The sequence below is a fragment of the Pezoporus flaviventris genome, unplaced genomic scaffold (genome assembly GCF_033815535.1).
Source record: "Pezoporus flaviventris isolate CSIRO_AGI_PZ_B2104156 unplaced genomic scaffold, CSIRO_AGI_Pfla_v1 ptg000006l, whole genome shotgun sequence".
Taxonomy (NCBI): Eukaryota; Metazoa; Chordata; class Aves; order Psittaciformes; family Psittacidae; genus Pezoporus; species Pezoporus flaviventris.
The window spans coordinates 9,434,044-9,578,222 of NW_026892554.1; the positions used below are offsets into that span (position 1 = coordinate 9,434,044).

General features: G+C 38.2%; 1 protein-coding gene and 2 long non-coding RNA genes across 3 annotated transcripts; all 3 read right to left on the reverse strand.

Moving 5' to 3' along the window:
- Positions 1–507: 507 nt before the first annotated feature.
- On the reverse strand, positions 508–23,630 carry TMC3 (transmembrane channel like 3). Its single transcript, XM_061446824.1, has 22 exons — positions 21,371–23,630; positions 19,946–20,089; positions 18,639–18,714; positions 15,714–15,795; positions 14,967–15,073; positions 13,847–13,945; positions 13,612–13,754; positions 12,028–12,175; positions 10,377–10,420; positions 10,073–10,220; positions 9,692–9,801; positions 9,484–9,562; positions 8,842–9,087; positions 7,341–7,469; positions 6,700–6,767; positions 6,342–6,470; positions 5,616–5,726; positions 5,062–5,187; positions 3,628–3,706; positions 3,390–3,432; positions 2,002–2,296; positions 508–1,527 (listed from the first exon to the last, which is right to left on the reverse strand). Exons 1-22 carry the CDS (start codon positions 21,478–21,480, stop codon positions 687–689), a joined length of 3,357 nt encoding a protein of 1,118 aa, XP_061302808.1. The 5' UTR covers positions 21,481–23,630; the 3' UTR covers positions 508–686.
- Positions 23,631–57,447: 33,817 nt separating this feature from the next.
- LOC133265682 (uncharacterized) lies at positions 57,448–110,562 on the reverse strand. Its single transcript, XR_009742070.1, has 3 exons — positions 110,422–110,562; positions 108,485–108,606; positions 57,448–58,009 (listed from the first exon to the last, which is right to left on the reverse strand). It is a non-coding gene; the product is annotated as an uncharacterized LOC133265682 (long non-coding RNA).
- Positions 110,563–116,194: 5,632 nt separating this feature from the next.
- LOC133265683 (uncharacterized) lies at positions 116,195–129,238 on the reverse strand. The gene is made up of 3 exons (XR_009742071.1): positions 129,093–129,238; positions 117,829–118,029; positions 116,195–116,399 (listed from the first exon to the last, which is right to left on the reverse strand). It is a non-coding gene; the product is annotated as an uncharacterized LOC133265683 (long non-coding RNA).
- Positions 129,239–144,179: the final 14,941 nt, after the last annotated feature.

Below are 144,179 nucleotides of genomic sequence, written 5' to 3' on the forward strand. Positions count from 1 at the left end.
GTTAAAAATAGAAGTAAATTAGGAGTCATGAAGCAAGTTTTTTAGAAGCCATGGACAGAAAGTTTTCCGCATGGAAGCTTATGAGGCTGGACTGAGGAATCTTGCCAGGAAATTAATAGATGAAGGATTTCATCCAGAAGTCTGGCATGTATTGCTACGATCAAATAACTCTGATAACCGTGCAGTACTGAACAGACTTTAAACTCACCATTCTCTGTAGTCAACCTGTTGCTGTTTGGAGACACACCATATTCAAGCAGGGTCGATCAGGGTGTACTGTAAATAGGAAGCTACTTACCTGCTGAATTTATTCAGTGGAGGCATCTTTAGCTGTGACTGTGTCAAAGAGACAAAGAGAACCTGATGCGACATGTTTCTGTACAGCTTTATTTGAAGTGCCCCAAGTACATAGTTTTCAATTTTCCAGTAGGTGGGGGTTTGGTTTTTAACAGCATAGCAATGAATAATAAATTGGAGTAATTTTCCAAATTTCAGAACTTACAGTTGTGGTATTAAAGCAAGATACCATCAACAGTAAAACACAAGGCTGACTATGCTCGTCCCACCTTGGGTAGCTATATACACTGTTGTTGCAAAGATTATGCCATAGTTACTCTGGTAGACCTCAAACATCAACTACAACAAGCTCACGTACATTAAAGACACAGAAAGGCTGGGGTGCTGTCTCAGACATTTGAGCATACCAGTTCATTAGGCTCAGACTTATTTAGGTCAACACTGTTTTTTGATTTCTTTTTGTTGAGTTTTGTTCCAGGTTTCGGATACTTTTCCTTGCTATGAATGACTTGAATGTACTGGTCATTGCCGCTGTTCTGCGGATCACTGCTGGATTCAATGGAAATGGAATCAGACTCTGTTAGAGACTGCTCCAGCTTTTGCTTTGATTTTGGTTTCACACGAGGCTCAGGGTAGTTCAGGTGCACTTTCTTGTAAGTATATGGTGGCCTATCCAGGTCTAGCTCAAAACCATCATCCCAGGATTTGTAATGCACTCTGGCTAGATCTTTGCTCATAAGAATGTGGCCATCACCATGATCCCCAATGTAAAACCGTGGTGCTGGGCGAAGATCAGACAGTGAGCGTGGGCGATGGGATCTGTTCATGAATTCTCTACCAAGTTCCTCTTCATCCTCCTCATCTTCACTGGGATGAGGGGAATACATCTGGTGTGGTGTTCGAACCACATATCTCCTGATGTTTTGTGGGTACAACTCAATAATACCTTCTGGTTCCCCCTTCCTGAAGTGCCTTTGCAGTCGGGAGGTAGAACGCAGCGATTTTTTGCGGGTCTCATTTTCATTGACAATAAAATACCTGGTAGCATATGGTCTACATTCCACAAAAACAGGAGCTCCTGCCCCAAGGGCATCCGGACTTACCTGCCGGATCCCTTTTCTGAAGAGAGGCTCAGAATGAACATCTTCAGTGTGCTTTTTGAAATTCACTGGTGTGTAGGGCTTTGTTTTAGAGAGATCACTTGCACTCCTATGCACAGTGCTTGGGTACCTTTGGGAAGAGGGGGGAAAAAAGAAGGGAGATACTGAGATACACACATCTATTAACATAATTAATAAATAAAGTATAAAAAGTTCATTGCTCTGGAAGTCAAACTCTAGATTTAAGGGTGGAAATTCAGCTAGACCTGCACAGGCATTCTGCACCAAGTTCCTTTACGTTTACTGTGTTTGTCTTGTTCATGGAAAGAGGATCCTGCACATTTTTAGTTATGTGCCTGAGGGGAAGCCTGGTATTTATCTTTGCTTGAGGTTTCAAAAGTTTTATAATCCCATCTCAATTAAGGGAGAGTTAAAGAGGTGATGTAACCAGCAATCTGAATAGTATCCATGAATGAATCTCCTTTTAAAAAATTCTTCAGCAATTTTACTATTCCAGACAGCTGGAATACACAGCTATCTGTAAGCACAGGTATGTCATGGAGCTGCGGAAATAAAAGCCATTTCAAAACCAAAGCAGACTTGCCTGTTTGTGATAAGATCGTTTCTTGGCTTCTGTATACTTGATGCTGAGCAAGCTGGTGTTAAAGAGGTTGAAGTTGTGGGAGTTGCGTTGATGGGTCTTGCAACATCAGCCGAAGGCACAGTTTGGGGCACAGACTGGGAAATGGTTTGTATTCTGGTGCCTTTGGTCACGGGAGATTCAAAGTTCAGGACACTGCCATTCTTTCGGGGAGTTGAGGACCGAGCAGAAGACTCCTGGCTAATATCAGTTTCTTTCTCTGGTCTCTTGTCATTCCCATCCAGATTTTGGATTCTGGCTAGAAAACAAATTATTACAGGAACCATTGAGATTTCTAAATTTAGAAGCTGCAGTGGCTTAAATTCATCCTGTAGTCATGGGATCCAGTGCTGACAGAACCCACTGTGTTCAGAAAAGAGAAAGTGGTGCCACACTGGGAGACATGGTGATAAAGGGGTGCATTGGCATGCTATGGTACAGCATAGCACTGTAGCTATGGTACAGCATGGCAGGTGTAGCACTGGGGAGCACAGAAAAGACACTGGGTATTGCACTGCAGGAATTTGAAATGGGCAACAAGCCAGTGTCTCTTTTCCAGAGCCCCATTTTAGTACCCAACGCACACCACTTCCAGTATGAAGGTGGCCAAATTCAGCAAGCTGGTTCCAGTGTCTGTGGTGGCCGCAGCCAAAAGCTGAATTTGGCTTCTGTTACGAAGTAAATCTAACTAGGACACATACCTTTTTGCCCTTAATAGTCACTCCTGGTCACTATATTACTATACACTGGGTATTTCACCATCTATGTGTCTGCTGGAGAGCTATAAGGGTGTTACGGTAGCATTAAAATCCAGCCATAAGGCTACTGAATCATGTCTTTGGCTTGGCAAATTTTTACATGGTTCCTTTCACTGGGAGTTATTAGAGGGATGGCATCCTTTGTGTGGTTTCTCATTGCTGAAATCTGAGAAGTGGAAGGTACAGGTTCAGATTCCCTCAGGCACAATAGACAATTAAGTCTGAAATCTTTTCATAGCTAATGAAGTATTTCACCATCACAGGTGAAAGAATAGGGGCCATTCCCTATCTCCTGTCTGAATTTTATGCAAGGTCTGACGTGATTTGAATCATCAGAGATGCCTCCCAGGTTCTGCCCTGTTGGTGGTAAAAGCAGTCCAAAGATCCCAGCAGAATTTAGGTGTAAACTACACACCTTGTCTCAGTGCTTTCAAGATTACGTCAAGCTGAGCTCAGAAACCATCTAAAAGGAGGACTCTACAGGAAACAGTTTTTAAAATGTAGTTGAACTTCCCTGTGTGTATGAGAAGTCAAAATGTTTTTTAAATACAAGTGCTTCATTAATAGTAGCATTTCTAAAGCTCACTGACTTACCTACTGCCATCTGAACCACCTTTTTCTTATCTTCAGTTCTTTCCTAAAATATATTCAGAAGAATAAGCAGCACTAAATTATTACGGATTAGAGAGTAAATTCACTGCTGTGTAAGGACAAAAAAACCACAGGATTGGTGTTACATTGTAAAACACTGAAAATTACATATTTAATCAGGCTAGTTCCTTAACTGAGGACCCACCAAACTGCATGTAAAAGTACTTTTCCCTGTACTTACTGTTTGGATCTTCATTCTCAATTGATTGTTGGTGTATTTTAATGATCTTGCAATGCTTTGTAGATAATAGATCAGCATGCTAGAAGTGAAAGAGGTGATAATGAGTCACTTCAAACATTCCTGACAGTTTTCTCTTTGAGGGTTTGTAGGCCAGCAAAATGATACACAGGTTTATAGTTGCTGCTTTGTAGTATTTCTTTTATAATGGGATAATGGATGTGGCCTTCTTTCAAGCAAACACTCATGAAAAAGAAATGATATTGAAAAAAGGATTTAACAGCAGTTCTAATTGTGCCTATGTTTTTTGCTGTTTTTTGCAGGTCTTTTCACTGTGCTATAACCCTGGGTGCATTTCTAGCTTTTTTTTTGTTTCAATTCTGGACATGCTCAAAATGAAAATTTTGATAAATACTTTCTTGTCTTTTTTTCCCAGTCCAAGGTTATGGAACAGAGACAGTAGAATTACAGCTGAGTTTGCACACTCATACCAGTCCAATTTTGTTGACTGACTGGAATAGCACCTTGTTTACACTGGCACAGCCAAGATCAATGCTGGCCTGACATAATGGATTACACTGGCTTTCAGATGAGGTAAAGTCTTACAGCTAGACTTCGTACCGCGAACACGTGTGCTTAGCCATCAGTTTGAAGCAGTCAATAGATCTACTTAAATTTGTAAATATGTTCATATTTACATGGCTGGGACAAATTACAAGTAGGAAGTAGAGTTCAGTCTTTTGGATTTATCACTGGTGGGACAAACCCTGCATTCATCTGTAGTTTACAGGCAAAAAATCATACAAAGGTACATGCAAGACAAACGATACTTTGCAGAAGCAAAGTGATGTTCAAACAGCTCAAAATAAATATGAATTCCCAGATGTGAACAATTATTTAGGAACTGGAGTAAGAAAGAACTACGTCTGGAAAGTCTGCAGCAGGTTATATTACATTAACACTTAAGTGCAGACCTTCATAATTGATTTATCTTGTCAAAAATCAGGGTGACTGAGTAGCCTCTTTAAATTATAGACTGAGCCCTGTTCACAGTCATAAACTGGACATGAGAAAATGGAAAATTAATTTCTGAGGAGCATTTGAGGGGGAAGAAGGATCTTAAAACTCCCTGGAACCAGCAGCACTGCAAACCTTGACACAATGTAGGGAACTTGCTCTAACACAGCATCCCAGAACAAGAAATGCCTCTTCAAAATGTGGTAACAGTCTTTTTAACATACTATAATTCCTGTCTGATCCATATGCCATATAGTCAATAAGGTGTTGTTTTGTTGTGTTTTTTTTTTTCCCCAGACATGCTTAATAAAATGACAATAATGCAGTGTTTGCTTCTCAGTATCAATGTTTGACTCTCCAGAGACAAAGCTAGTATTAATACAACCAATTTAACCTGCCTGTGAAAACCGAAGTACTTACAATAATAGTAATAGTGCAGGGAGAACAACCACAGGACTGCTGATGTAAGTAATCACCGTGTTAAACCATGTGGGAAAATCACTTTTAATTGTTTCAGAAACAATATCATATATTTTTTCTTGTCCACTACAAGGGGGAAAGAAATAAATGTAAAATTAAATTATAAGAAAGCCCTAATGGGAAAAAAAAAAAAAAAGGCAATTTAATAATTATTTGCTTTTTAACAATTTTTCCAAAGCACAAAGGCATTGGCCAGGCTTGGAGGGTGCTTGACTTGAGACACAAGACAGTGATATGTGCCAGATTGCTCAATGGCACATTACACTGTGTAAACATAAAATAACTGAACCATGATATAAAGCAAAACATTGAGCTTCACTCAGAACATTTACTTATTCACCCAATTAAATCTAAAACTGGCAAAACATCGGCAGCAGCAGAACACTGTCCTATCAGCTTTTTTTAATTGGCAATTTGGGTATTGAACCCAATGAATTTATTGTGAGAGGATGAAATAAAGTCTTTGCACTTTTCATTTATCCATTATAACTTACCTAAAGGGACCACAGCTTAAAGATGGCTTATATCTGGCAATAGCAAAAATTGTTGGTAACATGCATAAGAACAACATGAACAGCAACATGGCCAAGTAGAAATTATTTGATCTGCAAGAAAACATGTTTCAGATTATACTAATCAGAGAAAAAAACAGAGCGAACAGGAAAGGTGCAAGTCTCTATCTTCCTAATCAGTTCAAGATCTACATTTCTGAAAGATCAAAATCATTCTGCTATGATTAGAAAGTCTGAACAGAGCCAGTTTAAACAGGCTGTTAATGAGCAAAATCCTATTTGCACTGTTTTCCAGATACCACTGCTGCAGACAGAGAATGCTTTATGGTACTCTTCAGTAAAACCTGACCTTAGTGCCCAGTTTTGTTGGGGAAGAAAAAGAACAGTAGCAGAAGTTGATTAATCTTAAAAACATGTTAGAAATAAGTTATTCTTAAGAATTAAAGATGCAGTAAGTTACTTCAATTTTGAGTAAATAATTAAGATATTCACCATGATAGAAAAAAAATGGAGAAGCATATTGTGCAACTTTACAAACCCTGAAGTTTCTCACTGTTTTTTTCCACAGACCTTTACTATCAGTATTGTTAAATTTGACTGCCAACTTTCTGAGCTAAAACCTTCTGTTATTTTGCTCCTATGCACAGAAGACATTTCTGTTGCCTGCATTTGATTTATTTTTTATCTTTTGTTCTCATTTTGACTAACCGAGATGCTCTGAAAACCTGCTGATGTGGTACATTACACGTTAACACGGCCCAGCTCCTCAGGTACATGAGTCCAATCAACTTGAGAACATTGAATGCTGGTAAGCAAGGTGAAAAGAAAGCTCCCATCCTGGAAAAGTAATATATCAGTGCTCAGTGTTGCCAGAAGCAATTTTAATAGTGAAAGAACATAGAAAAAAAACAACAAACCAACAGCTCACCATGAACAGATGATCTCTTATTATAATAAGGTATAAATGATGGCATTAACAATATCCTACTGGAATAGGTTTCACTGGAAATCATTAGATTAATTTGGTAATCAGCCAACAAAGAAAAATCTCTTCTGGATTACATACCAGATCATTCCTTGGTTGTAGACTAAATGCAGTACGTTCTCTGCAATTTTGAATTCTCCATATTCTGGCTGCAAGAAGCACAGTGTAGGATTAATACCTTCTCTTAATCTTTATTTCAGATCATTTATTAGAAGCATTTGACAAAAGCAGACAGCTCATAGACTGAGATGTCTAGCTCAAATACCAACTTTTGGCTGGCAGTGGGAACACAGTAAAAGCTAGTAAGTGGATTAATTCCTCTCTAGTTCACTTTACATCTTTAGTTAAGGACAAAGAACAGTCCTCAGCCTTTCATACCAACAGCTTCTTACTAAGCAAATATTACTAGCTGTAGTTTTCTTAAAGGGCTATATGCTTTTGGCTATGGTCCCTTGGACCACTGTCTGCATTACGGATAGATGTTACAGATACAGAAAAGATGATGTGGGGGGCAACTCTGGGCTGTCTCTGTGCTTTGACTCTGGGATGGCTCCGTGATCTTGCTTTGAGAAAGACAAAGATTTTAGCACCACAGCCATGCTTGAGAAAAACATCCAATCTCTTCATTTACCCTGTGCCATTTACCCACTACTTCCCATTTACAGGGAAGGAGCCTGCTCATCTTCAGTATCTTAGTTTGATAAAATAAAGACTGTACTTACAAACTTGCTTTCTAGATCCCAGCACCAGCAATCACTTAAATATCGGACACAGAGTCCACGGAAAAAATCAATTAGCAGGATGCTTGCAACTGTGAAAATCATGTCGATAATTGAAAGCTTTAGCATCTCCTGAAATACATTATTCACAGGTAATGAGTCATGCTGGAAGCAAATGCATGTGGCTCTTCTTGCATTTTTACTTGTATTTTGGCTCAAGCTTAGTATCCTGATAAAATACGATTTAAATATAAATAATTTCCTTTTAAATTTTTCCAGTTTGACATTTCTCTTACTTGTCTTTGATCTAGCAAAGAGAACAAATATAATGAAACTTCCAGTGTTCCTGCTATTGCTTACAGCAATAAAATTCTGGTGATGATGGCTTCAGGCTTTCTTTTCAATAACTGCTCTGAAAATTTACCTCCATAAACTGAAATGGGCTGGTTTTTCTACTGTACCCAGTCCTTTTTATTACACTGACTGTTATGATATGTACTTGCTAAGTGTTTCACAATGACAAATGCTTATTTTTCATAGAAAACCAAACCCTAGTGGCAGTAGGATCATCAAGCCATAAGAGACCTGTTTACTGCTTATAAATGAATGGGGTTTTCCTATGTTTAACTGAATCTTAAAAACGTACAATTAAATAAAAAGGTTCATTTCCAGACATTTCTAGCCCATTCTGGTGGAAAAAAAAAACCACAAAAAAACACCCAAACAAACCAAACCAAAACAAACAAAACCCCCCAAACAAACAAACAAAAAAAACCACCCCAAACCAAACCCAAAAAACTACCAACCAAGAAAACCCCACAAACACCATGCACACTGATTCTAAAAATTTCCTGATGATTTGCAACAGGGAAAGTGGCATACGGGAATAGAAATCAGGCTAATAAACCTAGGGGAGGTCTGCTGTTCCAAACAATTAAACAGGACCTTTAATATTGTGCACTCCGGAACAAGGAGCCTTGCAAGTCAGAAGCATGCTATCATCAGTCAGTCTAGTAGCTTAAGCAGACATGAGACACTGACAGTGACCAAAGCAGACTGGGATCAAAGGACATCTTTTGAATTTTGTGTGGTTAAAATGTGTTGGTTCCACTGCTAGTCACTCCAAGTAAAGGTGTCGTATGCTTCACAAAATTGTCGTATTAAGTCTGCAGATTTTCTGCAGTCTAACTGTGGGAACATGTATGCATGGCTCTGCATGGATCTCTAGAGATCTGTCTCTACAGAGCTGATGACACAGACCAAAGACTGCCAAAAGAACATCTGTTCAACACTAAACACATTGTAGATAATGAACAAAAAGCAAAGCTTGGCTCTGCGGACATGTAACTTCACACTGACTTTACTCTTTCTACACAATCCTTAGCTAAAACCTGGAATTTATATAAAGAAAAGCTCTAAAATTGAACACAGCACAAAGTGATTTTAATATTTTTGTCAAATTGGGTTAGGAATATGTTGATGACATAATAAAACAATTACTTACTTGGCCAACATATGTCTCCCAGCACTGATCCTGTGGATTCTGGGTGTTAGAGTTTAAGGAAACTGTTCTGTTAACCAGTGAGTCAGAGACTGTCATGCCTTGAGTGCGACTCTCTTCCAGTGTGACAATGCCATTTCTCTTAAAGTGTACAGTGGGAATAGTTGTAGAGAAATTGTCTTCTTTAGAAGGAGTTTTAGTTGTTGAGAAGGTGGCAAAATTGCTTGCATTGTGGTTAACATCAGAGTCCTGAAATAAGTGTTCCAAAAGCTACTTTTTCAACTGTATGTACATGCAGGTGTCTGCACCCTCTACAGTGTATACACAGAGGCATCTCCTTGTGTATTTTTAAGCAGCAGTTAAGTGACTGGCTTTTCTTTTTAATTAATTATTAATAGTTAAGCAATGCACAGGAACCTATTTATCATGTTATATCAGCAATCAGATGGATCCAGTTATCAAAAAAAACCCTGCAAGTAGTTGTAAATGAGCACTGCAAACTGAACTTAACAACCCTAAGTTGTAATGTTTTAATCAATTTCAAACAAATTTTATCAGGATTTATATCACTATCTACATTATGATGCCTATTTATCTATAAAGTCTACTAGCTTTACACATCAGAAAACATCAAGTTAAACTTACAGTGACACTCATACTATCCACTTTATCCAGGAGAGCAATGATTAAACTGTAAAGGTTTCCCAGGTATAGAACAAGAACCCTGAAAACAAGAATAAGTTATCAGCATTGTTATACCATTGAATTCTCATACATTGTCTGGTTTGGTTGGACTAAAACATTCTTCCTCCCTTTCTCCTCACATCATTTCTACACTGCTTGATGCCCCTACCTGGCAAGCTGGAAGCGAAGAGTGGTCCTTGGGTGGTACATCTCCAGAGCTGCCACAAGCTCAAAAGCAGAGGGTGCAATCATTGTAATCAGTGACACAACTACGCTTACCTACAGAACAGAAAGATGCAGCGTTTTTGTAGCTCTTCATGTGGATCATCTGTGGTGCCATGAGTGAAATAATGCTGATGCACATGCTTTGGTGACTGCTTTTCTTGGAAGAGATGCTTAAAAAAGTTATTATTGACATTTTTAGTAACAGTACTTATGATCCAAAATTATCAATCTGGAATATCACTCAGGAATCTTTATTCCAGACATCTCAGCTTTAAAATTACTGATCCTAATTCTCACACAGAAGCGGCATAAAGACACTGTGTACCTCATTTTTTTCCCAAAGAGTCAGTTCCTTTTTGGTGCGCTCTAACTTTTGGGATCGATCCACGACAAAGTATATAATGTAAATACTTCCAGCAAGTGAGAGAAGCACAAGGATGTTTGCAATAATTCTTAAGCTTATAGTCACTGCCCTGGAAAAATAAAGAAAAGACACAGTCAATACAGTAGGTCTCATGACACCAGGGGTCTTTTCTAATATGGTTTTAGAAGTATGAGACAAGCAGATTAGCACTGCTATCTACGTTGAAACAGTGGTTTGAAAAGCATCTCTGATCTTATATACATACAAGTTTTTGCTTTTCTTCTTTTCCTGCTCTTCCAATATAGCTTCCTTGAAAGAAAAACAGCATTATCATTTGAATAGAGTTCAATAAAAATAATGCACATGTATTTCACAGAAGATAATCACATATACTAATAAAAAACTTGACATTCTGGAAGTGCAAGTAGATAAATACCTCTCTGCCCTGCACAGCTTTTTAGGAATGATTAAGTGAGCTCAAATAGCAAAGGAGATTTCTGAGAAGCTAATACACAGTAATCAAATAACTTGTGCACTTTCAGTCATGCATGGTCAATGGGGTACAACCAGAGACTGACACTGCTACATCTTCTTGCAGGATCCGTGTGTCAGCAATGTAATACAGAGCTGTCAAAAGTTATCCTCAGTCATAGAAATAACTAAATATCATAGCTTCTTAATTTACCCTTGACACAGTTTGAAGTAATTTTGTTCAATGAGTTAATGAGAATACACCAAATTTGGGAAATAAATTACTCTTGATGATAACCCCAGCTGTTCTTAAATTCTAAATGGAAAACATCTGTGTTTAAAGCAATTTGCTAATGTTGAGAGAGCTGCAACATGTCCCTAGACCATTTGTTACAGAGAGATGAAATAAATCACAGAATTCATAGAATATCTCCAGTTGGAAGGGACTTACAAGGAAAATCTAGTCCAATTCCTTGCTCCTTGCAGGACTAACTAAAACTTAACCACATGACTAAGAGCATTGTCCATATGCTCCTTGAACTCTGAACATGCTTGGTGCTGTGACCACTTCCCTGAGGAGTCTGAATAATAGCTGGTAAAATAATGAAGAAATAACAAGAAATGATGCACAGGAAATTATAAACAAGCTTTAATCTTGGACAATCTGGAGAAGGTCTTTTTACAAAGACATGTAGTGATAGGACAAGGGGTAATGGCTTCAAACTAAAGGTAGATTTAGATTAGATATTAGGAAATAGCTCCTCATTGTGAGGGTGGTGAGGCCCTGGCACAGGTCGCCCAGAGAAGCTGTGGCTGCCCCATCCCTTGCAGTGTTCAAGGCCAGGTTGGATGGGGCTTGGAGCAACCTGATCTGATGGAAGGTGTCCCTGCCTGTGGTAGAGGGTTAGAACCAGATATTGTTTAAGGTCCCTTCCAACCCAAACCATTCTATGATTCTCAGTAAAAGAGAGAGATAAAGCTTACTGCTATTTTAAAAAGCATCTTGCAAAATGTGAGGTGGGGTACTCCTGCTCCGCCTGTTATGAATGAATCCCTAAGGCATAAAACACTTGCTTTGCATAAAAAAATAAAAAAAAATTATGAAGTTGTATATTTTCCTGACAAATCCTTTGTTAACATGAATTTGATTCGATTACTCAATTAAATTGCATCTAACTTCTGTCTGTCTAACTTCTTGTCTCACATACAGCGATATTAAATAAAGCTCTTCCAAAGAGGAACGCAGTGGCCTTGCTGGGACAGAACGACAGTGTCAGCAGGTTTGATGTGACTGCAGTACTACACAGAAATATGATACCCACACTCCCGTAGACAAACAGATCTGTAAATAAATAGGAAATGCAAGGGAACAAGAGGAAAAACTTATATATCTTACCAATTAACAAACAAAACAACTGTAAAAAATTTGAGGGTCAGTTGCTCACCCTAATGCTATTAACTATGGCAGCAGCTTTGCTCTCTGCAGCCTCGGGGTTTCCTATTAAATAGTCCCAAGCACAGAAGAGTCTCCAACAAAAAGTGTAATTTTCATCAGAGGCACTTGCTAAACTCATTCTTGAGTTTTTTGCCATTCTGTAAAAAAAAATAAAATAAAATAAGAAATATTCAACTGTTAAGGCATGAATATGAGTATGAAAGAAATCACTGGTTTGGCTCAGAGTCTACGCCTTTAGAGCTATCAGAAGTTCGCAGCAACTCGTGTCATTGTTGGCAGTGTTCTGAAGAGAATAAAACAGGGTGGGGTTCGGAGCATGACTTTCCCTTCTGTTCTAATGCAGAAGTGACTCACTGTGGAAGGGCAGTTTGATATTGACATTCTTTATGGCTGACAAGTAAGCAAATAAATCTCACCAGAGCATGGACTTAAACATATTTCAATTTTACGATCTACAGGTAGGATCCAGCTGGAAGATACCACCACTAAGAGCACTGTTACCGTGATTACAAGGTAGTTTGGCAAAACCAGCAATCATGCACAAGATCTGTTTGTTTCCTGTATTGTTTTTACCCTCAAAATACGTGTTATTGTCAAATAGAAACCAGTGCCCTTTTACAGACCTTGGGAAAAAGAAAGAAAACCCTATGTACTCATCTCAGATAAGCAAGATAGCAGAATATTGCAAAGCGTGAAAAATGAAATGAAAATTAATAGCTTATGAAAGGGCATCCAAAAGGACAGCATCAAAAAGGGAACTGTAATCAGCTAAGCAAAGAGTCAGTGAGCTAAGGCAGAAGGGGAAGGGCTAATCATACCCAGGAACTGCAAGTGTGTAGATCAGTGCCAAACATACCGGTGACCCTTGGCACAAACCAGCAGGTAGAATAAAAATAAATGAAAAAGGAAAGTTTGGCATCAAAACTGAGAGTTGTTACAGGCAGCGCTCAAAATGTCCCTGGACAGCATTGTGACAGGTAATAGGTATCCAGAAGGGAAATGAAAGCAGATCAGGAGAGGATAGAGTGACCTTGCTCCTCTCCAAGCAATGCACATTCCTGGATTTATGGTCAGCACTAGCAGCCTTGCTCTCTTTGCTAACTCCTACTCCTGGCCCTTCAACAACAAAGAAATGAAGCTTACATTTGAAGGGGTGCCACATACCAGCTGAAATAATGCAAATTATATTACAACTAGCATGGGGGTTTTGTGCTTGTATTTCAATAGATGGGAATAATAATGCTGAAAGTATTATAGTTAAAATGTAAATTTTTGTCATAGCAATATTTATACCAGAAAAGAGGAAAATAGAAAGGACCTCAATGAGTGTCAGACTTTATACAAACACAAAGCACACAGATCATTTCCTTTGGGACCCTCCTGTTATAGACTGGGATATTGAAGAGAGATGAAGAGCAAACTAGAATTAAACACAGCCTGCCTCCCTGATACTGGCAGACTCGAGCAGATTAATAGAACTATGCAGAATAAATACAGAGGAAGCAGGATAAATACGCCATTATGATTGCCTGAACACACAAGCTTATTAACAGTAATAAATGGGAAGTCTTACTTTTTTAAGAGAATGATGAAGCTGTAAGCAAACACTGCCATTCCAACAAGGAAGTAGGCAAGAGGCAGCCGATACCCAGCTTTCCCAATCTTCCTGTCATGACCATAGTAGCCATAAAACAAAACAGAGTACTGGAGGTAGCCCTGCAAAGATCATAGCCCATAAATAAGAGCAGTAACTCATGATAACAACAGAATAGCGATAGTGAAACAATGAAAAGTGGTTTTAGTCTTGCCCCTAGTGACCAGATGGTGTCCAGGTCTTGAGCAGATTTAACATGTTCCTCAGGAATGGTCTTTCTGTCTGTGGTGCCAAACGCTGCCCCGGCCAGTAGCTGGGAAAGAGAGAGGAGGTCTCAGACACTGTGTGAGCCCATCTGACCCACTGGTGCCCAGCAGAACCCACCAAGAGCCATCCACACAGATGATACCACCAGGAGAGCAAGTATTAGGACTCTCCTTGTTATAAACTAGAAACTCCATGAGAAATCCTGCATTCATCTCCCACTAAACCAGGTGGGTTATTTGTGGTTTTTTTTGCTATCTGTGGTTTACCAATGAGGAAATCTAGTGCTCTGTAGACATCTTCGAAATGGCTGAGAAATGGAAAGAGATAACTAAAGCCATTAACAAAATAGCTTTAGAACCTATGTTAATTTTAAGCATTTTAAAATTAAACATGGCGGTGTTTGATCTCAGAATGGTATTTCAAAATTAAATCAACTTTAAAAAAATTGAAAAAATTAAAAAAATTAAATAGATACCCTTTTTATTTCAGTTTATTTTTTGGTTTTTTTTTTCCTGGGGGTACTATTTCTTTTTTATCTTAGCTAAAATGTTGTCTGATAACATTATTAAAGCACAGATTAGGTGAAGCAAAATAATATGTATGAATAATTTAACAAAGTTAACAACTAGCCTTACTTGCATGCAGAAACAAACAAAGTTGTGGCTGTTCAGAACTTCTAGAAAATAAGTTCTGATGGACAGTAATCCAGAGCCTGTAGAGGGATGTTATATTTTCTGCCTGTAAATGACACTGACAGGACTTGAGTATGCTCAATACCAGCTACAGCTTTTAGGATTTGGTTCTCCATTTTAGTAATCAGATAAAAATATATTCTGTAAAAGCATTAGTACCATGTTGACAAAATATCATCTCTTAACACTGATACCAACAATCTCTTCTCCTTTGGCAGATAAATCCCTCTTAGCAGGTGAATTCATTTTTAAATAATTCATTTTAAATTGTACTTTGCAAACTGATGTATGCATGTAAGTGTGGCGTTTGCTTAATTTGGAAAGTAAAGTGCAGCAGTAGGCATTTTTATGTAAATATTAACAGCATGTTCTTACCTCTGGTAAGACTACAAATGCTCCTGTCATTATAGTAAGTACAATATTGATTCCAAACAGCCATCTCAGGAAGATGAAGTAAGAGGCTACTCCAGACCCAAAATGACCTTAAACCACAGAAAAGTTATCTGAGCTGCGCAGTCTATAAAAGCTCTTATCATTTATTCCTTAAGTATTATTTGAATACTAAAACAATGGAAACCCCTTTCTTATTCATGCAGGGCATACAGCAAAGTAGAGAAAATGTAAGGTTGTCATTGAAGAAAATAATGCCAACACAAACTCTGTTCGGGAAGCCCCACAGTTACCAGCAGCATTTAAGCAAGGAGCAAGGAGGCGTAACCTAATTGCTATGTAATGTTAAGGCCTGCTTTAATTCAACTGAAAGACTCAAGGGCTGGTGATGCAGGTTACAACCACACTTGACCCTGGGCAGATCTGGGGATGCTGGCCCGAGGATGCTGCCCCAAGGACTCTGATAAACTATAACCAAATCTCACTGCATTTTCAGAACCACAATAGGACAACTTATACTTTTTAAAAGCTAGCCCCCACTGAGACCATAAATGAGAACGGTGCAGTGTCTAAAGCACCAAGAAGAAAAAACAGTTTTAAATGAAAACAAAACTGCTGAAAGTGTGCATTTAACACTCCCATAATATTATTTAATTCAGTGTATTAAAAAATTAACGCTCAGCATTTTAAAAAGCGCTTTGCTGTACAATACCATTAAGACTTTACACTTACTTTCTATTTTCTTTATTCTCATTTCCCAAGGAATAAAAATGACCACAAAATTATATGCAAGTCGAATAAACTTTCTCCAAAGCTGAGCAAAAAAGCAGAGAAATGAGAAATATGACAGTTATGCATGTAAAAAACCCAACCAAACAACAAAAAATCCCAAACAAATTCAGAGTATTTTGCTCATATGTCTCATTTTGTATCACGAAAAGTATTACAAGCATTAATAACTAAGATCTTGGAGCATGTCTGAGAGCACAGTCAGGAGCCAGTAATCTACATCTTTTACACATAAAGGCCATGAGGAACCAACAGAAGGAAGCCAACAGGTGCCATTCCCTGTCACCCTTGGTGGCTGTGGAGGGGAAGAACTGCAGAGAAGGGCCAGGCAGCAGCTCCAGGCAGCTGAAGTCATCCATGTTGAGTCCTGCCAAGACATGTCACCTCCCTATAGTTTATGAGGGAATCCCACTGCAATACCTCTAATAAGTTTGATTTCTAGGACAAACAAATGAACAAATAACTACAAAATTTAGAGAAGCATAATGCCTAAGAGGAAATTTTCTAGAAGGAAGACTTTTTTGGTTTTGTATTCAAGAGCAGCAAATTCAACTATTATATTCTCAGCTGACACCAGTAGAAAACCTGCAGTTATATTTTCTAGAGTATTTATTCAAACTCAACTTTTTGCACAGTCACAGGAAAGCATCTTCCTGCAGACACTGGGTTGTACATACACATGTGGGAGAAGAAACAAAATCTGCATGTGCAAAATTGAGCGCAGTTTTGGATGTGTTGAATTAGAGCCATAACATTACAGTATCATCAAAAATAATATTTGTATATTGTGCGCTATAAAGTTTTTTTAGTACAGCTAGATGTTAAAAACCCCCAACCCTGTATTTTAGGCAGCAGCAGTGTCAATATCGTATGATGTAATCTAATCTCCTAAAATCAAAGAGGAGTAAATAACAGTTGCTGAATATATTATCAATCTCTTTGGCCAAAGTTAATTAATTTTTATGGTGCTGTGGGTATTTTATTGCATGAAAGGGAAGTATTTTAATTAGACAAAGAAATTCTAAATGCTGTGAGTTGCATGGAAATTGCTGGGATGGTTACTTTCATTTGAAAACAGTGGGCACCAGGCTGAGAAAGGAATCAAGCAGCTTGTGCCAGTTGTACTGGAGATTTATAAAGTATACAAAAATGTCCATGTGGGAATAGTATTTGCTAAAATTATAATTAGATAGCTGTCACCTCTTTTCTTACCCACTGCATACCTGAACAGGTAATTTATGCTCTTAGAATCCAGAGTATGGGCATCTAGCATTAATGGAAAATGAAAAATTAATTGAAAAAGTAAAAAAACTACAAAGCAAATATAAAATAATTGAACTGAGAAGGAAAAAAAAACCCACAAACCTCCAAACCCTTCCACGTTGATTTTTGTAAGTAATAGCATGAATGGATTGTCCAATTCTGAACAGTGTGCATTTTGCAAAGTTTAAAAACTCATTTAAAAATGTGCACACTTACAGTTGCCTTTTGTTCTTAGTACATGTTCAACCACTGAATTCTTAAATCTGATAATATAGTGCTTGTTTTGCTGTGCCACAATTCTTGTCTCCTTGGTCACCATGCTATTTTCTAAGAAAATACATGAAAATGAAGCCCTTCCAATTAAAAACCAAAACACAACTCATTCTGTTGCGTTTGCCAAATTTAGCCTTGATGTACTGATGCAAAGGCTATATTCCCTAATTTGTGCTGGAAAAAAAAGAGAACAGTTCCCCTACATATAATGAGCGGTGCTGAATTATATCCCTGTGCTAAGTATCTTCAAATACACACAACAGAGGTAATTAGTTTAGATACAAACTTTTATTCACTGTGAACTCTTAAGATGAAAACCTCTGTGTTTTATAGGGAGGGGAATATGAGGAAGTAATGAGCCCAATCTCTGATTTACTGACATAAATTGCAGACCCTTAGCACTCCTCTTTCTAGGTAACACTAATCCTACTCAGGTCAAAGTCAAAACCCAGTATTTGTTTTGACAGCATTTGTTACTTCTACTGCATTTGCCACACACGCAAAGGCAGAACAAGGATAAATGATTCTTTCCTAGCTTGGAAAGTGGTACTGTAAACCTTTGCTGCAGGCCAACATAACAGAAAAACAAATACACATGCAGCCTTTCACTGCTTCACATGAATAAACCACATGATGTTCTATTTTGCTGTTACAACCCTGCCTTTTTGAATGACAATAAGTCATTAAAAGTCTGCTCATTATGATGACAAAAATATTCCTGACTACTTACATGACTAAAGACCTTTCCTCTGCTGGTTGTATATTAGGGACAATTTCCTAGATGTTATTAATTTCCAGAAATTACGGCCAGGGTCTATTTTCAGTGGTGTAAATAGATTTGCTAAGATTAGATTCAAATTCTTTGAGTATTATGCAAGCAAAAATCTTCTTTAACAATGTATGTACTATAAGCTATTGCCTTCCAAACTAAAAGCTAGACACATATTTCATACTAAACTATTGATCTGTGGCCCCGGAGTCTGGTGAAATAGCTCTTCAGAGAATACTGGCATTGTGGTGTTGATATCCCATCCCCATTGCTCCCTGTAGCAGGCATCAGTATTTGTAAATTATTTGAGAAGGAAGTGTATACTGTGTTCATAGAAGGACCATCCCTCAACACATCAAATGAGTCTGCAAGAATGTAATTAATAAATTCACAATATGGAAAAAAAGAAAAAGAAAGCAGCAGCTTTAAACTGCTTTTCCCTCCCTTGACACAGTTCCCGAGTCGGAGATCAGGACTGTAGAGCAAATGTGCTTCTAAGAATGGAATCTGCAGGTGACTGTTGGTATAGAAAAGAGCTGTAATTTAATAAAAAGCAGGCATACCTCTGCCCCAGCAGCTTGGTAACCTCTTGTTCTAGTGAGCCTCCCTTCATACTTCAGCACAATCTCCTTCGCCTGTCTGCACAAAAAGGTGGAATTCAGTCAATATTGATCCCATTCCATGGAGCCCCTTATTCCATGCAAGTGGCAACTATCAAAGTTATCAAATGCTCCAAAATACAATTGTGGATTTTCTCACCAATAAACCCTTATCCAAACAAAGCTTTTTTCTTTTGCTGTTGAGGATTTACGGACACTGTATAACCACTGGGAATTTTTAATGAGAAAACTCAGCATTCAAAAGTTTGACTGCAGGAAGAGTTTTCTATTCCTCTAGTTTTTTAATCTGTCCTTTTGATTCAAACTCTGGTGCAACCCAAATGAGTAAAATTAAAAGATCCCCATTATGGTCTGGTGAATCTCATGTGAATACTAACACCTCTTCTGCAAACATGGTGTAGCGCTCTTGCAAGAAGCAAAGAGGTGCAGTATTCATCTGGTCATATGCAGTCTTTGACCTCAGCAGAAGGGGGATGGTGAACAGCATCAACAAGAGCAAAAAGGCAGCAAGTCCCAGACTCTGCCTGAGGAAAAGTCCCTCTTTGCTTTGAAGGTTGCAAAGGGTCTTCACTGCTGCTAGGGATTCCTTATGACTAAAATGGCATCCTAGAATCATACAGAGGCTTATGAGAAAGATGTCAGATGATAAAGAAAAATAAAGCAAGCCCAAATAGATCTTGCTTTGAAAGACCTGACACAATTCAGACAGGTGGCCCATAGAGTTTGGTACCCACTCTTTCATTGTAAATTTGGGATTATTAATATAATTACTGCCATTCACTACGTATTAACTGGAGATTTTGATCAGCTTCTGCTTTCATACCATGCAATTACCTTTAAAACAGTAGACTGCTTTTCCTTTTTTGGGACAGAGTGAAATAGTTTAGCTTTAAAACGTATTACTGAGCATTACCAACAGCCTTTCCTTAGACCACTGAATAGCTGACACACTGTTTTAATAGCTAATAGCCAAAGCGTGGTTTCAGTCTCTCTTTTCTGCACAGTCACTGGCTAAGGGGAGCCACGGGCATGCAAAAGAGACAACTTCACCTGGAGACTTTCCAACCCGAGGCTTCTGCCTTCGGCCAGCTCTTGGATCTTGTCAGAGCTCCCTCAGAGCATGCTTTCTTAGCAGCTCTTAATCATTTCTGTGCGCAATCCCTTCCAGGTTACACTGAAATAGAATCTCTTAAGGCTGGAAGCACTGTCATAGTCAGGGAGATTGAAAGCTTTGGTGCAAACACCTTTACCTGAGTGCTCTCAGCTTCTGCCTCATTGGCCACGGCCGGCAGCGGATATTGGACATAATCTCCTTCTGGTACTGGATATTCTGGAAGACCTGCTCTGGATCATGGCTCTCAGCCTTTTCTTCACCGATATCTTCATCTGAGTTGCTGGCAGCCCAACACACACCCCATGAGAGGAAAAACAAGACAAATTTTTCCCATTCAGATCTCCAGCAGACTGTGGATTTGCACAGGATCTAACCTCTTAGAGCAATATAAAAGCAGTGAGCTTAGGAACTCACACAACTTTACTGTTTTAAGGTTGATGAATAATTTGGATGATTTCCCCATCTCCAGGATGTGCCTCTTTCCCTCCTCACCACTTGCCGCTCAGTCGTAAATTATCTCTACTCCCCAGCACAAATCCCAGTCTTTCTCTCCAAGCTTTTCCAGCCATAGAGCTTGTACACCATGCTAGCAAGACATTCTGTATATTTTTCTAGAACAAAGTGCTGTCTAAACATTTCCAGCACAAGCGCTGGCGATCATTTATTTACTATGTGGTGGTGGACTTTTTTTGTTTATTGTAATAATGATAAAATATTTTCCTGTTAAAATGGGGGGACAAATGCTTAGGTCATGCTCACCCTTTGTTGCTGCTCCCTGCTGAAAGGGATGGGAGTGTGGGACTCCACACACCGCAAATTACTTGTCCCTGTTAAAAAGATTCATTTGCTTTGATGCAGATTTCTGTGGATGATTATTAAAATCATCTTTTCTAATGCTGTCACCACCTTTGGTAAGCTACAGCTCTTGCAATTCTGTATCTGAAACAGGGTGTTGTATGTGAAACAGCAGCAGTATTCATTCTTGCACAGGCTTAGGTCTATAAACCTATGGTGACTGCCCCTGAATGAAATGAAGGGATCTGAAGTACTTTGACAACCACCAGCTAGGAAGTTTTCTAACTGTATTGCTATATACATGTTGGGAAAGTTCCCTGCAATTCTGCTAAAGAAGCAACACCTTTTAATCGCTTAGAAATAAATCACAAACTAAAGCATGCCTCGTAAGAGCATTCAAAGACATGCTTCCTCAGACCACTGACCACCAGTCCACAGTCTTGTCCCCTCAGTCACAGGGGACATTTGAGGGAAATGTGCAATTACACAGGAAAAGTATTGAGAGATTTCTTACCCTGCTATACCCCGAACTCATTGGAGTCATACTGTTTTATGCACAGTGTTTATGTTGCAGTATAGAACGTAACTCTTGTGAAAATAAAAGACGTTTGACATACATCTAAAGACAAAGAAAAGAATGAATTTTCTCATGCTCCTTTCCATGTTAAAACAAAAGTCACTCTGTCTAAATCAAAGTAAAAACACAAGATCCCATTTCTGTGCTAGATAAGGCAGATTTGCTCTTCAGGAGAGGAGAGTCTCTTACCTGTGGGGTGGCTCCTGGTAGGTGTAGATGCTGGCGTGCCGCTTCACCGTGCGATACTTCTTGCAGGACTTGGCAGTTTTCACTGCAGCAGAGCCCGTCGCTGCTGCCATGGGGGCAGGTGAAACTCTGCTACACGAGAAGGAAGCCTTCAGTTCGCCGTCAGACGTCTCATATGCAGCCAAATGTTATTAAGTAAAGAGCAGTGAGCGACTGCGAGCCCTGCCGAGCAGAGGATTGCTGCCTGTGCCTGGTGCTCCAGCCGTGGAGAGGACCTTAAAGAGGCAGTGCACAGCAGTCCTGGCCAGGGTGCTTTTAAGTGGGATGCCCAGAAGTAAGGTAGGAAGCAGAGTCCAAGAGTGGGCCAGCTGCAGGGCTTAATTCAATGAGGTATTCCCTCAAAATGCCATCCCACCACACTGGTCTGATCTGAGTGATGTTTCCAGCATCAATGTTCTGTCGACATCTGTGCTTCATGTGCTTGAGACAACGTTCTTCTTGGGTAAAGTAAGATAGTTTGCATTTTGGCCTTTAGTAACAGAGAAAAACACAATGCCGTTCTCCCACAGGATTTCCAGATGCTCTCCTAGAGGGCAGCCCTGACAGAGCATCATGATGTTTCTTTCCTGGGCCCTGTACCCAACCCCTCGCTATTCATTATACCTAAATTTATGGCTTTTCTCTTGGAGGTATCAAACCACTTGCTACTTAGGCAAGAACAGATTACCAAGCAATTCACTGTTTCTTGGCAGTTGTAATATCTCAATTATGTTCAACTCCATTAATCAACTGTATCAGTCATTGCTGTATCATCTTTAGCATTTACTGTAAGTACTGACTAGATCAGTGATAACAATAATGGTTACTCCTAGGGATAAAACACTGCAAAAAATGACCATCTGATGCTCATTTCCCATTTCTTCTGCTCTACTGAACTATTTGTTACAAAATTAATTTAATAGATATGAAAATGATCTTTAACACAATCTCTTTAAAGATAATTTATGGACTGGTGCTGTGAGCTTGAGGAATAAGGATGGCATTCCTGCATTTCACAGGAATGATGCACTCAGTCCCTATAATGCTTACATATTATTATATCATTAACTAGCATCATATGGGCATGAACTTCCCAATTCAGTCAAAGTATTCATGTCCATGATAAAACTGATAGCAAAACACTAGTTTTCAGTTTTGACTGTCTCAACCAAAATACAGTAGCAATTGCTTTTGCTCAGTTACGTCAACTCAAGAGGTAACCCATCCGTTTAACCCAAGATTAAGCACTGGGCAGCTGACATGCTGCACTTGCCAGCAGTTGAGTATTCATGGGGTAGTGTCCCCTGACACTGTTCCTGTAGTCAGCATCACCACCACCCTCTCCCATCAGCATCTGTGTGATACTGGTGTTGCATTGTCAGGAGAGAAGAGACTGCTCCAAGCTTTGCTGGGACCAGGGCAGCTGAAAAGCTTGACATATTGTCAAGTGAATTTGCAATGCCCTTCTCCACCATAGGAGTTGCGGGTATTCTGGGTTACATTCTCAAAAAAAGAGCAAAACTGACAAAGAAAAATTGACATGAATGGTTTCTATGGCCATAGTATGATGCTCAGAATGTTGGAGAAAAAGGAAGAGTTTACAGAGAGTTTTCACTTGTTCCTAACTTGGTATTTTCTCTCCTTAATAGTTCTATGCACAATGCAGCAAGGGTTTCAGTTACATAAATCAATGGTCTGTTGTAGTTAACTTTTATTTGCAGCCTCTGACAAGAAAGAACATCAAGTTCTCTGCTAATATTCCTGTAGAGAATAGCACAGGCTGCTTTTTCCTTCTGCCCTGAGTTAATCTAAAATATTGCCACTTGCTGAGAAACGTTACTTTTCCATTAACATGGTTCTGTCCATTGTACTGTACTTATTTAAAGAACTAAAGGGCTGACTAATCACAAGCCTGATTATTCATACTCTAGAGTTACTTGCATGGTTTTACAATTTTGAAAGGGTAAGTCCATTGGGTGTAACCCACTCTACACTTTTTAGATTATAAGGAAGGACCACATAGAGATGACTGCATTTCCAAAATGTAGCCAACAGTAAAGCCCAGAGCACATATGCTATGTCTTATGTGAAGCTTCCCCAGAAATCTGGGAGAGATTAAGACTTAATATCACTTGTAGTTTCCAGGGATTACTAACTTTCACAGACAAAGCAGTATCCTTTAATGTGATGGTGGTATAGCAATACCAAATCCATTGAAATATCAACATTATGATATACATAGATATAATAAGCTAGTATATCTTAACATGTTAACAGGGAAGATTTTTTTTTTGTTTTCCTTTGTTAGAAGAAAGCCTGAAGTCTGAAAGACAGACAATGCAAGCCTGACATTTATATAGCTCTAATCTTGCCAGTGCTGGAGTTGCATATGTAGTATGAAGTTACTACCAAACACTAGAAGGACAATGAGCAGCAAGAGACTTATGAATTCAGAGTCCATCTGACAGAAGGATGTGGAGTGCTTTATAAGAGAAAATAGAAAGCAGGCTTCGAGAGCTTATCCCTGAAGTTGGTGGCATCCTCTGTCACCCATGATCCCTGCAATGGCCCCTTTAAAGAACTCAAGTATTAACTCAGACCACAAAGAGGGTTTTCATTTTGCTTTTCAACTCAGCAAGCAGTTTAGCAACCAGAACACCCAGCTGCCCATTTCAATATGCTCTATTGAATCCAGAAACCCACTGGGGTTTGTTTTACTCTGAATGAATACTACAGAGGTTATAGATTTGATTTCAATTACCATTAACTGGATGTAAAACAGGACATTAACCTTTTACTGCAGAATTTATAGTGGCAGCTCTCTATGCATAATAGGAACCCTCACATTTGATCCATAGGATCATTTTGCATTTTCAAACACTTATGCAGGAAAAAGCTGGGTTGGCGTACTCTGCTTGCTGAAAATTCAGGCAAACAGCAGGCTGTATTTTCCATGCGTGTCCATTACCATGGAGTTTCAATTTAAATTTTACCCATTAAATTTTCCAGCACTGAAGTTAAATTCTAGGACCTTTTCAAAATCTCCCTGCTTGGGAGATTCACAACACTGCTGATCCCAATTCCATGGTAAAAAATCCTGGAAGGACTGAGTTTTTCAATCATCTCTGCATAAAAAGAATATTGTACTTCCTGATCCTTAAATGCATAAAACAGATGGGGGAAAAAAAGTATTTGGAAACATTCAAAAAGTTGACCTGTACATCTTTAAGTGAACTAATTATTAGTAGTGCTAAAAACATTCAATCCCATAGAAACCAGCACTAGGTAATGCTGTACAGCATCCAAATTTGTGTGAAAACCCTGAAACTCCTCTTAGCTTGAGGATCTTTACTTTTAGAGCTGAAAGAACCAAGATCAAGAGACAACCCAGTTGGACTTCAGAGAAAGATGTTTCATTCTCAAATTACAATCTCAGTTCACCTGCTCAGTCATAGACTAAGAGAGATAGTCAGAGTCCCGAGAGATATTATAGATGCACAGCTGGATGTAAGAGCAATTATGGGATTTCCAGGTTAACAATGCCAAAGCCATTGTCTTCACTTACTGAGAGTAAAATTGATCTACTGAACTCCTCTTAAGTCATTGTCTCCTCATAAGGGTGTTTGGACAGTTTAATTCTATACAGTAGGTTTTGCTTTTCAATTTTAGCATGTTCATAACTCTTGCTGACATTTATCAGATTTGGATCAAGGGGAATACTCCCATCATAGTTCAGTTTTCTTTGTGGATTCACATCCCACATAAAAAAAATTCCATTTAAAAAGCTCCTCCTGTGCAATTAAGTGATCTTACATCATCATAAGATGACTATTTTTATTCCTGGATGAGTATCATGGCTATTAAAATATACATTTCTGTGACAGTACAATCCACAACAGAATATATTGAATTATCAAGAGTATTTTAAAGCCTAATGCCAAGAGAGAGGCTAAGGACAAATAGAAGGGGAGCAGAGGGGGGTAAAGACAAAACAGAAGCAGCCACATGTCAAGCCAAGCACCCACGGTGGGGCAGAGCAGGCCCCAACAGGTGCGTTACAGCCAGTTTAGCTGATGCACATGGCTTGCAGCACTGCCCTGCTTTGCATGACACACTGCCCCTGTGACTTGCAGCTTTCTACTTTCAGGTGGCAAGAAAGTAATTAGGCACCATAAGAAAACTTATTTTTCAAGTGTCATAGGCTGTAGTGTCTTTTACTACAAGGGAATCTGTATTTTGTGCAGCTTTGTCTATCCAGCAGTAAGTATCATGTGGATCCTACAGACATATGCATTTCACCAGAGACCTTTCTGAAAGCACCGTAACCAAATTATTTTCCAGGCTTGCATGAGTCGTTACAGCCAGACGCAGGAGTCAGTGAAAATTAAGAACTTTTTTTTAAAAAATACAATACATTTCACATTTTCAAAGAAAAGAGGAAGAGTTAAAGGAATTGACAGTGGCAGAAAGTAACTGGATAGTCAGGGCTAGGGGCTGGTTTTACATTTTTGACTGAGATAAAATCCTTGAGTTTGCACAATGGCTTTTAAGGGTCTTTTGGGAACACATGATTTATTATATTGTCTTATTTTGTCCCAGGGTGAGGAAGTAAAGAACTGTCAACATTTGAAGTACAGAAAGTTTGGGCCTGGTTCAATTCAAGCTGGTTTTCATTGTCCTCCAAACCTTAGAATGTTGTTTTGCACCATTTCTAATATTCATGAAAAACGTACCTTCAGTCAGAATTTAGGGTCATGTTGAAATGCATCTGATGAAGTTCTTCAGCTGAGAAGAACTTAAACACAACAGTCAGCATTTTTTTTTCAGCCAAGGCAAGGACATCTGGGCAGCAAGATGTCAAGTCTCTAAGCTTCCTTCTTATCTCAGAAAGCTTGATTTTGCACTGGTCAAGTTCTTCAGGCTGCCCTTGTGCTTCACCAGATTTTCTACCATCAGTGACAGTTGAGGTGCTACACGTTTATGTTATACCCAAATCCCCAGAGTTTTATTCCATATGCCTGGCATAGAACAACATGACTGACCTCCACACACAGAGTAACCACCCATGGCAGCTGGACCTAGATGATCTTTAAGGTCCCTTCTATCCATAACCATTCTATGATATAAAGGAATATGAAAATGATTATGCTAATTTTGTCCTGTATCTTAATGCTGAGAAAGCATGCATTGAAGAATTACAAGACATGAGTTCTGTCTATGTCTCACATTAAAGGGTTACAGAATATTGTACATTTCCCCTTCTAGAAGAATGCTTAGGCTGTATTCCAGTTTTAGAGGACCTTTACCATTGAAATAGTAATATTAGTTCACCTGCATTTATTCTCTAACTTCTTCATAAACCAGAAGTTCACAAAAAATGGGAGAGGAAATCCAGATCAGCTTAATTCATTACATAAAGAATGTTAATAATTTATTACTGCATCACCTAAGAGGTTGTTTAGATGCACAACAGTTAACCCATTAGCAAACAACAATCGTCATTTGCCCACGGAAAAACCCCAAACACAACGATTCAATTATTGTCTGCAAAGAGATGCTCATTCCCCTTGCACTCCAGGATGTTGCATCAACACAGTACTTTGAAAAGGGAGCTGTGCCTGGCTATGGTTACATGATCACTCGAGTTAAACACCTCTGCATAATATTTTTGACACTCCCTTGCCTCTCTCCACTTTCCAGATTTGTTTTCAGATCAGTTCTTTGATTCTGCTACCATTCGGCAGCATAATTCTTGCTGTGAGCACAGGAGAGGTGGCAGGAATGAACCAGGAGGATGCAGAGACTTGAGTGGGCTGATCCCTTTCAACAGCAGCATAGCCTTAGGTCAAAGGTACCATGTAGCAACTGCCTGAGAGCAAAGGACCACAGGGCCCCTGCAGTAGTTCATTCACAGCCTGTACCTTTTACATGAGGTATCCTTCCAGCTCTGGATGGTCTCTCCTTCGTTCCTTGAAAATGTACCTGCTTCCTCTATTAAACTTGTCTCATTTCCTTATTCAGTCCCCAAAATCCTTTAGTCTTCCCAAACTTGGACTTAAAAGGCTTCACCAGAATCCATTTCTCTGGGGAAAATTGCTCCCTGCAGTTTTCTCACAAGGAATTTGGGATGAGTTTTCTCTCTGTTTAGACCAAGGAGGCAAAGCAAACAAAATCAAATGTTGCTTTCAGTGGCCAACATGCTCATTGGCAGTTGTCTTGTGTCCCTTTTCTGTTTCTAGGCACATGAAATACATGGTAACAGTGCAATGAAAGACACCCAAGCATATACAGAGTTTGCAATATTAGAACAGAAATTCTACTTAGACAAAGTCCATAAAGCCTCAGAGTCAACAGTACCTAAAGAGGATGTACAATATCCTTAGCCTGGAAAATAAATACAGCTGCTTATCTCCAGACATAATGTAGACCAGGTTGGTGATGAGAGGAGCTGGCAGCGTAATGATTTATCTATAACAGTTTTCTAAAGGGTAAAAAACCCCAAACAACTGGCATTAAGAAACATGAGTTAAAAAATACATCTATTACCGTCAAGAAACTGCCAAGGGGAAAACTTTGAAAGTGTAGCAACAGAAAACAGCAAACCTTTGAAGAATTCAAAACATTATGTCCCAGCACTAAACTATTCTTATTCTTCACAGAAAGACAGTGTGCTGGTGGCTAAATGCCATGGTAAAATCTGGCATTTCTTCTAAGTCTACACGAGACACACCTCTGTTTCTAGGAGCAATGATGTCAAGACTGAAGTTTATTAAAAGGTGAAAAATGTTTTTATTAAAAACACTGCTGCCTGAGCTTTCTACATACTGGATGACCTTGAAAGTGCCTGAGTCATGGGCAGTTTGAGTTGCAATCTGAACAACCATCTTAAATCTTATACGTTGTCATGTTCTCATTATCTGGACTTTGTACTTTCCTACCATGGAAGGATTTTCTCATAAATTATACAGGAAATGAAGCAAAATGTAATTACGGTGCCCAACAGCTCCAAGGCAGATAGATAGCACAAGGCATGGAACACAGTTCAAGAGTCAGCTTTCAATAAATGTCACCTATTAGGAAGAACCTAAATGAAACATATATCACTAAGCCACCCACTTCTAAATTATGTCATTATCTCATCACTGGAATAAGCAGTTATAAGGTTACAGCAATTTCAAATAATCAGCTTTCAAGCAGATTTCTCAAAGGGACTTTCATCTTTGCTTTTACACATAACCGTTTGGGCTTTAACATATACTAGAAAATTCCATTATACTGTATTAAATTGAGTTATCCCAATGAAAACATCTCTAGTAAGGTTAACCCAGACATTTAATAATCCATTAGCACCCTCAATTTTTCAACAGAACAAATTTTCTCGTAATAGCTTTTTAGTCTCAAAAAGGAAAAGACACAGCTATCAAGCTTTTGAGTATTCTGAATTGATGTGATTCAGCTGAACAGAAGGAACACTAAAGTGATGAATAAAATCACATTTCTGCCCCTGACTTCAGTGGATGATCAGACCCACAGCCCTTACATTAACCATTCATAGCCTGGTTTTTAGAAAAGAGCACAGAATGTTCACATCTTCAAGGGAAAATCCTGTCTTAACCTATTTTTGCAGAGTAAGAATCTTGGATTTTTGCTTGTTTGGTTTCGGGGCTTCTCTGCATGCTTCTCAGTGCAAGAGTATTGTAAAAACAATGCAGCAATATAAAATAAAGTTTATCATCATGAAGTAAATACTAACAAAATCATAATATATATTTAAAATAGTCCTTTCTTCCAAGGCCCTCATGATAAAAAATACGTAAGTGTTATTTTGCTGCTGAATTAAATGTTATTATCAAGGTTGTGGAGGTCGGGTGTTTGAGACCAAAAGTTAAAAGAAAAACCTCAAAATCCAAGCAGTGTAGAGACTCTCTCAGATACTGTGGTAATGATCTTCTCCTTCCTGCCAGAACACACTGAACACATGCTGGTTTTTGTAAGTTTGTATATTGTGTTCACTGGTCTCATGGTATTTTTTATATGCCTCGTGGGTGAAATGTTTTGAGAAAGCCCTGTAATAGGCAGCACAGGCTTAGCTAAATTAACTCGGATATCTGAGATGGGCTATGAAGATGCATATAGACAGCTTCTAAGGCTCAGTTCATGCAAAGCAGTTTAAGTCTGATAACAGGATTGTGACTCACAACCCATCATTAATATTTAGCTTTTCATTAACATTGCACAACAGAATTAGTCTGATCATCTCCTTTTTGCTCTCCTTTCTAGTCTTTTCCTGTTTATGACATCATCACGAAATTCTCTTCTAGTCACAAAATTTAGTTTTCACACATTTTTATGAAGCTATGTGTTTGTCTCAGTGTTTTAAGACATGCAGTTCTTTTCACAATTTAAAAATGTTTCCAAGGTGAAACCTAAATGCAGAAATTTTATAAATGAAATTAAATCAAATCTTTGTAGGTTTAATTAAATGAGTGTATTCCCTGAATACTCATAAATCATCTTATCTGTAACTAATACTGATTTGTTTGATTGGGTAACTGGTTTAAATGCCTAAAGAATTAAACTGAACCAACTCTGAGTTCCAGACTGTGCAATATGTACCTATAGACAGACCTTTAAATTGGGATTCTAATTCAAAGCACACAAAAGTGAGTGAGAAAACAGAATCTCTGAAAGATGATGGTTCATCATCTAATTAGTTCTTACATAATGAGTACGCATTTCTAAAGGGATAACGTGTCAAACCATAGGTAAGAAAAGATGATGAAACCAAAGAAATTTGGGGAAAAAAAATCAGTGAAAGTGAGTTCTTATAAAAAGTTTTCTAGAAGTGAAAGGATTTTCCTTTGAGGTTTTGTTTCTGTTATCACACAGTGAATCTTCTTCCATCACAAACACAGATGTTCCCTGAAGTCTGCACAAATGCCAACAGCTCTTTGTCTTAATATCCATTCTGGTTGGACTTCTTTGTTAACGAAGATGGATTAGCAATTTATTAAGTAATGTTCCTGCATCTGCTGCTGGTCCTTAGCCTTTTTGTTCAATGTGATCCAAGTCATGTACTATACAAGATGAGGCTGAGGAAGGCAAAGAATACAATGAGTCCAGTGAGGAAACATGGTGAGGAGAGTATACTGCTTTTATTTGTAAAATAAATGTATATGTATTACGAATTTGATGCATTCAGGGATGAATAGGCTGAGGACCCCTTCATCTGCATGTGACAGTAGGCTAAGAGCGCTGGAAGCGAACAGGAATTTGATAGTCTGAATTAAATCTAATTAGTTTCACCATTAGAAATGATTTCCAGATCTGGAGAAAATAATAAAAGAAACCCCATCCGCACCCGTCATTACACATAAAAGCATAAATCACCATAGAGAACAATATTTCTAGGACAACTCACAGGACTTGGTATCTCCCTCTTTGCTGGAGGATTCTGGCAGTCAGGCAGCTAATTTGACCAATTTTCCTGCAGAGAGAGCAGAAAGCTCCACCATGTGGCCAAGTTGCTTCCTTGTACATTGCTGCTGTCGAGTTAGCTTTGGTAAATGTGTTTTATCTCTAATTAAATGTCGATTAGCCCTTGGGAAAGAAAACAAAACATTGGAAAAACAAACGTTGTTGTCAGCTGAACAAGAGGAAAGGCAGATCGTTTACTAGGACATATCCTGACCTGAGTATCTTTTTACAGCCATCACAACTTCATTTGGAAGGTTTGAAATGTTTTCCTTGGCCACTGGACTAGCAGCTCTGCCACTATTACAGTTCTTGAACTAGTAATTGGTGCAACTTGGGACTTCAGATACATAGCCCATTCAAATAGCATGGATTCGTACTGTTAATCTTTTGTTATTCCCCCTTTTTCTTTCCACTAACTTACTTGCCATACAATCGTGACAAGACACTTTCGGCTGAAAAACAACTCCAGATACAGTTGTGTATATCTAGTTTAATTCTGTAGCATAAGAGATGGCACAGGGAACCTGAGATAAGCCCAAGAACAAGTCCAAGTCATAGGAAATTGATTTGAAAGTACAGAAACAACTAAATCCCCATTTGAAGTCCAGATCAGCATTTAAAACTCAAAGACAGTGTTTTGGATTTGTTAATAGGAAATAATGAGCAATTCATTAGGGACAAAAAAGAGAACCTATCTAACATGCAAAATACTTTTATTATCTTCCTTCCTCTCTGAGATATATGGACTGCATCACTTTTTCACCAAGGGTTCTTCTTTTTCTTTACTTTAACATCAGAAATTTTAAAATCAGAAATTAAGGGATAGAATGTTTTTAAATTTATCCTTTTTGATTAAGTCTTCAGTGAACTTTTCAAGCACTACTTTTTCAGTATAACATAAATATTCCATGCCACATTAAATGCTGAGTATCTGCAGATTACTAGAGAAATGAGTATTATTGTTATTAACACTTATCATCAGAAAACTTGAAGGGATATTTAGGCTCTGACTCAAAGCCTACTAAAGATTTTGTGCAGTTTTTCCTGTGCTTTCTAAGGACTTTGAAAATGTTATAGTGGGACCAAGTATGCTGCCTGACCAATTTGGTGGCCTTCTATGATGGGGCTACAGAACTGATGGACAGGAGTAGAGCAGTTGATGTCATCTACCTGGACCTGTGCAAAGCGTTCGACACTGTCCCACACGACATCCTTGTCTCTAAATTGGAGAGACATCAATTTGATGGATGGACCACTCGGTGGATAAAGAACTGGCTGGATGGCCACACACAAAGAGTTGTGGTCAATGGCTCAATGTCTGGCTGGAGACCAGTAACGAGTGGTGTCCCTCAGGGATCGGTGTTGGGACCGGTCTTGTTCAACATCTTTGCTGCTGACATGGACAGTGGGATTGAGTGAGCCCTCAGCAAGTTTGCCGATGACACCAAGCTGTGTGGTTCGATTGATACCCTGGAGGGAAGGAATGCCATCCAGAGGGACCTTGACACACTTGTGAGGTGGGCTGATGCCAACCTCATGAAGTTTAACCATGCCAAGTGCAAGGTCCTACACCTGGGTCGGAGCAATCCCAGGCACAGCTACAGGTTGGGCAGAGAAGAGATTCAGAGCAGCCCTGCGGAGAAGGACTTGGGGTGTTGGTTGATGAGAAAATGAACATGAGCCGGCTTCAGTGTGCGCTTGCAGCCCAGAAAGCCAACTGTATCCTGGGCTGCATCAAAAGGAGCGTGACCAGCAGGTAGAAGGAGATGATCCTGCCCCTCTACTCTGCTCTCCTGAGACCTCACCTGGAGTATTGTGTGCAGTTCTGGTGTCCTCAACATAAAAAGGACACGGAACTGTTGGAACAAGTCCAGAGGAGGGCCAGGAGGATGATCAGGGGACTGGAGCACCTCCTGTATGAAGACAGGCTGAGGAAGTTGGGGCTGTTCAGCCTGGAGAAGAGAAGGCTGCGTGGAGACCTCATAGCAGCCTTCCAGTATCTGAAGGGGGGCTATAGGGATGCTGGAGAGGGACTCTTCATTAGGGACTGTAGTGATAGGACAAGGGGTAATGGGTTAAAACTTAAACAGGGGAAGTTTAGGTTGGATAAAAGGAGGAAATTCTTTCCTGTTAGGGTGGTGAGGCACTGGAATGGGTTGCCCAGGGAGGTTGTGAATGCTCCATCCATGTCAGTGTTCAAGGCCAGGCTGGAGAGAGCCTTGCGTGACCTGGTTTAGTGTGAGGTGTTCCTGCCCATGGCAGGGGGGTTGGAACTTTCCAACCCTAACTATTCTATGATTCCAACCATAAAAACTTGAAAATATAATATCGATAGGATGAGAACTCCACCTGCAATTAATTGCCCATCATAGAGCAGCTGAAAATGTGGGAATGCATTACAGGTTTTTTTGAAGCCTAGTCCCACATCTTCTGACCTGGAGCAGATTCATACATTTACAGAAACAACATCTGCTGAAAGCAGAAGTGAAGCTCTCATAAGTAATTATATGGGCTTGATACAAAAGAGAAGTCTGATTCAGATGAGTAATACATTTCCTAGAAATGTGACTCCTTTTTCTGTCATAGAACAAATTTCTTCTCATAATGATGAATAATAAAATCAATATATTGTAAGTGCCAGATGATGAAACAAGCTTGGAGTGCAGTCTTGTTCATAGGAGTTTTTGAAGAAGGTAAATGACACAGTGGGAACAGCAGCATTTCAACTGCCAAAGCATTCTTCTGAATACTATTTTATCAGGCTATTAGTTTAATCCACTCTTTACTTACTATGGAAAGCCTCTTTGAAAGAACATTAAGGGGGTGATACACCCAATGCTGAGCGCTCTGGTCCTCTCGAACACCCAAAGTAGACAAATTCTGTAAAATAGAAATTTTGAAGTACCAGGTCCAGACATTCATGCTTTCCTGTTTAAAAACTAGAAAGTAATCGGATTTTGCTTTAACCGGATTTGGAATTTGTAACATGACCTAATACGAACAAACCAGAACAATGTGATTAGGAACCTGTGCTTCTCTGAGGAAGAAACGCCAACAGAGTACATCCACAGACATAGACAGAGACAAAACAACTGCAATCCGAGATGTATGTAACTAAACAAGATTCTATCATTTGCAACGACATGCACTAACTTCCTGGAACATTTAATAATAATGTGATTTACTATAGATCGATTAGGAACCAAGAATACCTGAAAGGGAAAGGTTTGAGTCACTGGATCACAAATCTCCATTTAGAAGGTGAAAATCCTCAGGTACCCATTTGTGATGGTAATCTTAGTCTGGCCAGTGCAGCACCCAGCAAGAAATTCTGTAATGGAAAGAAAAGGCAGAAAAGCAATGCCTAGAGCATGTCTCCTGAGCAGGGAAAGTGTCTACAAGATACAGTTTTATAGAAATGGGCAATATAGTAATGCATCAGCTCCAGACAACAACAGGAAGAACTGGAGGGGAATAGGTTACATCAGACCTGTTGCTGGAGCTCAGTTATTAAGGACACTATGACTCATACCAAACCAATCTGAAAGGAACTATTCTGCAAGACTGGTTTGATAAATAGCATGTTGTCATCTCCAGATGTGCCACAAAGTCCATATCTCAGAATATCTAAAAGATCGATTATCAATGAGTTTCACTGATACTTCATGAACCATCCATGTTTCAACAAATAATGTGTGACATATGCAGATGAATTATCAGTTTAGGGCAAATTCTTGAGAGATTCCTGGGAACAGAAGTTACAGAAGAAATATTGAGATGTCTGAAGATTTTCTTTTAGCAACAAATATCTTTCAAAACCCAGAAAGCCATGTCAATAATTATTGTACTCTTGGTAATTATGCTTTGATTTAGCTCTCACATCTCATCCCACGTCTCAGATCCGGTTGACAACTGCCTAATCAATTTATGTTGCTTTTTTAGCTGAATGTAGGTGGTTCGGCTGTTAAAACTTGCAGGATCATCTGTTGGGCATAACAGTCTCTGAGCATTTAAATGAGTGCTACAAAAAGTGAAATTCTCCGATCAAACAGCAAGAAAATGTATTTTTATAAAAAAACCCTTTTCTGTGTATGTATTTCTGAAGCACAGTTGACAGAACTCCTTTCAGTGGTGGACCAAAGCCAGAGGAGGAAGCAGAGGTCACAGCTTCTCAAACTACTCATCTCTTTGCAAAGCTTTGGACATAAGCTTCTTATGGCAGCTCTCCGCCATGCCCTCCCAAAATGGTGCACAGATACTCTTGGTTTCCAGTTCAGATGTTTACCCATGATAAAGCAGGTATCTATTTAGAACAAAGGCATGAGCCGTCACCTAGAAACCATTTCTTCACTGCCTGTGATAACAAGGAAGCAAGGTCACTTGAAGATAAATCTGATGACAGGAATCCTCCTGTTGGCCAAGTGGATGGTTAAACAAGGCCAGCTCACATGCGGAGGGGATGGTAGTGGTAGGCCAGCTTGTTAGAGATCTTCAGGATGTTCTAAGTAATTAAAAGAAAAATGGTGTTCAGTGTTATGAACATATTTCTACCTGGGTGGGTTAACAGCGTGTGACTGCCCTTCTGATCTGAACTGCTGCTGCTGAAGCACTAGAAGCAGAAAGGGAAGCTTTGACAGGAACACAACAGCATATGCTGTGGCAAAAGACTGACTGCTGGCAGCAGTACAGCAGCAGGACACAGGGATAAGCATCCTCAAATGGCATTAAGACTCTTTAGAGAAGAAATCATGAACTGAATGGCTTATACCTCCATCACTTGAGCCTGTCAGGACAAATCGGTTTCTGAAGGAAGCCTGGGTAGTCTCTGCTTTCCTATAAGCTGAATCCACAAAACCCTCAGGAAAATGATTGCTATTTCTAGTGAAGTGAGCATCCTTTGTTTCACTGATTCACAGAGCAATGAACTGCCAAGAAAACATCGAGTGGAGGACAGTAAAGCAGTTATGAAAAGAAAGGAAATACCATCCCCAAGTCAAATTTGGCTGCTTGAGTTGGCAGGATGGGAACAGTAAGGCTATAATCAGAGAGAACATGAAAACAGAAGCATCTGAGTTGATGTAAAGAGGAAACAGAAATGGACTGTTCAGCCTTTCAGCCTATCCGTACTGCTGTTAAGGCTCCTTGGGAAAGTCAACAGCAGCTCTGACGGTTGCTGTGCCATAACACGATACATTCTGCTTCAGCATGAAAAGGACCTTCAGCTGCTCTGCAGCCAGTACCCCAAACTCTGCATACTTACTCTTATAGTAAGTTTATGGTGATTAGGAGGAGGGGAAGCAAGATTTAAATGTGAAGGAGAAATTCTTTACCACTATCTACAATTACTACTCATTGACATATGCCATAGCACTCTGCTTACCCTGGCCCAGTAAAACTAATTGTGACAGGGAAGTTAAGGTTAGAGTTTGGACCTTACCAACAAGACTATGTGCTACTTACTACATGAGTATCCCTCACCAGCTCTGCATCAGTGAACATGAACAGGCTCCTCGCGAGAGGGCTGCAGAGACTGCAAGTGCAGAGCATTATAGCTGGAGGTGCAGAGTCTTAACCTAAGGGCTCAAGGTATTTCCAATGCACATGGATGCACCAAGATGCTGCTTCTTTCAAAACCACAAATCCTTGTGAGATTGATCAAAACCTCAGTAAAAATGATGGAAAAAATACTTAAATATTTCCCCTTTTTGAGTTGACTTTTTTCTTTCCTGTTTTTAATTTTTATCTCCTCATTCAGTTTGTGATCATATGCTGCACATGATTCAAATCATCACCATCAGATTGTTTTTTCTTTCTGCTTTTTTTGAAATAAAAGGTTTTTTTGGAAGATCATTTGAATTCAGTACATTTCTATCTTCTGCAGTTAGGCTTTTTGTGCTGATTACACTTGATTACACCTTTCATCTTTCCTGTCCTTGGCTGCTTTTCAGCCGTTTTTATTATCATTCATGGTGCCTGATCACTATACACCTACCAGTCTTAATTTTGTGTTTTTTGACCACTGGTCATTTCACATCCTAGCTCGACACTGACTGTGGGTCTTAAGTTCTAATTCAGCCAAGGAACATATGCATAAATCCAAACACTAGCTTGAGTGTGAAAAGCTTGGCCAGTCACCTAGGCCTGGAAGCCTTGTCCTGACAAGGAAGGTCACCACCACCAAAACAAATGAAAGCCAAGGACTCCTACTCACTCTGTCTTAATGCAAACACTGCAATCCAAATTTTACCTCATTCCACCTGAAACAGTTTTAGCATAAGTAACACAAAAACTTTGGTCCAGATCTATGTGCCTTTACCCTAACTGTAATGTTCTGAGATCTGAAGGACATAACATTGATTTTAGCCTGAGAACCTCTTCTGTAACAGATATTAAATGTCAGCACAGCCCAGGATCCCTTTTTTACCCTGTATCTAGTTACAGCATTAGTTTAGAAAGCCCCACAGAAAAAAAAAACTACAGAAGACCTCTCTTGGTTGAAATCTTGCTCTTACCAGGTTTCTCTGCCATTCGGAATTTTTAGATTTATTCAGACCCATTTGAAATGCCTATAAAGGAGCAGCCTTTTGGCTAAATCCAAAGCCTACCTATTTCTACCCAGTCAGGCTTTAGGCATGATTGTTTACAGATTTACATGCACCCATTATCAATTTACATTTACATGTACCCATTTGTCAAACCAGCTTCAAAGTTCAGTCAAAAGTATTGATGCCAACTTCAGACACAACTTTAGCATGGAAGCCAGCTACAGTTGCTGACTTTGACTTTCATCTAGGTCTAATGAGAAACCCTATTGTTATCCTTTAAATGTGCCCAGCCATCAGCCAAAAATATTCTACCTTCACACACATACTTAGTACCTTTGGGTTTTTTATATCCCTCTTCCTGCCCCAGCAGTGAACAAAATGATTCAGTGTCAAGACTTCCACAGATCTTGTTCATCAGAAAAAAAACTTGCCCTGATCCAGCATTCCAACATGAATCAAACTTCATGGCCTCATCTAAATCCAGTCCCTAATTTTCATGATTACAGTGTATGCAAAGTAATGTGAGTCACACAGATACCAGTTTGGATAAGGCCGTAAAGACTTTGTTCTTTAAGCCCTGAATGTGCATATTTAGCCTTCTGAAATCAATTTATATAGCCATTACTAGCTGTTGTTTCGTGCTTGTGGATTTGAGGCTTGGCTTTTATTGAAGAACTGATTGATTAATTTCAACATTGCAGAAACCTCATTTAGCTGAGGGGACATTTCTGGAGTTTAATTTTCTAACTGAAAAACAACCATAAGGCTACATTAAAATTATCTAATTTTCAAACTCTGAACCTTTTCATGAGAATTTGCATTTGGACATATTTCCCATTTAAAAATAGTTTCAGTCATTTTGTCGCTGAAATTAGACACATGTATGACTTTTCCCTTATTTCTAATTATGGAATCTGAAATAAATTCTCTTCTAGCCTGCTGCAATTTACCCCTTCTAAAATGTGTGAGAATTAAGAGAGTTAAGACACTCCAAAACAAGGTCCAGAACATACCATGTATAGATTGAGGTCCTAGACCTGTGCATAAATACCTAAGAGACAAAGGCTAAACCAGGCAAAACTATTCATTTTAGAAATATCTCATTACTCAAGTAGAAAGGACAGTTAATCACTTTGTTTCTGTTTCCCTGGGAAACTGTTCCATTAATGGCATTTCCCACAAGAAAAATTAATACTTTATCAATATTTATTTTAAATTAAATCTAATTGTTATCATATATATACACTTCACAATTGTGATAAAAGAGTGGGAAGTAGTAAATATTTGTGGAAACTTTAAATCTTCAAAAAATAACACAAAAGCATGGAACACTTTCATGTACAAGTCACACATCAGTTTTTGAGGAGAAATAAAGTACACTGCAATATGCTAAGAGTTTTGAAAGAAGTGATAATTTTTATCCAAGCTTGGGAACAAAGGAAGTTGCAAAAGAAAGATTCCTCAGTGAACACAAAAGATAAAGAAGTTGTATCACCAGATGAAGTACAAGAAGAGAGTTACTTTCCCTGCTCAGCAATTACTATTTTCCCCTTCACAGAAGTCCTGTAATGGCTTACTGGAGATTATCAAAACCCCTAGTAAGAAATACTTTAAAAATATGTATCAATTAATGCATAAAAAGAATTGTCAATCAGAGACGCACTCTATTATTTTTTTTCATGTTTTACATTCTGAAGTAGCATTTTCCCAAATAGTGATGCATGGATTTTAAATGTCAGTATTCATTTATAATTAAACTATATTCTAAATATAACTTTGCCAGTTGTTTAAAATTACAACCTATTCTGCATGTTTCATTTTTCTGTAAGTGATAAGTACAGCTGACTATACATGTATATCTTATAAAAATATGGAAACAAATGGAATATTAAAATGACTATGAAATTATATATGTTCAGACCACTTACAATTGCTGCCTGAAAAGGCCATATCAGATATACTCAGTAGACTGTGTTGTAGGCTTTGTAATTAGACAAGTGACACAAAGAACAAGCATACTTTAAATTGGTTTATGATATCTAATAATGATGGCTTTGTTGATCCCACTTACTCCTCTCCAGAGCCTGTTTGATTTTTGCTTTGCTGATCCTACAGCTGATCAACACCATCAGTTTTTCCTCAGTTAAGAGGCTCACCTTTTCTTTACTTTAAATGCTCTTCTATGTGGTCTTATGGTTCTGCACATTTGAAGTACCTTAACGCATGTTTGACTTATTCTCAGGAAGCATAAAAATGATGAAGAACACTTACAGATGCCCATAAAATGTTCCCTTACAGAAAAGTCACTTCATGTCCAAGAGAGTTAGATTTATTTGTCCATCCGTACCCCTGAGGTTATGGACAACATACTGAAATCTCTTAGGAAAAGCCTAGCTGCTTAACAGAAAACTAAGCAGTGAACAAAAGACAACACTTTGACTAGAAATAAATCTTGCCTAACTGGGAAAATGTACCCTATGAGTGTAATTTCTTCCAAGGACAGAAATGTAAACTAACTGTCAGACAAACAGTTGTCTCAGGAATCCTTGTCTTGAGGCAATTCTCGTAGGGTAGCTGAACTGTGGGAGAGAAGTATTGGATGTGCTCTACAGCAATTATCTCCTGTTAATGTTGTTAAAGAAAGCAGCATTAAGGTCTTCCTCTTTCATGGACAGCAGTGCCCTAGTGGTGGCTACCTCAGATCTTACCATGATCTGAGAAATATCTGTACATGAAAGAGAAGGACAGCCCATCCCTTATTTAGCTAATTAAGCAGAAAACCAGTATTAGCAGCTTTGAGAAAATCAAAGACAAATGTAAGCATCTGGTATTTTCCACTCATCCTTTAACTTGGGCTTTCTTGACATATGAGCTGTCTTTTGGCTGATTTCCACTACAAGCAGAGAACTTGCACTACAGGAGAAGTCAAGAAGAGTCTTCACTTTCCCACCATCCCTCTTCACTCTTTCCCAAAAACACAGTGATAAGGCCAGAGGAATCACTTTGGGCATCCCAGGCATAGCAGGGCATGTGACTCTCTCCTAAAAAAATTAAAGTATATACAGTTGCAATATTTTTAACATATTTTCCCTACACATCATATTTCTTGGGGATTCTTGATGGCCCTTTTGGCAACTTCTTTTCTTGCTGCCTCCTCTGCTACAAAGACTCTTTTCCTTGTCAATCCTGGTTGCATTTGTGGAGAAAAAAAAAAGGTAGCCAAGACTGCCAACAAATCAGTGAAAGAAGAAGAAAGAATCTCCCTTCCTCCTCAAATATTTTCATGTATCTGCCTTCTGTAAACACTATGTTCCTACATTTACCAGGGGTTGCAATCGTTACTGAAAAGCTCATGTTATTCATCTTCAGAATGATGGTGATTGAAAAGCAGAGTCTCTTAACTGAGCTTATTTGGTTTCACTGTATCAGGAACACAAATTTAACAGTATCTGATGCCCAAAATAATTAAAACCTGTTTCTTGAATATGATGAATTGAGGTCTTAGACACATTCCCTCTAAACAGTTCCAGCTTTGGTTCAAGCAAGACTACAGTGAAATGTAGTTTGGGGTTTCATATATAACACCAGAAAAAAAAAAAAAAAATCACAGCAATATAAATTATAATTTGATCTCCAATGTAGACAGTTTAATAGACCATGATTTAGCAAAGCATTTAAGCAAATGTTTAAATCCCATTGATTTAAGTGGGATTTAAGTACATATTAAGTACTTATTTGAATTGAGGCCATACTGTGAAGGGAGTCTTAGAACAAGGAAAGCACAGTAGGCTTTGGGGATCTTTATTTGCAGCTCAGATGTTTAACTTAGCAAATTTGGCTTGGGAACCTGTATAATGCAAAATGAGCCAAGGACAGACTGCAAGAACATTTGGCTGCCCAGGGTCACTTCAGGATAATGCAACATAGGGATATAGGGTGGATTTAGTTTCTAGAATACTTCTATCTTGTAATTTACCACATGTAATGTATAATTAAGGTGGTTTGCCTTAATGCGTCATTCAGCACTTCATCGTACATACAGATTTCTGATGCTGCCAAATTTCTTGTGCTCTATTTTATTCCTATCCTGTTTTTCCCTCCCACTTTTAACCCCAACCTTATGGTTACAGGGTGAGGAGGAGGAATATGACATTTGCTGTTTGTCAGTCAACTCTCACTGCATAACTAGGAACATAAAATGCTAAAAGCAACAAGTGCATCATCCTGGAATATGAAGATGTGGTTCTCCAAGAAGGGATCAAACCAGGCATTTCATCACAGTTAAAGGAGCTCTGTTAAAATTATATAATTTCTCTCATAGGTGTCCTTGAGTAATATCAAAACTATGTTTAGTCTATATGTACTTTCCTAAATATTGTAGCTGTCACAAAGTATTATATTGCCTATAGGATGACTTATTTCATTACCTTTTCTTCTTGACTCCAGATATTATATAAGTTATTTAACTCTACTGACACTACTGCAGATGGTTGAACTATTTCTATTTACCCTGCAGAGTAGGAGTTAGCTTTTAGGGACATTAATAATTCTTTCTTTCTTTCTTTTTCAGAATAAGCCCCTTTCTGGGGAGGTCTGGGAAGCTTGGTTTTCTGCATCTAATAATAGCCCAACAGGAAACTGAACATCATATCATATCACTGCCATTTGTAGTGAAATAAAGACTCAAGGTTTTATGAAATTACCTATTCATATTCGAAAACACATTACTTTTGAGATAAATTCTTATTTAGCAGGATGCTCTGAGATTTATTAGAAACCTTCTTCTTGGTACTATCTTAATGGAGGTCCAAATTAAAACATGACCAGATTTTAGAACCACTTCTAAAAAATTCCCCATAATTTCATTAGTCAGGCTTGTTTATAATAAGCATTTAGGTATATAGATAATGCTGTCAAAACCAATAATATCCATAATTCCATAAATAAATAGTAAGGATTACTTTCTGTTAGACAAGAAAGATGAGCAATGTTTCCCAGCATTTAGCTTGGTGTGGGGAAATTATCCTAACAAAACCTAATACTTGATTTATAGATAAAATTTGCACATTTGTGCTGAACAAATTTACGATAGTGCTAGAAGTTAATCTTATCTTTCCTGACTCCTGCCAGGTGTGAAACTTTCAGAAAACCAAATTTCATTCCAGTGAAGATACGAGTCCATTTACAGTACAGGCACTACAATTGAAGTACATACTGTTATTCACCCAGCTCAAAAACATCTCTCTAAACCAGTGCAAGACCAATTTAATTGCGCAATAAACTGACTTTTCTGTCATTGTGCTTATTTCTGCTGAGAAAGTTGCATTAACCAGTGAAAATCCTGGCCTTTACAGGTGCAAGTGGAGATGAGTACACATTAATCTAAGCATATAAATAATCAACCCTACTTGTTCTCACCTGAGTGTGTGCAAAATACTCTAAATCCATTACTTAGACTTGTTTTGACTTCTTAGCACTGTGTTAATCCCAGCTTGAAATTTAACAACAGTCTCTGAACTGAGGCTGAAAGTGTTTCTCATGATTAACAGAGAAATTAGGAAAATACTTAGCCTATTAAAATGAGCATAGTCAGAAATGTGATTACACAGTGAATGAATCATTCATTTCACAGTGAGTTAAACAAAGTGGGTTGATGGTTCGTGCTCTGTGTGTATTACCTGACATTTCATACAGTGTGACAGAAAACAGAGGAAAAAATAACTAAGGTTTATCAGCAACATTCAGAACATTATGACTACTTAAAGAATGGTCAATATTTCCACTGTAAACACTTATCCCAAAGCAAATTTTTGCACTACCCAGCATGTAAGTATTTACAATGGAAAGAGGCTTCATTTTAATTCATTCTCAATCATTCATTCTCATTTACCTCCTTAGTTGATTCAAATCTTTTTGATAGTAGTATAACATGGCTACAAAAAACTTCTGTGGAATAAGATTCACTCGCAAACCCTCCAAACAGCCTAAACTCCCAAGCAGTAGAAAGCAAACAGCTTGCATAGTACAGTAATACAGTGGGTTTGTGCTGGAGGAGGAAAAATAAAGGACTTTTCATTGAACTTTCTGTGCAGTATATTACTACATTGAGCTGATGTCAGTTTTATTCAGAATTCATGCTGCATGCTGTCTATCTTAAAGTAAGTGCTGAAGAAGTGCTGTTCCCATTCAGAAAATACAAATCCATGCTCCATTTCAATTAATTGTGAAGTAGGAAACTCAGAAATCACAGTGGGTCTGAGAATCTTGTGCCTGTGGAATTAAAATGTACAAAGCAGTCACAGCCTGGGTAGGTTTTTAGGGGGGGTGGAGGTTGGTCGCTTTTTAATGTTTTTTTTTTTTTTTTCATTTGGGGTTTTTAAAAATTATCATGAGAATACTTAATGACTTAGGACAACTGTCAGTGTCTCTGTTCTAGAGAGGGTGAAGTCTGGGACTGATAAGCTATAACCAGGGAAACTGCAATTGGTTTGAGTCCTTTTGAAAGGCTCAGCAAATGCAACACCACTGTGTTCTGTCCTTTGCCTCATTACAGTGCTGCCAGTGCCATGAATGAAGAACTAAAGCAGCATTTATAGGTTATGTCTTTTTTTCAGATCACAGGAATCCTGAAGAACTCAAGCTAATGCTACACAAGCCTGCTTGAGCCTTGGAAGCCATCCAGAAGTCACAATTGAGAGATTGGGAGAGATTAATTTCATCTATTGCTTGAGTAAAATATCCTGCTTTAGGGTAAAATAGCACTTTTTGACCTCATCCTAGTAAGATTAGACTTTTCCTGGTACCAGAGTTATTTTAACACAGTGAAAGACTTTATTGCAGGATTCAGAGAAGGAAGACTGCTCTTTTCATTTCCTTGGGTTAGTGAGTATCAGTTTAAAACTGTATTCATGTATTCTACAGTAACACATATATACGAGTGCACAAGGCTGGAGCATCACAGAAGGCTCCTGACAAGCCATTGTCAACAGCATGGCACAAACGAAGAGTCAGCACTTTGCCTGGCGGGCAAGAATACAGTTTCACCATCCCAGTGCTTTGCTGTTCTAAGACATCCACTGGGACTCATCCAGTGATCAGACTTTAAAGAAATGAAGTGAAAACCCAGCTTGGTCATGGGAATTTATTGAGGAATCCTCCAGATGAAGAGGGAATTTCCTGAAGGAATTATCCATATGAGCCCGGAAGGCTCTAAACAATGTAATAGGTCTTGTTTATTGCTAGCATATAGGGGATAAATTATCCCCTCAAATGGAAACTAAAGCCATAAGAGGGTAAAGTTATTTGGTAAATGCACCCCAATAAATCAGAAAGAATCATCCTATTTTCAAAAGCAGGATTTTGAATTCTCAGCTATAAATACTCAAAATCATCTTAAGAAGCACTTCGAGATCTCCTTAGACATGGTCAGAAGCACAGACCTTCCTGCTGCTCCTGGTTTTGTGACGCTGGTAGCAGGTCACCTTTTATAATTTTCCACCATAATCTTTGTCTTGTCCTCCACAACTCATGACCCTTCTAAGGCCACCAAGGAACAATACCACAGACAGTTTTCCCTGTAGCTTTCCTTCATTTTTATATGTCATCCTTTGTGCTTTGAATGTACTGAGGTGGACTCAAAAGGCAATTACTTATTCCATGTCCTACAAATTTTATACCAGAGCTATGATTCTATTATACAGACATTTCTCCTGCATTTGAATACTTGCAGGTAAAAGAGTGTGTCCATATGAATTACTGCTAATAGTTTTTAGGAATATAACATAACTAAATTAAACAACTATCCCTATAATCAAATACACAATAATCACTATAATTAGTTCTTTTTATCCTTTTTCTCCTTAAAATAAAACAAAAAAAGGTCAGGGCTTCTAGCACACAAACAAGAATCAACAACAGAGAATATGATCAAACATGTATGTTTCACTAACAATTTTTAGGCTCAGAGACTAGCAAGTCTGTGGAAAAATCAATGCACAGAACTTGTGGGCACCACTAGAACATTTCCTGTTGTTTTTCCAAGAATCCCATCATCATTTAATATGTCACTTGCAGGAAATACATGAAAAGGAGTGTTGAAGGCAGCACTACAGCAGTGTGGTAACACCAATACAAATACACAGCATCCAAAGATTATTCCCAAGAACGTTGCTAAACTTAATCAGCAATATAGATTCTGAGAGCCTAAAATGGATGTGCCAAAGTACCTCTCTGCATGACCATTGCCAGCAGTCCGATTGCAGAAGGCAGGATCCGATAAATTAGGCCAACCTTTTGAAGAAACACTAAGTTTGATATATAACCTGTATCTGAGGAACAACACAAATCCTAGAGAGGCAACACAAGTACTGAAATGAGTATACAACCATGACATAGTAGAGAAGTTAGGTTTCCAGAGGACTGGGAGACACCCATGTGTTCAGCTTAGCAGGTACAAAGCACACATATTTTCACTTTGTGCCAGTTATTCTGCATAATAATAATCCTGTGGCCTCACATCTTCAAAGTTTTACTTGCATTTGGAAATTAATGAGTGGCACTTCTGTATCTCACCACAGCATATCCCCTGCACCAGCCAGGAGGGTCTAGAAGCTGGTTGTACTGGCTTGGCACACACTGCAGAAACTCTCAGGTTTCCCAAGCTAAGAGAGAGGACCAATATTTGCTGCAGTAGAGCAGCAGCAGAAAGCAAGGTGGAAAATCCAGCTCAGGCTGTTTCCATCAGGGTTTAATTTAATCCTGTGATAGCACAGTTAAAACTGCATTAGTGTCAGCTACTACTAAGAGATTTATTAGGAAGGAGTGTAAGTGATGCCTCAAAACTGTATCCTCTGGAAGAGGAAAGTACTTTCTAATATTAAGCCCAAATACACCCACATCTGTAAAATGGTCTATAGACAGTAGATTTTTTTTTTAGAATCAAATTTTAGCAACTTAGTCTATGTCAAGCACTCAATGGAGGGGAAGAGATCCCCCACCAAGTATTCCATTAGTAGCAATGATCTCACAATCATATTCCTGCTGCCTAGGACACTGGTTAGTCAAAAATACTGAGTTCTGAATACTGAATGAAAACACTGTCACAAAGTGTGAAATAATGGGAGAGAATAAGAAATAACAATAATAAATACTTCTACAAGTTATAAGTTTATAAAAAGAAGTCTGAAGCAGGAAGCACAAAGTGCTGTAGAAATGCCCACATAGGAAGACCTCAGGCTTCTACTTTTTATGTCATCTATCTATCCCAAGGGACTTTGAAATCCATAGATTTTATTTAGTATGCAGTTAGGATCATACAAACCACAGTATATGATTTATCCTGCCTTTTTTATTTTTAGAAGGGGTGACAATGTTGTGAAAGGCAATTACAGGACAAAGAGAAGGGTATCAAGACATCTGCATAACAGATAGGACAGTGCTGTCAGGATTTCTCTATTCCCCTGCAAATACGCTCTAAACTCTTATTAGCTTCTCTGACAGCCACTGCCAGTGGTGTCTGCATGATGCACATATCCAAGAATTCCCCACTGGGCCTGAACTCAGCTGCTTTCCAAGAACCTTATTCTGCCATCCCTTATAACAAATTTCCACTGACACTGCCCCGGCACTCCACTTCAGCTCCTGCTATAGTTTGTCACAATGTGCCTAATCTCAACTAAACTAAGTAATGGGGTTATACTTCAGGACTGGAGAGGGCTCTAGTCATTGGGACTGGAAATCTATTTTCCCTTTGTCTCTAAATGCGTTACGCCCTAATTTGGATTTGCTGTAAAAGGCAGTAAGAGACTCAAGATGGCAATAGAGAGCTGGAAAAAGCATATTGCAGGAAAGAACTATAAATATCCCTTTTGTTGCTTAATGTGTTGATAAACCTCTTGCTAGAGAGGCCTCTAGTGTTAATCTGCCCATCAGTCTCTCAACAATTCCCTTCTAAAATTATCAACAAATACTTTTGTCAGTAGAGAATGTTTATTTGCAGTTGCACAACCCTCAGTTTGCAGAATATTAGCTGCTTAAAACATAAGCAAACAGCCACAGTCTAGAAAAGCCAGTACTGTGAAAATTAATGCATAACCTTATTTTGCAGTGAATTTAGGGTTATAAGATTTAGCAACGTGTGGCTAAATGTTGCTAAATCTTGGACATATCAAGTGCCTTAAGGGCAAACGTTTTATTAGATTTTTTTTAAATGGTGATGAGTGCAAAACATTTCAAGATGATTTTAGAAAACAAACACACATTTTATAATGCAGTTTCTACTTTCCCTTGTGTGGAATCACCCTAAAACGCAAACTGGATGCAGAGTTTCTGAATACACCAAATGACTGCTGTGTGCTCCTTGACAGCTGCTGCCTTCCAGCCCAGAGGCGGCAGCCTGGAAATGATGAATGAACTTATTCATACAGTCAGCAGCTATCCGAGTGTAAGAGATATACCTAATATGCATTACATACATCTGTCTAGAGATACGTACACAGAAGCTAAATTTGATTTGGTAAGCATTGAAAAGCCTCCCAAAAGTAAGGCATTGTAGAATTATCACTGACCAGTGTTTCCCATATCGAGTATGTCCAGAAAGGTAACATTTGTAACATTTTATACAAGATTATCCTTAATTAGTGTTTGCCCCTGGTAGATCTTACAATAGTATGCCTCTTTCAGCCTAAGTGACTCCACTGGCCAAAGAACTTGCTGCATTAAGGGCTGCGCCAGAGCTGATAAGGGTTTATCCCTTTACTTCTGTGGACTTCAGATCAAGCCTTCAGCTCCTGAGGAAGAAAAAAATGTTTTTTATAAATAGGAAAGACTGATTTCTGCCTAAGCCGCTGTTTCTGATCAGAATGAACGCTGAAGGCTTTAAAGCTGATTACAAGTTAAAATATCTGTGTCCCCAAACGCTTGCCTAACTTTAAACAATTGCCTGCCACTGTCTGCTGAGCTGGAGCTGTAGGGGCAGGTGTGCTGAGAATTGACACCTATTTCAAGATCAGAAGAGGGCACTAGGGTTTAAGCTATGTTCAGCATAATCCCAGACAAAGGGGGAAAACTCCCGGTTAAATGTGTTAGAAACAGTCTTTTGTTCTCCTGGCTGTCTCAAATGAATGAGGAAACACAGGCAGGGCTGGAAGCCCATGGGACCAGGGGCCATGGCAGCCCCAGGGGCATGTTCAGCCACCAGCATTTACACAAGTGCTTCAGAACTGCAGTAGCCTCACCCAGCTACCACAGTCTTCCCCTCTGTCCCACCCTGCGTGGGCAAAGCTTTGCATGTTATTTCTCTGTTGGAATCTCTGCTTGTGACTTTGCTGGCAGCAAATGGGTATGTCACCAGAATGACAGCTATTCACAGGGACACTGAGCTGCCCAGTCCACCATGCTGAGGACCAGTCAGAAGGGTCAAGAGGTGTCCCTTGGGGGCTTGAGAGATACAGTGAATTTCACACTGCAGCTAAATAGTGATAAACCCCCCCACAAACACACAAAAAAGTCACATCATGTCTCGTTATTGTTGCAGCTATGAAATAGAGTAATTGTGTTATGATTGTTATTCTCTGTTAAATCTGATTGTGGTATTCTGATACAGCACAACACAAATTTTCATTACACAAGACTTGCTACAGATTGTGCATGTCTGAGTTAAAAACGGAGTACATTCCATGGTGAGGAACAGGCTGGGGACAGGAGGAACCATTCAATGCTATGCAGCTGTTTCATCCAGCTCAGCTGTTGTATCTCCCTCTGCTATCACTAGATAGAGGATTACCTGGAGAAAGAGAACTCAAGCTGTTTCTCCAAAATGCCTTCTGCAGGAATAATTTGCTTCCCATTGGTTCTACAGGAGATTTAGGAAGAACTACAACAAATACTAGCTAAAATGGACATGTAAATATCTACTATACATCAATAAATCTATATAAATCTGAGTGCAAGAAAGAACAGCTCTGCTAGGTTAATCCAAATTACCCTGTGTGATAGAAGATAAATGTAAAGGATTGTAACAGGAGACTAAGTGATACTTTCCCAGGTGTCCTTTCCCAGCTTCCAGCAATTTCTGGCTCAGGGACTTCAAGTCAGATGTTATCTTTTTGTTAAATATCCCTTGGTGGATTTTTCCTGCATGGATTTCCTCTAGAGATGAAGCAAAGACCTAGAGAGCAATACAGTGAATTAATTTTCCAGACATTCACTTATGTTGTCACTGAAGACTGACCCCAAGATTCATCCTTGCCCTGCATATAAGTGAGTCCTGCACAAGGCTGCTGAAGAAGCACCTACTGGCTACAGCTGGCTTTGAGGAATAAGCTGAGCATTTTGTCTATAATGCTGCTCTACTCATCATGTTTCTTCCTTTCAGCTGAATATGAAACATGTGAATGTCCCTCCTGAAAGTCCACATTCACCTAAACCAGCCTAATGGAAGCATTTAGCTTTTTCATGACTTGGCAAAATCAGATGCCAGAAAGCCCTTTAAGAGAAAACTCTTTAAAGAAGCACGTCAAGTGCAACCAGTGTTTAAAGATACATTTATATTTTACTGAAATGGAAAAGTCAGGTACAGCACAAATAATGGGGAACACTAGCTGGAAAACCAGCAGGATACATATGTACATGTAGCAGCCTTCATTCCACAGACATCAGCTATCCCACAGCCAGTGTAGAATCACAGTACCCTTCTCCTAATTGCATTAACTGTAGCATATATCAGAATACTGGAGAATGCATTAACTAAGATAAATTTCTTAGGATGCAACTTTCCATCAATTTTTAATTGTAAAATAACTATTTGATTCTATGCACTAAAATAACTGAATAATCTACAGGACTCTCTGGTATAGATTGCATTAGGATTTCTTACTGTTAGCTTGTAATATGTGTACATGTGTACAGCGTTTATATTTAGAAGCCATCTCACTGTAAGGAAAAATTATCCATCAAGTATTATATTATCTTGTGTATATTTCTCTGCAAGCTAGAGGGGGCAAAAATTGGGCTTTATGCCTAGGAATGTTTCAAACAAAGTAATTCAAATTGAATTTTATAACAAGGAGTTTTTGGTACAAGAGGCCATCAGTCTTTGCAGGTTTTTTAATGTTGCATGTCAAAATGTAATATTCCTACCATTTATTTCTACTTTAAGAATTTATTATCTACTTTAAGAAATAATTGTTATTGTGTTCTACTGAAAAGTAAGTGAACAAAACTGAATTTTCTCATACTGTTCTAATATAGACAAAGACAGAAGGGGACTGGCACATTTATGTGTAAATTAGAGAGTAGCTTTAGCAAAGGAATTACTACATTGGGTAGAACTAAAAAAAAAATAATTTAACAATCAGAGAACAAAACATTTGTGTTTCTGAGGCAGCCTGTGTTCAGAGGTTGTACTAGCCTATACAGTACAGCACCTCCCCACAGAGTAACCCTATGAAAGCCCATCGATGTGCAGTTTTCAAATGTATTTGAGTCTAACATGTGTTTCTGTAGACTTTGTCAAATCCTGTCAGATGACTCAAGACTGCTCTAGCCTCTCCCTTGGACCGAGACCTTGAAATCTTATTCTGCAGCTTTTAGATCACCTTTGCAACCTGTTGTCTCCCAGACAGGTATCCCCCTCTGTTTCAGTGAGAAGGTGCCAATACTAACCTAAAATCTCAGAACAGCGCACACATCATTGCACCAATATCAGCACATGAGGAACCCATGTGAACTTGTGAGAAAAGGAATGAAAAGGTAATAAGGTAAAGCTGCTGTACATGCTGTACAATGGGCTTTGCCAGGAGAGCTAAGCAACTTTATGTTGTTTGGCCAGTGAAAACGTGTGCATATGTAAAATATAAGTTAAAAACCAACAGAATATGTAGAATTCCTAAAAATTAAACTTTGTTATCAGGGAACACTTTATCAGAAGTTTTTTAACTTGTCACAAATGACTAATGACACCACTGAAGTTTTCCTTACTCCTATCACAGATTGGCTATCACTTCTCTCCAAAACTATCTGCTTTTGGTTTTGTCTTTGCTTCTCAACCTTTAACAGTTGACTGAATAAGCTAAAAATGCAGGTTATGAAACACAAGTATTATCTTTCATATAGTCCATCACATGCTTACAGAAGGCATGTCATTTTTATCTGAGGACTAATATAAGAACCTGTGTCTTACCAGATTCTTCTTGTAGTTAGTAATCACACCTCAAAATTAGCAAAGTCACAAGAGTGCATCACAGAAATGTATTATGTTACTGGACAGCTATTTTTTTTCATGCAAGTTACAGACATAACCACAGAGGAGGGTCTGACCACATGATTAAAGATATGATCTGCCACAAAGAACTAAAAAGGCAGTAACACCCACAAAAATTTACTACAGTTACACTTCAGGACATGCCACCATTGTCTTGGAATGTCTGGATATTTTTGCACAGACAGTGCAGGGGGCATACACCATCAGAAATATCCAAAGGATTTCCATTACCCAAAAAGAAGTAAGAAAATACTTAAGGAGGAGATATTCTTGGCTATAAACATTATTATACTGAGGTGCAGCTCTTAGAATGTTGAAATGGGTCTCCCTGCTCCTCTGGTGCAAGGCTGGCTCAGAGAGAAGAATTCTTGGTGGTACCTTAGGAGAACTGGGAGCTGAATATGAGCTGAAACAGTTAATTTACGACTAATGCCTGCTAGTGATAGCAGCAAATGTGCGTGTTTATCAGAAACGTTAAAAACTTCAAGGGCAAACATTCAGAAAGGTGAGAGTCAATATTCAATAATGCCTTAATAAAGCTGGAAAGTCAAGAAACATAAATGAGTATTAATATTATTTTTAAAAGGGAGAAGACCAAAGTTATATTAATGCAGATGTGGAATAAGAAACTCTCACAGCAAATGGAAAAATAATTAGGATAAAAGTGTGGAGCTTAGAGGGATTGATTTGCTCTTTGAAAGTTAATAATGAAAGACTGTTTTGAAAAGAAAAAACAGGTCTGCTTAAAGGCAAACACTTCTTACTTGTATGTATAAAAACCTGAACAATAATGATGGTGTATTCTGGGGGGAACAGTAATGGTGTATTTTTGGGGAATATAGCATGCCCTAGAAGTTAAATGGGAATAAAAACCACATAGTTTGAAATCACTTTTTGCTGTTGAGATTTTTAGAGAGAGAAGTTACATGTTACAGAAATTGCCCCTTTCTCTTGGAAAGGGGACAATGATTTTCCAGATCTTCCTTTAAATTTAGACCTTTGGTATTTTCAAGTATTGAATATACCATCAGGAAGGGTTAGGAGCAATATGCATATACCATCAGGAAGGGTTAGGAGCAATATGCCAGCTTTGCTGATATCATTCTTTTCTATCTGATCAAGCCAGTAACAGATTGGACACAGATTGATCAGGATAAATTCATTTGGAGATCAGCTCTCCCTGGAAAAAAGCGCTACATGAAGTTAAACATAGTTTCATGGTATTATGAAAAAATTATGAAAACAACGCAAAAAAGCAGAGAAATACTTTGAGATACTCAGCATTTGTAAATGAAGGGACTTTCAAAGGAAGTGATAAAAATTAGGCCAGGATTACCCTAACACCTAACACTGAGCCTTTTTAATGTACTCTGTCACCTAATGGGAGAGCATTTCTATATGGATTGCTGTAGGGCAGCTGAACATGCACATATTAAAATTCCCTATGAAATCCTCCCAGTTCTTATTAAAGCAAGCAAAGGAGACATAAGGACATGTCATGGTCTTTTATATTATTCTCTCCTCAGAGCACCGTGGGGATTTGCGGAGTGCTTAGTGCCAGCTTGCGCACAGCTCTCCCTAACAACCATCCAAGTGACCAGAGCATCCTACGACTGTGCCCTTTTGATTCTAAAAGGAGTTTTTCTGAAGACAAAAGAACCACCACCACCCATCCCAAATCCAAAACAGACTAAAACCCTGGAGAATTTGCAAATTTACAATAAAATAAAACCATAGCTAATTTCTAACAGAGCAGTGCTCTCTCTTTTCAAGTTTTGTGTACCAAAGCATCATTCACTTTAATTTCACTATTACATTATAGTTTGCACCACTCTGAACAGAGATCCCAAAAGGATTCAGAAAGGTGTTCATTATTGTGGCCTTTTACATAGTGTGTGCGTTGTGCTTATTTATGTGATTATTGTGATAGAACAATTTGCATGCCAACTATTTTCTACAGTCAATTTATAATCTTATATTTTCATGGCATTTATAATGAACATCTTCATGCAAGAAGGCTGATTTATTTAAATGCACAGATTTTTAGTTTGGGGGATGATGGCTTTACTTTTTAAAATATCAGGTTAAGAGACCTGAAGACCTGAAGAAAAGATTCTTCACCATAGAGCTGCATCATATATTTTGTGGCACTTGATGGACCTGTAAATATAAGGCTGAAGTGTGAAAAAAAACTTAAGGAAACAAAGTGCTTTCCCATGGTTTGTGTCATATTAAGCATTGGCCATGACTGCATGCGCAAGGTCTCCACATAGCTGAACATGCAAAGAACAAAAATGCTGATACTCAGTGACCCTATGGGAGTTGCTCAGAGGTACCAATGACAACCTCTGCTCCTTATCTCTTCTGCATTTGTATTTTTGGAGGAAAAAAAACCTCTCAGCTTCTGCTTCTCTGTGGTAGATGTTGAGAAATATGTGTCCACTGCAACAGTGACTAGCGCACAGGCCTGTTCCTCGTGCACAGCACACACAAAATAGCATTTTATACAATTGAACTGGAGAGTGAGAAGTCTTGCTCAACATGCCTCTTCCTTTAACCACAGAATTTACTGCATGTTACAACAGCTAACAAAATCTTAAACTGCGGTTTTACTGAAATGTACAGCTAACCAACAATCTTCCTGAAAGAAAAAGTGATTACGTAAAGCCATAAAGCATTGCAGCATGACAATGCACACATTTCAGATCTAAAACCTTCCAGGAAAATGAGTAGTTAGGAAATCTCACAAAGACCTTGGTGGAATTAGGACAATTTTTACAATCTGAGGAGCCAGCCTCAAGACTAGAACAGTTTCTCCAGAGGGAAGGCAGTTGGTAGGGCCAGCTTTGTAAGGGAATGCTCATCCATAGCTCAGGAAATTATTTTGGTGAGCCTTATGGGGGAAAAGAATGCTCCTTCCACCCTGCAGGCTAAAATTCTTAAGTTTCACACACAGCTCACAATAGCCATAAAGGACAGAAAGAAAGCAAGCTGTACTTTCCCACCCGATAAATTCCTGCAGTAATCTCCAGAGTTCTGAATGCATGGAGGAAGTGGTAGTTTCCTACTGCAGGAAAGCAGTTACAGTAACATTACGGGCTAAATTAATGTAACGTGAACCATGACAACTTACTCCTTAACTAAATGCTAACGTTACCCTGCAGGTCCACGAGATAGTGGCAGCACATGTGCAAGTTAAACATCAAAACTCAGATGAAGTCACCATATGCTTGTCCCCTGGAAGGAAAAGTCACCTTTAAAAAATTATAACTGCTCTTTCTTTGCTGTGCTGTTTGTCTTTGATGCTGGGAAACAGAACATGAAAAATACTTCAGCAATGTAAATCTTCTGAAGCTGAAAACCACTGCTACACTAAACCTCATATTGTCTGCATGGCACTTTGTTTTATGGGTGTAACAAGATACTGTGAAAATGCAAGCAAACTTGACCTTACCCTCATCTTTGGACTTGCAAAATGATCTCTGCTTGAAACTTCCTCACATTTCCTTTCATGTGCCAGATCAAGACTGAGACCAATCAGATAAAGCAGCGTGTCTTGAAGGCTTGACTCACAGCTGTCCAGACAGTTAACCTTAGCTATGGAAAAAAAAAACAATAATCAAACAATCCATTTTCTTTGCAGACTCACGACCGCTGTATCACATGATGTGACACTAATTTCCCAACACTGTATGCTTTGAAGCTGACAAGTGTTAAGCCATGATTAAAAATTCCAAATGAATGTAAGTACCTGTCACTCGGATGGGTCCCTCAGTTGCATTGGTGACCACAGGAAAAGAACTAGGGATCCATCTGCCCATTAATGTATGGAGAAGGTGCTGCAAAGACCTAATTACAGGGTGAACCAGTTAACTTTCTCAGCACCTGTAGATCAGATGCACAGTTGACTCACAAGCAGCCTAAATTAAATGCAGTTAGTTTTCATTTTACCATTAGGATCAAGGACAATGCACTAGGTAGAGAAAAAAGCAAATCCCAACCCCCCAAGAAACACTATGGGAAAATTTGCAGACTTGTTTCCAGAAACTCACAGGTCTGTTGTGGTCAGTTTTACTAACTGGTTTGGAAAAATAGGTGGTTGAATCAATTTATTAAAACATGTATCCATGAAACAGCTGTATCAAGAACGCACCAATTATAATAAAATAAATAAGAAGTGTAATTGGATAACATCAGTGCCTGCAGTGCTAATTGTGACTTTTGAAGTAACCTCATTTCAGACAAAAATGACAGCTTTATACAGGCAGTTTGTCTTTGATAAACATGCTAAAGCCTATTGTATGTGTTCTGAATATGCATTTATAATTAAGCAAATATGCAGTGCTTTGTTAGAAGGACAAAAGTTTGAACTATTGCTTCCTTGATAAAACACTCATTCCAGAACCTTTTTAGAGTCATAAATTCACTTTAAGTAAAATGCAGCTAACTAGAGGTTTTAAAATTGTAATAAATAGATACTATAAACATTAAATACCAAAAGAACACACTAAGTAGGAACACTACGGATGATTCAAATGAAGAACTAAAAGCTAGGAAACACATAATAAAATTCAAAACGTTCTCAGTAATTAATAGTAACAGCAAATATTCAAACCAGTTGTTTAGTTTAGATTAAATCCTTATTTGGGACACAGTAGATTAAAAACGCCTTCTGATGTTCATACGCTGGCTTTCTTTCATGGAGGAATATACGGAATGTGGCAGAAGAATACTGATTGTTTGCTCTCAAACACTTACTTGTATGAACAGTTTTACCACATGAAGAAACCTGCTGAATTTACCAGGACTATTTGTGTACAGGGTTCCTCATGGACATGGTTGTTCACAAAATTTACGCCATTAAAGGCTATTAACTCTTTTCTCAATGAACAGGGTCAGTCATTAAGAGGAAGCAAGGAAAAGATTTGAGGAATGTATTGTCCAGAAAAAAGTACAAGTATTAAAATTACAGACGGTCAGATTCTGCCAATCGAGGAGTTGACGAACAGCAAATCAGAAGTGTGTAAATCATTTAGACTTAGAAAGTAATAATTTTTTTAACACTTTTTTTTTTAAATTTGCCCAAAAGAGATGGGCAAAAAAATCCCAGACACAGCAAACATCTGTATCTTGTGAACACCCTTCTTTGACTACAGAACAGAAACTTCCAGTACAAAACACAGCTTCTTCTTTTCCCTTACCCACACCAGGAAAAGTGACACACAAAAATGTTACAAAACAGACTCCACTCCTTTGTTTTGGATTTTAAAAGTCCACGTTAATTTTGATAAAAGCAGGAGCTAAATACTATAGCAGTTCACCCTCAAATTTGCAGAAAATAGCAGCCCTTTTCACTGTCAGACCAATTTTCTCAAGTCACTCTAAATTACCACGGTAGCGTATGTTTCTCTACAGAGGTCCTCATGTTGCGTGAGTACCCTGGTAAATTCCAGGACTCTCCTACAGCAGTGGAAAAAACAGTGATTTTAAACCCCTTGTAATCCCACTGCCTCAGGGCTCTCTATGTATTATACACATCAGATCTTTGCTGGAAATTTTTCACTTCACCCCCACCCCTTTTTCTTTTAAGCTGGGAGATGTCAATGTTAGCACCGGATGCCTCCTTGGATTCTCATTTCCATGTGCACTCACCACAACTGTTTTCAAGAAAGGGGTAGCAATGGCATGGCACTACAGTAGTTAAGTCAATACGGACTCAGAGTTATCTGATTTTCATGTCTACCTACAGCAATTTGCCTTTATGAATGTTTTCCACCACTGAAAGTGAAATCTGTGTCTCTCAGGAGCAATGGGCTTTCAGATATACAGTTACACCAATTCAAAAACTACTCTCAACAAAGAATTAATATCTTTAGAAACATGACACTGAAATGATGGCATTATAATCACTGAAAGATTTAAGTGGACATGATTACAGTAATTTATATCTCGATGTGATTACAGTAATTTGTATCTATTAATTAACACACATTTTAAATCTCTTGCCATGTTAACTTTTTTAAGGAAATGATACACTTCAACTTAATGATGTGAAATTCGTCCCAAATGTTACTTTCCTCTTTTCAGTTTTGTTGCGCAACTGTAACACAATCAGAAAACAAAAAGTAGCAGCTACAGAAGTATTAAGTTATGTAGATGTGATCAGAATGAAGCCATGAGTATTTCTAGCAGTGTTGAAGGCTTTTTTTGAATGGTCTTCTGCACAAGTAACAAAACTGTTTTCTCCTTTTGACTTCACCTGTCATATAAATGCAGACAGATTTTGCTTGTGTGTCATTCAGATTCATCTGCATTTCCAAACTACAGGGGAGAGAGGATTGTTAAAGAATAAATATATTGAGCAATTATAATTAATGCCTAGAGTGGAATCTTGCTAGGATAATAATAGAGAACTAATAAAGGTAAGTAATAATACCTCTTACTTTATGTGTTGAATGGAATTTGAAAACATGAACAGTAAAGTGAAACTCTCAACAGGCTTCCCTTCCTTCTGTTCTCTCATGTCTCCCTGTGACATGAGGACTCTCCAAGCCACCACTTAACTATATTCAAAAACTGGAAAAAAGCTGGTGTTGGACCAACTCTGCAGTCTACATTTAATGCTCTCGCTGATATTTAGCTCTTAATGCTGGCCAAGCTTTTTCTCCTAGATTTGGATAATGATCCCTACCTTTGGAGAAGTTTGTGTAAGTAGTGGCAAGTACTCAGGTTAGATGATGATGGTAATGAAAGAAAATAAATAACAAACCCCAGAAAAAAGTTAGATAAAAAGGTCACACACCAAACAGTGCCAAAGTAAAGTGAATTTAGCAGATGATAGAGGGGAGGAAAACCAGTGCCAAATCCAAATTATCACTCGTTAGCACCACCCAGAGCAATCCTTTCCTTCCTAGGGCACACAGTCAAATGCTGTTGATCTTCCCCAACTTCTAGCTGTTTTCAGGCAGAAGAGAATCAAGTTTCAAGAAAACAAACAGGCCTACAGCCTATGATACATATTCCTGCCTCCTTTCCCTCTTAGGTCTTTGAATCCCAGGCAGGATTAAATTCCATATTTCTCATTAATCATTTTAATGTTTTACAGTTACAGTAGCAAGCCAGAGCCAGCAGTACTTTTGCTTGTATCATAAATTGGCATAATTTCAAAATGGCTGTAATTTCACAAAAGAGGGGGCACACATGATTGGTATTTACTGTTGGCAGCAGTTTATACCAAAGAGACGTTGTGTCAGGACACTGGAATAGTTTTTAAAAATCCAGGAGAGTGCTCTATGCAGCATACCTTCTAGTAGTTAACTTCAAGCTACCAATGTACAACACTGGTATACTGCTGTCTCACAAGAACTGACCAATAAAGCTCAGCTTTGTTAGGCTGACTCAAGTACGAGTCATGAACATATGTATTTTTAACTTAAAAGCTAAATCAGAAGTATTTGACTCCAGATACAGTATGTAAATAAATCTACATAGCTTCTAAAACCAAGTCCAGAAATTATGTGAGGACATGCATGGAGGAAAGCACTAAAGTTAATGTTAAAATTCGTGAAAAATTGGCTGTTGTTTTCATTTAAAATAATAGAAAGTTCTCCATTTGTCAGTTTGATAAAATACACATTTAAAAAAGCTCCTACCAGATATTGTTTTTATATGGCTTACTTTTTACAGTTCACATAAAACACATATATGGTTTATATAATTATTTTTATAAACCCTCAAGGATTTCAGAAAATCCTTTAACAAATTGTCAAAAAATTTAAGTTAGCCCCTCCTGAAGAAATGGCAGATAATATTTATTCATGAGTTATTAGATGTCGGTTCAATACCTAACACCTCCCAATGTTCTCTGCAAAAATGACAATATTTAGCTGTGTTCTCAGCTGCCCAACTTCCCCTAATTCATTCTAGAATTTCTTACTACCACCACCTACATTATTTATGAAGGTAATACCTTCCTTGAAGCAGAGACTTTGATTTCTTATAAATGTACACAATAACTAGAACAAAGGGGACCCAAACTAATAACAGAAGATTTAATCACAGTAAATCAAGTAAATATTATGGAACACATTTTACAACTGGGTAAACTGAACTGAATTGAACAAGGTGACGGAACAAAGTAACAGCAGACTTGGAAATCAAAGCAAGAAATCTTATCTCACTATTTATTTTAACTAAGCCCACCGGATATAAGCAGCACATATGACATGCTCTCCACTGTGTGCCTTGCTCATGCAGCAGATGTTTCTTAGAAAGAAAATCTCATTGCTGTCCAGAGAACTACTTGTTGCTTAATGTCAACTGACAACACAGAAGTCACCTCCCTTGCTGGAAATGAAGGAGATGGGACAGAAGAGGTGCTGTATATATTCTAGACTTCTCCCCTGCCCCTTCCCCAAACTTTTTGAAGAAGAAAAATATTACCTTTGAAATTTAGATAGAAGAACATGCCTGTATGGAAAGAGATAACCCAGCAAGAAGCTACTTGGATTGTTTCTCTAGTTTCTCATCTGTTCAGCTATAAAATGGCCAATCTTTAGTATGCCTCAGAATTTTAGTCATCAAAACGAACAAGAAACTTGTGATACCAAGGTAAGTATTTTCATTCCTTTTTTTCACTTTAAACACCTGACCACTGCTAACTCTTGAAATAGCAGTATGTAACATAGAAATTACCTCTAGCTTATTATTTTTCAAGATGTCTCCCTTTCCCAGCCCACTGAACTCATCTGTGCTGTATCACTTACAAATTCATTGTAAAAGGCATACTGAGACCCTTTTCTCCTCCCATTTACACCATAAGACCAATCAATGCCAATAGACTTATCATGCTAATGACTGTAAAAGATATGCAATCTGTCCCTAGTTGAATAAACGATGACAAAGACAGAAAAAAAAAATCAGTCATGTTGCCCTCACTTTCCCCAAAAAAGCCACAGGAAGGAAGGACTGAAGGATGGATGGAAAACTGCTTGACTTGATACGCTAAGGAATGCATTTAAATTAAAACCTGATTATTGTCATAATGCATTTGTACTTTGGAAATCAAATTATTAACTGTATAGAAAGACAACAGAAATGAAGCGTGGCCTAGAAGGGAGTCGTAGAGGCAGCATTCTTTACTAAAACAGCAGATATCTCTGTGTAAAACTGCTAGCAGGTTTTGTTTGATTGGGGTTATTTGTTGGGGTTTATGTTTTTGATTCTTCAAAAGACTTAACTACATGAATTGTATGTGAAATCTAATTTCAGTGCCAATTAGTTTCTGTAGCTTAATGAAAAAATATATTCATAGCAATGCAGATTTCATGTGTTTAGATTTCATTTGAATACCTAATGAGGAAAATGCAGACAGAAAATGATTGTGCCTCTTCAGGTCGAATGGAAATCAGCTAATGTTACTGTAACAGAATTTCTTGGTGGACAGATTTCATAGACATTTCTAATCTATCTGCAACTTCCTGAGCAGGTGGAATGTGTTTGAAATAGAAGCGGTCTTAACTCTGCAGTGCTAATTCTATAAATGTGAAATGTGGGAATGTCTTATTTTTCTGTGTTGTTTTCTTTTTTTTTTTTTAACAGCGTATACTTGGACATTTATATAATAAATTCCTCTTCCAGGTAAGGCTGACTAATGCTTCTCACTGTCACTGCAAGTAAGAAATAGCAACTCAAATTAAAATGAAGTCTCTAGAAATATAAAATGACCAAGACAGAAGGACTGAAAGTCTGGAGGTAAAAAGTACATGGCAGGACAACTTCTTGGATGTATATAAAATGAACTGAAAGAGTTAAATGACACAGGAAATTCTAGTTACTGTAATAACACACAAGCACCATGACACACATTTTCCACTCCAAAAAGGGTTTTCTTTGATAGAATCATGAACAGCTACAGTTTTCTTTACCATACCTACCCTTTTTTCCTACCTTTAGATTAATGGACATATTATAATACATTAATATATCTACATTTTATTATACATTATAAACCCCAAAGATTTTATTGGAAGAGTCTGAGAAAAGATGTGGCACAAGAAAGAACAAAGAAATGGAAACAGATCCCACTCTTGTTCCAAGTAACAAGTGTTTTGTAAGCCAAGGATATAATTCATGTGGAGACAGATCATGCTTCTCTCACCTAAAAACTTGCAATGTTGGTGGTGATTTAATACTTCTAGCCTCAACAGAGCTAGCTGAGCTCAGCAATGTGCTATCTGAAAAGAAAACCACAGCACATATTGAAGATGTTTCATGTAAGCCTCATGAAACCCACACAGCAGACAAGACTCAAAGGCTTCCTTCAACTACTGTCCTCATGGGACTACTCATATGAGTTTGAAGCCTTGGGTAGATGGGGACACTGCATCTTAACCATTACAATATGGAAAGGAGGGGACAAAAGAAAGATATCCTAGGCATCAAGATTCACGAGGTGGAAAAGCACCAACTCAAATATTAGCACAAAACTCTTGATTTCAGATGTGATGCTAGTTGCATTGAAGTCAGGCAGAAAAAGCAGTAAGCTGAAGCTGCTATCAAAGCTATGAAGGTAGTAAAATATCACCCCATCATTTCCTATCAAATAAGTTGTCAGACACTTTGCTCTAGAGTCATGCAATACTATATGCCTTAGCTATATTTTTTACTATGTATCTTTCCCAAGATAGAAAACTGAAGCCTTAGTGTATTTTTGTATCAAATATTCTGGTGTTTTAAACTTGCAGTCAGTAGTTTAAATGAATACTAGCATTTTAACACAAATAGAAAGACCTTGATTTATTAGGATTTTATCATTAAAGAAAAAGGACCTCAGGGGCTTTCTTAAAAAATAAAACTTAATAAAGTAGTGGCAAACTAAAAATTAAGCATTAACATACTTCTAAATTTGTAAAGTCTAGAAAACGTTAATAAATGCCATTATTCCTGTACTTGCTCTAATGGTTGCTCCAGACATTTGCCCCTTTCAGAGTAAAGACCCTTTTTCAGCAGGTCAGTGCTCACCGACTTCCACACACTCTTCCAGATTCTTTCTCTATATATTTTTATATTTTGTTTCAGCTAATTTGAAAAGTGCAGCCTCAATCTACCCTGAAAGATGAAGAAAACAAAGGGACCTTGTTCACACATCATGTCTCAACCTCTCCCATGGCTACTGTGGTTTGGCCTTCCACGGTGAAACATGGTGAGCAGAGTTGGATTTCCTTGTTTGTGTACTAAAAAAAAAACTGCTTCTCTCTGCAACAAACAAGCAGGACTGGCATATTTTTAATGTGAACAAGCAGCCCTAGGAACCTCAGACAACCTGGAAAGCCAAGAAACATCTCTGAAATCCTGTGATGATAAAAATTAAATACAGCAGTCTCTACAGTGAAGTTACAAAGGGGGAACCAAGTAATAAAGCCCTAACATTTCCCTTTATTGTCAATGTCTTTTAGAGCATTTTGTCCACCTGCTTGAACAAAATTCTCCAATATTAACAAATGTATTACAATTCAAGAACAGTTATTGTTCAGTTAAAATCTCATTAATGTTGCGTATAATTACAATACAATCCTCTGATTTCCATTCCCCCCCCCCCCCCCCAAAAAGGACAGTAAAAAGTATGCAGGAAGGTAATAAGACAGACTTATCTTACAAAAATTAGAGATTCACATGTTTAATACTATTATTTCCTCTTTGGAAATGACTGTCTTCTGCCTTTTTAATAAAAAACCAGAAATGTTATAAAATATATATGAAAAAAAATCATCACTGCCAGATGAAAAGGATTCCAGGTAAGTAGCACTCCTGATTTTGCAAGTTATAAAGGCACAGAGTTGTTTGAAGTTGGAGGCCCACGCAGATGATAAGCTGCTTTCAAGAGCCAGCATTAGCCCGTCTCCTCAGTCCCTGGCTACCCTTTTTGAGACTATTTCTGTAAATGTGACAAGATGTTAGATTGCCAAGATGGCCTATTAAAACGCTTCAAGGTCCTGTCATCTAGTAGGAGAAATCACCTGGCCACAAGCTCTCATCAGTTTAGATGTTTTGACCATTAAGTCATGGGTGTACCATCACCCTTGGAGACCTATTTATAGCTCTTATGCTTCATTGTAAGGTCTCAAATTAAAGGTAAAAGATTACTTCAGTTCTTTTATACACAGGATAACACTTGTTGAAATAGTTCAGTTGGATTTCTAGAGCAAAAGGAAATCAAGCACTCACAGTGCTGCCTTTGAACAGTGAAAGGAGCTTTTATTCTTTTTATAAATATCATATTTTGTATGAGGTTTATAAATACACTTGGCAAAGAAGTTTCATCCAAATGTTAGCAATTTCATACATTTCATTTAGAGGGTATTGACCCACTTGATTCATAACTAATTGCAGACCTTTTTCTCATTAGCTTATCAATTGTGGAGTCTGCAATTCATTCTTGACTGTATTATAAATTACAGCTTTGGTTCCAAGGGTACATTTGGTTGCAGTTAATTCCGGTTGTCAACATTTTTCACGTTTTAAGAGTTACCTGCTGTAGATCTTGCCAAACTATATCCTTTACAGTAGAGAACTACAAGTCCTTTGTTATTGTAGATCCACTTCTTTGAATAATAAATCCAATTCCTACTTATTCAGATTTAAGAATGCAACAGTAAAAACCAAAAGAAGCCTTCATTCTCATGCTCTCAAAAAAGGCCTTAACCAAAGCTCATGAAACCTGCTGGAGATTTTCCATTGATTTCAGAGAGCTTTTGATCAGTCTCCCATGCGAGTAGGTTGTTGCAAAAGCAGGCTTGAAGATCATACTCTTTAAAAAAAAACCCTAAACTATAAAATAAGGAAAAAACCCCACACCTTCAAATCATTCTTTAAAGAAAAACCCTAATAAAATGGAAGCCCAGTAAACACAGCAACATTGTAAACCTTAAAACCTGACTTAGAATAAAAGCAAAAAAAGACCAAGAAAGAGCTAAATTCTAGATTAATTCAAAAGATGCACGCATTAGGCAATAGCATTTAAAAGTGCTCATTTTTCTGTGAAGGTAAGTTCTCTTATTGAAAATCCAAACAAACAAGCCCTGTATTTGAAGAGCACTTACCTGATTTCACAATAGCGGAGCTCAGTAATAAGCATTAAAGTTAGCATGTAATCAACATTCTGAACCATCTTTTGTGCCTATACAAGAAAAAACAAACACAGCTAGAAACGAATTCAAAGGAAAACTAATTTAGCCTAGATTTTGGCAGGAGATAACAATGTCATGCCCTAAATTTCATTTAAAATAAGCAATCCTAGAGCAGGTTTCATTGCAAAAATCAGAGATGTTTCTTTATCTGTTCCAGAAGGTGCAGTTTCACATATTGGTTCTAGCCATAGGTGCACATCCTGACGAGTTTCACTGTCAAATAGAGTCTCTGCAGTCTGTCATTCCACTTCAATGTTTTAGGGCTTAAGCTGAAGGCTGCTTTCCCCAAAATGCATCTCCTCAGCACTGCAAACACAACATTCTAAAACTGAAAGGAATTCTCCTTTTTGTAATTGCCTAAATTGCTGACATTCTCGTCTTTACCAAGACAAAACACTCCTTAGAACAGTGGAATTATGATCCATTCTAGCAAATATTGGAGCACTGCATTTCCACCAAAAATGGAAAGGCCTCCAAGGCCAGTCATATTTTAGAGGTTCATCTCCTCTCTTGATCTTCACAGTAGGATTTCTAATGACTAAAACCCCAGCTATGCAGGAGAAACTAATGTCTTGCTTTTATATAAAGGTTTTACAGCAAATGAGATTGAATTAAACTATAGAGGATAAACCCATTCCAACTGGAAAAAAAAAATAAAACATATTCCTGCCTCAGCCGGAGTTTGTGTGTTTAGACTACACCAGTTGCTAAAAGAGAAGATGGTTCAACACTAGGGAGTTATTTTACCACATTTCTTTCAGGGTCGTTGCCAGTAGAGCTGCATCAGTTTTAGAACTGTTGTTTGCTTCCTGTGCATCACAATTACATGGGTGAGAATTTCTAAACGTGGGCTGAGGTCACGCTAGCAATGTGCTGCAGGCAGGTCAGTGCCACTGCAGTGGGAGGGTCAAGGTCCTCCACATGTAAATGCCTTTTAAACTGATAAAACTGTACTTGCACCATTGAGCATATTCAGGTCTGTTTATTCCTCGCTCCTGCCAGGCAAATACACAAAGCATAGCTGGAAAAATTGCATCTGCTCTGAGGGCTTCTCCTCACACAAATCTGCCTGACAGGGATCAAAATCCTTATCAAACCTGGCTTGACACAGCCCTGCCAGCAAACATCTGTAGCATAGACGTGGCCTAAAAGCTACTGCTTTAAAGGGAAAGACCACCCTGAGTCTTGTTCTTTGATCTTTTTGATTGCTTTTATTAAAGCAATCCAAAAGGCCTCTGCTGGAGTGATTGTTACTGAACTGAAAAGGCAAAAAAGGAGACACAAGAGGAGGAGAGGGATGCTGCACATACAAAAAAAGACCAACAAACCAAAAAAAACAAAACCAACCCAACCTTCAAAATGGGGTCTTGTCAATGTTTATTGTGGAGGTCTGTAACTCGATATGTAAAGACCTACCATGCTGCTTATATGAAAAAAAAATATCTGAATGCATCTGGCCAGGGATTACATGTCCATATGTGCAACCAAATCATTAATTTTTCTTCTGCCTTTCATCAAATGTCTTTCAGAAGGGTATCAGTTATAATGTTTGCACAGATGGAGGCTTCCACCAGCAAAGACTAAATACCACGTACACAAGACATGCAATGCAGAACTACCATAGCAATCCGTTACTTTAATCTAAGCACCTAACTATTTCAATGACTTGAAAAACATTACTGCTTAAACCATAGTTTATGAATAGTCTTAGAGTAATAAGTGGCTGCAGCCAGCACAAAGTCATTGACTGATCAGCCTGAACCCATTCACCTGGTTTTGTCTAAAGGGTAATGTGCTGAATGATGGGCTTGTTTCTCCCTCCTGGGGGTGGAAATTCCAGACTTGCTCACGTGTCTGCTCATTCTCCAGTGTAATAGCTGAAACTGGATAAAGATACGTTGAGATAGAGATATGTTGTTCTCACACAGCCTCAAGCAGCTTGAAATCAGGATTTTGAATATGTGCAAATGTAAGCTCACTAACACATGGGGATTTTTGTTTACCTAGAGAACCTTGCCTCTTTCTCCAAGGCAAGCCAGCCAGCCAGCTAGCCCAAGGGATGGTGACCTTAACCTGCATTAATTTTAGAGTTAATCCCCACAGTTGTTCCCTGGAGGAAACAGATAGTACTGACCACAGTTCCTCAAGGGATGGTGGGTGTCTCAGTATTGGCCTTGGAGAGTAAAAAATGGCAACTGCCAGAATAGTGAAAAAAACAAAAGCCATTCAGAAAGCCAGAAAGCAAACTGTTTGGGTAATTCTTTTCCCCCTTCACAACATACTGGAAGATGAGGCAAACTCCAACTGTCTCACTGGGGTCCAGTAAAAACTCGTAATCCTTTAAAGCAAATAGTTAGAAAACCAGAAATCCCCAAAGGAGTTCTCTTGTACACATTTATTAGCAAGACTAATCCTGGCCTCTTAGCTCCCCGATTATGCTTTCGAAGACTAAATAAGAAGGGTTTAGCTTTCCTGGCAGCATCACTGAAAACTGCCAAGACGAGGAACAACTAAGAAAGGCCATTTTAATACCTAAAGTGGATGACAGAGGCAGACTTCAAAAAAATAAGATACAGATGATGTAAAATTAAATGTGCTGGACAGACTTAATTCCCCCAGTAAACTACAAAAGAAGGCTGGTCCAAATCCAGCTCTGAGTCTCTTTGCTTCTGATCCATCCCCCGTTGCCTTCCATCTTTGTTCCTCACCAAAGTAATGCTGTCTCTGTCCCTGGTTCTGGCCATTCCCACTTAGCCACACCTGCTTCATAGCATAGATGTACACATACAAGTATACACACAAACACCTCTCAGAAAATAGAGCTGAAGGTCTCTTCTGCATTGCCAACCCAAGACCTTGCTCCAGTCTATTAACCTTGTTATTGCCCCCAAAACCACTTTCTTCAAATTGACCTTGTGATGTGGACTTGTACACATCATAGAAACTAAACTGGGCTTAGGTAGTCCTAGACATCCTAGTTTTGATGAGCCTAGAGGCTAACTTAACTCATGCTTGAGAATGAAACGTCCATAGGTACCCTCAATATTTTTGTAATGTCTTTTAATTTACAGTATCCCTACTGAAGTCCTCAGTGTTGCACTCCTGTGCACAAACAGCCAATTATTATTCTTCACTTACAGTTTCTATGCAGACAAGCTGGCTACTGATTAGCAGCATTAACCCAGGCTTCTCAATGGTGTAATGTCTTAAGATGAAATCAAAGTTCCATGGGTTTTGGTTTACAGTTATACTGCATTGGGTGAGGGGAAGGAGGAATTATACTTAGTTTCAAGTGACATTAATTGAAAGGATTGCAAACAGTGCATTAGGTCAAATGTACAATTACTAACTAGAAAATAAGTGCTTATAGCTTTTGTGTGCTCACAAAATCAGTCTAATGGATTGCTTCAGTGGCAACAGTCTTATTTATGCACAGAGCAAACCACAAAGAATGTCATTAGACTGCCTGGTTTTGATGGAAGAGAGCCTCAAAAAAGGCTGGAGGTTCAGACTGTGTTTACAGCTAGCTCACAGCAATGTAGCTTGTGCTGGTTGATCACAAAAGCGCAGACTGTAGTAAAACTTCCTTTAGCAATTTAGGTCAATCTAGTAATGTCATGATTTGGCCTAAAGTGTTTATCTGATGGATTTACGGCTTCTACAAGAATACACATTAAAACAAGTTGTATTAGTTTAACTGAATGGATTTTATGCAAAATTTTAGTGACATTCACGCTTCTGGACAGGATGCTTCTGTTTGCAGCTGTGACCCAAAGACAGTATGATTCAGCAATCCCTAATAAAGTGATTTAACTGGCTTCCTTTCTAACTTGTAATTTTATCAGAGGCAGAGAAATCAAAAACAGGGTGCAAAAAAAAGCAAAAGGGAAAGAGGGAAAACAAGGAAACTTCTTCCGGAAAATGAAGAACAGTTTATGTTTTGGTCTTACTAACTTAGACATATGATTAAGCTTTGTCCATTAGAACTGGAAAGTCAATATGCAGCGTTCACACCACCAGCGATATGTGCTTCACTTCTTCAATGGATAATTAAATGGGTGTACATATCCACTGGGCATTTTTTCAGTGTGACAGTTCTACCATGACTTTATCTAAAACACAGAGTATCAGCTATCAAGAAACATGCTGCTTTATAACACAAAGGCTTCAAAAATACTCTGTGGCATTCCAGATAGAGCAGGAATTTCAGTGATAGTTTGAGCATGTAGCTTGCTCCATAGGCTTTTCATGCCCTAGAACCATATCATCAGAGAATGGTGTCAGTGTTGAACATGCTGTGAAACACAGAGCTAGTCTGCAAACATAGGCTGATTTGTGCTTTTCCTTGCACATGCCCTGCACAGTTAACCATCTGCGTACTCAATGATAGGAAAATATAAGCAGCTGAATGAAGTCACATCCTTCTCACTGCAGAAGAAAAAAAAAACAAAAATTACCAAGGCAGCTAAAGCTGAGGGATTTCAGTTCATTATATTTGTATTATTATAGTCTTAAATGATTCCAAGGGAAGTGGAAAACCAGGCAAAAATGACAGGCAAAGCCTCACTGCCAGGCACAAAAAACTATGAACCCGTTTAACCACATCTGAGCTATGTTGTTTTTTTGTGGCAACAGGTATCCATAATTCACCTTAATGCCAGGGGTGGGTGTTTGTTCAGATGAGAGGATTAATTCCTTGAATTGGATGATGCTTCTCTTAAGAAAACCTCTAGTGTGTAAAATGATCAATGTGACTAATGTCAACAAGCTTGAAAGTCTGTGTGTCAAAGGCAAACTGATTATACCTTCCTTTATCCCATAATATATTTATGGTCTTGTGCGGAGGAGGAAAACATTTGGTAAAAGAGAAATCTATAAATACTAATGGGTAAGCAACCATAGCAATCTCTTTTTTTTACCATGGTAATACTGGAATTGGCCCACATGCTTTAAAAGAAATAAAAAAAAAAGGAGGGCCCCACTTTACCATGAGCAAAGCTGACCTTTGGGGACAAAATCTGGTTCTCTAGAAGAGGACCAGCCTGGAATGTTATCAAACCATTGGCAGTGGTGGGTTTTATGGTAAAACATCAGGACTTTAGAAACAAAATCCTCCTGTTCCAACACAATGGCCTCTCTTAGCCAGACATTTTTAAACTTACTTTCCACATTAGAAGACCTTACTGATAAATAGTGAAGAATGGCAATGAATGACCACGATTTGCTGTGCTACAAAACTCAGTCCTATTGGGATCAGACCACAGTGCACTTCGCAAGCATATTTTTGAGGAAAAATAATCTAATGGAATAAAACCCAAGCACACTGTTTGACCTACCTTGCAAAGCAAAATGATGTCCTCATTTCTTAATGGCAGGCCTTTGCCATACTCTTTTAAGAACAAAGGACATGGCAAAAACTTGAACCTATCAGTGCTTCGATTTTTTAAAGCGTTAGAACTCTTTATGTTGGTTGTGGAGCAGCAACCTCTTGGTCATGATCTTTTCATAATCTCTGCCTTGTCGCTCTACACATTCCTGAAAAACAGAAAACAGCATAAGAATTTGGAAGCCTAGGAATACAAAACACTACAGTAAAACATTCTAAACTAAACACACACTGTTTAGTCAAGAACAGTGAAGAGAATTTAAGTAAGAAGCATTTTGCTGGGTGGTTACTACAGCTGACAACCTTTTCTAAAACTCAGCAAAGATGTGTTTTGTGTACTGCCCAGGCTTAAAAATAATGGCATCTAACCTTCAGCACAGAATTTTTCTGCAAAGATCTGAAAGCATCTTTGCTTTCAGAGGCTCTTGAAATCTCAGAAGTCTCACCACTACTTGAGGACAACTTGTAATTGGAAGGACTGTGCCTTTACAAGAAACTATTAAAACAGACAGTACTGTACTGGGTTTCACTGAAAAGCAAGTAAATTTAATCACCAATTTAAATGTGTATCCACAATTGCTATTTGATATTTACACAGAACCTTTCACCAATGCAAAATAATTAACCCTACACAGAACAAAGAGCTTTTATATCAGCTTCACAGAAGCATATGACATGTTCTCATCATGCACATGAACAAACAGGAAAGAACGGATTTATTGTGAACTGGGATTTTTGCTATAAATTAAAAGGCTGTTCCCTTTTACATGTCATGTGTATTTAATTTCACTCCATAGGGTAATCCACTGAGAATTCAGAGTGTGCCAAGATCTACTTTCCCCATTCCTTTTATTTCCTTAGGCAAATATCTAGAATTAGAGACAGAGAAAAGATGAAAAAAGGGAAGGCCAAGGGAAATACAGAGGTCCAAGAAAGAAAGTAAGACCAGTCTAAACAAGGATTTTTCCTGGTCTATGCAAGCAGCACTGATTATTTATAACAGGCAAAGGCATCTGTCTTTGATTATGATTTCATGTATACTGTGGGTAGTGGTGAGCTTACTGTGTGCCAGACAAGATTGTCATCCTGCAGCATGAAATTCCAGTGAGAAAAACTAATCTCTCTCTCAGGGACAGAATTCTACCTTTGACTAACTGAAGGGCAGACGGAAAAAGCTTTTATGCCAGGAAAAATAAAACCATCAGCTATGACAGAATGTAAAGAAATCGGATTTAATTTACAAACAAAAGATAGAGTCAAAGCGTATACATTTTAAACAAGCACACTTGAAAGTGGGACTGCTCAAAGGCGCTTCAACCAGTTCAAACTACAAAAGTTAAGATTCCATATGATGGAAAAAATAAGCTATCTTTTCTACAAATCTTTAGTTGATAGGCTACAGATAGCCTTTAGTTCTGCAGGTTTCGAGAAGCACACGCACAGTAACCTTATGGAATAAAAGCAGCTTATAGATGCAGGAAGGCACTAGGGTAGGTACAGCACCAGGACACATGCAAGGCATGTAAATCTGCAGAGTTAACTGAGAGAAGCACTCTACTTTCTCTCAAGTCACAAGAAGATGCTTCAATCTAACAATCTATTAAGCTGGCACGTAAAACATTAAACCTGCTGAATTTGTGTCTCTTTCCATGAAAACTAGAAACAGCTGAACCTCTGCAGCCAAGCCAATTCACAAGTGGAGATAATAGCAACCAGAAGCACCTCACCAGCAGAGGATTTTCTCAGGCTGGAAAATAGGTGTTATTTCAGTGCTGTCCCTCTTGAAATGGTAGAAAATTACATAGTACAGTGACAGCAGTAAGAATCACCAAGACATGTGACATCTTTCAGTCTGAACAAGTACTCTAAGCATTTGTTTCCTTTTCTAGGGCTGAGGGAAGCAGCTTCCAATTAGCCATTCTTGTCATTCAGGGCACTCCATATCCCTATCTGAAATCAAATGAGCAAAGCATCAGAGTTTCAGGGCTTCCTTCTCCTTGCCAGATACATCAGAAAGAAGCTTCACTTGTTCGTCTCTACTGCATTAAGATGAGATCTTAGGCCTTAGTTACAATCAGAACCTCTTTCCTCCCTTTTAAAAAAGCCACCAACCAACCTAACTGCATTACCAGTAGCGCCAAAAAGGACATCTGCTGATTTGATGGACAAGCTACAGTTCATAGGAGTCTGAAATCTGTACAGCTTGTCAAGAGGCAAGGAGCTGACAGCATTTTGTTGACACATTTCCTCAAAGTAATGTGCAGACTTACAGATTTGATTTTGAAATATTCTGCATTTGGAGGTTACCAAGTGGTAACAACATGTCACAGGCACTGAAACTCCATCTTATCAGTTTCTCATCAGCTTGAACAAAAAAGAAGGATGGAATTTAGATAATTTTTAATTGTGGTAGTAGGGTAATTATGGAAGTCGATCCACTGGAGCAGAATTCTGTCCAAGAAAATCTGTTTTACTGATTGAGTGGCTACGTCTGGTAACGTATTATATCAAAACTCTAAAATCAGATTAAACTGTTTTCCTCGTAGCTTCTGTTTTACAGTTCTTCATTTAACACACTCCATTAAAAACTAGAACATAAAACCCAGGTACAACAACAGAACTACAGTCACTAGTCACCACTGGATTTCCTTAACTAAGTGAGCTTCGGGCCTGAGCCTATACTGTTGATGTGAATGGGATTTTTGCCATTTCAGTGCCTCTGGAGTGGGATCAGACTTGGAGTTGGTTAGTTATAATAAGAATGATAATGAATGATAATTTCTAGCAGGCAGCCTGGGTTAGCAGGGAAGGCTGTCACATTTCTTTACGTACTTGACATTGCGATGAGAAATTACTATCGCTGCATGAGCTGACCGAGGGCAAGTATTATAAAAGAACATGTCAAACTGAATCCAAGCTGTTTTCTTACTCTCCCCCTTCACCTCCACTCTTTAAGAGCATACTTAACCCCTCTGATTGTATTTTCAGACCAGAGTATTTCCTAGTCCCAGCACCCCGTCATTTTTCAAACCACTCCCAACATCTCTGTTAACTCTGAAAACAGAGAAGGAAACCGTGCAGGAGATTCAAAAGGGACAGGGCTTAAATACTGAAGCCAATATTTATTTATTATTATCAGTGATTTCTGTGAAGGACGTGACACACCCTGAAAGCCCAGTTTGTTAAGAAAGCATTTTAGGACTATTGGGCCTCTCAAAGTCTCCCAGATGGGCCACTTCAAGACTAGAGGCCACAAAATTCCTAATGGCATTTAAGTATTTTAAAGACTGCCCAGTAGAAAGCGCATTGAGTTTGCTTCACACATTTTCTATATTTTGACTTGTATTACCTTCATTGATTTCTATGTGAGGGGAGAAACCAAATGAAGCATCTGTTTCCTCCTCCAACACAAAGTCCCAGCAGGAGGAATACAGCATTCATTTTCTGGAAGGCCTTAGCTGAAAGGTTTTTATCCTTTTCGGTATATAAAAAGATCCTTTCTCAGGGAACACAGATAAATTTCAAAAGCAGCAGCATTGGCTTCTCAGAAAATAATGAACATCTCCAGCTACCCCAGGAATTCATAGCCTGCTACAGACTTGCTGTGTATGGCAAAGCCAAGTACAAACACAACTTCCAGATCTAAAACCTGTGGATGAGCAACTTGGAGATTAAATGTCAGTCTCTAGAGAAAGGAAAAGTCTTAACAGTGGTGGACTGCCTTGCTCGATGCCAGAGTACAATGGTAAGGCTGCTGAAAAAAAGGAGAAATACTAAACAACATTATTGAGTGCACCCCAATTTAACAAAGAACAGGCAGAGAATTTTTTTCATACTTGTACCTTACTAATGCCTCCATTTGTTTGCTCCTTTGTAATCTTTGTTACACAAAAATGTTTAAGACTCAATAATGTGGTGAGGCAAACATGAGAAAAACTAGGAATTAAAAGCTGATATTTGGGAGGATTTGGTAAATGCCCTCAGCTTTCAGCTAAGTCCCAGAATCAGTCCTGGGCGAGGTCCTAGGGAGGAACATACTTGCAGTTGTACGGATACACACACACGTTTCAGAGTACCGCATGGCTATAGCAGTAATCTTGAGGGACAAGAGCTCGGCGAGTTGGGTACCAAGAGCACTGTGTCAGAATGGTGGCAAGAGCAAAGGAAACATGTTGAGAATTGTAGAGGACATCCCCAGCCACAAGCTCAGCAAGGTGCTGCTGCCCAGACACCATGAGCTTTTCTACTAGTCAAACTCCATTGCTCTGCTTTCTGCTTGCCTACAAGTGCAACTCCCTCAGTGACGTACTAAGTGATTTGTTACCTGATGTGGCTACAAATGCCAGCACTGGGCCCCAGAGAAGCTGAAGTTCACTCCTTGCTCACCCTGCGGGTTTAGTTCCCCAAGGGGGTAACAGGAACGGCACTCTCTGCTCCCCTTCCACCACTGCCTTACAGGCTGTGCGTGTGGGTGTCAGTGCTCATCACCAGTGACCAGGCAGCAAATTTTGTCACCTGAAATAAAAACTAGAGCCAAATCCAACCCCAGAGACCACGCATGGAGATAAAAGCACTTCGAGTCTCCACCAGTCTCATCTGGATCCGAAGCTGACCTCACACTTGCTTTCTGTGCTATCCTGCTCCTGCAGGTTTCTCAGCACTACGCTGCATTAATGAAGAGTCTGGCACCCATCTACTTCTTATGCCTGGTGATCCCACTCATGAAAATCTGCCTGGCAAAAGAGAGGTATGGTTGTCTCTCAAATTAGATGCCACCCCAAATCCCCACCCCATTTTTCTCTCTCAAGTAAAGCTGCTTAAGTGAAATCCCTCACTGAAATATTACAGATTTTCTTAAGTGCACAAGTTTGGAGATATTCCATGGGCAAATATGAAATAAATGTGAACTCAGATTCAAAACTAATATTCATTGTTACTCATAAGAACTTAAAAAATCCCACATCTTTGTAAGATAATCTATTTTTATATATTTACATAAGCAGGAATGTCACCAGACTCAACTGGAGTTAACTAGTTGATCTCAAGTGGTGCTTTTCATCACTGTAGCTTTAAGGACTGTGTTTGCATTTCTGCTCAACTGAACACTTAAGAAAGCCTATTTTAAAAAACATTGCTTGCTGTACCAGTCTCACTAGAATGGGAGCTGCAGCGATAAAATTTCCATTATGCTCAGAATCATCAGCAATCAGTCAACGGGACAGAAGAACTGGGGACTGCATTTTAAAGCAACATATCTTAGGAATTTCTCATTGCATTTAACATAGACTTCATGCAAGAGAAGACAGACGTGGTTTCAGCATTACAGACCAATCTGGCTTGGAGTTACAGAAATACAAAAATAAGCAACTAGTCATTCAATCAATTTTAAAATAAACCACCCCCACCTATTTTAAAGATTATTAACTGCATTTATTAAAATGTAGTTGAAGCTTGAGTATATGGTAGCATTCAAAATTGGGTGAAATTTTTTTTAAATTAGGTGAATATTTATGGATAACTCATAAACCCCCTGCAAATCCAAGCTAGCTAGAGAAAGTGACGTAGCTACATGAGCATTTCAGCTTCACCACTGCCATGTGAGACTTAGTTATGTAATTATTTCACACTTCAGTTGATTTACACATGTTGATCATGATCCTAGCATCTGTAAGATGTAACATATGAGGAATGATAAGGCTCTCTTCTCAGAGCTAGACATCTACAAGTAGGAAGAACAACAGACGATCCTTAGGAATCTTGTCAGATTTGAAACATCATTTTCCTGCAAGATTACAACAACTCTTATCAGGTCAAATCTATCTTGCGTGTTCTGGATATTCCTTTTTAACAGCATGCACCCCTGCTGAGGCCTGAGCTAGATTAGTTCTCCACACTAAGATTTACTGAACTGTTAGGATTAAAATTGGTATTACTTAAAGCTGGAAGCGCATAGACAGCAGAACCCCATTTGAGGTTTAGCGGTGAATAGAAAATGAGGAGATGCTTTTCATTGCATTAGGCATATTGAAGACTAAAGATTTACTGCATACACACTCTCTCTGGAAATGATCAGTTATTCTACTTAGGTTTAAAAAATTGCAATTGGCTTTGCAGAGTAAATCATTAGATTTGCATACAATCACACTGTGTAGCCACATGAAAATAAATTATCTTTTCTGCCTGCATTTCTGTTGCAGATTTAATTGATGTAACAGTGCAGAAAACTGAGACAAAATTTTATTTCTTCTGCCTTTTAATTACCATCTGCTAACATAAGATTACGTTTCTTAAAGTGACTGGGTCTACCTGCCAGCTGAATTTTTCGCCTGATTTCCTCAAGCTCTGGCAGCTGCCTTCATTATTGGTGAAAATGGCATGGCAAAGCTAGCATGAAAAATGAGGCTAAGCACCTGTCACTTCATTTTTCTGCAAAGAAACAAAGAAAACACATGAAATTCTATGCTCTGCACTATCTATACTCAGCAACAATTTGCTGCAAAAAGAATAATGCAGCAGTTTGTTCTTGCACAGAGCAAGAAGCATGACATCTAAAAGCACTTCTAGCAACCTACATATTTATGATAATCAGAAAAGAGAAATCTCCAAATAAACAATACCAGGAAATAAAGCAAAGAAAACGTGCATAAGGTTTTTCCCTCAGAAATTTATAATTTTCCAGAATTTATAGAATTTCTTCTATAAATAGAATCACATCCTAACTACAGACTGTCTATGGATAAGAGCATTACTAGCAAACTTCACCTAACAAGTGGCAGAGTCAAGCCTCTTGTTAATTTCCTATATATCACAAAAAGCCTCCTATTGAAGCATGAATCAGACAGGTACTAAACACATTATGCCCATGAGTAATCTCACTTCAATAACAAGTGTTCGGATGCCTTGATGTTTCCTAGAATTGAGCCCTTGATCCCTATGGAAGATAGGGATAAGATTTGGTGTAATTTGAGCCAAACACTGCCAGACAAGGTAACCGCGTTCTCGTTATCAGAACCAGCTATTTGAGCATCCTTTGAAACCTGTCAGCTTTCATGAGTGGGAGAACTCACCTGAAGAGAACCCAAGAATGGAAATTATGGGGGAGGGCAAAGAAAAAGGCATAAAAAGCAAATTATAACAGCTTGATTCTACTGAATTTTCTGCTTCATCACAAAATTAAAATGGTTATGTCAGCTGCTCTTTTCCCAAAGTAAAATGACCAGTTCAGGATGCCTGAAGCAGTGCTGATGTAGTTAAGCTAAAACCAGGGCTAGATTAGAACCTAAACCCCTGTTTACACAGGACTCCCAAGATCAGGGTGAGCATTTGGGCTAATTTGCATCATGGTCTCCTCTGCACCCTGCTCATACTACAACCTACAGCAGTGGCTCTGATTGCCTGGGAAAAAAGAGTGGATCTATGAGACAATTCCTTCGAATGAGTGCAATAATAAAGTGAAGAGAAATGGGTAGGTTCTGCTATGGCTGAGTCATAGCCTGCTTTGCCCAATGTGTGGAGTATCTAGACCCACTGCCACCTAGAATAACATTTATTTCTACTTCAAGCACACCAATTGCAAACTGTGATGGCTCTTAAATACGCTGCGCAATAAAAAGGGACATATAACTACTGAAGTAGTGAGAATTTTCTGTCAAGAGTTCCCAGTATTGTTACGCTATAGAGATAACTAAATGGTGACTCAAGATCTTGCTGATTTTGCTTGGAGATAATTTTCTGTCATACAGAGACCAGCACTGTCCACTTTGCACAGTGACAGTTAAATTCTGCCAATGTAAAATAGATTTGCTTCTTCTGCAATTGGCTTTTTTTTACTGTATGTTCTTCCCCCACCTCCTTTCATGCCTATTACCTTGTCTGCTGCCAAATTTTGAGGGACTATCTGCAGAAGATTTTGCTGAAGTGTGTCAGGAGCTATGTATTAACCTAAGTGGTCCAGCAGCTGCATAAGGTAAGACCTCAAGTTGTTAGATGCACAAGTTTGTTTATACAAGGTCACAAAAAGGACTGTGATTCAAATCTAAGCAAATACCTTTAAAGAATTCTTAGGTATTCTTTCCAACCAGAAAGAACCCTTATTGCTCCTATTTTACTCTTAATCTCAGTATCTCTTTTTCTAGCAGAGCCATATAAAACAAAGCCTTATATTCTGGAGTTACTTGGGTTGGTTCCATGAAGTTACTATAATCATCCTCTAATGGAAGTGATCCACGAGAAGCCAAATTACCAACTCTGAACACAAGTTTGGAGTTCTATCTGAAAGGCATCCAAAATACTCATTCTGTCAGAATCAGGTTTTGTACAAAACTGAAATTGTCCTGTTTTCCTTTGGAAATGAACATGCACATGTTGAAAGACGGAATTTTTCCCTCTGCTTTGCCAAAAGAAAGATTTTAGAAAGAAAAACCATAGAGAGATCTGCAATTTTAGTCATGCTGAAATGATCAGAATAAAGTATGCATTTATCCCATAAACTATTTCATCCATATTTATGGAAGGATAATTGAAATTTTCTTGCATGAGAAACTTTGATGAAATGCATTTGAGCATCTAGTGGGAAGCATGAAGAGTCTTATTGGTTTAATTCCTTTTAAAAAACATTTCTAATTTTTGTGAGACTAAGACTGAAATATCACATCAATTATTAGCTTATTTCCAAAGAAATTGTTAGCAGTATATTTTAGCACTTATAGCAGTGAATAGTTCATCTCAGGGTCAGACAAAAGTAATGCTACATGGGCACTTCACTTTCATTGCAGTCTCTTATAATTAGCATGTTAAAATTCAAGTTTCAATGCCCACAAAGAACTAAAACAACAAAAAACAAAACCAAAAATCTCTTAGCAAGTGCATTGCTGCAGGAATCTCATCCATATTTTCCACGTTATTTATGGCCGTGACATGTAAAGGCCTCAATTCTCACACATTTCTTACAGTAAGCAAGACAGGATTTGTCCACTATTTTGGGAGAGAAACTAGCAAACACAGATGTCTCAGGAAACAAAATCAGTAGTTCAGTAGGTGGCACTCTTCCCTTGGAGTTGGTACTAACCAAAGCACCAGCATCTTTATTAAGAGCCAGAGATGTTATATGGTGAAGTATCTACTAAAGAGAGACCTTTAATCACACAAGGTCAAAGATCCCAAAGTATTTTTTCCAGAATATTAATGGTAATCATAGCTTCCTGTTCAAGCTTCCTTTCTGGTAGTCGCAGCCCAGATTTCCTCTTGACACTTCAGTAAGGCAAGGAATTGTGTGGTTTGTGCAGTGCAAATAATAAAAAGGTTGAGTTTCCTAAGCAGGAGACACCTGCAGTTCAGGTTGTTCAAACCAGGATAATACTAGCGCATGCCTCATAGCATATGCAACCACTTCCAAAGCTTCAAAGTTTCCTATATTAAACCCTCAACAAAAAGAAAGCTTTGTCACAACTATTCCTTATAAATGAATACATCCTGAGTGGATTCTTTAACTTATCACTTATGGCATGACTTACATTATTTTTTAATTATCAAAAGAAAAGAAAATCAATATATTTTTTCCAAAAAAAATAAGCCCCACCCCACTCTCTGAAAAGACAGACTAGGTTATTTTAAAGATGTAGTAAGTAAATAACTCATTTTTCAGGAAAAAATAGGAAAATGTTCAAACTTCTGGCAAAACATATAAGATAGAAGCATGCAGTTAGAAATGCATGCTTTTCTAATCTTGATCTACAAGGTGGTTTTATGCATTCAGAAAGTTATACACCATGGTCCAAGTCACTATGTATAGGCTTTTGCTGATCTTTAAACCAATTTCAATAGGGCAGCTTTCAATCAGTAGAGTTATATTCTGAAAACCTCAGTCTTTATGTATAAAGAAACAAATTTGATAAACTGTCATTTAAGCCTTGTGTCTTTAATGAAGTTATCAAAAATTTACGTACATATCTGCATTTTATTCAATTTGGAGGAAAGATTATCAAGTTTTCTTTGTGCTAGCTAACTTGTAGATAACCAAATGCCTCCTGCTTCTTCTAGGTGAGTTTAGCAAAGCTCCAACACATATAATTATAACTTGGAGGGTGTACTACATCTGAGTTTGGGCAAGGAAAACCCAGGTTATTTTGTGCATTGAGGATCTGTGATGAACATACAGTCAATGCGATTACAGTTAAAAAAAAAAGTCAGATGAGGTTACTACCAGAATATTAACAAGAAAAACTGCGGTTCCACTGGAATGATTTTCTGGATGAGAAATTATTTTTTCACAATGGCTTCCCAACCACGAAGACCAGCCTGGATTTTTGGTTTGTTTCATTTTTAGGCGTTGTGATTTGCATATTTGCAAATGTTTTTAATTTTTTTTTTTTGTAGAATTTGATGTCAGAAGACTCCAATCATGGCTATCGACAAGACAAAGCAGATCCTTTGAGAAATTAATAATCATATTTTTGAAGCCAGGAGGGATTATTCCTATCGTCTAGTCTAACTACTATATAGCACAAGCCAAGTATCCTCTTTCAATTATTTCTGGATTAGGCCCATAGTTTCAAACTGAGCAATGGTAGCTTCTTCCTAAGGATGCTCAGGCTCTAACGAGGGAATATATTCAGCCCACTATTTACAAAATTCTATTGCTACCTCTGATGCCAACATTCATTTCAGTCTTAACTGTTAAGACTTTCCACATGCCACAGAACAGATCTCCAACCTCTTGCTTACATTTCCACCCTGTTACTATTGCTAGGCTTTCATTATCCACTGGTAACTATTCTAGGCTTTCATTATCCACTGGTAAACCATTTATTTTATTATAACCACTTTATCCTAATACTGCCTGAGGCTTACTGCAAAACTACAAGTCTCCAGAAATAGAAGAAAATCCACCCTTCTCAGCTGTACAGACCTTTAATCCATACAGCATACTTACAAATCTTGATAAGGAGATAGTATTATTAATAAAGGTAAACTTTTTATAGTTGGTCACTTCACTAGATCTGTGGTTTAATATACAGAAGAGCTTAAGATAACTTCAGTATCACAGGATACTGAAGGACTGACCCACCACTATGCTAACTATGGTATTTAGCATAGCTCTTTTGACCTCCCTTTCCCAATCCTAACATCAACCAAAGTTCTGGCATTCCCTGTTTATGTTCATGGTTTGGTAGAGGTACAGCTCAGATTCTGGCAATGTACTGAACAAAAAATCAAGGTTTTGCTTTCCTCAAAAGACGGCCTGAGCATTCTTTAACTCTCTGGAAGATGATAAGGACTTCATTATTTTGAGGCATATATAGAGGGGTTCCTTGCTTGAATATCAGGGAGTATATGACTACTTTCTCTAACCAAACACCTAAACTGCAAAAACTGACCTAAAGCATTTCACTGAGACACCAAGAAAACCATGACAAACTTTCCAAAAAGTATCAGGTGCAGACCTTTTGGTTAGACAGGAAATGTTCATATATATTTTCAAAACATGCTGAAAGTGCAGCGTGAATATCAAAAAGCTAAGGAGGTCTTTTAAGTCATTTGCTGTCCATATGCAACTTCATTATCTAATATCAATCCAGTCTTCCCAGAGAAATCAATATTAGACTGTGTGCTAAGTTCATATTTTATTAACTACCCCACAGAGCAGAAAGCACGTGTTCAGCTAAGCTCAATCATTTAATGTCATTTAAAGGTGATGAAATCTTTTAAATCCCAAACCATTCTCAGCACCCTACAATTTTACACCAACTATGGCAAAGTTATTGAAGGAAGAGGGAAGATGCAAGATTGCCGAGGCAATCCAAGAGGATACTATTTCAAATATTTTCTGCTTTTTTACATAACTGGCATCCTAAAAAGAAGCAGGAAGCAGGACTTATTTATGCACTGTTACACTGATAATCTGTGTTACAGCCCAGTAAAAGAATGTCTCGAGCAACACAGCTATAATACTCTGATTGGCAGCTGCATTTAGTAGACTGCTGGGAGGTCTGTGTAAACAACAATCATTTATGTCAGGACTTATGTTAAGGGTCATTGTGGTTTTTTAGCGTAATGATGTTAAACAGTTTGACATTTTTATTAGTAAATAATATATTACAATATTTAATAAATAGTTATTTTATAGTCCTCTGAAAAATTCATCACTGGGAAAAAAAAAACCCACAATTGTCTAAGATTTCCAGCCAGCTCATTTATATAAAAGGTAATTTGTGAATAAAATGACTTCTGTGGCAATTCATTTCTATACTATTGCATACTAACATGTATAGCAAAAATTTGCAGAAGGCTCTACACAGATGCTCATGTCTCTGCAAATCAGTGAGGTTACCTTCTAAATGCTTTCACAACCTGAGTGAGGACCAGCAAAGACCAACCAACCAGTTGACAATTTCTGCAGCAGGACTCAACTCCTCGTTAACAGAGATCCATTTGCTTTTTCCTGATACCTTAGATATTATGTATTCTCCCACTATGATAAATTCATCTTTTTTTTGCCATGCCTTTTTTCCCCAAGTACTTCTGACCATGAACCACATGATAATATATTAGTCAACATCTTCTTTTTATCTAAAATCAGTTATTGACCCTATCTCATGAAGCACAAGCAACAGAAGCACCTCAGGCTGCAACCTACCTATAGTGAATAGAAGTCAGCAATCACAAGAGCCACCAACAGAGCATGCCTGATGCCACACAACAGTTTGACAGCATTACTGTAAGACTTGTCAAATTTTGGCATGCAGCTTTGTGCAGATCCATAAACAATCCTATGATGGTTCCTCATCTTTTCCACTGATAGAGACAGAGAAAACAGAAATGAGACAACTTGCTTTTCCATAAAAGCAAAAATGTTCACTCCCTTAACATAGCTATACATAGGCAGAATTCTCAAATCTATCATCAATTTTTGAAGAAATAGCACATTATTCTCTCTGTTTTTTAAGTACTGAACTGTTAAAATTGCTCATAATAGATGGACTATATCTTGTCAAAAGTCTTGGTCTACCTCTAAAAGCATTTGGATAGGGAAGACTTAAGTTTTTCCTTCTAGAATGAACGTAGCTTTGACTGAAAAACATGAAGTGGAGATAAAATTACATCAATTTTGATCATACTCCTTTTCCATCCATCTGCTATTGCAGATCTCCTCTCCATTACACCATTCTCCTCATCCCACTTTCTCCATCCCTAATTTCTTTCCCCATTTACTTTACTTGTTTTTTCTCCTCACAACATGCCCTTCTGGGCTAGATAATCACCATTTCATTTCTCTGAACATTCAGTGGAGGTGATATTCGCTGCCCAAATCTTTCCCCCAACCCAGCTTTGAGCCACTTGCATTATTATTACTACTATTATCATCATCACTACTGTATGATACTGGACTTCTCCTAAGTCATCTTTGCATCAGCACTGATTATTTAATCTGTCCTTCTTAAACCTGTCCAACAATAAGCCTTTGATGCTGTTCTAAGGACAAACTGTATTTAAAGCTTTTGAAGCTTCTTTCAGGCTTTGTACCTTGTCCATTCTTCACTGTTTAAGACTCTGTACCGTCAACTACATTTTTTTCCTGAACTTTTATGCTTGTTTCAGATGGTCCATCAATTTTATGCAATAATTGCAAATTGATTTTTAGTCCTTAACTCAGATTGGTTCTACATTATAGGCTGTGTGCATGCAACTAAGGTAGTTCAGGAATGTGGGGGAAGAGAAGCTATACTATATTGTCTTTTACTATCGAGCATTTCAAAGATAGCATCTTATCCCTGATTCTGCTACTACTCTCTTCAAATAAGAACTCAGTTTTAGTACTTCACTAAAGATTACAAGACTCAGACCTTACCAGGAAAGACTGCATTTTAACAGAACAAAATGAGGATAAAACCCCATGATGGGGAACTCTACTTTTGCAGTGTTGGATACTGCAGGTTGGGATAAATGGGAAAAGTCCCATGTCCTGGATGAAAGACATGTAAATCAATCTGGGAGTTAACACCCAATTCAAGATACCTTGTCATCTCACCAGACTCCCATATTTTTATTCCACTTTTCCCCCCCGATTCCCTGACAGAAAGTTTACCACTATTTCCACACAGTCACTTTGTCATTCTGACTCTTACTCAGACCAGGATTAATTTTATCTAAAATGATCCTTAAAGTTCTCTTTCTTGTTTCATTTCCTTTATACATTTTGATTGTTCTATCCCTTCAAAGCCCCTCAGTAGGAACTATCATCAGGCAGATGCTAGCATAAGGTTCTTACCTTTCTATCCTTAAATTATTTCTCCCATATGTAACAAATTTAGAAACGTGCTGTTCAATCCAATAATACAAATTCCTGCAAAGCAAAATATTATTTAGCATAAAGTTTTATTCTTCTACTGTTACTTCTTACTGGAAGTTAACATTAACAGAAAACTTTTCTATACACTCTTCAAATTACTTCCACCAGAATTGCTGTGTATTTATACTACTACTGCTTTTAATTTACAGCTGTCTTCTCTCACTCAAGTCCAGCCTCTGCCTTGCTTGCTATCTATATGCAAGTCACTTTACACAGTTCTGTAAAGCATTATCTCATTATTCTGTCTCTCACTGTTGAGCATTTTTAGACCCTCTATGTGAAAGATGAGATATAAGAATAAATTAAATTGGAATCCATGGTGCTAAGACCTGAACTTAAACAGACTACACTCGCAGTGCATATGTAATTAGACAACTACAGGCTACACTTTTATGACATACATCAAAAGGATTAAGGCAAGAAAATTAAAGTTCTAACCATTCTGGGTAGTGTGACCTAGACATTACACTCATGGCCCTGCAATCCTGGATTGTAACTAACCAATCTGAGAAAAACTGGGGTTGATTATTACAATGATTAGTAGTTACACTGTATGCCAGAGCCAACTTTCAAAGTTCAACGCTTCTGTAAATGTTCCTGTCTTCTGTCCACCATGTCCAGGTAGCATCCAGGCAGCTGCTTTCATTGATTGACTGATGGCTTGGCTTCGCAAATGAAGTTTTGGGAAGGGCTTTACCCACGCTTACTACAAGCGCGATGACTAAGGGAATGTGGGATAGGCAAACACTAAAAACCACTTGTAAGTTTATAGATTTCTGTCAGAAAAAAACCCAAACAAACAAAAAACCCCAACCAAAAACCAAACCCAAAACACACCAAACAAACAAAAAAAATAAAAAAGAAACAAAACAAAACACAAAAGAAAACCCACTACAACAGGATGTTTTAGAACAATTCTCAGTTGGCAAGCTATATACTATGGAGTTTTGGGTGTCAACTTTGATGAAGTTGGACTGAGTAAGGGAGAAACTGTTAGCTAAAATTTTCATTCTAAAGAGAAACAGGGAAGATGTAATTTGACATAAGGAAAAGGGAAGACTCCTTCTGACTTTGTGGGTCTTAAAAAATCCACAGGTTTTTCTGCTGGTTGCCAATTGGTATTTCAACTCATTAAAATAGCGAGGACAGATATAAGAAACTTCATGAATCAAGTCCTGTAAATATGATTACTTGAACATTAGAAGAGCAGAAATTATTGCATCCCATATCAATGCTTAGAGACTTAAGATTTAGAATTGTTTCACTTTGAGGCAAAGCAATAAAAGAATACACCATAGAATCAATAGAAGTTATTTCAATCACTCTAACTTCAGTTAACTCTTTCTGTGCAAAAACTGTGGCTTTGAAACTGCATTCCTCCATGTGGTCTTTAATCACAAAAATAAAGTAGTGCCAAACTGCTGCTGATGATAATGAACTTTTAAAATTACAGATTAGGGAATTATTATGTTCTGAATCCACCTAATCCAAATTAAAACTGAAATGGTTACTGTAGATTTATTTTTTTTAAATTAAACAAAGTTAAAACTTACTAGATTTCAAATTGTGGGCATACAGGACACTCAGACTCTAAGGCCTTTATGAATGGTCAGTTTTACAGTGCACCTTTTCCTGCACTGGCTGTAATAAGATTTAAACTTGCACACCTGCTTATTAGTCTGCTAAAAATTAAAACCCTGAGATCTACATTAATTCTTGAGTACAGGAAAATTAATTTTGATGCAGTGAAGGTCAGAAATGTAACTGCAAGAATTTTTTAAACACTGTGGAAAAAGCAATGTTAAGAAAGCCTTTGTGTGATCCTTTGTAGTGCCAAGGCACTTACTGTATTTCCCAAAACCAAACAGCTTTATGAATCTAATGATGTTGCACATGATCTGGTCCATCATTTCATGTAGATCAAAAAACATGGTTGGGAATTATTAGGATTTAGATTGTGAAATATTGGTATTTCTCAGGCAACCCCCCCCACCTGTTTCCCTTTCTTTTCTTACGCAACACAGTATCAGAAAGTGATATTTTATTTTGTTTTTTTTTTCTGCCTCTGGACTCCCGTAACACAACACTGGTAAAACCGTCTAATAAGGTAGGAGAAATTTAGCTAAGAGCAACAGCCTTTTGGAAGTGGATTCAATCCTTTCGTTTAATCTCCATTAAAAATAGTTTAACTTGGGTAAAACTTGACATTTTACCTCAAGCCTTCATTTAAACATTAGTTACCCACAAGCACATAGATTTGAAATCTTCACAGCATATACTGAACAACCTGAAATAGAATATACGTTTTTAAAGAAAAAGAAAGGAAGGTTATGTACAAGCAGGATAGTAGAAACATTGTAGGAATATTTATTGTAATTATCAGCCATTTTATATTTTAATGATCTAGCTTTAACTTAGAAATATAAAACACGTTATAAAGCTGCAATTCCATTCATTCCACTAATAAATTGCAACCTGCTTCCATTTTACAAGCGTGACACAAATGCATTCAGTTAACATGAATTATGTATGCATGCCTGAAAGTTCATGAACCATTCCTAATGGCTTCAGGTTATTGCAAATCTGATATCCCAAAAGTAAGTTATGGATAAGTATGTATGGAAGCACCAAACTCAGCCCTGTGTCACTTTTGTCTATTTCTGCTGAAGAGTGCCGAGGAAAAGCAATTTGAAACTTCAATTCTGGTGCTGCAAATGGGTGGCCTTTTAGTTTGCCCAAGGGTTGCTCTAAGCAAGATGGGATCCTGTCTTCAGAGTCATGAGCGCCACTGAAAAGAATTGTCCTGCCTGCTGGATTTACATAATGATTTGACAGTTTCCCATAGAGAAATAAAAGAATCTGAGGACATTTAGATAAGGAAAGATAGTCTGTGGAAGGAACATGACAGAAGAGCACTGTGCTGCTTGGACAAAGTATGTTAAAATACGCTTGGGATTTGTAAATAATGAAGTACAACCAGAATTAGTACCTAGACACAAAGTGTTACTATTATTACTATCATTATAATCTCCCTTTTTAAAATTCAGTCTCGTTTATTTTGTAACCTGAGTGCTGAAAGGAGGAAGTTTAAGAAATTAATCTCTGAAATGAGCATTCGAGCCTTAATTTCTGTTTTTCTAGAATGCTTTGGCAGAAAACCCTAGCCATAGCTTTTCTTTGTGCTGCATACATCTTTCTCTCATCCGCAGAACTGCTTTATGTGCAGTTTGTGGATTTCAATCTGCAGCAGAAGTAGATTGACCATACATATTCACAGGCAGTATAAACCAGAGGAATACTATTTAACAACAATGTTACTAACAAAAGGAAAATTAACCTAGATGATTTGTAGAAGCTGTACCTGGATGAATACAGCAAATTACTTGGATTTACACCAAATCTGAGACCAAGGCATCCCTTCCTCGGAGTAACACGTAACCCAGTTACTCCCTGATTCAGGAGAAAGAGGGGAAGCCCCAGCTCCCCATCTCTCCTTGAAGCCTAGACACACCTACTGGTACCGATCAGCAATCAATTACTATTCCCATACGCAAGGCTGAAGGAGTGCAAGGGACATTTCTGTGGCTCTGATTACTTCTGGACCTTGACATAAAGTCATTGCCTCCCCCTTTGTGCTTATGAGTTCACAGCCTGATGGGACGAATAGCGCAGTGTTTTCTCAAAGCTAAGAAACACCCACTCACTCTTAGACAATGATGAAGACAGATGCTAAACTCAAAACCAAACACCAAACAAACAATTCCCATTGCAATCTTCCTTGCACTCACAAAAACTATGGGGCATGGGGATTGTTCCACTTCTAGAACTTTGTTGTACAAGAGAGCTGTTTCCTTATGGCTTGTCCACATATATCAAACAACTTTTATCTCCATTAAAGAAAAGGAATAACAGTACAGATTATACTGGAGATACTATTGTAACCATTGTCCTTTTAAAACACAAAACTCAAACTCCATCAGATATATTTTTAAAATTAAAAACCAACCAACCAAACAACAAAAGAGCCTTGATCCTAATACACAGCTTGTCACAGGCCAAACCACAAACATAAAAGAATGGTCAGGAACTTAAATTGTGCAAAAATTACTTGACTGGTGTGTGGGTATGAGAAAAAGGACAACAGAAACACCCCAGACAGGCAGAATTTTAGAAAGAAAATACAGATGCAGGCTGGGCAAATGAGGGATGCGGCACTGAGAAAATCCTAGAGAGATTTCGAGTCTGAGTACCAGCTGAAAACAATCTCCTGTTGTTTGATCCTCCTATGCTCAAGGAAAAGGTACTTGGCACATCTCTTTAAATAAACAGGATTACATGTAAGACATTTGTCTCCAACATCAAATTCTCCTTCTAACCAGAAGAAACTTGTGAGACTGAATACCTTACTCAAAACTGCATATAATGCATTCTCTTTAACAACATATGTACCCTGGCAATTAGGTGACCACTGTGTTTTAGCAGTTCAACAAATAAAATTTCAAATTACAGTTTTACCAGGAAGCTTTAAAAATACCCATTCTGAAAGTACGCATAAAGTTTGATAATCTATTACACTAAGTTACGTTTCTGGGGGCTAATCCGTGCTGATGACTCAAGACATACAATCTCTTTCCTAAAAAACTGATTTCTGGCACTGGAAATAACTGCACAGCTGTGGGATATGCTGACTCCAGTATTAAATATCAACAACTTTGAACACAAGATCTCAGTTCTAATCAAGCAGCCATGTATGTTTAACGTCATTCAAGCACTCTAAAGTACAATCTCTCCTTTCTTTGAGAAACTTGGATGAAGAACAGATCGAGATCTATATCCTAAGGAACAACCTGTGATATTTTTGAGTAACATGACAAAGGATTCAACTAGAATTATGAATTTATTGAACACACAACATGATGAAAGAAAGCATATTTAAGGTCATGGATTTTTCCTAAGAAGTCAGCTAACAAGCAAGATATGCTAGAAGGTCTGTTCTACTTCACAGAGAATTTCTCCAACCACACAGTGGTTAATCACCACATACATAATCACCACAACATGCATATGAATGAAGACAAGTATAAGAATTAATACCAGCAATGCTTATGCCTGGGAGAAGACTTGGCTCCATGCAATTTTGGACAACACACATGGCTAAGCAGCAGCAGCAATGCCAAACTTTATCAGTTTATGAGGGCAAGATAGGAACTGCCTGGCTGAGTAATACTAAAGGTTTACCTAATTTATTTCCAGTCTCCTACAAGGCCCATGATCAGTCACTCTGGAGGAAAGGATGAGTATCCTGGCTAACTTACTTTCACGTTAAACCTCATCTGCATGTCAAGTAATAGACAAGATGAGTGTCAGTGCCCACGCCATATGTACCTTCACTGTTGGGCAGCCTGTATCCTCATTATGCTTTCCAATGGATGAGTTGGACTGCGCTTCACGCAGCTGCACACATTCCTTCCTTTTACTTAGCTTAATATTTCTATTTGATTTTGTTGACTCTATGGAAATGGAGCCAATTTTTCTGCCAGTTTTAATGGATTTCACCCTGAAATCAACAGCAAAATGCCTATCTATAATAGCTGCTAATTTAGTTCCTAATCTGTATTATGCCAGACAGGAAGTTTCTTTGGCTCTTACTTTGAGGGAAACAGTAAGAAACACAGAAATGAAAAAGGGCAAGATTTATCTAGGAGGTGGCAGCAGCTAAACCCTTCGGCTAATGCAGCTGCTGACATTTCCAGCCATTCAGTGCATTCCTCCCTAGGGAGAATAAAGCTGAAAGAAACTACTTAGTATGAAACTACTGGATGTCCATTAAAAATCATTCTAGTGGTGAAGATGAAGAGGCTCATTGGCAAAATACTGCTTGTATAAATCTAAAAACAACATTAAAAGCCATCCAAAAAGCAGGCAGTTAAATAGATTCTTTCACACTGAGAACTAGCAGTACAGGAGACTAAAATGGATTCTAGGAAAAAAAACACCCTACTTTTAATTCAAAGCACTGATAAAGAGATTTCCCAGTCAATGTCTGTGTAAGCCTGAAGAGAATGATTTTTAGGGCAAAACCCCAAAAGATGCTAGAAAATATGATACAAAGAAGACTTTTAGAAGTAGAATTCAAGGAAGTTGTGGGAATGGCAGATCATTTTGTTATATTACCACCTGTTATATAGGATAACAGAAAGGGAAAAAAAAAAAGCTTTATTCTGATGCAGGATGGTGTTTAACGGTTCTGTATTTGAGCAGTATGGAAATTATGGCGTCTGGGATAGTAGCAACCTCTGATGCAAATTAATTTATTAAGAAATTAATGGAGCTAAAGCAATTTAAACTAATCCATAATGAAGGTTCCTCAAAATACTTGGAAAATAATCAACCTATGAAGGTAGTTCTAAATAAGGAAGCTTTGTGGGGTAGCTGCCAACAACTGCATCTTACTGCAATGAATGGGAATACACCAGACATCGTTCTGGGCATGACACTACCTGGAAACATTTAGTAGTAATTCCATAATCCTATTCTTTTACACACAAAATACTTCTGTACAGTAACCACTCAGGATCCAAAGCCAATACTCCACTGCCCCAGGCTCTGTACAAAACAGCAACAATTCCTGTCCCCAGAACTCCAAACTTGCAAGCATACCTACGTATTTGTCTTGTTTCCAGTTTAGCTCTCGGAATGGGTAAAGACCACATGAAATAGGAATAGACAAATATCCCACAGAAGTCCTATTTTATCTTTCAAGCAGATACTTAAGCCAAGTCTATAACTGATATATTTTCTACCCTCTAGATACTACAGACACAAGCAAGGCAATGAATTCCCTCATTTAACCAGATTTTCTGAGGGCATGGTTTTATGTGGTGCTCACTGACCTCCCTTTTCATTTGAGTCTGCTGCATATAGTGAGGTTCTATGAGCTTCCCTGTTAGATTTAACACTTTTGTTTCAGATTCACCTCCTCTGTTCACCACCTCCATAGCTGGAGAGAAAGTCAAGACTTTCACTTCATTATAAAAGCTGGAAAGAAAGAGAAGTCTTTTATTTTGTTATATAAGCCTAAAGTGAAAAGCCAAAAGATAGAGACATAAAAACTAACAGGGAATCTTAGTCAACTCCTGTGAATGCCAGTTAAGAAAACTAAGCAGAAATTAGATGTATGTGGAGAAGAAGGCTAAGGAAAACATTTAAATTTATTTTCAGCAAATCTGGTATTCTACTTTTCTGTTGAAATGAAAGTACAAGTGGCAACAACTCCATGCCTACGCTTGTTATTGCCTACTCAAGAATCAAGTGCTCTTTCAGTCAAGACTTGATTGTTGGGAAGAAAATAAACTGTCAACTGGTGAGGCTTGTTATCAAACTAGAAAGTGAGAAAGGGTTGCTTGCTGCTGCTACTTTTGGGATTTCATCAGAATGGCTTTTAGAAGCACATTCTTTTGCTCTAATCCTTGAAGTAGTTCTCTTGAAGGAATAGCATGCAATGAGGTTGGAGTCAAAGAGCACCCCAGGCTTGGTTTTCTTAGTGTTCTTACTCCTGTAATTGAGACAACATGGTCCTACAGAGTAAAAAGTGGGATTCCAGAAGCTTCAGTTCTTCTCTTAGCTCTGTCAGCACTCTCTTCTTACACCACAGGAAAGTCACTTAATCTTTCTGTTCTTCCATCTGTAAGACATGACTGATATTCCCTTTTTAGTGACACACTAGGAGGTCTCTGATGATGTCTATTTACACAAGCTAATTTGCAATAAATTAATTTGGCATTTGATCAAACTTCATGTTCCCTGTCCCCTGAAAATTACCTTCTCAGGGCTGTAACCCACTTCCGTTCTCCGGGCCGAAGTTGCTCTCTCCATGTTTTTCACAGCACCTATCTCTAGAAGACAAAAAATGAAGAGAGTTTGGGTTGTTTTTTTTCATATCTCGGCCTTTCACATATCACCATATATGTAGTATTACACAGATGTTCCAAATGCCCCCCATTTTTCTGACACTTGGCAGCTTTAAAAACTCTGTAAGGTTTCCCTTCATGCTCAGAAAATAAGTGTGTGCTGTGGCTTGGCAGCCTTCCAAAGCTTTTCAAAAGCAAATCCAAATGTGGGTATTAAATAATACCTAGGCAAGACCCGTCTAAAATTCCAGAGGTGATGGGGGAAGGGCAACGCACACCCTAAAGCAAAACAAAAAAATGCAGAAAAATCCCAATGTCCACACTTAAAGCACACTCTTGATCCTGCAAAGCGGGCTTGTATAAGTGTCTGTCCCCAAGTTAGCAGAATTAAAGGACTAAGAGAGAAACACAAATACAGGCAGCTTCTGCAGTCAGTTATGAAACTACATGTAACAAGAGTAATTATTCTTGGTCATCATCTGAGATACCTTTAAAAAGCTGAATTTCTTCAATCACTGCAATTTCGACTGTAACAAAACAGATCAAAGCAGCACACAAAAGACATCAGAACCAGTACCTTCCTGTAGCATCAGTTCAGAGCATCTACTTTCAGAGGAAATAAGTTAAAAAGAAAAGGAAATGGAAGGAAAAGGAGAAGAGAGTGAAATGGTAATAATCCCAGAATGAGGAAACATATTATCCATCTTTGATGTCTGAATTAGAGCTGGTTGGGGAATTCTAACAGAACATGTTTTTGTTGGGAAGTGCCAATTTTTTTAAATAAGAGTATGCCATGGAAACTTCTATTTCAAGACAGCTCTACTGAACAACAAGCACACACAGTGGAAGAATGCCTGATTTCCTGCCAGCCTACCTCTCTGGATGCTGCAAAGCCTTGGGTTTCCATGGTGTTAAAGTCTAGGATTGCCCTATTCTGCAAATGGTACTATATTTATAGATCTTATAGCTTTTGGGCCTAACACCAGGAAGCTGGGCGTTGTGGGTGTTTCAGCTCAATATGGAATTCACTTATGCAAAACAATGATAGAATGTTACCTTGATTCCTCAAGGATTTTCATGCTTTACAGACTCCTGAGTGACACAGTGCCCAAGAAGTCGGGAGAGAAAATTGTCACTTTTAAAGAAAATAAAATATTTTTATTTCATTTCTTGTGTTTTCAAGACATTGGAATCCCCATCCCCCTTAACAGGAATGTAAAGTTCTGCATATTTTATTTGATTGGTTGTAAACAACCCATTAAATGTCACTAATGCATTTAATACACTTGTATTACTCCAGATTTGTATAAGCAATTCTCCAAAAGGATTCACATTAGAAATGAAAATTGAAGAGGCTATTGACAGGACTAGTTTACTACTTCACACCAGTGGGACTACTAACCCATGTATACTAAACATACATGAGAAGGGCCGATACTCCCCAACAAATAACATGCAAAGGAAATACCATGCAAACTTTAAGCTAAACATCAGTTTGCATGCTGAATGCTAAAAGTTAACTTTAAACAAAAACTTCTTAGACTGCTAGTGACTGTCACACAGGTATGAAAATCTTGGGGTAAACTCAGATAAAGCTACAGATGCATAGAGCACCCTAATGTGCTTACAACTTACTTCTGGCTCTCTCAGCAGTTCTTCAGCGGGAGACTGCAAATATTGCTAATCTAAGGAAAGCAGACAAATGGAGACTGGAACAGAAACTATTTTGAGTGATGTGACTAATAACTTTAAAAAAATAGTAGCAGTTCCATTGTATTTCACTTATTCGTTGCTTGTGGAACAGCCTTCAGTGAAACCTATAAATAAGGATAATTATATTTAGCCCAATAGATTGGTATTTATGCGTATGATACAATAATACTGTAAATGAAAGAAGTTAGAATGCTCAGCATTAAATTGCATCTGGTCTACAGTGTAGATACTTAGCGCAGACCTTTATTGTGTGGTTTGGCAAGAAGAAAGCTACACGGCAGGTTATACCAAAGATTCATTCAGCCTGGTGTCCTGTCTTTGATAACAACCAAAACAGATGCTTAAGGAAAGGGTATGAACACAGGACAAGTATAGGGTATGCTCTGCCAATTCTCAGCAAACCTGCAGTTTAGAAACTTCCTGAGCTGGAGACTGGCCCTAAATCAGTATCTTTAATGGCTCTTCAGGAACTATTTTTCCACGAGTCTATCTAATCACTTTAATAAACCATTTTATTTTGGCATCTCCAACATCCTGTAGCAATAGGTTTTATTATGTGTTACCTGATCATTTCACTTGGAGGTTGTTTTATTTTTGGTCAAGTGAGAAATAATGAATAAATACTATCTTTCCACTTTCTTCATGTCACTCCTGGAGAGACCTAAGGTTACTGAATCCTCCCTTGCACACAAGCTACCGCATCCCTCTGACCACATCATCACATTGATTTCTTTTGTACCTCTGCAACTTCCATCATATTCTTGAGATGGGAAAGATGGAATTGCACAAAGAATTCAAAATGAGGTTGCACCATTGATTTTATTCTAAATGTGGTAAACATTGAGAACATAATTCATAAATCTTTAATGCATTTTATAACATGCCTCAACCCCCCCGGAATTCAGCTGTCACAGTGTGTCTCTGTTCTTCATGCATTTGTCCAGCACAGCTCTATGCTATCATCCCTTCACTTATGCTCTGCCAACACCACATCTTTCTCATTTTCTCCAATTTCTTCTGACCTCAAACACTAGACAGCAAGTTACCAGACTCATATCTCTGCAAAACTGGAAGATTTATGGTGTCTCTCCTCCATCCAACCTTCATGCACTTCCCAGACTTACATGCTGCATAGTATCCATTGCTGCTTTTCTTTATCCTCCTCCTCTCTGCCTTAGCTTAGCAGCTGAAGCTAGAATTTTAGCTTCAGAAAGACTCTCTGCACACTTTTCAGTTGGCCTAATGTGAGGTTTTGTGTATCACAATACCACAGGGCATTTTGCTTAAAGACGAAAAGCTAAGCAAAACATGCTTGTGCAGGTACAATCCTAAACATAACTGCATAATTTAGGCATGAAAATTGTGAGTCTAGCCATAAGCACTTCTCACAGCCACATGGACAAAGAAAAGTTACCCTCAGGAAAGTTTCAGCTCATGCAGAGGTCAAACTACCCTTTGGAGATGCTTAGATCTCATTGACTATATTGAGAATCTAGGGCACATATGATCCTAAATTAAACATCTCAGTTAAGTGAGATGACTCTGGGATTTTGCATTTCTAGGACAAAATAACCTAGGGTTATATGAAAACAGAACAGCAGTTAAGAATCCAAACCAGACTCCCTTCATGCCAGTACTCTAAACCCTACAAGCAACAGCTAAAGTTTTAAACCCACTTTTTGCTAGGTAGGTTTTGCACACCTGAAAACAGACCAGACAAAAATTGCAGTGGTCTCTACCAAGCAAAATTCCCAGGTTTCTTTTGTGAATAATTGCCAAATCATTGAAACTTCAGCTATTAGGTTTCCTTATTTCCCTATAAACTTCTATAAAAATGGTCTAGTTCATATAAAAAAATGCTTCTTCATGGCAGGTATTTGTTTTTAGCAACATACAGTTGGAGCTCCAGGAATAAGCAGCAGCAAAGGCACAGCATCTACAAGCTCTCTTTTTCTGAATGTTTTTTAGTCTTTACATTTGAATTGAGTTTCTTTTCTTGGTTTCTTAAGTCTTCTAGCTTTACTTTAATCCAATTACCTAGTTGTTAGCAGAACACATTGCCAAACATCTCCTTGAAACAGCCTCATGCTTCAAATTGACACAATAAAACCAAAACTCAAGACTTTCTCACATACAACCGTGCACAGACCAATTTGCTCTGGTTAGTGCTTGTTTCATTTTTATTTTCATTTCAATTTCATTTATTCATCATGACTGTAAACCAAAATAAACCAAAGGGGGTTAAACCATGAACTTTTAATGTACACATAAGACTTCAGCTGATGTCTCCAAGAAGCAAAAGTACTCACTTTCTCTGGGGAGCCTGATCTTTCACCCATACCTCTATAATCCAGGAGGGCAGAGAGTATGTTTATCTGCAGAATTTTATTTTTGGATCTACAGTATTAGTTCTTGTATAAGGGTGAGGCTCCATAGGAAAATTAAGACAAAATGAAAAAAGGAAAATAAGACAAATATCCTGCCCTGTAAACTGGGAATGACAGGAAAAGGATTAAAAATAAAAAAAAAAAAAAGAATCCTAAACTGGCCAAAGTAGGAGTCATCAAGCTAAGCTCTGCAGTACTCTATTTTGGAGAAAAACAGTATTCAACACAACTTAAAATCAATTGTATTGATCATCCAAAATGCTTCCAGGCAAATGCTATATGAGAATGTTTACTTTTCTTGTATTTTGGATTAGGATGGACAATTAATTTTTTCCCTAGCTACTCTAGGATTACCCTTATCCATCTGCTACTTATTTAATTTGTAGATCATCTTGCCATTACCATGCGCTACACTTGATTTACTCAGAGATAACTACCATACATCCTAAACCTTAATTCAGAAAAATCTCTTAATGTTTATCCATGTTCCTTTCCCAAACGCATTTAGTTCATTTTTTATTCTACTATTGCTTTTTGCCAAAGGAAATTTCTACTTGAAAGGTGTATAGAAAAGAGGCTGAATTATTCAGTTTATGCATGGAGTAAGCAGTTGCAATGCAAGCTTACCCACTACACCAATCCTATGAAGATATTTCTTTCAGCACTTCTTGAACTGCTCTGATTGCTGCAACAAAAACGGTGGTTCCTGTGACAGATGCAAGCGTTTACTAGAATTAGTTCAAGCACATAACATCATGTTGCATATTAAAGAGCAAGAAAGGCAACACTGCTGGAAAGCACTACCCAAGACTATTATGCATTTATTAACATTGCTGTGTCATCAGACATAAAGAGTTTTTCACTCATTTGAAAAGCCATTATTTGCTTTGCTAACTAAACCACTGCCACAGTGGCATTTATATTAGAATAACAAATATGATCAGAAGAGAGACATGAAAGTGTGACTCCAGATTTTCTCTACATTAGTCAGAATGGTGAACATAGAGACCAAATGGCAGAGAAACAAAACACTACAGGCTCACAATAAAGGCCAACTATAGGACATCTCTAAATCGGTCAGTGCTTTGTTGTAAAGCTTGTGTGAGGTAATCAAATCTGTGATTTTTTTTTACAATCAAGCCAGAAATGCCTCAATACGTTGGGACAGGTATCCCTGTGCCTGTACTCAGAGACGCAGGCAATGAGAAGAACTTGCACTGGGCATTGAGGAGATGTATGGTCCCCATTAGCAAGAGCAGAGAAGCCAAGACTGTCTCTAGACAGAAGTATTTCCTGAAGTGACTCTTCTTTTAACGGCTGAAGAAGAATACTTCACACTATAATTCTCAGCACATCTTCTTCCTAAGTAATATCTGTATATTATCTCACCTCTTGGACTCTTGCCATCACACTGAACAAGAGGGCAATGGTACCATGAAGCTAAAGGGAATGGTTTGTTGCCCTTTTATAAAGAGGGTTTTTTTCCCCTTCACCCCTTCCCCTGATAAGTAAATAAGTAATAATAGAAGCAAAATCATAATCCCTTTCATTCCTGTCTGGATGATCTGAAGACTTGCCAGAGCTACTCTAAGTTGCGAAGTATGCTATTTCATGGGTCTTTCTTCCTGTCCTATACCATCACTGATAACCTCTCTATTTTAAGATATTCTTTCTCACTCAGTTTTTCAAAGCCAAAAGAATTCTCTTCCTCCTTGCTATTTCCTGAGTCCCCATGTCCCATTATATCCAAATCTTGGGAAGATGCTTTCTTTTCCCTCAACTTTTCTTGACAGGTTGGCAATACTTTAGTCTGTTTAGCTTTTGACAAACAAAACATATTCTTCCTGTTTGCCACTTTGGAAAAGGGTGTTTCTGTGAAGGAATAGTGCCAGAGATGGTATTTTATAAAATGGCTGCTCATGTGGCTGTGGTATAAATGGTTCCTTCCTTTATTTATGGACTTCCCGCAATCACAGCATAACTGGCTAAACACATTTGGACATGGCTTGATAGGTCTTTGCATTAGTGCTGCTCAGCATTACATAAGTCTCACTCTTCCCAAAACAAGCCAAGCAAACTAATTTCTCCATATACCAAGCCCCTCCTGGGAGAAAAACTAAAGTGTAGGCTGAAAACAGAGACTTTGACATGCAGCCTGATGTGCTGCTCTCACAAATTCAGTCATCTCTCATTACCACACATCACTAGACAAAAACTAGATTTTTGACTGAAAACAGAAATATATTTTCAACTCCCTTCCACATCCACCTCATCTATACTGACTCAACTACCGAAATTTAGATTTGAAAAAGCTTCTCATAAAGAACTAATGAAAATCATACACAATATATTAATTTGCTGTCTTTTAATGATGAGGCCGTTTCAAAAGTGCCTAGGGCTAAATAACAAGAAGTATAAAATCCTACACTAGAATATATGTAAGGAGAGCACAAGACATCTTCTATAAGAAGATTTATAATTGGGAAGGTAAAAGTGTCCATTTACGAAACAGACTAAGCTTTCAGATGAAAGAGCATAACTAAAACAACTGAAAATGTAAGCAGCGTGATAGAGTTTGGAGCAGAGCTCTGGACACACACTCTTTGCAATGATTACAGCCATGGAACCGTGCCCATCATAACAATAACTGAAGTCAGATGAGGGATGCATGTAGACAGGCCTGCTCATACAGTCTGGCTCTTGCACACTGCACTAGATATTCATTCTGATCTCAGCGGGAAAGCATGTGTTTGCAGAGCTGGCTTGGGCTGCACAAAGTTAAACTCTTTATTAAATTTTCTAGTTGGCAGTAGTCAGCAACAACTTTCAAGCATGCTAAAAAAGTTTATTTTTGAAATCCAGATTTATACAGTGGAGTGCAGCACATGTTTTCTGAATCATTGTTTCCCCTCCTTCCCTGTGGAGATCAGGGCTGCAATTTTTCCAGAGCTGTTTAAGATTAAGTCTCTAACCCCACTTTCAGAAATTCCAATTTTTAACTGGCTATGATTCCTGCAGCGTAACCATTTACTACTGTTGGCACTATTCTTAACTAAGGTTTTGGTTTAGATCAGTTCATGGTCAAGTGATAATTTTAATTCTGGATGAAGAGGTGCTGCTTCAGAAAGAAAAGGTACAAGCAAAGATTTGAGGCTAAAGCTACTGAAGTACAGACTGTTAAAAATAATTATATCTACAGAAATATTAATTGCTTCACATCCCAAGTTATTTTACATCAAAATTATCTAACTTAATTTCATTATAAAAGGGTATTTGCACGGCAGAGACACTGAAGTTACCATGCTTGGCCCACAGACTATTGGAAACTGCTATGCTGAATAAGGGAGTGCCTTTGTGGAAGCAGCAAGGCTGCTCTGCACAGGCACTGTCTCTCCCTGATACTTACTGATTTCTGTATCAGTTAGGTATCAATGGACTATAGCTAAGAGAAGATCTGGCTGGTAAAACATTACTGCAGCTATTTGCTTTATCAACATTATGCTTGAGAAAAACTTACCACTCCATGAGACAGAAGACACTGAGACCCCCAAACAGCGGCTGAGAAATGAGCAGCCAGAGTGCAGGGAGGCTTCAATTCTGTCGCTTCACTCCTTCTGCTCCCCGAGGACCTGCACAGCACATAATGCCACACTTGGTATAGTTCACATGGCTTGAAGGCATGGGAACCAATCACAGCCTCAATAGGTTACTTCTGCAGCTCAGATTTAAATTAATTTATTTTGTAATTTTTAAAAAACATGTAAATTTAATCTTATTTGGAAACAACCAGAGCTTTTACAATGATTTTGCCTAACCTGAAACAGCTCTTTTTGTAATACCTGAAGCCCATAAATTTTTGAAAGTGTAAGCTCACTCTTACAACACATAAAACCACAGAATGCATAACTTTATAAAACAGTGGTGTGGTGACTGAACTTTTGAAAGCTCAGATTTAACTACCTATTGTCTAACTTTAGCACACTACTCATCGATAAAGCCAGTTTCAAAAGTGATGGCATACACATACAAGTTAACACGAAAAGCCTCTGGCAGCAGAGTATTTTAAAAAACACTGCCATGTAATTTTTAAACAAGCTGAATTAAAAATAAATCTCAGAAAACTTGTCAGCACCTATAAACATAGACAAATTGACCTCTCCACCACCCCCTGCACACATCCTTGCCAAAAGAAAATTGCACACAAAAATGAAACAACTTTCAAACCTATCTGCCAAACCCACAAGGGGAATTCAGATCACTATTTCTATCTATAAATGCCCATTTTAGCCACTAAAGCAGGAGCTCCAAATATAGAACATTTAATGCCTGTGTCAACTTTTAAAAATCAACTCCATAATTTAAAAACTCTCTTACTCCGCCGCTCAATTATATATTGCAACTAAATCCATTTTCAGTTAAAACCCTGTGCATGATACTGACTCATATTTGTAGGTTGGGCACTGAGACATTTCCACTAAAGAAAAAGCAAGGCCTGTTGATGGAGTGGAATGAAGCACCTAAAGCAAGCAGCAAATTTAGATTCCACACTATAATTTTGTAAGACAAAACTGCTGTCTTAAAACACACAGCTTATGTTTGCATTTCAATCAATCATGAAATGACAAAATATACTGACAATATTTTCAGGAAAACACTTTTCAGAGCTGTGCCCTACTGGGTTACACAGCATTATGACACAGTGTGACGAGCTATAAACTTTACCACCTTTTAGGCTGAATGCTTATATTGGTTGAACACCAATATATCAGAGAACAGGCAGAATTATCCCTGCTACTTGTGCCATGCTAGTGTCTCCCTCTGGAACAATCAGTCTCCTCTGTGTCTCCCCTTTTTTCCAATCACGAGCAGTGTGATTAGCATTATGTGTAATCTTGTACCTGACAACTTAAATCTCACATTCATGGTACTCCATGCCCCTCAGGCTGAGTTTATGGCTAATCTATGTAAGAGAATGCTCTTCTCTCATGCAGAAATTATGCGATACACAGACCTTACTGATGTGCTGAAAAGCAACTGAAGAGTGGGACTCTTGAGAGGACACTTCATCACCCTCCCAAGCACCATGGAAAGAACAATTTACTGGTTTCTTAGACACTGCTGATACCTTTCCTGTTTAGAATAACACAAACCAAGGGCCCAGCCTCTTACTTCCAATCAGGACATCTTTTAGTTTGCATTAAGGAAGAAAAAAAAAAAAAAGAAAGGTCATGTATAAATTATGAACCATATTAAATCAGTTCACAGTTGAAATTTGTTTATGGTTACATAAACAGTGCAAATGGGGGAAACTAGCAAGCTGCTGAGAGAGCAATTCAACAACCTTCATTTGAAGAAAAAATTACAGACTTGGAAACCTCCTCCAAATTATTCCAACTGTACACATTTTAACATTCTACATGGAAAAAAAAAAATAAATCAGACAAATCATTCCAAAGAAATTCTTCCAATAAAAGAAAATCAAAAAATAAAGTACAATTAAGTATTTATTGATTCCAAGTATAACTGCAGCAATAAATCAAGGGAAAGAAGAGCAAGAGGGTTTATATCCTAAAATTTGCTTGATTTAAACCAATGTAACACTCATGTACTTACAATGGAATGCTACTCCCACTGGATTTCCATCGCACTTCTGCAAACTCACATGTATAGATATACAAACTAGGAAATATTCTTGGATAGAAAGTATAGTTTTTCTGTTAAAGAAACTTATTGGTCCTAAAACTAAAGAGCCTCAATGTAAAAGGTTTATGCAGCACAAAAACATGAAGCTGAACTTAAAATTCTCTGAAGACCATGCACACATTTCAAATTTACACACCAAAAAGAATTCAGTCGTTTAGGGCATTTTCAATGAAAAGAAAAAGACTTACGATAAGTACAGGGACTAAAGGAGAAGGACAAAATAGGAAAAGTCTTTCAAAACATGTAGCATCATTATCTTAAAATCTTTTTTGCTGCATGGGAGATGTCTGTGGATTTAACTTTGAGGAACACCCTGGGATTCACAGCTCATTCATCTTTTTTGCCTTACATCATACTTGAGAACCAGGAATTTTTCCATTTGCAATGTCGTTGCTTGAGATCATCTGTCTGTGCATACCCCTGCAACGCAGCTCTATCCAGAAGCTGCCAGCACTGTCCACAGTCAGCTCTTTTCAGATTAAGCTGATTTTTTCCATGTAGTCTATCCCCTCCTTTCAAATAATCTATCAACATTTATGGGGGAAAAAGCGCACAGTGCACTGTATGCAGACAGATTGTAATTACGCCAGCGGGTGCAGATAAGGGCAATAAACAATTAATGATATAAAGTATCCAGGCACCAGGTTCCATATTTTCCCATGAAAGAAGGAAGGGGAGAGGTTTAAAAGAAAACACACACAAACCATTACTCAAACACACATTATGCCTGCACACTTATCCTAGTATGAGTAACTGCTCAAGGAGATACAAATACAGTAATATTTAAGCACGTTTTCTTCCATGGCACAGGTGGCTGCTGAAAACTAATCAAGTATTGAAATGTTCCAAGCTCTGCTGTCATTCTGGTGGTTTAATTCTTTAATTTTTCCTTCATTTTTGATAGAAAAAAAAATAATAATTCAACAATTTTGAGCTAAAACACATCTACAGAACAATCTCTGCTGGTTCATAAAAAAATCACTCCAATTATCCCTGTAAAATAAGTTGTTGAATTTCTCTTTTCACCTTTGAAATATAATAAGAACATTTTTCTCTAAGAACACACAGCTCCCTACTTCAAAGAAAGAGAGGAAAGCTGTTCTAGGAAACTGGTTTTTGTTGGTTATGCATGGGCAGACCCAACAGAAGCCAAAGAGAGTCCTGAACATGGCAATCTGTCTGCTTCTTACAGAGAAACTTTTGGAATGAAGGCAAACAGTGGCAGAGACACAGGGCAAAAGTGTAACACACCAGCAAAGACATAGCTGATCAGAGGCACAAATCTCACTAGTGACACGCCAAAGCAATCAGACTGTGAACTCTGTCTCAAGTAAATCAGTGTGACTTAGACATTTCAGGATCAGAGGTGAGATGAGACTATTCTGGAAGCTGACTCCGAGCAGGGAAACATGGTGTTTAGGTCCAGGTACAGCACCATTGCTTGGAAAACAAGCTGTAAACTTCCTTTAAACTGTTCAAGTTTCTTCCAATTGCCAAGTTTAAGTAAATTTTACAAGGAAAGAGTTTCCAACATAGTTGCAATCAGAGATTGCCTTCTTCAATGCTGAAACAGGGTGATGATGAGCAGACTATAAAACGTGAGAAAGGATTAGATAGGCCAGTCTTGCATGACTAATAACAAACCTTCCTTTAATTCGGTGCCAAAACCAAGAGAATCTGAGGATCAACACACTCAGGAATATCATAAGGAAAAAAAAAAACCAAACATTTCCAAAAGGAAAATAGACCTGCTACTTCTCATTAAAAACTAGCATATACTAAAAGATGTACTACAGCATTATTTCCTAAAAGAGCACCATGTAAAAGCATGTCATTTGCTTTCACAGGTTTTCTCTCTTTAAGTCCTCTGGGGCTTCTAGACATATTGATAAACGAAACTGGTCTGACTACTCTGGCATCTTGGCATATAGTCATTTAAAACAGAGACACTTCCTAACTTGTGCAAAATTGAAGCATTTGTTTGAGAATAATTATTGCCTTAGCCCAACAATGCTTGGCAGACTTTTCTAATTAGTTCAGAAAAATGATTGAGGCAGGCAGGCAAGCAGACTTTGTCAGGCATTCTGTGAAAATAATTTGGACCACACACTTGGCTGCTGAGCCAGATAACTTATGTCATTCTTTGCTATCTTAACAGGTAGGATTAAAAAAAAATGCAACAAGAACAAGAAAAAACCATCTAGCACATGAAAAGTGAACTGAGAGGACTTTTCACGTCTCCTGCGGCAGCTCTGCTGTGTTCTCTGTGCGAGCCACAGTGATCAAGTCATACTGCGTTAGGCCCCAGCAAATTACTTATTTTCTTTTGTATTTCCTATTGTATAGTCAGAACCAGAGCTGAAAATACTCATTGTGAGTCACAGGCTGTGCAGGTCCCAGAACAATATTTGTAGAGTATTCATGCTGGGATAGCCAACTGTGCTTTCCTTCTCCAGGGATGTTTTTAACGCGCAGAGCATGTTCAAGACAAACTGGGATCAGGAGAATATCAAATCACGACATGCTTTAGTAGGCTGTACAACTTCCAAACTTGTTTCCTTTCTGAGGTCTTTTCAGAAATCAGCACACTAACACATGAAGACAAAAATCAAGGTGCCATGTAACTTAACTATACTAAGTTTCACAGAATTAATTCAATAAATAAACCGCAACTATTTGCTATTTCAAGCCAAGGACTCACACATCAATGAAACTAAATTAGGTACATGATGAAATTAAAAGTTTTTGATATCCAGGCATTTCAAGAACTTCTCATCTGTGTATTTTACATTATTTCAGTTGAGAGAGCAAACAAGTAAATAAATTTCAAGTTTTAACATGAATCTATAAAGCAAATCAGCTGGTCAAACCATTAGATGCAAATGGATATGTTGCAATATATAAACTTAGATTTATGAAATAATTACATTTGCTAGCAACATTTACATATTTCCCATGTCTGCAGACTTTAAGTGGTAGCTATTTGGCCTATTATGCTTAGATAACCACCTGGAACTCCTTCCTGGGAAAGTTCCCAAGTCTAGACACTAAAAATCATATGTTTCCAATTATGAGAAACTATTACTATAAGGCCAACGTAAATCTCCTACATCAACAATCAGTTGCCAATTATATCACATTCCACAATAAGCCTTCTTACTATAACTAATTTAGGGAATGCTTGGCTTAGAAAAAAAAAAAAAAAAAAATCAATAAAATTAAGAGAAAGGGAGAGGTAAAAATATCAGACCTTGACATCAGAGTGAACATTTGAACCCAAACATTAGTTTGGTGAGACAAAAAAGCCACAATGAACTGGATCAACAGAACTATAAATTGTACAACATAAAAAGCTTCATTGGGCAAACGATGATGCCTCTGTTATCCACAGTATTCATCACACTCATTCCTGCATCATGCATAAAAGGTTCTGTGAAAACAAAGGTATTAGTAAGTGTTTTTTTCTCTTGCTATGCTGCACATCCACTACACAAGAGTGTACTGTTGCCAAAACTGCAATGAGGCTTTTTGAGCAATGCAACAAAATCCAGTGGGATGTGTTCCACTTTCTGTCGATCACTTTTTCATGTTTTTGCCATATGGTTGGAAACAGCAACTATCTAAAAATCAGCTGATTTTTAGGAAATTCTAGAAAACAAATATGATTAAAAAAGAGATTAGTGGCAAAACAGCCTTTATCAAAAACAGCTCTCATACAGGAAAAAAAATCACATTTTATACATACATACAGAGAGAGAGAACACACTTAAAAAGACTAGTGAAAACACTTGAAAGTCACCTAAACTAGTAAACCATTTATCCTTTGCCTTTCCCACTGAGTAGACTGATTGTATTCATCTGCTTTCTATAACAGAGCAGTACTAGCTTAATGCTCATGGATATCACTATATTCATTTAAACACAATAGAATTCTCAATGGCAAGTTAACTGTTTCAGTAGAAACACTATAATTTGCAGGTTTAAATTGTGAATTTATTCTGAAAATTATAATTTTCTGCAGTTTACAGATGGGGAAATATATCCAGTAATATAAGAATTAAAGTCTTCGTTTCCAGGGCTAGTGACTTCTGAAGATTACAGTCCCCCTTTACAGGCAAATCAATGAACCTTTTGAGGCTATTGGTTTTCAAAGTTGCTGATGTGTTTTGTGGGCAATACCTCCTAAAGAAAGTACGAAATGCAAGCAACAAACCACTGCTCTTTTTCTACATATCATTTGACACTGCTTTTTTTCTGACTAGTAGGTGAAGTTGAACAGAATTTTTTGTGTAGTCTATCAATTCTGAAAGGAAATTCTTCAGACATTTTCATGACAATATTAGTTTCAGCACAAAGTCCAGTAGAGGTTATGTTTAAACAGAAAAAAAAAGACACCCTTCAAGTCCCTGCTTTTCTGGATTTATATTCTTTTGGTTGAGATTTGCGCAATGTTTTCTACTGGAATGTTCCCCTTTGCACAAATAACCAATATTCAGTAATGGAAAAATAGGTGTAACTCCATAAGCCAGGGAGCTAACACAGTCACCTTGGATGTGGAAGCCAAGGCTAAACTCCTGACTATTTACAGAGTGGAACATCCTTGCAGAAATACAGAAAGAGGCTCAGAGCCCATCAGCAAACATGCAGGACGCTAAAGCCACCTGCTTGTAGAGCAGAAGTCCAAGTCCCTAATCTGACCGTGGAAGAGATTCCAAAGCCATGCAAGAACCCTGCTCAACAGGACACTAAGTAACCCAAAAGCATCCTCCCATCTTTCAACTTAAACACTTTTCCAAGACTTTTATCCTACTGATGTATAGAACAAATTAATTTCTGATATTTAGAAACCTGCAGAACATGAACACAGTTCATCTGTCAGTGCTTTCCCAGGTACTAGATACACACAAATTTTGGCATACACTGAGCTCAGTAATTTGTGATTTGTCATACTATTTTAGAATCACCTCCACAGCACAATTACAAAGAGATAGAGGACAGTGTATCGACCTGTAATTGAAGGAAAAACATGACAAAAGTTAAAAAATTGAAAGTCATTTGAAATATAAATAAGACTATTCCTGTGTGTTCCCTGCTGCCGTAGTACCTCAGCATCCACTATTGTCATCACTTGTATAAAAATAAAATAATAAGAGCAAAACTTTATAAAGCTGTCTCCTGAAATTAAGAGAGAAGAGTTTAATATGTGACTGCATTTAAATACAACAAACTCCTGTCATTCCTATGACGGCACAAAAGTCTAGGAGAAAATTTATACTTGCTAAAGTATTTTTCCGTAAGTAACATGAATTAAAGTGAAAGTTGGTCAGAATTTGAATTCCAGCAACAACTGAGAATCAGAAATACTTCCGATAGATGGAACATATAGCATTAGGACTGAAGTTTTCCTCCTTCCCACTCATTAAAAGTAGTTTGTTTCTTGGAACAAATGCGTGACCGCAATAAAATATTGGCTGGGAATTACCTGGCACAGGACTTAAGGAATATTATCTTTCATTATAGGATTTTCCACAAATTGATATATGCTATGAAACACACGAGTGACAGAAAAAGGGAATTTTTGCACAAGAGACCCAAAATAGAGTCTCTGTTTTTCTATATTTGAGGTCTTTAATATTCAGAGCATAGGGGTGTCAGCGCATACATTTAATGTGACAGGTCCCCCAACAGTAAAACAAGAAGAGTAGTTATCCCCTTTCATACCTCATAACTGATCTACATTCCAAAGAATTCTGCGCACCTCAAGTGTTGCTGAAACTACAATAATAGTGCAGTTAGACACACTATTCAACCACTAACTTTGGAACAGCCCTTCTTCAACTTGGTCCTCCATTCTTCCATTTAAAATGGAGTACCTTGTCTTCTGTGTTAATGTGACTGGTTGCCTAAGTCAGAGGCTTATTTAAAGTTTAGCAAAAAACTGCTGGAAAAGCATAGATGCAAGTGAATAGTGTCAAACAAATTAGAGTCAAACAAGGGACAGTTTAAAAAGCCACAGCTTCATGAGAATTATTGTTATATAACTAGATATAACTAAAAACCAATTATCAGATTGAACAATAATTTAATGGACAGCACATTGATTCATCTTTCTTCTCATTTCTTAATTATTCACCTTATAACACTAAGTTATATTACTGCTTACCTTTAAACAATTCCCAAAAATAACGTTGTGTGAGGCAAAGGTACTTTGAGGTGGTTTTAATGACATCTTCAAAGAGTAAAGACTTGGCATGGTACTGAAAAAGCAGAAAATTTATGCTTAGCCTGAAAAAAAAAAAAAATTTGGATTCAGATTAATCATTAAAGGCAAAAACACCTGTTTTTTATGTTCTAAGAACTTTGCACGTCTGATAGTTTTGCATTAATGCCTCACTTCTGTGAAGAACTTAAAACTTTATATATTTGAGTCACTCCAATTAACTTTCATCAGGTTTTTGTTCTAGAGAAAATCCCCTAAGCATCGAAATATAAAACAGTTTACTGAGAAGTGCCCTAGTACTTCAGAATGATTTTAATACATATAGAATCATAGAACGGTTTGGGTTGGAAAGGACCTTAGGATCGTCTAGTTCTAACCCCCTCCCCACCATGGGCAGGGGCACCTCACACAAGACCATATCACCCAAGGCTATGTCCATCCTGTCCTTGAACACTGCCAGGGATGGAGCATTTAACACTTCTTTAGGCAACCAAAGAGGCCTCACCACCCTCACAGGAAAGAACTTCTTCCTTATATGTAACCTAAACTTCTCTTGTTCAGGTTTGAACCCATTCCCCCTGTGTCCTATCACTACAGTCCCTAATGAAGAGTCCCTGCCCAGCACCCTTATAGGCCCCCTTTAGATGCTGCAAGGTTGCTATGAAGTCTCCATGCAACCATCTATTCTCCATGGTGAACAATCACTAATGGCTAAATCCCATTGACTTCCAGTTAAATACAGGCTTCCCATCTACCATAGTTACTTTCAAAAGTGTATAGATATCCAAAACCACACATCAGTACCTGGCTGGATTTTCAAAGTACACAATGGTTTAGGCCCTGGTTTTGATAGATTTCAACAGAAGCTAGACACTTTACCTGGTTAGACCCTTCTGAAAATCCTAGACTCCTTTCTGCATGTAGGAATTTTCATCCTAATGCTTCCTACCCACCCACGATTGCTTATCTTTACATGCATTACCCTTCGAGCACCATTACTCATTTTTAAGCATTTATATTTGTGAGTCTACAGTACAGATGTCTGCACATACTGTATCACTGCTGTACTATGCTCATGCAGCTGTTCAGTTTTTAATGTGTACAAAGAATTAGGTCATGACATATAAATAAAGCAGCAAAATCTCAAAAGCTTTCAGGACTTGACACAACTGTTGAAGGCAATCAGACTGACAATCCTTAAATTAAAATTCACAAATAGGCCATGACAATATATATGCTATTAACTGAATAAGGCAATCCACTCAATTGGGTCAAACAGTACATGAATTAAGGATCCCTAGACACTGTACATAATAATGACAGGCAGAAACAATGTGAAGCACAGCTATCACTGCAGTAACATTTCCTAACACACGACAGTATATCTAACTGGCCATAACTACAGAGCACTTTTCCTTTTCCCCACGATGTCAGAGGCAGGTTTAATTATAAAGCTGCCGTGAAATCAACAACAGAAAAATCCTAAATAAATAGACTATCTAAAAATAATACAGGCATATTGGCTATGATTTGACATCTCAGTGTATTACACATGGTGTGTACTACAGCTGGTAATTTAATTGAGATCAGGTTGTCTGATATATTGACAAATCACACAAGCAATCCCATAATTTAGTCTTTGAGATGCTAGGGACATGACAAGGACTATTGTTACAACTCAAACACATATCAATGATAAAAGCTTGTGATCTAAGCATGTTACATCCATACAAATTCCATGAGTTCTCATTTATGAATGCAACAGGAAAGAAAATCTGAGAGTAAGAGATTGTGACAACCTGGTCACTACAATGTGCTACTCAAGGAACAGGTAGCTCCTGACTGCACAGTGAAATCACATAAAGTAGCAAGATATTTACTGTGAAATACAGGATCATTTTTCTTTTCCCAAAGTAGGTTCCATCTGCATTACACCTGTTACTGAACAGTTTCATTTTTTGCTTTGTTCTCAGGAATAGAGCCCATAATATTACTGAAAAAAAAAAAATACAATTAAAAAAAATAAAAATGGGGTGGGGAAAGAATGAATGAGAATTGTTTTACATTGTGGGCCTTCAAGAGCAGCAAAGGAAAATAACCTTTTCAGCATGTCAAGTGCTTTTTAAAATAATATTCCTAGAATCATAGAATGGTTTGGATTGGAAGGGACCTTAAATACCATTTAGTTCCAACATCCCGCCATGAGCAGGAACACCTTCTGCTACACCAAGTTGTTCAAAGCCCTGTCGCACCTATCCTTGAACATTTCCAGGGATGGGGCATCCACAACTTCTCTGGGCAACTTGTTCCAGTGTATTTTGTGTTAGCTGTATTATGTAACCCCAAATACGCTACCAAAACTGCACAAACCCAAAGGCAGACTGTTGTGCTTTAAAACTTCAGACACCCTTCGCTCACTCAATAACACCATAAAGTACCAGTAACCTCATTCAACATATTAACATATTAATTATTGCCTACCATAACTTGAAACGGAATTTTTCACTTAGCTTTTTAATAAAAATAATTAAAGCATTTCCTCAGTGTAGTATTCACAGAGCAAACAGTGACTCTCACCATATACAAATGTAAAGCGTAACTTAACATACAACAGAGTTTTGTTCACCTGATTATGAAGTTAAGAAGTGGAATACACAGAAACTGGGAAGCCATTTAAAGAGGTTGAAAGCTAGAGTCAAGGAAGACAGCCACACAGATCTGATAAAATATAATAATAATAATAAAAGAAATCTACAAGAAACAATTGCAATTTTACAATTTGTCTACAAGAAAAACACAAAGAAGGAGATAAATGCATTGTGGAACTCTTTGCAGACTTGAACTACTTTTGGCTCTCATTATATTTTTACACTATGCCTTAAAAGGAGGCATTGATGTGATTTCTATAGCTAACTCATATTGGAAGGCTTGGGGAAGTTGGCTGTTCCGATTTTCTGAACCCACAGAAATGCAATATTTAGTAACAGCATGTGACAATTGCCTTGGCAGCATTTCCAGAAACTGCAAACACAATCATACCCCACCCTTTGTGTTGTACAACACACACAGCCCTCCGATCCCAAGTGGGGAGAAAAAGGAGATCAGAGAGAACTGTAAGGACTGATCCTGTGCCCAGTGGAGGCAGCGAGGATTTTGCCACTGAGTGACATGAAATAGAATCACTAATTGGGTTACCTGCAAGAAAGAGGATGAGAGTTGTTAAAAAGAAAGGTGGGATGAAATAAAAAACACAGCACTGATGAAACAGTAACCATAACACAATCACAGGTAATTTGTGCCCTAAATGAGAAACAGAGGCAGGGACATAAATCTTCAAAGCGCTGTGCGAAACATTAGATGTGCACCTTATTAAAGATGAGGGGATTTGTGTCTCTAATTTGGCCTGAAGTGCACAAAACGTCCTATCCTCAAATATTTCTGCAAGTACATTTTTCAAGTTCTCAGCAAGGGGAAAAAGAGAAGGAGTACTGATTATGTGGCCTGGGGTGAAATGAGCCATTCATCAATAAATACAGCAGCGGCAGGAAAAGCAATAAGGTTAGCCAAAACAGGGCATAACCAGCAAGTAAAAAGATAGAAAAAGGCAGAAAAGGTGATAGTAAGGATACAGAGTTAACCCAAGACAATATGAGTGATAAATAGGGGGAGGCACAGACTGTGAAAAAGGAAAGTGCCATCCTCAGCAGTGACACACTAACACATATTTTCAGGATGGATGGACTCAGGGATCAGGTGAAACCAAAGGAGCAGCTGTATGTGTATGCTCCTGACCAAACAGACAGGCTTTGTAGAGATGTCAAATGAATATTATGTCCCAGTATCAACAGGGGTGGACAGATGACTGATTCCCAAAATAGGACTATCTTCTTCCAGGAGAAGAAACTGAAATGCTGTGGGAACTTCAACTCATACACAGTTGCAGGTACTGTTTTATTCTAAAAAGTTAAACAAAATCCTAAATTCTCAACAAGAAAGAAATTACATTCCAAGCTTGTCATAAATTAAGCTGGAGAAGCAAATAGATATTTAGATTGCTGATTAGACATGGACACACCTAAAATGAGAGGAGTAGTGAAGTATGAAGATGCTCCTTTTATCCTTGAGCCATATCCCTGATTAAGACAGACATATCACACTCACTTCAGAGACCTTCTTTTACCAAGCAAGAAAAATAGATCAACCCCTACCTTATTGAAGAAAGTAAGGTTCTAATAAAAAGCCAAGTTCAAATCTTCTTTTTTTTCTTGACTCACCAGTCAACCTCAACATCTAGGCTACCAAAACAGACAGCCCCCAACTTGCTAACATGGCAGTGATGAGAGAAGGGGACTTTGAACAGCTCCCACTTGATGTAATCAGCATCTGGAAACCACCACCACCCAAGGAGTGGATTCAGTGCTGATTTGAAGAAGTGGCATGTAGGTTTCCAAGAAACGTCTATTAACTTCCATGTAAAATAAAGAGGCAGGCAGACCCTTTTCTAACTGGCACAGTTGGAGTCTGGCAGCAGGTGAACAGGCTACACACTTCAAGAAGGGGAAAGGGGGAAACTAAAGGGCACAGCAAACCACCGAGAGCAAACCATGCCTACATACTAACAGTAAGAAAAGGATCTCCAGAGCTGGACTGATTTTCACCTGTTGTGCTGCTGGAAGAAAAGCAGCTCTCCGAATGGGAAAGCACCACCAGTGTGGGTGTCACTTGGTAAAAGAGAAGCTAGGAAACGAATATGTCTGACCTTTGTTAACAAGTGAGGTCAGATGGAGTTTAATAAAAGATGAGGTCATAAACCTGCTGGAGAAATGGCCTGATAAAAATAGCTTCAAATGGTTTAAGAAAGCAAATTTTCTCACAAATGTAATGAGATATTTTATTTTTAAACTAGACAATTGCTTGAACACGTAAAAGTAAAGCCATAAGCACAATGCTCGGTTTCAAAAGATACATGGATTTACTGTAAAGACAAGAACTGGGAGAGAAGAAGGATTCCATCTCTGGAGTTGGTGGAATGAAAGAAAGCTGTTTCCAACTGCTAAATGTACAGTTCAAAAGGAAAATTCAATGTGCATGCAGTATGAAAGCATGAAAGGACCACATCAGAGAGCTCATAAAATAAAATTCTCCTGTTGCTGAGGAAGTTTGAGGTTGGGTCCCACAGTCAAATACAGCTAACCCCTCCTGGGCACACCAACCTCTCCGCTTTCCCAGGGATCAGCTGGAACAGTTGCCTCACTTTCTGACTGAAAAAATTGAACTTGGGAGACAGACAGAAAAGTCCCCCCAGGGCTTCTCTAAGTCACAGATCTCTCAGGTGACGTTCTGAAAATGAAGGGAAATCCACACATTTATATGAAAAGCAGAAGTACAGGAATATATTTAGGACACAGTAAGGAATATCGAGAAGGAAAAATAGAAATTCATGGGGAAAAAAATGGGTTTCCTTAGGTTTAGCTGATATCAAAACACAGACTTGCATTTTCATCACCAATTCAATGTACAAATTTGAGAGAAATGTAAGCAAATAGTTTTTACAGCATAGCATATCTTACAACACCTTTTTCAACTGTTTTCATTGTAGTGCAGAAAACTCCACAGGCTCTGATGGAGAACAGGTTCACCTCTCAGGTTACTATAAATGAGAAAAAAAGAAAAAGTCACTGTTTCAAACACCTTGGAGTCCAAGAAAGAAGACAAACAGGCAAACATCAGGAGCACAAACAGATGCACCAAGCAGAATTACTTCCCCACAGTAATGAAGCAGGTTGCACCTCTCCCATTCCAAAGACCAAAAACTCCTAACTTCCACCACAGGAACCTGCCACTTCCATTAGAACAAAGAGACATTCTTGACATGCTCTGTATTATTCATAATGTCAGATTAGAAAGCTTCTGGTAAAAGACATGCATACTATTTGTCTGAAAGATCCCTCAGAGACTTGAGTGCTGACTAGAGGATATCCCTGCACACAGCACTCAGCATTGGCACATACCTGGCAGACTAAAACGGGTGGAAAAGCAAACAACACAGAGAAAAGGACCCCACTCAAATGTGCTTTGTCTGGTTAAGGCTCAGATGTGAATTCATGCAGTTCTGAGACAGGAGTGCAAACATCTGTTCGACACAACAGGCTTGACTGACAGCAGGCAGCTTCTTTAAACTGTTCCAACAGCGCAAAACAGTTCTGAGACAGGATTCAACTCTTCAGGGAGAATTCCCCAAGGGTGGAGAAACCATCACACGACATGTCAGTGTCAGATCAGCAATTCACTAGTCCTTGTCTGGCTATGGGTACAGGAGGGTTATAGCAACAGGCAACACTTCAGTATGTGAACAATATCTCAAACAGCTACAAATACATTACACCAGCTTTTAATCAGCTTTGTTCTTATACCAGGATGAGGCTTGGCCTTTATTTAGTTGAGTATAAAATGGCTTGCAGCAATTTTTTCCTTCTATACTTGCTTGTGCCAGGGAGTCTGAACTGCAGCTAGAGTAGATATTAATGTAGTACAGTGTAAGCATGACCTTTAGACAGGCTGCACCTATTATTAACAACAATTTGTGAACATTTTGAAGCTCAGGATGTGTGCTGGAAGAACTCTCAACATCTGGATTTGTCTGAGTCCCAACATCACCAAGGTCTCAGCCACTGGGATTTTCACAAAGCAGCTGCAAAATACTCTCTGCCTGCCCTCCAGCTACTGCGACTCTGAGGACTGGGTCTGGCAGCACAGAAGAGGCAATGTGTCCTCACAAAAATGTGCTGTAATTATGAGAAATCACTCTCAAGGTAGCGACATAAGAGAAACAGGAGACATGCAGGACAACAGCGAGTTTCAGGACCACATGTAGACATTCATCAGGATAAGGAGCGAGCTTCAATGTTAGTACAGAAAAAAAAACCAAAATAGTCAGTTTATAGCAAGAAGAGAGTTCAGCTCCTATAATGAACTTCATAATAGGTTTCAGGTTATAGTCATTAAGGATGGGTGAACAGCTTTTGATATTGGCCATTACACACATCTTGCCATATGAAGTTTCTCATCTCACATGTTCCTGTTTCAGGGATACATGCCAATAAGTTGTGGCACACATCTTCATAATCCATCTTGCTTTCAAGCACACCTGAAAGGCCAGTAAAGCTAAAATTAAACCTAAAGAATACAGAATCAGCCATTCTTAGTTCAAATTTTCCCTGCCAAATCTGTGTCTAAAGCTAATGTGTCCACCAACATCTGTTAAATCTCTGGCATTAAAAACGCTTCTGCAATTTTTATTACTAACATTTGAAAAATCAGTGACAGGGAACCAGGCGCTTTAATTTACCCATGAATGCAAGTAATGGCCAACAACATGAAGTTAATTCAAGCTTAATCTTAAGGGAGACATTTATATGGAAAAGAACAAAAAATTTAAATCTTAAATTACTTACGCTTACCAGTGAGGGAATACAGTTTAAAAATGGTTAAGAATGAGACTGAAAAATATTCTGACTACTATGAGGCATTCAAAACATTTTTTTTTCAGAGACACAAGCTCAACTCTAACTTGCAATAAGCAAAAAACAAAATCCCAACAGACAACTGGCTGCACAAGGAAACTAGTAAAATATATAGGATAACTTCCCTTGTCAGCCATGCTGTAAAGCACGAAGGTGGCTCCTAGCTTTCAACCAAGGGGGAAGGCCACAAAGCTGCTGCCCATGTAGCATGGTTTGCCCTAGCAGACAGTACTGTCAGATGAGGCACAAGTCCCCACGCAGCTGCTGAAGGCTGAACTTCCAGAGGAGATGAACATCATGCCACAGTAAAGGCCCCACACCTTTTCAGTGCCCACCTGCAAGAAAGTATTTTGAAAATGAAGGCAACAGTATTTGCCATTAGGATCAGCAATTAAATATAAGATGAAGCTGGTGCTGCCCAGTCTATTTGCTTTAAAAATCACCAATAGTGACCCACAGCAAGAGCAGGTTTGCATACTTAGCTACATTTAATTTCATGTTTCCTTACCTGTTCTTTTCTTCTATGACTATTACTAATTACCTCCTTGAGCATATTCTTGGCAGGATAATGTTTTTGTCTTATTGCTCATCTTCTTTTGGCCAAGAAATACCACAGTAAATTCCTAACAGCCTTTCTTGAGACATCTCCCCACTACCAACAGATTCCTGCCATCTTTCAGCCTAAGCAGACTTCCTTGCAAGCCTTAGGAAGAAAAGGCAAAGCAGGATAACGAAGAGAAACAGAAACAAAACATTTTCAACAGAAGTAGCAGAAGAAAACTTGACAAGATGAAGTGAACTCCTTTTATGTGAGGGGTAAAATGCTCCTACAAAACAAGCAAATCCACTTCTCCTTAAATAAGCCTTGGTAAATGCATAATATGAGATACAATTTAGAAACACAGACCACCTGAAAAATAAGTATTTAAGTCACCAGGACCTATTGATTTCTTGCTAGAGTCTCAGTTCTGCAGGTGTAATGGAACTGAAACTACATTTCCTCAAAAGGCCAATGCTAAAATGTAGATCCTTTCATGACGATCTGGACTTGATCAAACCCTGCAAAACACCTGGCATGGCTGAAAATGCTGACTGCTTGGTTGGTTTTTGCCACTATGATGCAACACAAGTGTTTTCTAAGCATAGCTTAGTGTGCTGTTTCCAAAAGACCCTTTGTTTCAATGAAAATACAGAACAGATTAAAATAAAGTAGAAAAATAATTTCCTATGCCATTTGAAAGCTATTCTGATCCTTGCTATTTACCTCAACAGTTAAGGCAGCTGTTCTAATTGTCTGGGAGAAGACACTTTTGTGTGTGTTTTACTCTGTATGAGGTTTTAGGTTTTGAGGATTTGGTTTGTTTCCAAACAAGTTTTTCCTTAAAAGCTGATCTGGTTGGTTCATTGTGCCAGAAAGGTACAGCGCAAGACAGAACTATTAATCACAAGGCACTACAGTTTCATCCTGTTTTAGGATGCAGACAAGAAACATCATAACAATCCTCAGAGTCAGTTTATCAAAGGATCATTTATTCTAACATACATTTTAACATCAATTACTGAACATAATTTCATCCTAATTTCAACTTCATTTGAATCATAATGCAAAAGCCAGCTCCTCTACCTTGCTATGGGCCTTCTAGCTGCAGAATGAAAGCTGCAAGTAAGTAAGTTTGATTAAACAAACACACCACAAGAGAAGAACAAATACAAAAGGTCCTACATGGGTAATTCCCTGCTGAAGATAGCAAGGGCTGTAATTACCTGGCAGATGATGAAATTTGGCTCAATGGACGATCCCTCCAAGTTTTTGCATATAGCTGGGTAGACAGTTTCCAGGTTACTGGAGTCAGGATTAAAGCAAACTGGAACACCTTCATCTGATATGGCCACGTTACAACTTTCTTGGGTTTTTTACTGATTCAGTGTGGAGCGAGGGCAGCTCATCAAGGTCAGTTCACACAACTGGATTTCGAAGGAACAGATCCTAACATACCCTGGTGGCAATAAAAAAATGAACACTGATTCATAATTCATTTAAGTAAACATTAGTTTAGAAATAAAAATACATTTAACATCTCAATCTAATTACGAAATTGATTAAATGTATGAAGTTTATTATTAAAATCTAGCAAAGTTCCAAATGTATTTCTTAGATTTTGTATTAACACTCACACCCAGGCAAGCTGAAGATATTGCACATAACAGGTTAAAAGTGGCTGAAAGAGGTAAATATTAATTTAGTATAAATTATAGTACCACAGGGAAACATCAAATTCAATATACCCTCTTACACAAACAAGCCAAAAAGAAAAGAAACTAAAACTGCATCACTGAACAGTATAATCTGGAGGTATTGCACAAGTCAGAGTAGGCAGTAATATCAGACCTATATGAATAAAATAATAATAATAGGCAGGAGCTGACCTGTCAGGATTCACTTTAGAAAAATTCACATCAACCAAAACTAGACCATCCTCTGCTCCTTCACCCATAACTATGTGTCGATAGTCTGTCCCGCAGGCACAGTGAGCTACAACAGTGAGCTGACCTCCTGCCACCTACGACAACTAAAACCTCTGAAAGAGAAAGCTCAAACAATCCTGAGGAATTTCCAGGCACGCTTTCAAAAGCTTCAGTGATCAGGCCTTTGGCCTGTTGGCGGTGGTGATTTGCGATTTTAATACCCAAGAGTTACAGCAAATCATTGCTTTTGCTACCTGGCACAAATGCTTATTTACATCCCACTACAAATCAGTGAAAATCATAGAGCATTACACCGAGTGCTGTCTGAAAGAGTAGGAATGCAAAGATAAAATGAAGTACACTTTACGGTGCATTAATATCTATGATCCTGTAGTTAATCCCTTATAACACAGTCTCATGAATTAGATACTGCTTTCCGGTGTACTTGCCAACGAAATTAAGTGTTAATAATAGGCTACTTCACTACTGCCTCTGGTTTAAACCATTGCTGGGAGGCAGAAGGAAGCTTCTATTTTTTTTTTTCATGAATTATAAAATCTGCAAATTATTAGAGTGCAAATTAACAAGTTTCTACTATGTCTAGTTTATGTACATTTAAATCGTATTTTATTGGCTCTTAATTAAATACATATAAGGAACTTCAGTCTGAAACACTATCACACTCTCCCTTCATTATTTTCTCTTCACACTCCTCTTCTGATTTCCCATTTCAAATTGTTTCCTCTGTAATAATTTTAAAACTAGATTTTACTATTCCTACTTAAAACAAGTAAAGGATTTTTCTTATTGCAAGCACTTTAAGATATTAATTTATCCTAATAGAGCTCCTGCTTTGTAAGCATTGTTTTTAAGTACATGACCTGACGTGAAAGGCATACAGAGCTTGTTGTAAACTGTTAAAGGAACTTGCTTCAGAAGCAGGAAAGAGCTCAGATGGGAAGGGAGTTGATGGACTTTTTCGTTTGGAGAAGGAAAGTAGTTTTTTAGCTATAAAAAACATTTTCAAATTAGTTATATACTTTGGATATAGTTTCGTTCAAATTCAACAGACACCTTTGGCTGAAGAAAAGCAATGAAGAGAAAGGCTCAGAAATGCCATAATCATTATATCTGAAACACCTGCACTCTTTCAGGCTAGATTGACAAATAGATATTGGTCTCTTTCCTATAATAGAAGGCCTTCCTACAAGGTATCCTAATTTCCCAGACACTCCAAGGACACCTCTAAAACCTCTAAGTAGGGCTAAACTATGTGCCAGGATGCACATGCTAGCATTTCTCCTCTTACTGATTTATTTGGTATGACAATACTTAACCTATTCACTGGGCCAGAGACAGAGCAAGGTGATGAGCGCCCATCATTTTCTTATTCAAGTTGTGTCCCTTCAGACCTGCTAATGAAACTGCTCATGTACATAATAACTTCCTAAACAACTTAAATAACATGTTTTTACCAATCTGATTCCTTCGTTGAAGATGAATTGAGGATTGGCTGCATGAGGAGCTCCTCCAGCAGCTCTAAAAAGGGACTAATGTCCAGGCAGGGAAAAGGGACAAGCAGCTGGAAGCAATAACATTTTCAACCAGCAGAGTTGCATCTGCAGGAGGATGTTCAAGGATGTTCACCTGCAGCATAGGCATCACTCCACCGATCAGCAGCTAAAGGGAGAGCACTTGGAGATACATAATCTATTTCCAGGCCTTGTCCTAATTAATGCATACTTTATTTTCTGAAAGAGCAACGGCTAAGTTGGGAAAATCTGTACGTCACAGCTGGTTTTTTTTTCCTTGCATTTCATGGAATTGTTTTTTTAAGGCTGGAGAAGATAAGTTATTTCATGAATTAAAGCATTCTTCTATTCCTAAATTATCTATAAACAGACTGTTTTTTATAAACTCATGGATTATTCATGACTAAAAATCCTGTATTCAAATATATTACTGCCTACAGTCTGTTTGTTTACTACATGCTGCTTTTACAGCTTCAACTATTTATGTCATATATGATTGCAAATCACATGGTATTGTTTCCGATCCAGGGCTGGATGAATGAAAATTTTGTAACGGAGAAGAAAAATGAGAGATTTGACAATGAAGATGAAGCATTTTCAGAACCCACCTTTCAGAGAAACTGTACACTTGAAGTCTCATATATGCAAATATAACTCAAGAGAAAACTAAGGTAGAGTAAGAAATCCTCAGTCATTCAGACAGCAAATTATTTCAATTTTTTCAGTATTTGAGTCCAACAATTTTGCTTCTTTCTAGCCAGGAACACATATGTTGAAGCAAGCATAGTAAAGCCTAGGTCCCTAGAGCTCAAATTTAAACAACAAAAATAAAATGGAGACTGAAATGGGAAAACTGCAATCTGTTCTTGGTTTGTAGAAGCTTCTGTTCAATTCATTTACTGAACAGTGAATCTTCTGCACTACAGCATTAATGAGAATAGATACAAAAAGCTTTCAAACTTAAACAAAGAAATGGCTGCTACTTTAGGGTATTTTCAAGCATTTTCCAGAGATTAACGTATAAGGCAGATGCTAGAATACCAGCACACAATACTTTAATTTAGTTCAGTATCTCTGCAGGCAGTGGCTTCTCTATTACAGCTAGTTCCCAGAACACAAGCTAATGTTATTGCAGGGCACTTTTAGATTAAAATCCCCAAATAAGCTGTTAGACTTTACACACATCAATCTTTTGTAAGTACAATAAGGCAGACTTAATTGGTTTTACTTTCATTTTCTAACAAATGTTATTATAAAAAAAAAAGCTTTTTAAAAAAAAAAAAAGACCCATGAAAAGGATTAGAAAGCAATTCCATAAGCGATAAAATAGGGGCAGAGAGTTATTATGGAGGAATGTCAGCAAGTGCATAGCTAAGGTTGTTTACTCAATGCCAAATAATCATCTTTGGAAGCTGAAATAATAAACTTACAGTTTCAAATTAAGGACTGCAAGAAATTGAGGAGTTACTGAAGCAGCAGAGGAAATTGAAAATAAACCCCCAAAACTCCAAAACCAAATATGAAATAAACCTACATAACAAATATTAACATGATGACGAATGTTTTCTCTAAGCCAGTAAGAATGAATAATGCCTGGCGAATAACTTGGCTAGCCTGATCTGCAAAGCTTAGAATGGGACCCAGCTTCACGGTAACTGAAGCATTTGAACACATGGTGCCAGTTTGAACCCCAGTTAGGCCTGAAAAAACATTTACAAGCTGGTCTTCTGTTGGCTTTCTGTGAACACCTTATTCTAGAATTTCTAGAGTTGAATTTCTAGAGTTAGAAAGGATGCATGACAATGTGGATGGAGTGAGCACGGAGAACATTCGATCTTATTTAAAGCTGCGTAATTATTCAAGGCTATTTTACACAGAGCTTTATCCTGTTGTACTGCTAATGCTCAGTATGGTCTCTATTTGTAATGATACTCACACATCTACATATACTTCAGTTCAAAGCCTTAACTACTTCAACTAAGGAAGGTCTGTCCCCTCTTAGTGACCTGTCCTTTCCCCCAAAACAGCAAACAGTACATAGGCAGATATATGCATGCAGACCGAGCTAGGCTGCAGTTCTGTTAGAATTGTTTTACCCTTTTCCTGTGTTTCACAGTCAGTTACAACTTTCTGAGAACATTTTCAAATGGAAAAATATTAATTAAAAAAATTAGAAAACCAAACAACCACCAAAACAAACAACCAGCAACAGAAATCCAACCAAAGCCACCAAAAATAAAACCATAAAATATCTACCTATCTATTTCAACATCTTTGTACCCGAAGGTTTCCAAGCTCTCTGGCAGGACTGCTGGTCAGGTCCAGGAAGTGCACACAGTACCTGAAAATCTGAGCTTTTACTTTAATAAAAAGTTACTATAAAATCCTGTTCCACCTAATTGTAGACTTCAGGCTCAATGTGGAACAAATTAACATAGCTCTGTAACTTATTGGACATCTGAACTCCCAGTGACCTGTTGTTTCAAGAGTGAAATTTTCTGCACTCAGAAAACAGAAGTTAAATTCAGAGTGCTTCATTTGTCTGTGGCCACTCTGTATCTGAAACTCTCTCAGTATTTTATTTTGCACCTTACAGGGGCTAACATAACTCTTTCTCACCGACTTGTGTGTCCCTGGCATGGTCCTCTCCCCAGCCCAAGTGGGTTGCCTCCTCCTTCTCCTCCTCACAGAGCTTACAAAGATGTCCGAGCACACTCTTCCTCCCCCTTTGGCAGTTTTGCTGGCTCTAATTTCCACAGCAGGAAACTCACCTCACTAATAAATCAAAGAGCTCTGGGAGAGGTGACTCATCACCTTCCTGTAAGTAGTTAAAATAAAAGTGGACTGTGGTCATTTCTGTGGGCACCACTGCTCTTTTCTTTAAGCTTGACTCCCCCACCCCCATGCTGCACATTTTATCATCTCCCTGAGTTATTTTCAGCTTTTAGTACAGCTTATTAAATCTTCTCTGCTTGCCTTTGTCATGTCATTTGATCCTGCTCTCCTCCCTCCCCACGTGCTGCATTCACTGGTCATCTGTGTCATTAGAGTCTCTTCCTTTATTACTATCTTACCAGGGGTCACATCGCAGAAAAGAATGTCACCTGGAAAAACCCTCTATTCAGTTGACCAGATTTGAATGTTTTACGCAATAAAACCCAAACAGCCCCAAAATATAATGAATTTTTTTCCCAACCTTGTGGCAGAAATACAGATGCTTCCAAACGTGTACCTGTCACCTCCAAAGTGCATTTTGATCATATCAAAGATATCTATAGCAAACTGTCAGGCCTGCAACATTACATACATGTGCATATGCGTTTTAGGACCAAACTGTAATTCAGCTATGGGAACAGAACTGCTTTTGGTCATGTTATAGGCACAGGGCTGTAGCATCCAGCCCTTGAGACTTTCAGAAAAGGTTGTATAGCAGGCGAGAGGGCCTGTTTCTGTTTTACAGGCACAACAAAAGAGCTCTGAAAATGCAGTTATGTTTATGAAAAAATAATTTCCAGATTTAAAATAGAAAGCAACTTTTTTTTTTGATGCAACAAACCAGCAAATTTAACAAACCATCATGATCCTTTATTGACAATACAGACTCCGGAGCTGCTTCACTGTTTAATGGCCAAATTCTGTCAGAGTTAAGCTCTGCTACTACAATACCATCTGTTAGTGAAGATATACCACACAAATTCCCCAGCAGCTTAGCAGAGCTGTGTCCAAGCACAAAGTCCTGCACTGGTGGGTTCCCAAGCAGAGTGCAGTCGAAGTTTGCACCAAGCTGCATACAGGAACATGAACGCATCTTCTCATGGCCAGACTTGGAAGAGGAACAGCATTAGTTTATTTCCAGAATCTAGAACCTATGTTGAAGGATAACCAAACAAGACTCCAGCATATAAAAAGGGAAATTTACAACAGCACAGCAGAGATTTTCTGTTTATTTGCTTTTACTGAACTGAGATCAGTATTTTGAAGTTGAAACACTGTTTTTCAGTGAGTGAAAGCCAAGCCAGACAGAAGATTTCTAAACGATAGAAATTATGGGCCAAATCCTTAACTCTTTGTCTGTAGCATCCAGGAAAGTGAAAGATCCAGCCAGGGCTTGAGCCTCACCTTACTCAGTTTCGCCAGCACACTGTTGTCACCCTTAAGACACCCTTAGTTGTCTCTGTTCCCAAACAGGAAGCATGACTGCACTGCACATAATGGTCTCAAGAGATTTGGTGCTTTCCAGTAGCCACAGGACATCAGCTAAAGAAGCCCAGGAACTGTACGAGCTGCCATGGGAATGACTTGTGTCCCCAGAGTCAAGAACATAGAAGAGCAATATGAAAGTACACCTGTGCCCTTCATCACACAGTGCCAACTCCCTGTTCAACTCAGAATCTGTCTCTTGGCCTCCAATCCTGACACTGTTGCTCCATTCAGGTTTACTCTACTCTGGGGATTTAGCCAGCCCTCTAATATTTCTTTGATTTGGGATTTTAAAGCAATCCCTTCCATCTTTCCTGATTTGTAGGGTTTATATTATTTATCTTTTCCATTTGATTAACTAGCTGAAAAATCGATGCCAGTGCATTTTATCATCTTCTCAGAGGAGCTCTCTGTTGTACTGTGCTGCTATTTTAGGAACTAAGGCAGTTTGTGAATCTATACAAGTAGTTTGGCAACCTGCTCTTTCTTCCTTTGCCCTCTCCTTTGTTTTGGACACAACACAGGAATCTTTCTGTGGCTCTGCATGGTGAAAATTGATATAAACCAGCTTTTGTCAATTTTATATACTTTTTTTTTTTCTGTGAAGAAAGTTAATACCATGGAAAAAAAACTGGTCAGGAGGATCAAATGTTTACGCAGGACGTCATGCTGCTTTAGTGTGCCAACTCCCCAAGAGTCTACAAGGAAGCCAGCCAGACGGGCTCTGAAGCCTGCACCCTGACCCCAGTGACCTCTTAATTTTTTAACGTTTATCTAGCCCCATCCCAGCAGTACTTGCATTGAAACTGATCCCCCTGCTCCTGGATTTTTGGCAGAAGGAGACTTCCTTCATATGGAAAAGTGTTTAATACCAATTTAATGGTCTGTCTAGCCACTGTAAACCCCCAACCCCCTTCCCAAGTCTCCCACTGGCAAGAAACAGTGAAATAATATGCTTGAAATAGCCCTAATTCTTCTCCTCAGCATGGTAGTTGTTTTTCTAATAAGCAATTTTTTGAGAAAGCCATAGAATAGAAACTAGCAGCTACAGAGCTGAATGACATCTGTAATACGTTCCTTTTTCTTTTTCATTAAATTATTTTTTCATTATCTTCTCACTTATACATTTGCATGGTCAGAAATGGGTGCCCACAGAACTACAAAAGGTTTCCATTTTAAGTCATCAGATTTGTTAGAACCAGAAAAAAAAAAAAAAAAAAATCAGATTAATGCAAATCCACTTTTCATGTAAAAAAAAAAAGTCTAAGTCGTAAAAAAGAGCTTCTTGGTACAATGCCAACAAAAATCCTAACAAAGAAGTTAATAAAAAGGAAATTGAAAGGTGGCATAGTTTTCCTAAGGCAATCTGGTTTGCTACTGTAAAGAAGGTGTGGGTTCAAAGGAAGCTGGGACTACCCTTTGAGATAAGGAAAGGTTTGAACCTTTGCAGCAAGGATGGCTGTGTCAGGGACACAGCATAGTCTCATGCATCCCCTAGTGTCGGGATGGGGAGAATTTCAGCTGTGGAGCAAAATGGCAGGCCAGAACCAAGTAACAGATGCAACAAGCTTGGCACCACACAGATATTTTAAGAGCTCTAACATCCTTTTCATTAAGTCACCACATTAAAACAACATACCCTTAGGAACTTTGGGGAGTCAGTAACAAAACTTGTTACAATAGTGATTTGATTTGCTTTCTATCTTTAAAGAAAATAAAACTATTCCTCCAAATCTATACTCCTTTAGAGGTGAAAAGCCCATGAGTATCCACCACTTCCCATGCCTTAAGAAGAAATGCCAGAAAAGTTCATCTGAGAAAACATGAAGAAATGTTCCAGTCTGCAGTTTACACATACTCCCATTTGGACTTAAACCACTTAATTTTCCAGGAAGAAGGAGGCACATGATATAAGGACATTGAACAAAACCCCATAGTTTAACGGCGACAAGATCCACTATGTTGTGATGAAATGCCACAGGGCAACAATTTGCAGAGCACTGTGAAGGATTCAATGTCCTGCACTGCTGCAGAGGGTAATCTCCTTTACCTCTATGCAGCAATACAACATATGGAAAACAATGGAAGCCATTCATATGTATTCTGTTTATAACATTATTCAAATTAACTTTTTTTTGAGTGAATAAAAATGCCCAAAAAACTTATCTAGAGTGACTGCTGTTTTTACACATACAACTATATTCCAATAGCTTCAAAAGCCATAGAATCTCATGCTGCCAAATAACAGCTAAGGAGCTACTAGGCAGGATCTCAGACAAAGGCTTACAATTCCCATCACCTCCTGTATTGCCACTCCACTAACAGCTACAGCACCTCCCTGCAGCTGAAAAAGAAACAAACCAAAAAACATCAGGTCGACAAGACCAAACGGTTGCACTCCAAAAATATTATCATATTGTGCCACTTTTTCAGCTCTTTGGGAGTGGGCAAGAAGGAGAAGTACCATATCAGCCTGTTCCATAGCAGTACTAGGGCAGATGTCCAGCCCACTGGACTTCAAGTCTGAGACAGCGATCAAAAGAAATGTTATTCACTTTCATATGGCTGCCAGAAAGGTGAACATTTTCAAAAGCAGAGAAATCAGAGAGATAGGAAAGGGAGGAGAGCATAAAGAAGCATAAGTACAAGTACAGATGGAGCTTTCCTGGACTTTCTGATGTCTCCAGAAGACACATTGTGCACAGCCCTGAGGAAGGCCCATTTCACTGCAAGATCCGCTGCTCTATCTCATGGTTTTAAGCTCTCAAAGAGTGCCAACACATTACAAACTTTCAGGAAGGAATTCTGACTTTATTTCTTTGGCAACAAACAATATGCTCATCCCCAATTCCCTTTCTACATATCACATGGTGGCACAGCCCTGGAATTATGTCTCAACACACCATATGTGCTGTTAAACATGGCCCAGCTCCCACACTCTGTAACCACAAAGAATCTAAGGAGATGAGTGAGGGGCCTTTTCTGAAAAATGCCTCCAAATGATCAAAGAAAAACAGAAAATAAACAGGTTATGATACATCATGGTGGAAATTATCTGAGACTATGAAAATATCCAATCAACTCTAGTTGTGCAACTGTGCTTTTTGGAATTTCTCTAAATTCATTGAATTAGGCAACTAATGAAATAGGAGGAAGGGGGTGAAACATTATGCTTGAGGGTGGTTTGGAAGTTTATAGAGAAAAAATGTGTAATTACTTATTCTATGTTTGTTCAATACTTCTGAAATGTGGTTATGGTACTATGTAGTCATAACTACTATGCTTGCTTCTTTGGGGTCTTACAATTTAGCTTATAAATTGTTCAGCTGGACAGTTTTCCTCACTCCCATCCTTTCACTGTTAAGTGCTCTTTTCTTACCCCTAGAGATCAAAGAGATGTTTCTGTGGTTTGCTGTTCCATCCACATTCCCTCTCCCTCCTCTCTTCCTTCCTTCCTCTGCCCTCACTACAGCACATCACCCAGCAGCCTCAGGCATGAATCAGTCACAGAACACACACAATCACATACACACACACACACAAGCCCTCAGCTGTGACAGTGTTCGGATGAACTCATGGAGACTGTGTCCTGCTCTGGACATTACCTTGTACTTCAACAGCTCCCTGGCTCTCACTTTTGGTGCACTGAGTTCACTACGAGTTCACTGCTAGCTTGGTAATTGGTGCCTGCGTGTTCATCTAATTTAAAGGTTCGACTTTGATCCTGAGTCAAATCAAGCATCTTTGAGTATTTGATAAAATGGGTAAGAATGAGCCTAGCAGGTAAATGATAATTTAGGGGAAAGTCTCCAGATTCCTTTTGTCGACTCCGCTACCACCTCTTTTCCACACTACCTTGGCAAGCCTGAAGCTACTTGTTTGATCAGGGCAACAGTTTTGTTTTCCAAACCAGAGGATTCTGGTGCAGCTGGGCAATAAGAGGACAGACTGAATTTTGCAGGGGCCTCAAATACAAAAACCACTTCACAGAGTGGAATATCCTCCCATTAGGCTAATTCAGGGAAAGTTTTACCAAACACTTTAAAATAAGTGAGTTATAGCTTACTTGCTGGCATGTTACTGGATAGTGGTCAGTTGAAAGCTTGGATGAAGACCAGCTACAGCAGATCATGACTGATGTCACCTATTGCTTGTTTTTCTTTACCCCATCACACAAATCAGTCTTTCACAGTTACAAGTTTCCAACAAAACAGACTTGCACGCTTAGAGGTTTCCTCACAAGCATTTGCTTTTCATATATTAATATCTTCTCTACTGTTCTGCCTATGAAGATAGCCAGCCAAAAAATAACTTACCATCTAAGCAAACCTGCATTGATATTTGTATGCTTTTTCAGGCAAGATGAACGATTTTGTGCACTATTCCGTAAATAATCCTTGCACACAGTGCATTGCTGTATTGAATATTTAGATTCCTAGCTATTCTGACTGGACTCTCAGATACATGGCATGTTATGGGCTTCCTCAGAGAATAAGCAGAACCGTCATCTCCACTGTGAATATTCACAGCTATATATTTCAAATTCACTGTCACAAGTCTGTTATATAAAACACTGCTAAATGTGCTGTCAAAGTAAACAGCCCTGTCAATATCTTCCCTTGCATTTATCTATGCAAAATAAATTTTGAGGAAGGAAACAAAGGAACAGAGTTAAGCTCAGATAACAGTTTAAAATACATATTTTAAATCTTAATTTATTTTTTTAGCTTTGTATTAAAAACACCAGAAAACTACAGTATGTGTGAAAACAAAGACAAATAAGTCAGACTACTATGAATAAATCAACAACCGAGTGTGTATAAACATCACCTCTCAGCCTGTGTGGAGAATACATAACTATACTCGACATGAAGAGGCATGTTGAGAATGCACTGTCACTTCCACAGGAAGCCCCCCAATTCCTGCTTCAGGATTTTTCATTCTACAGTATGTGTGGATGGCATTATCCTGCTTTTCAGCTTGCTGGAAATTGATTACAGCATATTATTACTTCACTGTTAATAAAGGCCACAGTACAGGAGCACTGCCAACATCTATTTTCAGTTGGGCAAAATAGGTCTTAATTACAAACACATGAGCTAAAGAAAAAATAGGGGAGAAAAAAAATACTGTCAAGGGACAGGTTTATTTTCCTAAAGGAACATCTGTTACTAACACATCTCATGAAAATACATACATTAAACTGTAAGTCCGAAACAGAACCTGCCTTCAAACACTGCTCGATAAAAGTTTAAGATCCCTGGTAAATCTCTTTAAAACCCACAGCAACCCATAGGCTTGAAGAGAACCATTTCCTCTGTATACAGTGCAGCTCTTCAGAACTGCAGCCATTTGGCAGCGAGTTTGCAAAGCCACAAAAGGATGGGAATTAGCCATGTCAGCATCTTCCCTGGCTGCAGAAGGTAGCTCAGTCCTTCACTCTGCCAAAAACCAGTTGTAAAAGTCAGTGTGACAGCCTAGAGGAAGGTAATCCTCGCCAGCTGTTTCCAGCCGAAGCCAACCGCATTGGTAGCACAGCGAGCACCAACATGCATTGACTAAGCAGCTACCTGAGAAGTGGTAAGATGAAGTCTGATTCTAGGATCAATAAAATTCCAGGATGCTGACAATGCTTAGTTCACTTCAGCTAGCTGATTCAATAAAGACTGTTGCAGTGTGCTGGCCACACATGGCAGCAGGTTATTAAGGACTTCACTACTGGGAATGAGAAATTCTGATCAATCCATCACCTTTAGAGAGTGAAGGAAAAGACTAAGTATTCTTACACAGAACTGCTAACTAGAGTAGCACAGCCTAAATGGATTTCAAACCTTCATTAATAACCAGATTTTATTAATAAGTAGGCAAAAAAAGGTGGTGTTTTTTCCCTTCTCTTCAGAGTGTCTCAGCTAATACCTACCCACACATGCTATGAGGCACGTGCAGCCTGCAGAGAAATACTGACTGAGGCACAGTTCACCAGTAATTCACACCATGTTCAGTTAACTGTGGGGGAGGTGGGGATTGGGACCAAACAACCTGTCTTGTCTTTCGAGTGCTTTGGCTGATAGCAACTTTAAGAATGTCAGATCTGCTCTTACTTGTTCATCTTAATTTCTTCCTTTACACATACTGCAACAACAAAAGAGTCCTGTAACATATGTGTAGAAATGATGAAGGCTTACAGCTGTCATCTAAATATTTTTATTGAAACTATAATTAACTGTTTCTAAGAGCTTGGCTTTACTACAAAGGCAGTAAGTCAGAATAAGAGTATTAAGTTTCCTCTGTTATCAATCAGCAATTTCTGTTCTACTGCCGCAAAGTGTGCCTTTAAGGCACCCTCTCCACTTACTGCTGTTTTGCTCAAGGGAAAAAGTGATGGCTTTTTCTTATGCTATACACCATTAAACAACACAGCTTAAGCTACATGCTTATGCTATACTAAATGCACCATTTTGCTAATCTACAGAGATAACTACATTTAATTATGTTAATAATTGTGGTTTACCATGGTGCCAAAATTTACCTCTTAGCTTGTTAGACCTACAATTTAATTAGTAGGAGTGAATACAATCTTAAATGAGTGATATTATCTGAACAATTATTTAAGGGGTTTTGCAGTTGTTGCTGTACAACCTAAATAAACTGAGTTACTTTCACTGCACTAGTGAAAACTGAAGCTGTAGCCCAGACACTAGTGGCATTGAGTAGATCTCTTTGGATTCACTGACATCAGTCTTGAGGGCCAGCTACAACGATGTATTTTGAGAACATTCAAGTTTCCTAGAAGTTTAGTTTTATCTGATTTGTGCTAAATCCACATTAGTCCTTAGATCCCAGCCTAGAACCTTATATTTACTAACACTTACTCTCACCTTGAGTTTTTTATTTCAGACACAGGACAGACAGAAACCTCTATCAGGTTCTTCTTTCCCTAACATAAGCAAACCCAAATCTCCTTAATTCATTTGAATGCGAAGTAAGTCCTCTTTATCTCAAACATAAAAATGCTAAATCATGCTTGTTGTGCCCTTGCAAACATTACAACCTTACCTTGAGCAAGACCCAATTTTAACAAATTGGTAATCATTATTCATTCGTCTACATTCATTTTAATATTCCATAGATGTTATTCTTATAAGGCAGGGGAAAAAAGAGAAGGAAAAAAAAAAAGAGGAAAAAACCCCAAAACAAACAAAACTACATCCCTCAACAACAAAAACCCCAAACAAACAATCACCACTCTACTCACAAAGTTCCTTAATCTTGGCAGTCACTGGTGTTTTGTTGTTCCTGTTTGTGAGGTAGGTTGGTGTTGGGTCTTTCTGTTGTTGTTCCGTTGGTGTTTTGGGGGGAAAGGGGTACCCCTATTGTAGCTTTCAGACCTATGAGTTACTTATGATATCTTCCAGATTAAAAGAAATCTGTTCAAGATGTTTACCAATCATCCCTATGGTACTACATCATGCTTATGAACGTTTTCAGTTTTGCAGAGTGAATAGTCTGTAGAATCAATAAAGCAAATCACCATGAAGCTTAATTAACTCTCTCTCATAACTGCACTTACAACAACATCCATGCATCAAGAAAACAAGACTAAACAAATCAGCTTCAGATGTTCACACCAAAATATACAGGAATGGTGAAGTACAGAAGCAGTATTCTGGATATAGGAAAAAATAGAGTATGAATTGTTTGCTATGCTTTAAAAGGAAATGCATTGGAAAACAAATAAATGTTATAAAACCAGCTATGAAGTTCTCCACTAGAATGTGTAGGTGACATATGCCTGAACCAGACCATTAAAGTCTCTCCTGTAAGTGTGCTCGTTTGATTCCTGCAGTGATAACTCGTTTTTTTTCCTCAAAGTGAGACTTAATAAGAAATAAAAGGAAGCAAGAAAAATGTTCTTTGCCAGCAGAACAGTTGTGATTTCTCACTCTGCCAACATCACATTAGCTAATATTACTCCAAGTGGCTTTTCAGTTCTTAGTTGGCATTACTGGATGTCTGAGAAAAGAAAAATAACAGAAAACAAAGCCTGAAGCCCATATATGGCAAGAAGTCGTCTTACTCAAGCCGAAAGAAGGAATGCTCACCAAATTAATATCTCATTCTGCCTCAGCTGCAAAGGGTATGTCATTTCTGGGGGCATTTTAAAGACTGTATGCAACGTATGTGACTTGCACAATAGTTGTTGGAGAGCACAGCTCCTGCACTTTTTGCATCATAGCTTACTACAACCCATGCAGCAAAGCCATCCAGATTGCTAAATAAAATAATGATAAGGATATTGAATATCCTTATGGAAGACTGCAAGCCTGGCAGAGGGTTGACATACTTTACATTTCAAGGTAATGATCTGCAGTTTTATGTGCTATCTTATGGCCACTACCTAATTGCTAAAGACAGAAATATGCCGTCACCCAATATGCCTAATCAGTTGTAATTACAGGAGAATTTCTCAAGGAGAATTTCTTACAATCAAGATCATGATTTTTTAACTAATTACAATAGAAAGCAGTCTCTCTGCTTTCGCATTTGAATTCAGCAATGTGTTATTTCTTAGTAGCAAACATTTAATACTAATAATTAACATCTGAGATTCCACATAAATCTCATTTTCAGAAACAGATCTCAGCTGGTTTTGAAATCACAACCTTTTAATGTATCTCAGAAGCAGGCCAGTCAAATACTACTAGATGATTTCAGTTTCGTATTCACAATGATAATCAGATCTAATTGATAGCTCAATGTATAAGCAAAACGTTCATTAGTGAAACAAAATTCTGAAATCAAAACTGATCAGAAGTTTTCTCATTCAAGTAAATACATCAGACTACTTGTACTGTTTATGAAAAAATTGCCAACTTTGAGTAAAAAAAAAAAAGGGCTGAAATTTTATGTGTCTGAATAATTTACACGTTAGAATCTGGGGATTTATTTGAGCTGCTTGATAAACTGAAGGAATGCAAACCCACTCAGGTACCAACTGCAGGATGAGTTTCAAACAGGTCTCTGGAAAATAACACTGTTAGAGTGAATCATTGCCTCAAACATACCACTGAGGACAAGGTTAAGAGGCAACCCATGAATCAGTAAATCTCACTTTAACATCAATTCCATGCACTTTGCCCAACTGCAACATTGTGTTTGAAAAGGCTTATATGCAATCACAGTTGCTGTACAGTATCTCACAGGCTTCTTCCAAAATATGTGCTCCGAGTACATCAGACTCATTACACAATAAATGTATAACTGCGGGTACTAAACCTGTTCTTTACCATAAAAGCTCAGCTTAACCAAAATGCATTAAAGAGAACTAAAAATTCAAACCCAGATGTATACACCTCAATTTGATTCCGACTTTTTTTTTTTTTACCCCCAATGCACTTAAAACCTGGCTGTTGAATGATCTTGGAATCCAGATGCACAAACATGTATAGGAGATCCAAATGTTGCATTTTTGCACGGTCCTAAGTTCATTTCCCAACATGCGTAATTATACAAATGCGCCTCATAGTTCTACACCACAGTGTCAACATTAACTCCAGAAATGTTTAGGAAAATATTCAGTATAAAATTCAGGTTAAGATGTTACAACTCTTATAATTAAAGAATTTCTTCAACTTGCAAAAAACTAAGGTATGTGTTGTTTGGTTATATTTCTCAATAGTGTCACATTAGAATAGCTTTCATTGTTTTAAGTGTGCCATTTACCTCATGGGGTTAAAAAAGAATATCCACCACCATAGTATTATGTAGTTAGTAATAGTAATTAACATAATTAAATAGTAATTAACAAGTAATATAGTAATAAGTAATACAATAGTAAATAGTAATTAACAAGTTTTCATTATTTGTGCCATGTCTAAATTGAAAATAAAGCCAATGTCATGAGGCTCACCTACTGCTCACTCCACCTAGCTGATTTTGTGGACACCATATTTACAGTTATTTCTACATCACACTAATGCTCAGATACATGCAGGTAATGTGCAACTGCCAATATTAACAGCATCAGTTCAGTGATGAAATTGGAAATTCAAGTGTTTCTCAATAAAGGCAGAGCAAAAAGTTTGACTGTATACTGCTTAATTAGAAGTGGCTCTCCCAAGGGAAAGTACAATCCCTGACATTTCACCTGAAGGCAAATTCCAGGATCCTGTGCAAAAAAGCTCCTCAAGAGAAATGAGGCACATCCTGTTTACTTTTCAGCTCACTTAGCTCATTAACAGCTATGCACACAGACACCTCACCAAGTCTGGGTATTTCAGGAGTTTCTGTGATACAGGTTTGTAGCCATATTTATTAATATAACTTGGGGGTGGGGGAAGGCGTTTGAGTTTGGGGAATGTTTAGATTTTGGCATGTCTGCTTTTTTTTTTTTTTTAAACATCTGTGCTTTTAGAATAAGTTATTGTCTCAAAAGAATATTACTCGGTTCAGATTCTTATTCAGTAAAAGGTTTAAACCACAGATAAAACAAGGAACTCAGAGGAGTGAAGTGGACATTGTGACACAGTCCTCTTTCTAATATCCCTCTAGATAGCTAGATAAATGTCTTGCTTGGAGCAAGAGTTCCAGCTTTGTTTTTAAATAATGATCACTTTTTTTTAATTGTGTTTCTTGAAAAGACACTTAAGAAACTAGGATGCTTTAACATCACATTATTTAGTGCAATAAATCTGTTACTTCCAGTGCAAAGTCAAAGGCTAGCCCAAGATCTGACACACAAAAAAAACCTCAAACCTGTGAGAAAGATTATTTTGTCTTTTCGCTAAAAGCAGTAGTCCCGTTAAATTTATCCCTTTTGATCTGAATGCAGGCAAAACCACCCAAACAAAAATCCTTTTCAAAAGAAAAACGTAACACACACAAAACTTAATTAGTAATACAGGCCTAACGCTCAGTGTTTGAGCACCAGCATTTCAGAGAGTTTGTACTCGTGGACCATACCTCAAACCTCTCTCTTTTCCCTTCTTGTAGCTCTAGTGCTCTGATGAAACATGTACAATTACAGAACCAAACATAATCACCATTTGATTTTATTCAACAGAAATTAATTATGCAGCAGGAAATACTACCCAGCTTCATCAGTCCAGATAACACATAGTTACATTAAAGGCAGCCAAGAGCATTGGAGCCTTGGGGAACACACTACTTGCGTTAGGGTCACTGAGACAGCTGACAGCAACATGCAATGCAATGCTGTGAGTAACAGTTTTGTAAACTGATGAGTAAATCCCATTTGCTAATATGTGACCATGTAAATTTTTCTCAAACCTGGATGAAGAGATGGTTTGCTTTCCCTTCCCACTAAGTTTTATTCTGCTGAGGCCCATGGCATACTCACTAGAGACTCCCCAACAGCTGTTTTTTCTTTTAAGCTTTCCTTGTCACTTTGGGATGTGATTTTTTGCTGATAAAGTGTAATAGAAGCTGTTTCCTGTATGCCACAATGAAACAGATGTTGTAAAAGTTGTGTAGCCCTTAATCTGGTCTTTGGGCAAAACCTGTTTCAGGCTAAATTTTCTTCTGTCACAAAAACATACATTATATTTGTTTTCCTGCCGGTCAATTGAAGTGGGCATCAAATAAACATTTTAACTGAGTGTTTCTGGCAAAGAGTCCCAGAAAGCAGCCGTGTGAAAACGAAAATAATGACTGCATAGCACAGAAAATAGAACAGGAGGGTGCTCAAGTAGTCCTTGAGTTCACCTTACTACTCCCAGGCACAGGCATCAATGCCTATGGCACTCCTGGCAGATGTTTGTCAAGCCTGCCCTTGCAAAGGTGAAGTGATTCCATAGCAGCCCTAAGCAATCTATTCCAATGACTAATTATCCTTTCAATTATAATGTTTCCCATCCTATCTAACTTCTAATCTCCTTTGCTTTAATTTAAACTCATCAGTTCTTGTCCTGTCCCCAGTGGACATGAAAAACCAGATTATTCTCTTCCTCCAAACAGCAGCCTTTTGCCTACATCTTCTCAGCCTTCTTTACTTAACCTCTAGACTAAACAAACCAAATTCTTTCAGGTCGCTTTCATAGCTTGTATTTTCTTCTATCATCCTTATTGGTTGCCTCTGGTCTCTGTCCATCTGATGCACATCTTTCCTGCTGTGTAGCGCCCAGGTTAGATATGCAGCCTAGCTGACCCATTAAACATGAAGGTTTCCTCTTGTATTTAACATGCAATACTTGTGTAAGACATGTTTTTACAGCTGATGTTTATTACTGGTGTTCTTCCCCCCCCGCGTTTTCATTTTGACACAACTAGTTCAAGACTGGAAGCCAGCTGAACCAGTTGGATTGATGTGCAACTGAGTTAGAGCCTCAGTAAATACTCCTGCTCTCACTGCAGATACAAGTAGCTTATGGACCACACTGGAAAGTAGTGAAATCTATTCTCTATACACACACATACACACACACTTTTATTTATATATATATCAAATCTCTAACACATTCTGCCTTCTTCAGTTCCGGCACTGGAAATAGCCTTAATGCACTCTTACAAGCTGCAAAAATAACCATAATTTCTGTATTCAGAGGCCGAGTCCTCAAAGGAGCTCAGCAGTTACTGCTTCCTAGTATGCAACTGCACATTTATGCTCAGTATAGGCATAAATTTTTTTAACTGTGGCTTTTTATAGGCAGATACCTTCTCACACTTTGATGAGTTATATTTACTATGCTTCCTAGCATACATTATTTTTCCTAGCTCATCCACTTTGGGATGATTCTTAAATAATTCCCCAAGATATTGCCTGTTTTCTCAACAGCTGATAAGCTGATACTTCCAAGCTTTTCTTGCCAATGTTTTTGCTTATCTGCTCTCCTGTGTTCTCAGTACTCTTGAGTTCCCGACTTCTATTTCCAAACACCTTATTTTCCTACATAGGACTTCAGAGCAGTCAAAGAGGTTAGACTCTCAAGGCTTGACACTTCCTTATCTTTGTCCTACTTCTCCCTAAATTTCTGTCTAAAATGAAAGTTTTGGAGAGGCTATCACATACATGGCTGCACAACCTTGCACCTTGCACCCTTCATGTCCTTTGCTTTGTCTTTCCCAATGTCAGAGTCAAACGTGTTATTTAGAACATATCCACAATAGATCTTTTGGGTTTCATTTTAAGAAAGCATGCAAGTTCTGCATGGAAAAAAAAGAAAGTACCCCACAGCAAGAGTTTTTTTCTTTACAGAAAAGGAATAGCTGCCACCTACTCAGAGTGACCACATCTCCTTACCCAAGCAAAGGAACAGGAAGTATCACCATGAGGGCAACCTCCCATTTCGGGTCCACTACACCAGCCAGCCAGCAGTGGATGTCTACCTGACTCACTAAAATAGAAAATTATTGAGCAGAATGGTAACAATTCATGCAACCACAGAGCCTTTTACTTTAGAAAGATACAAACTCTCAAACTCTAAATGCTGCAGTAAGCAAACATCTGGATCTGAACTTAATGGGTTAAACTTGACTTCACAATTCTATCTTAGTAACTTCAGGAAAAATCCCTTCAAGTTAGCTTTTAGTGATGTACATGATCAAAGGCCACTAACAGGCACATGGCACATTTGGTGCTTTTACCTTGTTTGCATCACCATGAAGAAACACCTGCGCAGCAACGTGCATCTGGTATATTCCGAGTCATGAACCAGGAAGGAAAGAATTGCTCAGTTCCATCTTGAAACAGAAATGGAAAGTAGACTAATCAATGAGAAGAAATTCCTGCATTATAGTTTAGGACCTGAAACGACATCTTAATGTCTCATTGGAGAGATCAGAAAGGAGGAAAAAATACAGCTTACCCTAGAACTGGGAGAGCCAGTCAATGCAGGTGTCTTCAAAAGGCCCTCAAAAAAAATGGAATTGCATCTGTTTTGTTCTTGATGCTTCATCTATTTCCCTCTCTCTCCGTATTCACCATTCTCTCACCAGTGAGTGCCTTAACAGCATACATGCTGTGGGACATAAGACAAAGCTGCAAATCCTTCACTGACATATTTTCCCCTGTACTTTCTCAAACCATGCCATGAATAAGCTTCTTGCAACCATTTACTGTTAAAAGAATTCATTTCCCTTTGTAACCAAGAAAACAAAACAAGAATTATTCATCTGCCAGAAAAATGTTGCAGTACAATAACCATCTACATGAATCAGAGACGGAGATTCTTTGAAGGCTTACTATAAAAATCCGCATCATACCACACTACAGCTAAGTGTAAATCCTGTAGGATATTATTACCACTTTTGAAAAAGTATTTCTATTGCAAGAAGTCAGTTACCTAGTACAAAGTTCCCACCAATACTTCTACTGAAACAGAAAATAAACAGTACATGAATCTGAGGATAAAGCAAACGAGTCATTAACCTAATGCAGTGACATAAAAGATAATATGAACTGAAATGACAAGTTTTGTAGTTCATAACTCAAAAGACATTTAACTACAAAATACCGTGCATCTCTACACATATATACTATATACCTCTATCTGCAAGACTGCAATCCCATTTCCTGCAAAGTCACCAGCACATTTCATTGACTTTTGCTCGCACAGAAGTTCACTTAATAAAACAAGCTAAAAATTATGAAGGTGAGCTCCCAACCACCTGCTGAAGAAAACGAGAGAGCAGACCAGAGGCAAAATTGAGAAAATCACTGCATATTAGAAGACAGATCACGATTCAGAAAGGAAAACACATATAGAGGAGGGATCCCTGGGTTCTGCAGGTGACTGACAGCAAGCAAAAAAAACCCTTAAAATCAAACATCCAATCAACAAACAAATACCATCCCAAAAATAAACAAAAAAAAACCAAATACAACAAACAATAAATATGCACACACATCTATTATTTTGTTTTAAAACATATACTTCTTGTGTAACTAAAATAGAAAGCGATTGACTTTTGTGACCCTGACAACTTGGAGAATCTGAATTTTCAACTCAAAGAGCTCACTCACAAAGTGCAACTTTTTCCACCTCGGGAGCAGAGGCTGGGCTCAGAGATCAGCGCTGGCTCAAGAAGATTATGGCAGCTGGGCAAAGAGGTCTCATTTTGTTGCAAATGAACAGCCAGCCTGTGACCTGTGAGCGCACTAGAGGAATCAGTGCTCGTCTTCCCTCCTTTTCAACAACAGGAATCATAAAACACCCAGAGGCTGTATGGCAGGAGGTAACCAGAGCAGCCTCGTGAGCATCCAGCTGCAGGGAGTATTCCCCCAGCTGTGTAACAGTATCTCTTTAGAAATGACAGCCTTCCATGAAGTAATTATAGCTAAAATCTTTTAGTCTTGCTGGAACAGGCTACTACTGTAGTAATTCTCAAGTAAGATAACAAGCACTAACTCTGCTTATCACTGACATTAAACCCCTGGTCTAATTGGAGCAGACAGACTATGCAGATTAACACAACTGGATCAAATTTATCCTGTGGAAAGCAAGGCCTTTCATAGGTAACATGCAGTTCACTTCCAGGGAACAGCATGGAGTTAGACATAGTGCACTAAAGCTGCTATTTGTGTTTTTTATTACAAGATTGCTGTGGACTGAGCATGAACCAGTTTTGACTTACACAGGAAGAAAAAGAGGCATCCTCAGGATGTTTACTACTTCGGTTTGTGCACATCATTTCTTTCCCAGGTTGTTACTTTAAATGATAATTTTTATGTTTCAAGAAAGTTTAAAGGAGGCCATTTAAAAAGAATATTTTTCTTCTCTGAAATGAATCATGTTTCACGCTCTTACATACATAAACTGTTTAAAAATTATACACAGAGTGAAAAATAAGATCAAGAATATCAAATTACTTTGGTCAGACTTCTCAAGGGTAGATTTGCTGAGAAATAGGAAATCTAAAAGAATTAAAGGACGAGAACTTTGATGCAACAGATCCTATGCACAGGTTAGTAAAGGAATTTAGATGGTACAGTAATCAATACTGTCTGCAGGCTTCTCCACTTCTAAGATATCCTACACTTGTTTAAAGCGCTTCTACAGAGCGGAGCGTAGTACTTTTGCTAGTGAACGTGTTACCACTGGTGCCAACAAGAGGAATTCCTGCCAGCTTTTCTAGCTCTCAAGGTAAACCATACCAGTCTGTTGAAGACAGTATACATATAAAAGAAGACTTTCTGCCATCTCATCAATTACCCAGGCAGTATTTGATTAGAGGTTAATGCTCAGCAACAACTCACTAGGTAAAACCTCTTTCTTGTCCGTATTCTCTGCAGTAGCACTGACATAGCAATCATTGCAGGCACAATTTTAGATATTTCACATGAAGGAACATGCTTTCATGTTGCACAAGGAGCCTATTTCTTTAGGTGTCTCAAAAAGAAATTGGGATTGAAGATTTCTTTCATGAGGCTACAAAGATCTGCCTTCCAGCTCTGACCAGGTGGTCCTGGGAGGATTTAAGGTCATCCTGACCTACTTTCCAATTTTCAGTTTTACTTAACAATCCACATTTATTCCTAACATTATAGCTCACTTGAAATTCAATGGGATTACCATCAGCCATTAACTTGGGCAAGCAGAAAAGGCTGATTAAGAATTATTTCAGGTTTTAAGTACTGAAGAAAACATGAGTTGTTAAATTCTGCGATCTCCACACCTACACCAAGCACTGTCATCCCAACAGAACTTTGCATAGTGGGGAAGAGGAACAAGAGCTCTCCTAGGAACAGCCAATTCCAAGTTTGTGTCCCAAGAAATTACGAGTTTCTGAAAACTGTGATTCTGCTGTGCTTTTCTATCTTCTTGCTCACTTTAAATTACAGTTAAAAGTTTAGCTCGGGTTAAACAATAAAACAAGAATCACCATTATTCCCAATATTGTGGACAACTTCAGTCATTGTAGACGTGATACTCTAATACAAGCAAGGGCAGCCAGGCAAATCACAAGCAGGCAGGTGCTGAACAAGTTTTCTACCATAGGCAGCTTTGCTAGCGTATATCTGGCCTGCAGTATACTTGCTATTTCTGTCTTGGATGTCTCTAGGGGAGCGACTGCCAAATGAAAAGTACTGTACCAATTTGTGGGGTGGTTTTGTGATGTGCATAAGAGTTCTTGGATAGGTTTAAATTCATACTGACTTATGCTTTAAGTGCAAATTTAAATTCTAGTATGTCTAAAGGGGAAAGGCTTGCACATTGCTATGCAGGTCTGCCAGCTGGGCTCCACCACTACTTTATTCTTTTGCTTTTAAAACTAAAACATGAAGCTTAAAACATTTTTTTTTTAATATCTAGCATTATAGAAGGTCATTTTCATACAAAGGCCTGCACAGAGAAAAGCTTTTGAGCAACAGGGTGCGTCACTAAAAGTCAGTATATATAGGACACATCAGTTGTATTATTTTTTTATCTCGCCTCTAATGACAATAAACTGGGAATTATCAGGCTGGCCTGACTGATAAAGAAAAACTGATGTGGAAAATTAAGTTAAACATTAGATATTAGGCTGAGTATCCTTTGATGAAACAAAAGGAGTGAACAAGACAGTAGTGGTCTCTTCTAGCTTAAAAAATGCTAAGGTGATTTTAAGATGGAAAATTCAGTTCTGCATGCCAAACACCTGATGCTTTTAACTGTACAGTTTCAGGGTCTTATTATAGATAACTTGTTGAGCCTCTAAATACTAGGTAATACATAGCTTGCAGTTACTATATTGGATACTTATCTCCTAAAACTACTCTTCCAATTTTTTCTTTCTTCCATGGTCTGTCATCTACTGCTCAAAGCTGCTAATTCCATTTTCTTTGGCTGTGTTAGACCTCAGTTACTATATTTATTCTAATGTGGCTTTGTGACCACTGAAACTAGATGGAAAATTCCACCAATGCCCATGTGGACACACATGACACCACGTACCATGTTACTATAATGCCCCAGGCAATGATCCAGCAGAAATCTAGAAATATTAGCCCTGGTTTCTCCATAAAGCTGATTTAACAGCCACCTGTGAAACAAATAACAGACACATAGCAGGATAAAATAGAAGCCAGCTGAACTCTCACTCAATTTTTCAAGATGAGTAAAGCACACAAGAATCATTATCCTGTCTGAATATTGTATACAATGTTAAAAGGCTTTAAAATCAGAAGCACTTGTTTAAAAGCGCATTTAAATATTTACTGTGTATGTTGTGACCTCTTCACTTGGTGCTTGGCTTGCAGCTCCTGTAACAGATACAGCACTCTTCTACTCTTGGCACATCTGCCAGAGCCCAGGTTCTCCACTCTTATTGAAAAGAGGTTAGAACAAAACCACTGTACTTGGACCATGTTCAGAGTCATTCAGTTGGCCTATGGCTTCCATAAACTTCAATTAACAAGGAGAAACAAACAGCAATTAACTATTTCCCACTACCAGAATTTTTTATTTGTTAATTTATTTTGGAATTGTCTCATTTGCTCTCTCAGTAAACTAGGAGCAGCTTAAATTTTTTCCCAAAGTTCCACTTATGTGAAATGCAGTTTATTACTGCCAAATCAGCATGATGAGCTCTCTTGTTATAGGACATGTTAACAGAAATTGCTATATACTTGCTTAGTGAGGAAAACCTGCCGTGAATGTTGTTCAAATAATCAGAAATTCCATCTTTTTGGAGCCAGCTGCCAAATTTCTTCTTTCCTTAAAATAAACAATGTCTATGCTATGCTTGTTTATTATACTTCTAGATCTTGCCAAAGTTCACGTCACAAAGACTTTGTGATTTAAAAGCATGGTGGGAGACACAGCACAGTAACAAATCCAGTGGAGCAGGAAAACAGGTTTGAACATGATAATGTAACAAACAGCTGGTTAGGAAAGGTTTGGAAGAGGATTAGGAAACAAACTGTTGCTAGAGCAAGAGACTCTGTTGCCTTCAGCTGCAGTGGCTATTTCTGATTTGTTCACAAAGAAACACCGAAAAAAAAGCCTTGTTATTAAAATACAGATGTGTGGAGAGAGCTTAATTCCTTCTAAATATGCCAGCATAGCCTGAGCCATGCCATTTTTCTCCCAGCCATCCAGAAGGCAGTCTGTACAGCATCCACATAAGAAAAGACTTCTGCCCTATATACAGAGGAGAAGCATTGCAATATTACTGAGCTGAACATAATCCACATTTACCCAGAAACTTGATAAATGTAACTGATCACTTGAAAATGTGAAAAACATGAATTTAGCAAAGGTTTATTTTCCCTCCTGATCCATTGGTAATAGCTCCAAGCAAAAATCCTCCTCCCTCAAACATAAATATGCATCAGTCTTCTAAGAAAACAATCCTGTAACCACAGTTGCACAGACTGACACAGAGTGGTTGGTGATAGGGAATGGGAATAGTAGTGAACAAGAAGGTAAGTTATTTCTGCACTTGCTAAACATATCCAAAACACAGTTATTTTGTCACTGCAGAGTTTTAGCATATCACACAAGGTGCAAAGAAAGAAGGCTATGATTTTAACTATTTTTTCCACTTAAGCACAGAACATTATAGTTATTTGCAAGGCCATTTAATTTGCAGGATATTGAAACACCTTCAAGCATCGAAATGCTAAACACAACCAATTTGCTTTTGGAAAATGCTGTTGATACTTCAGCACTACAGCACACTTCATAGCTAACTGGTTTATACATGAAACAAGTAGACTGTTCAGATCATAAGCAGTCAACGCTACCATACCTATTCCTGAAAGATAATTGTGGAGACAGAAGAGCAAAGGCTTGCATTCTGTTTCAGGCAGTAATGCTGTCTCTGGCTCAGTTAGGTGCATATGACCCTACTCAAACTACCACGCGGCTCACCAATCGTAGCATGTCATACGAGTGTCAAAAAGCATGTGTCTGATGATCCCTTACTCCACAGTACAGCCAAGGGTGGTATCAGGCATACATAACCACTTTGACAACC

What these genes read in the sequence shown, in the direction of transcription:
- TMC3 (XM_061446824.1), bottom strand. Translation starts at nt 21,480, where the DNA reads ATGGCAGCAGCGACGGGCTCTGCTGCAGTGAAAACTGCCAAGTCCTGC. An exon ending in CCTGCACTATTACTATTATT is followed by an intron (nt 3,707 to 5,061) that starts GTAAGTACTTCG and finishes TTTCACTTCTAG; the next exon opens with CATGCTGATCTATTATCTAC. An exon ending in GGTGGTTCAGATGGCAGTAG is followed by an intron (nt 2,297 to 3,389) that starts GTAAGTCAGTGA and finishes TTTGTTTTCTAG; the next exon opens with CCAGAATCCAAAATCTGGAT.